Source organism: Athene noctua, chromosome 1 (assembly GCF_965140245.1).
Source record: "Athene noctua chromosome 1, bAthNoc1.hap1.1, whole genome shotgun sequence".
NCBI lineage: Eukaryota > Metazoa > Chordata > Aves > Strigiformes > Strigidae > Athene > Athene noctua.
In genome coordinates this window covers 64,760,397-64,904,575 of record NC_134037.1, presented here as the reverse complement: position 1 = coordinate 64,904,575, position 144,179 = coordinate 64,760,397, and the positions used below count along the sequence as shown (strand labels likewise).

Genomic DNA, 144,179 nt, shown 5'->3' with positions numbered 1-144,179 from the left:
ACAGGGAAGATAAATGAACTAGTGTATTAAGCAGTGGCTGGCTGGTAGGTAGGCAGATAATCTGACAGGAAACATTTGCAGTTCAGATCTGTGTATCCAAATTCCAGTGAAAAGGACTACAAGCCTGGGGACTGTGACAGACTGAGTACTGTCAACAGAGAGAGCACACTCAGTGTGACTGAGAACACCGAGAACAACAGACTAGGAAAAGCTGCACGCCTTAATGTTGTCTTTAATGGAGAGCAACCTGCCGTCTAACCACCAATTTTGGGAAGGCCTGCAACTTCTTCAGGAAAAGAGGAGTACTGATGTAGGGCCAGACACTGCTTCCACTGATATTAATGGCAAGACATTTAATTATTTCAGTGGGGAAAGGATCAGGCCCTTTTGTGAAAGCATGAAAATGTATCTACATATTAATGAACCAGCATCAGCAGGAGAGAAAGCCTGTTGTGTGAAAACAGCTAATTGTAAATGCAAGTCCAAAAGACATTCTGCATTTATGTTTGCAAAAAGACAGGCAAGACATGAAAAACAAGCCTTTTAGCCAAGGAAAATGGATATTAATTCAGTTCCCCAGCTAGGGCACCTGTGCAAACAATATCATCCCCAGGTGGTTAAAACAGAGAACTCCATAGCTAATAGGGTAATGTTGATTAACACCTGACCACTTCACAGGGAGAGAAGAATAGATTTGGCAGATTTGCAAAATGAAAGGATGTCACCTAAAAAGCCATTTCACACTCAATGCTTCTACAAGAACATTCTAGATATAAACAGTTTTCCTCAGACAAAAGTGGAACACGTGACTATTTTTGTGAGGTTAGAGGAAAAGTTTTGATTGGTAAATCTAAATATTGCATGAATGTAATTCTTAAACACACTTTGCTTCTAACCATTTAGAAAGACCAAGCATTTTTGTGGTAAACCAAGTTAATTTTTTAACTAGAAAAATATTTTGACAGAAGTGGGTATTTCAGTAGTTTAAAAACATTCACCTATGTTTTTCCAAAGTAGAAATTTAATTATGTCAACTGATGGTAATGAGTAACTTCTTTTACTGAATATTAAAAAAAAAAGTTGATATTGATCTCTCATCAGATCAACTCTGCTCCAGAAAATTCTAGGACAATGGGTTTTTGACAAAATCCTGAAAAATCAGTAACAGTGCCTGGAGACCTCAGTGCAGCAGATCACATCACATCAAGATCTTGAAGGTGGTATCCATTTCTTCTTTGGAAGACTATATCTGGAAGTGGCCCTTAGGAAAGGGAGACAATCTTCTTTTTTTTTTCCTCCTCTCTCTTTCTTTTTCCTTTTTTTTCTTTTTTTAAAGGCTGTAAGTTCCCCTGCCCAAGAGCCTCTAGTCTACAGAAACTATGCTTCATTTGTATTTGCATTTAGCTCTGGTGGTTCCACTTCGGGGGGGGGGGGAAATGAACAACATGTGTTGATCACTGCTAGTAAAAAAAAAAATCCAGGATCTAAAAAAATAGCCAAGAGGCCTATTCTTATCCTATTGCTAGGAAGACTAGAGATTTGTGGGACCAGAATAGTTTCTATCTTATATTAAGGTCTGTAACTAGATTAACAGGAGGTAATCAGAACCCTTTAGATGTTTTTAGTATCAGGCATATATATCACCTACCTAGCCTTAGACTGACCCCAGTTTAAGGTTAACTTGAAGTTTATTACAAGTTAATTTAAAAGAAAAAGAAAACCAACCCCCAGACTATGAGGTAACTGCCAACAGCTGAGCAGGGCAGCAGCCTGTCATGCAGACTGGGGCTTTTCTGAGCCTCTGACAGCCAGTTCAAGCCATTCCTTGGCTGCTCAAAGCAGCCTATTCACAGTCCAGCAAAACACAGACGGTTTTTATTTACAGCTTACCAGTATCATCCAGACCAGAAGCTAATTGAGACTGCACTATTTTCATACTTGATCTTTGCTGAGCTATAAATGATGAGCCCCAAAAAACTATTTTCCTTCATACAGTTTTACAGTGCAGCTTTACTTGCACTCCTCAAATTTCCAAGCAGTCACCGAACAGTGCCAAAAACTCATTAAAGATTATGGACCACTGAATCACCACAAAATGATTTTTGAGTGACCTAGGAAAGCATTTTATGTAAGAGACTTTGTGGATTGAGGGGGAAGAATGTAAGCAAGCCCTTTAGTGCAGGTTTGGAACTAGGTGTAGGACATTAGGATTAAAGCTTGGAAACAGTTTGTTTCGATTTGTTCCAATCCCAGTTTTGCTGGGTGAGTCAGAGAAGCACTGGCAAACAGCTGTGTGAGAGACTACCCTCACAGGAGATAAGGAAACACTGTAGGATACACTGAATACCTCTATCAATTTGGTTTCATCACTGCTTTAAAAGAAATTGCAGTGCAGGAGCCTACCCCAGCTTTTACATGTGCTGACTTTTTGCAGGACTCTGCTCTTAATTAGGTTTGCAGAGTAGGATAGAAGAGAGAATTTATATAAGGCTGTGGATATGGAGAATGAGAAATTTGAATTTGGTCTGCAGGAGAAAGGAAAGAAAAATAGGAGTGAGAAATTATCGTGCTAGAAAGTTTGCTATATAGAGCCACATAAGGCTGCCAGTGGAAGATAAAAATACAAAACACACTTAAAGCAAAATAGGCACGGAAAGATTCCACTATAGGATGACAGAATTATTTTGCTTCATATAGGGAGAGTTTTTGGGGCAAGAATCATGCTTCTTTACCATTTCCTATCTGAATAAGTACATAAAACTTGTTGTCCATCCTATTTACATACTTATTATTTGTGTTGTTAAGGATCAAATTGGAATGGAGATCTACTGTTCTAGACACTGTGTGGGTGAAGAGGAAGAGATAATCCCTGAATTGCTTACAGTCAAAACAGACAAGACAGCCAAAAACTAAGGAAAGGAGATAAAACACAGAAAACTACGGCAGCAAATGCTGTGGTACCTTCACAGCCCTGGTTTCACTGGAGACAGGGACAGGAATGTGATAAGCAAAATAGAAAGACAAAGCAGAGGGAGAAAGAGAAGAAGGGCAGGGAGAAAGAAGAGTGGAATTATCAGGGCCAAGTCCAGGGGGAACCAGTAATGAAGAGATTGGAAGAGGCGGGCATCAAAGCAAACAGCCGCTTGGCACCAGCTAGTCAAAACTGTTGCAAAATATTATCAGTGTCCGTGAAGATCTTCTTATGTTTTCTGTGGCTGTTGGCACAAATGCCCAGTTACACCCCCACATTTGGAAAGACAAGAGGTCCCAGACCTACAGACAGATATGATTATTTTCTTACATGTTTCTAAGTATGGAAAGAATTTGAAACATTTTTGTCTGTGTATCTTATTCTACAAAAAAAAGGGGGTTGGATCTGGTAGAATTGCATGGAAATCCCTAGCAAATTCATGGAATTGTTTCAGCTAGGGAAAAAAAAATAAAGGAATGTGTTTATTTAAGTTCAAATGTTTTACTTTGACATTTTCAAACAAAAAAATTACCTGGATTTATTTTTTAAATTAATTAGATTAAACTGTACTTTCATTTCATTGGACCTCAAATGGATTTTTAAAATACTGACCAAGCCTTAAAAGTCATTATATAGTGTCCTGGATACAATGTGAACCTAATGCTATTTGCCAGCAAATGGAGGAATGCATGAAAAGTTTGTGGTTGTGCTAAGCACAGCAGTCAGAATTTATTTTTAGTGCTAACTTTTAACATGTATTTTACATAATACATTGCTCTTCTGTTTCTTTTTTTAAGGTCATCTAGACAAATGTACACCTGATCAGTTGATCCAGAAAATTCTTGTTCATCACCAGCTATGCTTACTTATGCTGCCCTCAAAACACACACACATAACTTACTTTCAGCTCTTCAGACACTGGACCTTTTTTCTCAAACACTAGAGGAAACAGAACTGGCTACATGTTATTCTGCAGGTCAGCTGGTTCAAGGTAAGAGGAAAGGGAACTCTGGAACTGAGCTCTTTCTGTGGAAATTAGTTTCCAGAAACATTTTTGCATAGAAAATGAGGTGTTCCTATGAAACGTCTCTGCAGCCCTCTATTTCCATGGTCTGAAGCAAGCAAAGGGGCAGCCTTTGAGGAACCATTTCCAGATTTGGTTTAAGTTTTAACAGTCAAAGACAATACACTAATTTGCACCCAGTAATTAAATCAAAACAGAGCGTAGCAAAGCCTGGTCAGCAAGCCAGCAACAGCATGCCACCCCAGCTGTAAGTAGCCAAATTATGCAGGGCCTAAACTGTGTTCTGCACTTGGCACAGCGAATAGGCAATCTAATGGGCAAAGAACTTACAACCTAAATTTAGATGTGCTGCTACAATGAGAACAACCAACGTGGTTATTATGGACTAAGGCAGTATGAGAACCACAGCCTTCACCTCAAAAGGTAACTGCTTGGGTCTGGCAGGACTCATGTTTTGTTGATGCTTCTATTCATTTTAAAGATATCATTGAATAAACTTGGGCCTCATCACAATAGAAACAAGCTTTACTGGGTGGTGAAAAGAGACAGCGGCAATACCTCTGTGAGTAAGACTTCAAGAGCCTTTCCACTATAACCAGGTTAGGGACAGGAAGAAGAGGTCACCCACGCTCAGATCAAGGATGACTATGACATTGTGACATGACTGTGAACAAGCACAAAAGCACTTAAAGTTACAGACTGGAGAGCTACAGAAAGTCTTTCAAGCCCATACAAGGAGTCTGAATGTGAGGTGTAGGTCATTAGGAAGCCAATGAAGGATTTAAAGAGAAGAGAGGCTTGAATGAAAATCACCTTTTTTTTTTTTTTTTTTGGCAAACCAAGAGGGAACAATGAAGAAGACCACAGAGGAAACCATTGCAGTAATCATCCAACCAGCGGTGCATTCCTGCACCATATCCAGCATGGGTTCCTTGCACAGTCTAATCAGGGAGGCTTCATGGCAAACATCCCTTTCCAAACATGGACCTGGGGCAGGAACTTGGCTCTTGCTGTGCTTGCCACACAGAGACAGCAAACAGAACCAAAAAAACACATTTTGCCTTGCTGCAAGAATTTTAACGGATTTTGTCTATATTTTCTGCATGAGGAGTCCAATAAAGTGACAAAAGGGCAATGTCTGATGCTACACAATCTCCAAACACACTTCTGTCATGACTTCTCATAGTTGTTGCTTGAGCAACTATACATAAGTCTCTTGCTTATCAGATGTATGCACACACTTCTGCCCACCCACTTTCAAAATACAGAAGTATTTATATCACTGTGAAGATGCAGGTGGAGGTGAAAAATCATTGGAGAAAAATAACAAATTATGTACAGATTCATTCATTATGATTCTGTTCATGTTTTGCAGCTTCAGAAGCTCAACTTACATAAAAATGTCAGTTTAGCTACTTCACAGCAGGCTAATGTTCAAACTGGCAGCTGAGAATGAAGTAAATTATTAAAATTATGGGAGACAGAAGTCCAACATACAAACCAAATACATACTGCAAAACATATACTACCCACTGGCAGAAAATTTTTTTTTAAGATAGGTCTTCTATTGTATAACATGAAGTGTTCCATTAAAATGAAAAAAAAAAAAAAAAAAAGAACAAATATAAACAAACCATGGATTAAACTCATCTGCAACATCAGGTAGTGCACAGTGATATAGCTATATTCATCTCTCAATCAAGCACAATGAAAAATAGTATCTAATTATTCCAAAAAGAAAACTAGTTCTCTGGCAAGACAACTGTGAATTACTCTCACAAAAATATTTGGTGGGGTTTACAGAAACTCATAAATGTATTGAGGTTCACCATGAAGAGTAAGCAATCAAGAAGTCTTTTCCAAGCAAACAAGCATCTTCTGCTTTTTTGTTTGCCAATCCTCAGAAACAGTCACTGTGAGTTAACCTGCCATTGCTGGAGTTTTATGTTTTTCAGAGAATTATCTCTCCTACCTTGCTTCTAGCTATGACTTTATTTCACTTTTTCTTTAGGAACAGATTTTGTCTATCATCTGACAGGTCAACAGCCTGTGACCTAAACAAAATATCTACAGATGCTGTCATCTGCATCTGATTCAGTTTTTTTAACTCACCTCCGAGTTAATGGTGAGGAACAGGCAATTCCAGAACCTGATTCCCCTTGTCCATACATAGACTTCTAAAAGAAGCCAGATGCATCATGTCCTCAGGAGCAAGAAAGGACATGGCTCCTTGCTTACCACTGACTGAAAAGAGGAGGACAGGGAGACTAGTGAAGAGAGAAGAGAGAAGATAAGACACTAGATATTTAAATTTTAGATACAAGACAGAGGCACGATGTATTGAAAAAACAATTTTCTTCCATGTTTCAGAAGCAGAGATATTTTGTCCCTGACACTGTTGCTTCCACCCCCCCTTATAACTCCACAGCATTAAAAATTAGACTTTTTCCTTTTTCTCAGGGAGAACAACTTCTAGGATTTCAAAATGGAGATGAAAAGGTATCCAAAAGGAAAAAATCTGGAATAAACAGATGTTCTAATGAAATAATTGGGCTCAGCAGAGGAATAACATGATCTAAAGAACAACTAATGACAATCAAAACCACATCTGCAGCATTTTATTCATATATCTGCTAGGCAGAGAGGGAAAACACAATTGGTACAGAATCTGAGACACATGAAAAACAAAAGGATTATTTTCCATTGCCTTTTGTGAAAATTGGATTAGATTCTTGGTGCTCATAACAAAACATCCAGTTTATTAGAATATCAGCTAGCAAAAAAAACCCCACAATGGGAACATATGTACATTTGGTAAAACTGAAAGGCCTTTCCCCTTTCTTTTCAGCCTCAGGATGTTCATTTTAAATAATGTTATCTACAAACAATCATAATTCCCCAGGCAACCACTATGTTGCAAGCATTGGCCACTAAATAAAAGTCACAGAAGACAGAAGAGGGGGAAAAGCTGATAACCTGAGTGAATGACAAACCTCTGTTCATTTACCATGAACCAGAGGAAACATTTCTTCGAGCATGTACATGTTGGACTTTGTGCATACTTACCATCTTAATGCAGTTATTATATACAAGGTCATGACAGTATTAAATATGAAGTGCTATGGTACCACACCCAGGGGATATCTCTGGCATGTAAAGGTCTGGAAGTAATCTGCTGCTTATCAGAGCTATGAGCAGGGCCGAACACTGACCTGAAGGAGGGGTTGGGAAGCTGCAGGACATCTCCTGTGATACCATGAAAGCCACCCTAGGCAGTGCCACTTGGAGGGGAGCCACCAATTCTGATGTCTCTAAATCTAAACAGAAAATGAAGCTCCAGGCTGCTTTTCCCAAAGCTGAGCTTTGCTATCCTGTCACAAATAACATTTGGTAAAACTCACAGTTTGCAGCCACATAGGTTGTTTAGTATCACGGCAATGTGCATTTTTCCAGGTTATCTCAGCAAAGGAGAATATGGGATACACTTCTTTAAAGCTTGGAGATGATAGGGATAAACATACAAAACTTTTAAATCCAGAAGTGCATCACTGTGAAGCACTGAAGTACAGCCTACTAATCTGCAAGCAGGGTTGTTACAGTGTGGTGATGTGAAATTTTCCAAACATTAATGAATGTAGTAATATTCCTGTAAACCTCTCATTTTGTGTGTGAATTTTAAGATTTTGGAGGGGAATGTTCTACTTCATGGTCACAGGCCTTTCCAAAAGAATATGTGCTTCCAGTTATTCAAACACAGTCTCTGCTTCCAACCTGAGTATTATAGTTTGATATGAAGAGAGAACACATATGGAAAGAACAGGTGCTTAGATCACAGTTCTTAACTGAATCACTTTCAGGATATGGTTCAGAATTTCATTTTAGTTCAAACTGAATCAGGATTAATTTTGTATGGTGTTTTATATGGTTTTGTGGTATTTGTATGAATCATTCATTCTTATTTCTGGTCTGATAAGACAAGTAGTCATGAAATCTCATCTTCAGATGAACCAGCTGAAGTCATATACATGTTTTGCCTGTTCAGAAGACACAAATCTGCTGGTTTACATTATGTCAGGTTTGCAGCAGGTTTGAAAGACCATCTGTAGCAAATGTACTGTTTTATATCATGCACTTTCCCTTCCAGTGCTCTAAGAGGAGACATTGAATGCTTTGTGGGAATTTTCCTGACCTCCTAATACTCACACCTTTCATGATTTTTCCCAATTAAATGAATTATTAAATGGCTAATGCTCATTTTGACCATATGACTGGGTTTCTCAAGCATTGGCAGAGGTGTATGTGCTCATCTCAATATACTTTCCTAATCAGGAATCACTGAAGTCATCTGAGGGTACCCCTACAAAACACCACGTTGTGTTGAGCAAATACTCTGTTTGAAGGCCCGTCTTCTGAGTTCGTGCTGAAGCCCAGATCCTCAAGTGCACTGATGTGCCTCACTTCATGAAATTGAAGATTAGAGTCTAGCTGTTTATCCTGGTAGGCCTTTCTAGCCATAAACCAGGGGAGTGCGTGCAGATGGAGAATGAGTTTCTTTTCCACTTTTAGAAATAAGCATTTGAGCTGAGAAGTAGACTGAGTTTATGAGACATTCCCCTGCACACCTTAAGGATTTATCTCTGTTATAGAGACCCTAATGCATTTCACTATATTCTCAGCAAAGCACAGTCTTGATTCTGGCCTTGTGCACTTTGGGAGCCCGTGGCTTCATTTTTTCAAGTCCAGTGATCTATCTGTATTTCTACCCGAGGCTTCTGATGTGCTTCTGATAAGCTACAATTACAGGTGAACAGGTAAAACAAGAATTCAAGGGCACTGCTGAAATGCTGGGCTCAGTATCCCTTACTCCTCCCCTTCTATCACCACCTTTGTTTTTCTACGTTAAGAACATAACAGAAGCTGAGAAACAAATTTCATAGATGCATGCCATTCTCTGTCTACTTATCTGGAACTCATCAGAGAATCTGACTACTTTCCATTTGTACAAGAAAAAAAGAGAATAATGTTAAAGTCCACTGAGAAATGTGAGATAGATAGTAGTAAGATGTATTCAGATAGTAGATTAATGATAGGGATGGATGCATGGATGCATGGATGCATGGTAGTGATTTCTGCATAGAGTTTAGTTTCCAATATGAAGTTTTATCTTCCACTCTCCTCCCATAAATTTAGCCTGAAGAGTGGAACTGGATACATTTTCCTGAGATAATATATTACAGAAATGCCATAGATTTCATGGTCATTTAAAGCCAGAAATGCACCATAAAGATGCATTTTTGTCTACCCTCGCATTCAATTTCTTATTGTTATCTTCCCTTCTACTGCACCTGCACCTGTGCAGCACTAAACCAGGTCCCATGGGTGATACAGACTAAAACCAACTTGCAGAAAAAGAAACAGTGCCAATCTCTCCCTCTCCACTCCATCCTCCCAGTCTAGTTTTGCATAGATCCATAGTGGTTTTGCTAGCACAGAATGAGAGGTAGTAGTGGGCAATCCAAAGGCAGAGGAGGATAGACAGGAGAGAGTGGTTCTGCAAGGTATCTGCCTACATATCTACATATGGCAGGACCCAGGGAGGGTCCAGGCACAAGCCCCACACTGGGGGGCCTCTTTTCTTGCTCTGCCAGATTGCTGCAATTCTTTTTCTTAACACAGCTAAATTACTGCTTGGTTTCTTTATGCAGCTGTGTATATGCCTATGTGGAAGTGCGTAAGTGTGCGTAGGACACCCAGTATTTCAATAAGAAGGTAAACATTTGTGACCCCTACCTGGTAAGAAGTTCATTCCAGTATCTCAGAAGGGTTGTTTGAGAGATTAACTAGTCATTACTGGAATATGAGGGCCATTGCCAACTGCTCTGAAAGTGAGTGCTTTCCCCAGGAAAGCTGGGGGTCATCATGATAACAAATGGTACAGTGATGCAGATCTATAACACAAACATGAGGGCTCTTGTCCTTTTTTGCCACCAGCCCCTCCCTGCTTTGCACACATACTCCCTGTCATATGATGCAGCAGTCCTGTGACTGCACAGACTTTCTTCTTCCCCACATCCACACTGAGGTTTCACCTGGCTCTGTAATCTCCATCTCCACCAGGTCGAAAAAGGTGAAACAAATGCAAGTTCAGCTACAGCGATAGTCCCAAACAGGCTCACTTATAAACTAACATAATATGGGAGCCCTGTAGAGCCCAGTCCATTCTGTCTTATGAATCCCAAAGGAATAGTCATTAGGGGGATCATCTGGGTTCATTTCATTGTCACCTCTGATGCCTTTTCATACAAGCCTGGAGTTTAGTTGATTTCTGGTAACTCCACAGTTGATGGGCAGGCCGGGGAAGAAACAAACATCATTGTGAAGGGCTGCCTTATGTGCACTGCTCCTCAAAGGCTGAAAGCAAAGTGTACCTGCATGTTACAACAGTGCTGGAAAAGCTTAGATGATGCTGGCTGATTGCTTTCAGCTAAGTGGTCCCAAGCAGAGTGTCCTGGTAGCACTTATTCTTGCCCTTCCAAGTCAGCAAACAAAACCAGAAAGAGCCTATTTTATCAGCCTGTGTCTCTGCTTGGCATTTGAAGTCATGAGAACTGAGAACTCTGAAATGTATTCCTGCTACAGGTAGGAATTAGCCAGAGATCAAGCATGCCCAAAAATATACACTCAGTGACTTGAAATTCATGCAACGTTATTGTTGCTACCCTGATGGATAGACTGATACACCATGTGAATAGGCAGGCACCTTGAAAGAGCAGACGCTGTTGTTGATATACAAAAATGTGTGTATATACATCTATCTAAACTTTGTATTTACTGCAAACAGAGCTCAACAAATCATTTGCACTAAGTGCTTTTCGATGAGTATTATTCTTATCTTCTGTTCACTGCTTACCCATTAATGCTTTTGCCATATGTTTCCCAGATTCTTCAGTATTTGATAAAGGATTTCTAGTCAACACTTAAATTGTGCTACTTCCTTGAAGCTGCTTGGAGAAGATACTGGTTCATCCTCTGAACCAAACAAGAAGGAGCTCAACAAATCAGGGCTCCAGACACTAAGGTTGTCTGCAGAGAGACATTCTTCAATAGAGAGGGCACAGAGCAGTAGTAAACTGATGCTCAGCTGAAGCCGTCTTCTTATTCAACCCCCTACTTACTTGCTTTCTCAAATCCAGAATCAAACAGGGAAAATATCCTCTACCATGAAACATGAGGAGTCAGCCAAATGGCTCTCATTCCTTCTTGCAAGGTGGGCTGGGGGAAAACTGAAGCTGGCCATTATAAGAAAATGCAATGTATTTTTTTCAAAAAATCAAACAATGACTACTGAAGAAAAAATTTGTATTGTTTCCTTAGGTCTGTTTTCAAGTGTTTTCACTGACTGACTTGGTTACAGCACAAGCCACTCCCTGTACCCTTAAAGAGCATTTAGGTCATTGCCACATCTGAAGTGCAAGAGCTTCCTGAAGTAGTTTCCACAGCAATCTTGTTCTCCGATCACCATGTCAGCTACATTTACAGAACTCAAGTGTCTATAGAAACTGCCCGCATGAACAGTTGGATCCTGCATGATTAATCCATGCTACTGAGATGACCTAAGTCAGCTTGCAGTCTATGCAGAATCTCACCTTGCAAAAAAACAGAAAGAAAAATTGACAGTGTTTATGGTAAGAGAAAATCCCTAGATGTTGCTTTATAGCTGCCACTGTTAGCCAGGGAGTTTTCCATACAGTCCTCAGTTTATTTTCCTGCAGCCAGCTCTGCAGCTTTCCCCATGTGCAGTGCCACAGACTTCCACCAAACCTTTCAGCACCTCTATTCCAAAAACCTGTGTGGTCCACAGCCCACCTCTGATAAGACCCACCATCTTTCCACACAGCCCTACAATCCACTTTGTCCTATTCCCATAAACAACCCTACAGCTCAACTCTCCCACCCCTGGAATGCATCTTCAGCATATTTTCCCTTCAGTGCAAGCATGACTCTCTATGAAGCTCTGTACCCTATCTCCACAAGTCCTACCTCCTTCACAGTCTGCTTGCAAGTCATGTCACTGCCAGAGCAACAGCTAGGTGCCAGGACCTTAGGAGCTGTATAAGGCTGGCAGTTTTTTGAAGTCCATGATTCCTAGGTGCTTGGTTTGTGCGTTGCCAGTTGAACGAGCCTCCAGTGAGTGCTCTGGGGCTGCTCAAACAAAGCATTTAAGGACATGCCTAACTTCAGGAGCAGAAGTGATGACATTAAAGGCAACACAACTATTCACACACTCGTAAATAAACATTTGCGCCACTGCTTTGCCAGACTGGGACTGATTTCATTCAAAAATCAGCCTTACAGATGAAGTCCTTCGCGTCTGAACTTTTCTCCTGCTGTTTTTAATAGAAAATGTCCTCATTAAGAAACAGGTCTTTCCCATGCACACCACAGGGGAAAGTAATTATATGTGATAGAAGTCATGACTTCTAAGAGGAGATATAAGGTATCTGATTCCCTTTCTTCTTTATAGACTTATGCTTAGATCATTGCTAGTTTAATTAACTCTTAAATTTTAATTATCCTGTGGACTATCGATCTGAATAAATGATCTGATGAACAAAACATAGCTTTTCGGTCAGCATAGCAAAACTCTTTTTTTAACGTAAGAGGGAAAAATTGCTCAATTAAACTACACGTTCTCAAATCCCCGTAGTCTGCTTTGACCATCTGATTTCATTAAAAGCCAGAGCAGCTCCCAGTAAAACAAGTCACATGCTCAGGATGAAGGGATATGAATGACTCTCTTGAGCCTTCCTGCAGTACCTGTATCACCACACTCAGTCCCTATACAATCATGCTGCCAACACCTCAGGTCTCACATGCGGACTGTAAGACTGGGAAAGTAGATGTTGGTTGCTTTACCTTTTCTCCTCTTTCCCCTCCCTGCCCTCTTCCCAAATGCCCTGTATCACAAACACCTGCAGAACAGCACCCTTCTACTGCAATCCCACCCACTGGGTGCAGCTTGTCAGTGGGTCACAGATCAGGTTGATCAGCTGCCTACAGCATGGGCAGCTGGGATGTGTAGGAGAGGTCTTGACAGCTGGGGATTTGCCATCTGAGAGACCATATGTCCCTGGGACCTTGCAGGAGGTGGCACCTGCCAGCCACCGCCTGTGCCTGATGTGACATGGCTTCAACATCCTGGGGTGAACCATGGGGCTGGCTGCTTTCCCCTCTGAGGTGCTCCAGGGTGGAGCAGTCTTGGGCTTCTTGGGGCAGTCATATTGCCCTGATTCTCCTTTTGTACTAGTGTCATCCCCCTGGCCAGCAGAGCAAAAAACCAACAGAAGCAAGCTGTGGTCAAATCTACTGTCTTCTCCTGTGCCATATTAATTTATGCTATCTGTATTCATTCCTTTGCAGAAGTAACGGAATAGAAACAAATGAATGCCACATACTAAATGTGTCTAGGAATTTAGCAATCCAGCTTGTGCTTCTAGTGAGATTTAGTGGTACTAAAATTGTAAGCATTTTGACATACCTGCCTTTAAGAGCCTACAGAAAAAGCTGAAACTAAAATTTAAAAAAAACTTTAAAAAGAAGAGGAAGTATTTTAAAAAGTGTGTTTTCTTAAATGTTTTTCTAGAGCCACCTGAGGAAGAATTGCCTACATTCAGCTGAGATGTGAGTGGCAGTGGCAGATACCCTCTTGAGGTGGTAGAGGCAAGAAGCATGAGACTACGTTTGTTGCTCATACACTCACTAGGAAAGATAAACAGGTGCAAGTGAGTTTAAAGTAGAAAACTAGTGTGACTTCCTTCAAATTTGGTTGCAGGGGCTGTGCAAACCAGGACAGCTTGTGTATTCGGGGCAGAGAGGTCAAAGAAAAAAAGTTTGGCAGGACAGAACAGCCTGCTCCACACATTTGAATCTTCTGTTTGCCTTGCACAGCATCCCTAACGGCAGCTTCACATATTAACCACAGACAGATGCATGGTGGTATGTCATGCAAGACCTGGCCAAGAGCTGCAGCTGTCATGCCTGTTCAGAACAGCCATGACTGTGTAGGTGACCTATGCACAGGACAGCATTTCCTGATGTGATGCTGACAGCTAGGCAATTTTTTACAAGCTGCCTGTTTCCAGGAGTGTTGCCCTTGGTCAAGTCTTGATGAGTTCACTGGGAGATGGAAGTTCTCCATACTAATGCAAATCCATCGACTTTTTTATGAATGTAAATGTCTGTCTCAAAAAAGAAACTGCTCAAAGACATCCATAAGATGCGGCTGCTGGTTCCATAAATCATTTTGCTAGGAAGATTCAGTCAACCTAATGGAAGATGAAAATTAGGGCTGGGATTGCTCTTGCTGCTTTGCACACTGGTGCTGCATGCCTCTGCATCCAAGATAGGCCTTCAGACTCGCCTTGTCCGCAAGGGAGAGAAATGACATGACTCCCCTTGGCCCCAAGCAGACATCTGCAACAGTGTTAAGGAGGTGCCAGCAGCTGCTCAGCTGTCCCTGTCCCATCTTTGCAAAGGCCCCAGCAGAGCGGCAGGGGTATGCGAGCTCAACCCCTTGACTAAAGCTTGCCATTATCTCCCTCTGGATCGCAGCAGCAGCACTTTTATCTGATTGCAGAGGCCGAGCTATTAAGATGATGACCGGTTCCCAAGCTGGTTCATTGGGGCTGTTCCCAGCTGCCTCCCCTCTCCCCCGCCACTGCCACCCACCACTGGCAGCCCCGACACTCCCTCCTGTCCCCGCCATGGGGATGCTGCTGGAAGCAGGTGCCCCTCACCAGGGCAGCTTGCACTCACGCTGTGCTGCACAGGCCTGGGCAGCCATGGCATGGGCCATGGCGCAGGCTGCAGCCCCATGAGGTGCAGGTGTTTTGGGCAGGCCAAGGTGGGAGCCAGGTCCTCTGGCAGAGGTGCAGGGCTGGTCAGGAAGGACGCCCTCCCCGTCAGGGCAGGTAGGAGGTGGGTCATTCCTGAAGGGGGTTGGAAAAGCCACTTGGAGCGGGCCAGGCCCACTACTGGGCTTTGCCCCTGTGTGTCAGTGTGGAATGCAGCTGTGCGGCCTCACTGCAGCCTCCTGGGCCCTCCGAAGGAGAAAGCAGTCGTGATGGGCCTTGAGCCACTGCTCACTCCCCTCGCCCAAACACTTCTTTTTAACAGCTGATGTAGTTGAATTCTAGCTAAAATCATTGTGACCGGCAGCAGGGATAAACCCACGGGCAAGCGACCAAGTGATTAAGACCAGAAAGAAAGCTGGGCCTGCAGCACTTCGGGACAAGTCGTCGGCAGCCCGACAAGGAGCTCTTTGTGCTCTGCCAGGAAGCGCCATCACTGGCCATGCTGCCGCGTGCTGCCCTCTCCGAAAAACAAACCTCTGCCCAGGGGTTGTGGCTTCAGGTTTTATTAGAGCGTGCTGATATTTTCATAGGGGCTTTTCTTCCCTTCCCCCTCCCACTTCTTCATGTTTATCCCTCCCCACTGCACCACACCCAGGCGGCACGGCAGCCCAGGTGGCTCCACCTGCCAGCCCCAGCAGCTACTGATTTACCTTCTGGGCTGCCCCCATCCACTCAGCAGCACAGCTTCTCACTTCTGTTAAATTCCAGCTCTTCAGCATTGCAACATTATTAGCTGAGTCTACCAGAGATGCTCGTGATCAGTTAAAGGGGCAGCTTTTATTGCAGTTGTCTGCCCTTTACTCATAAAAACACCACCTTTTCATCTTGCTGCGCTGCTTGTCAAGTTGCTGGTCAGAGATAGAAGGAAATGCCTACTTAGATGTCAGGGAAGGTGACATGGCTGTCAAGCACGCAGGCAATTCAACATCCCCAGGAGCCGCAGGCTGCCTGCAGAGAAAGAGGGGAGTGTGGATAACTTGTGCCAAAAGTAATTTTCTAGCAGTTCAGAATAAAATGTTAAATTGATTTAAATTAAATTGAATTAATCACTGTGGAACTGCTGTACTGCCATGTACACTCACCTTTCTTCATACTTGGTCCCAATCCTCATCTACTGCTGCAGCACTGAGGATTTCTGCTGGGGTCAGGGATTTCCTAGACAGGAATACAGCATCACAAAGCATCTGTGCAGAGTCTGATCCATCTGCTATGTTTGCTCACTTGCTCTGTGTACTTGTTCTACTGTGAGTCAGATGTAAGCATTAAATCCAACACACCAGCATATATATGACTACCATGTGTGCAGAGATTATCTGTGCTGCATGTGTGCACTTGCAGTGATAAAATCATCTATATGAAAATATACAGATGTTCTCAACCAATCCAGATATGTATATTATAATCACATAGCTCAGGAAGTGTGAAGGAACCCAGAGGAGAGAATATGAGAAAACTGTACTTGGTTTAAGGCTGCTTTTTCCTGCCTTAACAGTGTAGAAAGCCATTAGTGTAAATGCAAATAGGGCCTACAGAAATTTCCTCAGCAGAAGTTTAATAGCACACTGCAATCAGACACACAGCTACTCCTGAACAAGTGCTTCATGCTTTAGATGACATGTGGCACCGAGTTAATGTAAGCTATGTAATTACCCACCAAATGGCTATCACTGAACTGATAGCTTGTACAGTAGTAGCTTTCATGGCTAATAACTGAAAATAGAATCAGACCTCACGAGCTGAGTAACCGTGCACTCTGTAAAATTAATTCCTATTACATGGTAGGATGGGTTATATTTACACCACAGAAGCAGATAGCAAACATAATTTTTGCAAAAATAAAATCGCTAACATTATTTTGATTGTGTTGCCTAGAAAATGAGATTTTTAGTTTCTCTAAGATGTGAAGAGCTTTTGAAATACATAAGGGCACAGAAAAATTGGATAAAAAGAACATATGTGCTTGTTTTAATGTATGTGCATTGGCCAACATGAATGAATAAGCTCACTAACAAGATTCTCACCTTGGAATGTTGGACACAAAAGTTAATTATCACTTTGCAACCTCTTAAATATGTAATATTCAGACAGTCAGGACTTAGCAATCTCTATGTATGATAGCACATTGCAGATGTTCCTCTCCATGCCTCTCTACATGCTGATCAAATGACGCTTGCTGTCCTGGAACTATATTTCATCCACATGTTCCCTCCATCCTCACCCACTCTTCCCAAGAACAACAACAGAGAGCTCTGCATGGATATATTAACAGTGAGAAAGTGATGACTGGTTACATGGGTCTGGACTTGCTCAGGCTCACAGCTGGCCAAACAAACCTCCCTGCATGCTGTAGCCCGCTCTTCTATTGATGAATCACAAGTGGCAATTGAAGCATTTAAAAGCAATAAACTAGTTTCTACTAGCCTGTGTTTCAACCTGCTATTTTAAGAGGGATATGTTGGAGTGGATAAAGTAGCTTGAGCTCTTCTTCTCCTTTCATTAGCTCCGGCTGATGTCAGGTGGTTTGTTCATGGCTGCAGGGCTGACAAGCTTTCACATTTCTGTCGGAACTGCACCCTACATATATTTTCTTCTTCAGTAGTCAAAGAACTTGTTGGCTGATGTGAACCAAATTTGACAGCCCTCAAATATATTGTTCCTGCAAGGGTCACAAGGACAGGCAGCTATTGGAAGGGGTTTTAAGTGAGGCTCAGACCTTCAGAAACTATGGATATTATCTGCAGAAAGAAAAAGTCAGATAAAAGCAATGAGCACAAAACATGAAGTCAGGTTTCTTACAGGGCTGTGTCTCTTGGCTGATTTAGCAGAGCAATATTAATATTTTCTGTCCCCTCTCCAGATTCCCCTGCACTTTTTCACCTTCCAACTCCCCTCCAGAATAATGTTCTGGCAGTAAAGACTTTTGAGGGTTTTATTCTTACCTCGAATTTGATTCAAATCAAAAGTAGGTTCAAAAGCAGGTTCAAAAGCTAAGGGGAAACAGAGCTACATATACAGACAGCTCACTTAGGTGTGTTTCCATTTTAAAAAAGTCTAAAAACGTGAATGAAAGAAGCATGCCAATAATTATTGGCTTGCATCAGAGATTATTTTTTTGCTTCTGCTCACAGAATAACTTCATTTGTGTCAAAGGTTTTGTAAAAACCCAGGTATTTCTCACTGGCAATTTACAGAAGTGACCATATTCTGAAAATAATTTTAGGCTTCTTCTTTTGGCATAGACTTTCTCTGTTTCTCTCTTATCTGGCTGGAAATTTCAGAAATCTTAAGCTTCAGGTTCACAGAAGGACTACCATGCACAAGCTCAGTTATTTGCTAGTCCTGGGATAAGGTCCTCATACAGTGTATGGGAGAACTGCGTGCCACAGAATGGATAAAACAGGAGGGAAGGCAAGCTGATGGGGCACTCTGACAATGGGGCTAAAACTCCCTTATTCCACTTCTTGCAGGCAAGTATCTGAGTATGTTCACTTAGTATTCCCAGGCCTTAATTTACATTAGAAAGGATATGTCAGTGCTCTTCTTTCAAATACATTGAGTAGACATTACACTTTTCTTCAAAACCATAACTGATGTTGGTGTTTACCTCCTTGTAAAACGTCCTTTAACTAGAGTGTTCAAGGGATTGCCAGAAGCAAAGCTTTATTCCCCTGGAACTTAAATTCCCCCAGGCAGAGAAAGGACAATTAAACCTGTGACAACTGACCATAACTCAGCTGGGCATTTTCACCCTTCACCAGGTACATGAAGACCTTGTTCTCTGACTATGCTTTGAAAGCACCTGTCATTGCATTTTGAATGCAATGCGCTCATTTTGGGATCTTCTCAGAACACCTGCTAGATTAAGTTACAGAGGGAGATGAACATAAAGAGTTCCAGTTTACTGATTCTGATGGGGAATAGAAATGAGAAAGTCTTCAAGGTGCTCATTGCTGTCAGCCTGGGGGACTTGCATGGGGAGTTTGGGCGTTGCCAGGATGGGCCAGTGGCCAAGAAGGACTTTCTGGGACTTTGTTTTAAATGTTTAACTTGGGTAGGGATGTCCTTCTATTGTCCTGAGGGAACTGTTTGAATTCCTGCATGTCCCAAAGACTATGGTTGTACTAAGTGTTGCAGCTCTTGGGAGAAAAAGCTCTGCACCAGGTGCAGAGAAGATACAACCAAGTATTTGCACCTGGAAGGCCCTTGGGACAATGAGGAATTCCAGCCTGCAAACTGCACTGCTCGCTAAAGATAAAGGAAAAAATGCTCAAGATCTTGATCAAGATGCATGACTATCTTTTGGAGTAAAACACTTTTCCTATCCCAAATCTAGCCCTTGTTATGACCCTGAGCATCAGGGGAAGATAGATGAAGCAGAAAGCTGAGATTACGTAGTGCCTTCTGTCAGTGGTCCAGCCCCACCGTTGTCACCTGACCAAGGTCTGATACTTCAGAAAGTGGTAGGTGGGTAGGGAAGTAATCAAAATATATCTCAGAGGGAGAGAGAAGGAATTCTTTCATAGCCTGAAGGCAATCCTGTGAGGTCCTCACCACTGATTGCAAGCTGTGATTTGGAGTTTCTCCCAACGAAGGACATTTATCAGTGATTGGATCTTGTCACACCTTTGTCAGTAAAAGTTTAACAGATCTCTGCTCTCAAATATCCATCCCATGTGCTAACACTTGTACAAAACACTCAAATCACCTCAGGCTCCTTTTTTATTCAGTAAACTGAATAAATTATGGTCCTTACATTTCCCCTCCTACAGACTACTTGGCAGCCCAGAAGTCAATTTTGTGGCTCCCCTTTGAAACCTCTAGTATATCCTCCGCCTCCCTTAACCAGCAGGGACCAGAAATGCAAGCCTGCTTCTAGCAGTGTCTAACTAACACCATACGCTCACATGTCTGCTTCCGCTTTCTAAATAACTATTAAACACTTTTGACAGAGTGATTAGAGAACTTATTAAAGGAGCAATAGTGCTCCTGAAGGTAAATCTCCACTGCACTGGCAGTTACTCACCCGGGATTCAGGAGGTGCCAGAGTTCAAATGCTGAGTTTGGTGCAGGCCTCTTGGGAAATCTTAAGAAATGAATATGACCTTTCTGTGTGGCTATCACTCTTACCTCACCCCCATTTCTGTAGGACATGTACAATACTTGCACTGCTCTGTTTCCACCTGGTTTATCTCCAGGCACATCTGCACAGACGGTAGCTCTGCCTGCACTCTGAGTCAGCCAAGTAAAAGCCTTCTCGAGGCTGGAAGCTGTTTAGACATGTTTCTGAAGGCTGTGCCCATGCTAATTTTTTCTGCTTCCCCATGAAGAAAACATGGCAAACAGTTGAATTTATTGTTGAGACTCCTCTAGTGTAAAAATCACTAGTGCTTTCCAGCACACTGGGAGACACAAAGCCCTGGTGCTGAAGCAATCTCTGGTCTCACATTTCTCTTGTCCAACATCTAATTCCACCCCTACTTGGGCTTAGCCTGCTTTCATTCCTCAGACCCTCTACAGCGCTCTTGGATGGCAACACAAAGGTCGTGTTACCGCAGATGGATGAAGATCTCAAAACCAAACAGGCTGGCAGAGGCCGTTCCCTCCCCTCTCACTAACTCTGTGCTAGGGAGAAAGCACTTACTTCATTTCCCCAGGAGTGGGTAACATGTTGTCCCTATGTGGCGGCAGGGGAATGCTGTCATGACAGAGCAGCACAATCCTTTCTGATGACATGGAGATTCCTGGGGTGGTAAAGCTGTATCCCTGTGTGCCTGGCTGCCCTGAGAGCTCTCCTGAGAGTCACAGCTACCATGAAACACCAAACCTCCCATACACTGCCCCTCGCCCTGCAGTTGCAAGCTTTTACCTCGCAGTGAGTTTAGGATGAAGTACTGTATACAGCCAGTCTATAAAATCACAATTAATTACACGATCCACTGACAGTGTTGTGGATTTATTACAGCTGCATAATAAACAATTATCTGTAGGTAGAAAGTGCTAAAAGCAATCAGCCTTGTTCCTAAAGCATTTGTCCTTACAAATAATAAATAATAACAATGTGAACTACAAGCCTCCCTCTCCCCCTATCACCACTAGTGGTGGAACAATGCTAAATTTATGTCTTTAACTTTATTGATGTTAAAATGATAGCTAAGCTTCCTGACACAACTGACTTAAAATAACCATAGGAGATTCATGATAATCTTTCAAATTGTGGGTATATCCAGGCACTTTTACTGCACAGAAGCAGAATTTGTGTAATGTTTCCTGTGACTTGCTGTGGCTTCCCTGCACTCCCTGTGCAGACTACAGCAGAGGGGATGATAATAAAAGCAGTAAACTGGTTAAGGAACATGTAAGCTAGTAAAGTTCTAAGGAGAAGATTTTGGTATTGTTCCTGAAGCATGGCCTGAACTCATTTATTCTTTCATTTATCAATTTAGTCATTTATTTGTAAGGTTTAAGCCTGCGATTTTCTTGTTTAATTCCTCTGAGCAGTCAGCCACCAAACAGTCTCTATGATGCTTGTTGTTGTAAATATATGTCTAGACATAATTTAGATTAATTCACCATAACGATGCTGTCAGTTTGAATATATTACAATGCAAGTGCATAACGTGCAGTTGAAATGCAAACTCCAAACAAGCTTTTCTCTGACCTGCCTGGTATGTCTTAATACACTGTAATTATTCTAGTAGCAAAAGAAACAGGGAGCATGTTCTTCTCTCAGTTACAAGGGGAAGTATTTGCAGAGTTGTGTGGAGTTTAATGAACTCAGACCATATATATTCAGGGGTTGATCCTACAGTGGTGCATGGCTTCCCCTTTAACAACCACTGATCCTTGTTGATTCTTCTTTTCAAAAGGGTTATTGAGAAAAAGTAGTGAACATCTTTTTGGTACTCATCTTCAACAGGTGCTCAAGACAAGTCCTTTTCTTGTGCAGGTGTGACAGCCTGAGCCAGCTGGGCTTCCTATCCCAATCTTCAGTAGTTTTTTCACCACTTAGGACTCATCCCTGGGTTTGTCTTGAAAACAGCATGCAGGGAGTGATTGCTTTAGAGGGTATCCTATCACAGTATGTTTAAATGTGACTGAACATTTCTGAGGTACTTTTCCATGACATAGAAAAGTCTCTGTGTAGGATCTAAACCTCTTCACTAACTGGTCTGAATGTGTGTGTCTGAGTTTCTTACTCGTTCTGCTATTATTTAACAAAAATAAGATCACATAAGGGCAGCGAGTTACTTTTTATCAACTCGAATAAGAGCCAGACCAGGTCAGATCCTGTGCTTGAGCAATTATCAAGTATTTTAAGGTACATTTTAGTGATTTTTTGATGCTTGTGTCAAGCTTGTTACAGAATGTGAGAAAATATTATAGCTTATTATGACTATGGGCAATTCCCATTTAAAGACAATTTCATTGCCATACAACTAGAGACTGTATTCAGCCCACCACATGTGCAAGACACGTTTATGTCTGAGCTGAAGACGCAATTAAAGCCCTTTGTAGTAAGAGAGAATGGGAGTTTCTAAGAGTTGCTGCCCCAGGCAATCGGCCACATGCCAAACCATGGCCATAACCAAGGCACATGATCTGAGACGTCTTCTTGCATCTCTCGAAAGCTGTGAAAGAAGAAAACAGATGGTAAGAAAAGTGTAGTCACCTTCATCTGGGATGGAAATTCAGTTTCTTATGTCAAGAACTCTCTGGAAAAGCAATCCTAGAAATGGAGTGTAAGGAAAGGGCTGGCTGCACTTTGCTCCTACTTGCACTTAAGGAGATAAACTCCATATATGTTCTCTGAAAATGACTGGGATTTCAAGGAAGAGAAACATCTGATTTATATAGTTGTTTTATACCCATAGCTAAACCAATTCTTCTTGAATTTTAGCTAGTTTATAGAGTCATAGAATTATTTAGGTTTATCGGGCTAATTGGCTGATATGTGTGCATAGACATGTGTATATGTGTATATATGTATCAGTGTTTGTGTATGTACACTGACTTTGCTCTATACTTTCGGATCTCCCAGGAGATGTTCAGTTCCCTCTGCTGCCACCTTGGTTAGTGGAAGATGTGGCTGCTTGGCATCTCCCAGAACCATGTCCATCCTAACTTAGACCTTAGGAACTGATTATCTGGAAGTGAGATACAAGCAGTGATGAAGTGTAGCTCCCAGCTTCCTCTTATCCATACATGTCCTGTGCTAGAGTAAAAACAAGTTTTAATATCAGCTACCTACTCAGGAGATGGACACATTTTACAATTTCAGTGCAAATTAATCTGAGGCACATAAAAAGTTAGACAACAAGCTCCAGGCCACACAGGATCTCTGTGCTAGATATAGACAAAGAATCTAGGACTTAAGAATCTGGTCTTATGCTTTGACCAACATCCTTCAATGCCCTTTTAACATCCTCCTCGAAAGCATATGGTTCAAAAGGTGTGAAGGTTAAAGAAAGAACAAGTCTAACCTGCCCCAGGAGGGCTTCTCACAAATGATCTCTCTTGGAAAGAGCAAAGGAATCTGTTCCAAATTCATTCTGATGGCATGAAATAACTACTGGCTTTGCAGGTATGAATCTAAATAAGCAGTGCATGCCAACCCTGCAGTACTGCAAACAAGACTTCTCACATGCCTGCCTACATAAAACCCTGCAGGTAAAAGAGTTACTTTACCCAGAACATTTTGTAAACCATTAATCTAACTTACCCTTGCGTGAAAGTTTAGTCTTACAAATGCTCTTCCCATCGCCCTCTTAACAATGAACAAATCACCCTATTAACTAGCTGCTTTCGGGTACTTGAAAAACATAGTCACCTTCCACATTTTGGCTGAACATCTCAGAAATACTGACCAGTTTTTGTACAGTTGTCTCCCAACTTTTCTCTCCAAGTATTCCAGTAACTGTGAAACAATACTATAACATGAACACATTAGAAATTCTACAGGAAATCAAAGAGATTTATTATTATGCATTATACATAAGGTGCAGTCTTGATCTAGTCTGATTACCACAAAGCCATTTGGTTATAAATTCTTTGCTCCGTTCTTTGAGACACAGAGCACTATCACAGTCTAAATCCTTTGACTTTCACAGTCTAAATCCTATAGAATACTTCTGATCAGTCTAAATCCTGTAGACCACTTCTGAGCAATTATTTCAGGTAAATACATTTTAACATGAAATGTCATAAAGGCTTTCTTTGGTTCAAAGTGAGAAACAGGGAATTTATTGGGGATGCTTACTAACAGGAGGAGGTGCAGGGATCCATGGAGGCCAGGGAGTGAGCTGGAATCAACTAATATATTTTGTAAATGTGCAGCCGTATCTTACCAAATTCAAGTTTGTAGAGAAAGAAAAGAAATGGAAAAAAATTGCATTAAGATGAAAACTGATTTTTTTTTTTTTGTTGGTCATCTATTCCTTTTAAGTTCTCAAACACCTGGCAAGCAGTACCAGAAGTAAAATTTTTGCAGAATTTCTTTTCTAGACATTTCCTTCACTAGGCTGATTTTTCAAAGGAAATAGGGCTTATAAACTCGGGTCCTTCTTACACCTATGTAATTACCAAACATTAAGCTCAAAGATAGTTACAAGAACAACAGTCCTTGCCCAGTTTTCCACAGCTCTTTGTACCACTCTCTCCTCTTACAAGACACGTGACAGAATAATTGCATAGCACGACCACACATCAGACTGATGTCCAGTCATCGTTTTCACGTCTCCCGGCGTGCCGACTCAATAGAAAACGCACTGGCGGGCAGCAGTGGCAGCACTCTGTGTGCCAGGGCGAGGCTCATAGAGTTTGTCCCAGGACACTCAAAGGGTTAAAAACCACACGGTAATCTCTCCATACTATCACAGGCAGTTAATCTTATTTAAAGGAACACATTTAGCCCGTAGACATCATAGCCTTGGGGTGTGACCGGGAGAGGGGTGGGCAGAGCAGAACAAGAGTGGCCGGAGGGGCTTTGCTAGAGCAGGGCACAAGTGAAGTGCCTGGGAGAGAGCTGCCTGCTGCCTCCCCGGGCTGGGACACAGCCCACACACAGGTCACCTCCTCATCCAGGTAAGGAAAGGAGCACCTGACTGTGCCCCCACATACCACACTGCTCTCCCCCCACCCCTGCACAATGTAAATGAAGCCATTCCCTAGCTGGATTGCTGGGGGAGCGGCTGTCAAAATGCCCGCGGGCTTCAGTGAGACCAGGATTTCACGAGTATTTCTCAAAGAGAAATGTAGTCTGCTACAGGGAACTGAGGTTGATGCCTCCTGGTAATGTTTTAGAGGCCCCCCCCCCCCCCTCCTGCAACCTTCCTTCTACTGATACAAGAACCATGTGCACTACAACGCCTGCAAAATCTCCCCGAGTGTTACTGAGAGATTTCGTTCTCTAGAAGGTGATTATGAAATGCTCACTAATTATAGGTACTGTGTTAAAGTGTTCCCAAAGAATATATCAGCATAAGGGCAGAGCGCGCTATTCCCAAGAAGTAACATATTAGGCTTTTCTTTTTTCTGCTTGCTGAGCATCTTCCAGCAATATGCATTTACTTTGAAATTGTTTATCTGAATGCATTTGAATTGATTATTGTCAGTATACTTCTATCACAGGGAATTATGGTGCATAATTGTAACTCAAGCTGTGCTGCCTGGTTGGAAGTGGTCAGACAAGATGCAGATTTTATTCCCTGAGTGAAGAATGCAAGTATTTCCATAGCAAAGCATTCGTGTTTAAAGTAAAGTCTCCTTGAGTGTGGGTGTTTATAATTCCAAATTCCTTTAGAGCAAATATTTGTGTCTATAAAATTCATTTGCAAAAGATTTGACAGGATGTGTGGGGAAAATAAAGATCAAAACAGTAAAAGTGTACTGAAAGGAATAAAAGTAAAGTCCTTGAAGTATGGTGTGTGAGTGCTGGTGTGCATGTGTTACAGATATGGGCCATTTTGAAAAAAATAACTGTACCTGTGTGGATGTAAACTTGCAGTTCAAAAAACACATGAATTTTAAGTTGCTACCTCCATAGCCCATAGAGAGTGTGTGTGTGCGTGAGCATGTGCACGTGTGCATAAGGGAGCGGGAGAAGGAAAATGAGGGGGAGAGTGGGAGGAAGATAGGTACAGAGCCAGAATCCTTTTTTTTTTTTTTTTTTTTTTTCTCCCATCAAGATGATTATAGTGTCCTTAGAAATGAGAGAGCTCTACTAAAGATCTTCACTTCAAAGAAAAGTTCTCAGTGAAAGCTCATCCTCTCCTTCTCTCATTAGTAGGCAGAGAAGTCTTTAACATAATTGATAATCTAGCATAGAAAAGCAGAGGAGTGTATTTCCCTCCCAAGTCAGGCAAAACATTTCACAGGCATGTGGCTGTCTGAAGTTAAAGGAGAAAAAGAAGCAGCAAGACTTTTAGAGAACTATAACACAGATGTGTAAATATTAATACAACTCAGAGATACTTCTATTTGGGCATAACCTTTAGTGTAAGACTCCTGTGGCAGTTTCACTTCTGGTGTCAGTGTCCTGTTTTCTCTACCAAATGTTTTTGGCTTGGTGTTTTTTTCTTACATATTCATTTTAATTCCCCAAATAGACTGGCTGTGTGTGTGAGGGAAAATCTCTCTTAGCTGCCTGTGTCTAGTTGTTGACAATGGTTCCATGTGCTCCGTCATGCCCCAAATGCTCCCAACCATCTGCTGAACATGTCCGCAGCTTTGGCACACTGTTTGCAGTTGCAGGTGCGCACTGAGGCAGATCTCATGGCTGCCCACTGCTTATCCATGTGATCTGGATTGAATCCATCCTGCACCCTTAGTGTGTAGTGAGGAAGATGCACATCCGAGTAATTGAAAAGAAATGCGAAAAACACTGAGCTCCCCAACACAGCTTATAAAATCACATCCAGTAGCTCTCACTTCTACAACACTTATGAATGATTGAGTCCTATTCCAAATTAAATGCATGTGTTGAATAAATATTATCATTATTTTAATTATCCTACTTATTTAGGTCCAAGTCATAACATAAGAGGTTCACTTTGTTCAAAACATCAGAGCCTATAGAATTTCCATAGCCTTTTGGATCATAGAATCATAGAATATTTTATGTTGGAAGGCCATCTTTAAAGGTCATGTAGTCCAACCCCCCCTGAAATGAGCAGGGACATCTTCAGACAGATCAGATTGCTCATGGTTCAAGCCCCATCCAACCTGGCCTTGAACATTTTCAGGGATGGGGCATCTACCACTTCTCTGAACAAGCTGTCCCAGTGTTTCACCACTCTCACCATAAAGAACTTCTTCCTTATATCTAGTCTAAATCCATCCTCTTTTAGTTTAAAACCATTGTCCCTTGTCCTATCACAACAGGCCCTATTAAAAAGTTTTTCCCCATCTTTCTTATAAACCTGCTTTAGGTACTGAAAGGCTGCAATCAGGTATTCCCAAGAGCCTTCTCTTCTCCAGGCTGAATAAGCCCAACACTCTCAGCCTGTCTTCATAGGGGAGGTGTTCCATCCCCCTGATCATCTTCATGGCCTCCTCTGGACCTGCTTGAGCAGGTCCATGTCCTTCTTACACCGGGGGCCCCAGAGATGAATGCAGTACTCCAGGTGGGGTCTCACTGGAGGGGAATAGAGGGGGAGAATCACCTCCCTTGACCTGCTGGTCACACTTCTTTTGATGCAGCTTTTGATGCAGCCCGGGGTGTGGTTGGCCTTCTGGGCTGCAAGTGTACATTGACAGCTCATGTCCAGTAGCCCCAAGTCCTTCTCAGCTGGTCTGCTCTTAATCCCTTCATCCCCCAGCCTGTATTGATACCAGAGATTGTCTGGAGCCAGGTGCAGGACCTTGCTCTTGACCTTGTTGAACTTCATGAAGTTCACATGGCCCCACTTCTCGAGCACTTCTCAAGAATGTTATCAAAGAGATTCCACTGGTCAAGTTTTATAAGTTCTCCAGTTGCACCGCTCTTTTCCTTTTAATAAGGTGTACAAATAGATTTTGTGGCAGCTTCCTTTTCAGCACTAAATATTTTACAGTCCTTGGATTTAATTAATTGCAATTCCATGTTATTACACAGAGTTAGAAGCTACTATTTAGTGACAGCAAAAATAAAGATTAAAGGAAGTTGAAAAAACCTGCTCTATTTTCTTTGCCTCTTTCAAGGAAGACTCAACTAGCACAAAGGGGAGTTGCAAGTCCTTTTACTGCCACAGCCAAAAGCACGAATCAGACACTGATGCTGACATAATGAGCAATTCTATACCCTTGGGAAACTATTATTCATCTAGTTTGTATTACAAGATTCAAAATTATTTAATGGACAAATATGGGTTGAGAGATGTTAGGTCTAAGGCACTACTAATCTGTGTCAACTATGAAATCAGCTGTCTAATATTAGATGCCTGGCATAAAGCAGTGTGAATATGGAAGGATACTTTTCCCTTTTTTCAATATAATCCCTGTAGTTGCCAAAATATATATGAACTGTAGAAATTTTATGTGCCAGAACAAAAGAATAAGGAAGGACAGTCTGATTTACTGCCTGTAGTAAGCTAGCAGATGTACGGAATTATTTTTTATGAAATATAACAAGAAAATACATTACAATTTTTACAAAGCCATGTGTCTTGTAAAAATGCTGTCACTCCTAACCTATACTGCCCCATGTTTTGCAGCACTTTTGTCAATCACTTCACAAATATAGGCTGCATACTTACTAGTTTTATCTCTTTCCTAGTTAGTATCTGAAATGCTACCAGATTGGAACAGTAGCAATTTATATCTGTTTTAGTCCAAATGCAAACCTATAAGGACTGGAAAAAAGCAAAAACCTCCTGTAAATTGGACACACTAATGTCTATTTAAGAAGATTTTTACTACATTTAATTTTCAGTTTCTATGACTATACAATTTTATGTTGTAAATCCATAAACAAAATTTTCTTTCAGTTCATGCATGTGGTGCATGAGAACTCCTCAGTCTGAGTGATGCCAGGAATTAGCTTGTCCATAGGCAAACTGTTGAGGATTCTACCATTTAAGAGAGAGATTTAAGACTCACTGTTAGCAGTTATCTCAGCATGTTTACAATGTATTAATTTAGCAGTTCTGGTTTAGACTAGGAGAGGAAATTATACCTAAGCCCATTCACCAGCCCTTTATTGTGATAAATTATGAACATTTGACAGTTACAAAAGTATTCCTTGAAGGCTGATGAAATGAATGAAGTAAAATTAAAATAACAAAATGTAAATCACTTTAATTCTTCTGAAGTCATACAGGACTCACAGGAAACTATACATCTATTTCATTTCAAGCCTGCAAAATTGAATAGTGGGGCTGGCAGAATAAAAAAGGATTGTTTTGAAAAACTTACCGTATCAAAGGTAGTTTCATTTCGAATTAATCAGTTTCTGCAGGACTGCAAAGTCTTATTTCACTTGTTACATTTTGGTAGCTTTTCCAAAAAGAGGAGAAGTTTAAAGTTATGATGTAGAAAGGCAAAAAGAAAATGCAATAAAAGAGGAGAAGTGAAATACAAACAAGCTTTTTTTTTAACCTGTATTTTTTATTTCACTTAGTGGTAGAGAAAGATAACATAAAATGGGAGGAGGAGAGGTATTAAGTCCTTTCCAGCCAGCATAATTCAATACAACATAAGCACTGAAATGAGGATTTTTTGAACTTGCAATCAAAAACCCCTCATAAAAGGGTTTGGGGTAACCCTACCCCAAAACTTTCAAAAAACCCAAGCAGGTCAAAGACAGAGAGGCCACTGGGAGAGAGTAAGACTCTGTTGGCTGGAGTGGTACCTGGGTTATGGGGTGATTCCAGTCCCTGTTCCTTCACATGTCTGCCTCCTGCCTCACTTGAAGAAGCACTATCACCTGGATCAGTGCTTTCTGGGCAGTAGCATGGGGAGGGCACCCTGGAGTTCATGTGATGATCGACATCAGGTCAGCAAGCACCGTGGAGGCAGTAAGCAGCTGTACACATCTGCAATTCGTTTTGTCTCTGCTACTCACAGAGTAGTCAATCTCACTAAGCTCCCTTATTTGCTCTTACTTATAAATGTGACCTTCTCAGGGTTCAACTCATAATTGCTTGCATTGAATTTTCATAAAGCTGGGCAATGATCAAGACTTCATTCTTCATGTAGCTCCAGGGGGAATGTTTAAAATTGACATTGAAGCTAAGTACACTAGATTAAAAGGAACAGCCGTATGTAATAAGTCCTGAGTCACATGTTGTAACATCAGAAGAACACTTTGAAAACAAGAAATCTTTCTTGAACTCTGCAGAGGTTTATGGCTCAGTATTTATCATCACTAGGTGAAATTTTCATGCATAATGACAGGAAGCAGCCAAACTTCAGCATGTTTCACCCAACCACATACAGAATTTGGATTCTATTAAACATAACACAGCATAATGCATGTTCTGGATGAAGCCTGAGCAGTTGCTGATATTTCCTGCTATTGCTTTTGTGATCCTTATGGCTCCTGCTTGCCCTGATGTCTGGATCTGTTACAGGCAAACTCCATTTTTATGACAAGGTGGATTTGGCTTGCTTTGATCCATATTTTGGATGCATGGTCCCGAGGTTGGTGTGATAAGGTTTAACCTTTAAACACTGAGCATCATCTAATGCTAGATGGTTATCTAGCATTAACCTGAGATATACTAAACCTTCTTACCCCCTGACTTTGTATCTCAGAGGAGACAGTATTGAGAAAAGGCCAGATCTATCCAAATAAAAATTCAGGGGTAGAAGATGGATGGCAACTTCCAGTCAGAACCCTCTCTGCTTGGACACCTTTCAGATGGACACTCTTTGATACTGATGTATAGATGTGCACACTAAGCCTCTAACATCTCCTGTTCAGGTACATGCCTGATATTTGCTACATAGCCTCAAGGCCACGGCAAAACTTGCGTAAAAGAGGCACCTGTGCTGAGTGCAGCTTGAGTGCAACGGTGCAAAATCCTACCTCCCATAATAGCAAGCTGGCTGGCTGGAGGTGAGTCTCTGTACTACTTACGGTAAGGCCACAAAACTGAAGACATCTGCTCTTGGATTTAGTTGTTAATATGTTACTGCTGACTGAGCTACTAAATTATTGTCATCTTTAACTCTGACATGAAGATGTGATTGTAGATGCATGTTCTCCTTACACTCGGTTTCATCCCATTAAGGCAAACGTCAATGTATTTTGATTTTATTTTTTGCATGATTTCCTAGCTGGTGGGACAAGGAATATTAAAAACAGCAATTGTGCAGAAGGCATTGGAACATTTTTGGCCACAAACTTGTAATCTGGAGGAGGCTGTTTTGGTGCTTCTTTCTAGGAAACAGTATACTGAAAGTGTGAGTCTTTTTAAATACAGCCAGTCCTTTTCTGAGAAATTAAGTTGAGAATGCTGTGTGTTAGGAATCCATATGGTATTCAGGACAGTTCAGGGTCCCGTTAACAGGCTATCAGAAAAATGTCCCAGATGATGATCTGAATGGTTGTTCTTCTAATGACAGGTTAAGCAACTTTCTGATTTCCTTCCTGCATATGCTGCAGAGTTGATTGATTGCAGTTGAGTTATTTCTTATTTATTTCTCAGAAAAGTGAAGCAAGATTGGGATTTACTGGGTTTTGATTTATCCTGAATGCTGGCGGCTAGACCCTGAGCACCTGCATTAACTTGAACATGAACATCCCCCACAGCTATATATCATTCTGTGTCCCCCCTGCCCTGGGATTGTCCATCTGCACTCAGAAAAGATGGAGGTCACATGTTACTGATTTTGCTAATAATTCTCATCAGCTGTTACAGTACCAAGAGAGCATTTCTCTCCCTTAGGAGTGACTTGCAGAAAGATTTGGAAGGTTATTTGGTGGGTGGGAGTATTTTAGCCTAAATTTTATGTAGCCCCAATTCAAGCCTGCTCAGATCTACAAAAAACTCAAACAGATTTGAGTATTTTCAGATTAAGTCTGAGTTTTCCAGTATGGGTGATAAAAACAGAGACTTTCATCAAGGTCAGAGTTAGGTTAATTCAACTAAGTGTAGCCATAAGTAGGACCTGTCAGTGAGTGACAAGGTAACCTTTATTGGTTCTCAGTAGGGTGAAAGACTGATGATTTGAAGCCTTTGTTCCTTTCCTTGTTAGATGTCTGAGAGGGTCAGAGTTTGCCCTAAAAACACTAACATGCAGCATTTTGTCCTCCCAATGGTCCTGTTGAACATGACTATGAGTCTTACTCCATCAGTAAGTGGTAGATATGTATTAGTATGTTAATGATTCCTGGCTCTGCATGTCTATCTTCTCTGACCCCATGCCACACACCAAAATGAATGACATGGTGACTGTACAGCTTTAGTGTCTGCCCCGTGAGCAGTAGCTGACTGAGTCTCCGTCTAGATCAAGCATGAGTAACATTATGGGGTTAGTGGGAGAGCTGTCAATATTTCCACTGGGTCACTGGTCCAGAGGTATCAGCTATTTGCATTGAGTGTCTGGTTCTCTTACGAGGACCTTTGCAGCTGCTTCTGGTGAAAGGGGTACAGGCCCTCCTCACAGTCACTTTGGATAGATCTAGATGGCACACAGGGAAATTGCTTTGTCTGCATTTGAATAAACCAAACACTGAGCAGCCATGGACTCATGGAGCTCAAAGCCAAGACAGTGCTGATCCAGAGTCTCCAGGTGTCTGCCAGCCAGTAACTCTGAACATGGTTGCATCTTGCCTCAACACACAGCATAGGTGTTGCCTCACGCCCCAAAAGTCTGTCTTAGTCACTTTGGGAACAGGCTGCTCTTGTGCTCATGACAAAAACCTGCCATCTAATTCCCTGCAAAATTGAAGCTGATACAGCAGGTAACTGCCTCTGACTCAAGTCTTAGTACATTGAACTAGTGCTTTGATGCTTAAGTTTGGTTGATGTTAAGTATCTGTGGGAAGGTTAAGGTTTTGCTTTTATCATGTAGTCCCTGCACTGATTTCAGAGCTGTTACTGGAGAGGCAGTTAGTTCCTCTTTGGCCATGATGACACCATAGTCTTAACTAAAGATGTCCAAGTAAGCAGTGAGTAGTTAAAAAGTTACCTGCATGGATATTAGTTTTAAAATTCTGTTTGAATATGCCCAAACCCAGATTTGCTGTCCTGCTAGACGTGGTGTGAATTCTAACATTCCTCTTGGCACTTGAGAGAGCAGAGGTCAAAAAGTAGTATAGTAAATGCTTTTATGTAGGAAACTCAGTCAATTACTTGTGGTTCCAAATTAATTTATGTAACATCAAAGGGACTGCATATAAAAAAATCATGGAACCAGCAATGGAAGTATATAACAGAAAATGAAAAGATTTGCTCATGGAATACACACTAATGGATTAACTGTCTATCACTGGATGATAGAGAAAGGCCTAACATCATGAAATAGCTATTTATATAATGTAATAAGGTCTAGGGGAAAAAAAACCCACAAAATGTTAAATATTTTAAAAATACATCTGTCCAAAAAAAATAGACCCCCAAGTAAAGAATTTGGAAGTTTGGATAGGTTTCACAATGCTGACATTGTCTCATGACTCCTAACTAAAACCAATGGTACAGTATGCTGAGATAATCTAATGCTGACATGTGTGCAAGAGCTGAATGCAAAGCAGGTTTCTAATCTGTAGGAATTTCTGAGATTTCAAAGCTCAGTCAGGACAAAGAGGAAAAAAAAAAGAAATTCTGTGTGATGTTGTAATAATAAAAAAGATAGTTTTAATAAAATCACGATTTTTTCCTTTTTCTTTTTTCTTGATTAAAAAAAAAACCAAAATTTTTTTCATGATATATTAACGAAATTTGCTGAAAATAAAAGGATTTTTGTGTCAGAAAAGAAGGCTTTTCCTTTAAAGAACCAAAAAGAGGTATTTTGACAATTCTGAATTTAAATTATCCTGAGACTTACTAAAACCAACCCCCTTCTGTGAATAGTTTCGGTTTTGACATATGGAACTTCGTAATGAAAAGTGCTTTTTACTGGAAATGCTTTAATTAGTTTTACCTTTCTTTTCCTTTCATGACAGTGTCTGGCTTATGACATTCTAACATAGTAAGAATTCTCTTTAGATTCCTACAGCATTATCTGAATCATTTTCCATATGTTAACTTGTTTTATGATACATTACAATCAAATTTGCTCATTATATTTTTCCAGCATCGTCAGATGTCTCTGCATGTTTGTTCAAGATTGCAATTTGACATAATCAATTATGGGATGTACTTCAGTACTAATGTTAATTGTTAAAGGATGTTTTGATGTTATCTGAACCAAGACATTTATTATAACTGATCAAAGGTGGGTTTTAGCCTACCTGGATCTCCATGACATATTGAGAAATGCAGACGTATTTACCATAAATTTAGCCTCCATGAATGCAAAATTATTGAAATTTCAAGGAGATAATATAAGATTGCTGAAAAATGTTCAGAGAAAAACACAAATCACAAGAAGAAATTTGAAGATAGATTATTTGATGACGCCAGACTCCCATCATTGAGATTTTCAGAATATTGTAAGTCCTATGTAGGGATGAACAGACTTTCAGAAGTACCTGTTTCCCCAGTTTAGACCACTGAGATCTAAAATAGTGACACATCTTACTCAGTGATGTGCTCACATATATAGAAGTGAATGCCTGTGTCACATGGATGATTTATAACATGAGCAGTAAAATGTGTCATTAGTATTTATAAAATGTAAGCACAGGAAAAGCTTCTAAATAATCCAGGTTAAAATGGTTCCACTTCTCAATGTTAATACGGCAGTTTTTCCATCCAGAGATGTGTCACACATAAAAATTCATTAGAAAAGCCAGCTAAATGCTAAAGCATATTACTGCTGATGCCTACAACTGTTACTCAGAAAAATGCAAGTCTTATTGTGGAAGAGTGTTTAATTTGAAAGGCTGAAGTCATCTGGCAAACCAGCTTCATTTGGGGTGCTAATTTTCTCATCTCTTGGAAATCTGTTTCATTTTCACCAGAAGATGTCCAGAAAGTGGCCCGACACATTTTCCTCACACTTTCAGACTACAGAGACTTGATCTTCAGGAAACTGAATGCATTTCACTCCAGTGATATGAATATTTACTTCACGGTTCATTCCTGGTATCAATGACATGGAAACAACACCCTTGGTCTCAGCTGCGAGCCTTCCTGCTTTGGGCCACAATTACATGGTGTTGTCAGTCACTTCATGCCCATATCCGTTGACATTAATTACAAATACTTCTTCCTTCACTGTACTATGTGTAACTACCCTAGGGTTTCTATGGAGCTAGAGGTGTAGAGTTGCTCCCCTCCTACGCCACCCAATAGCTATAGTATTCCTTTGTAATAGGAGAGAACATCGGAAAAGTTGTAAAGGAAGCACAGTGGATAAACTTCAGGTTATTATCATGTATTATTCTATAAAGCTCCCAGACCTGTAGACATTGCACATAGAAATCCAAGAAAATGAGATTTCTGCTGCAAAATGTTCAGAGTCCTAAACCACTGTCTCACCAGTGCAAACATATAGGAAAAATACCAACAAACATTCAAAGTTATACCAATAACTACCTTGGTGGTGATCTTCATGGATGAAGAAAAACACATTACAGGAGGGATAAAATAATGAGGAATGTGTTTTATTCAATTACCTTAGGAACAAGTTCATGAAGGTCTTTCCAATTATGTTTTTTCAATCCAGATGTTCAGTGAAGACATGCTCATACTTTGTAGGCTATTCCTAGACAAGCTGTGGGAGTAAGCGGTAGAAGCACCCTCTGCAAGTGAACAGCGGCTTTCTGTAAGAGGAAAAGCATTAGAGGACATGTCAAGTGGAGAAGTCTGGTGAGCAAAGTAAAAAGCATGAGTGGATATTTCCCCTGGGATCCTGCACAGAACAGCCAGGACTTATACCAGGCTATCCAAAACACTGCATTTCTGTTTGCTCTTCCACCTAAAGGAGAGTGTTTATGTTGAGTTTGTCTGGGTTTTGAGAATCAGGCAACATGAATCACAGTTCTGGGAAAGGCTAGAGATATGATTGCACGATGCTAGTCAAGGCATATAAAAACTACTGCAGACACAGACACAGTCTGAAAACACAGCAGCAGCCTCTGAAAATGGAATCATTTTTCTGCCAGAACAATTATGGTGTAATCAAAGTTTCATTATAAATGAAACTGCAATTCCCATATTGCACATATGAAACAATTAGTGACTTTAATTTGCTTTGCTATAAATGGAGGTTTGCTATAGCTGAGTTTACTGTGAAAATAGTCAGGTAATTCAGTCATAACATTACCTGAGTATTTTCAAATTGCCTGTACTCAAATGTTTTCTGATACAAGTCTCTTTTGTCTTTAAACTACCAAAAGCATAGTCTTCTAGAGCTAACTTATCCCCCTTTCTCCCTACAATATGTTGAATGTTCATGTGGAACCCACTGCTGCTCAGGTCCAAGTCTTCAAAGCAGACAAAGATTGATTGGTAGACCTGGAGATACAATGCAAAAATCAGCCAACATGCCACTTAGTGTGCCCTTTTGAAGGGCTAGATGATGATTTGGATTATCAGAGTGTGTGTGTTAGTGTTACACTGTGTCTTGGAGAAATACCACTTACAAATACTCCTACACAGACAGCTCATACCTTGGATCTGGCTGCAACAGGAATTGGCGGAGCTACAAGTTTGGGAGAGAAGTGATGGAGGCTGGGTGGATTTTGGCTCTGTCTCCCCTACGCGGCAGCCACTGTAACTGAGCCACATGTGGGTTGTTGCAATTTTTAGATTAATAAGCTATTTCTCCATGTCCCCCTCCCCAACCAACTGAAAGAGAAAATGAGTAATTGTGACTCATCTGATACTTCTGAGGGATCAGGTTTCTTAGGAATATTTCTAAGTTGGTGTTGGTCCAATCAGAGTCTTTCCTGGATCTCTGTGCCAAAGAGTCATAAGCAAGTCCATTTTAGATGGACTACATGCTGTTGGCTACATGCTATTGCCTTTGTACCTTTTGGGTATTTGTCTTGTTCCTATATGACCAGATGGAGGGAAACAAAATAATTTTAGGTCCCAAATTAGATGTAGTTATTTACTTACTTGACTGGAGTAGCTGAAAAACTTCCATTCTAGTTAACTGCTTTTTTAAATAAACAGGACAATTTGATACAGTACAGGGAGTGTGGAGGCACTGACCTAGGATACATCATGAAAAGGAATCAAGAGGGAGAGGTCAATAGCTACTCCCCCAAGGGCTGGCTGACTAGGGAGAATGGGCAGCAAAAGCTGAGCATGGCAGTCACTGTGTTTCATTAAGGCAATCCAGTACAGTTCATGCCTAATGGCTCTGTGGTATGAGTGAAAAAGGCGATGGAGCTGAAACAACACTCTGGGAAGTGAGTGGATGATAATACTCACTGATCTGCAGACAAAATTATCCCCCCAAAGGTGAAGGACTATGAGAACTCACACCTAACTACCGTGACAATCAGTAGAATATTTCTGGCCTACAGGGATGGTTGCTATAATTTGTTTCTCCACCTGCTAGTCAGAGCAAGCAGATTTCCACAGCATGAGAACTCAAGCATGCATGCTGAGCCTACTGAGGAAAATGAACATCATCTCCACCTAGGACCTGTGTATACCTGCCCATAAAGCTGCCCTTGACAGCACTGGCAAATGTCCTAGAGAAGTGTATGTCCTAGCTGTGATTTTTTTGTTGTTTGTTTCTTAACAAAATGCACACATTTAAATAAACCTGCAGTAGAAAGCTTAGACTACCAAATGTGTGCAAAATGACATTGTCCTCCTCCATGGATCATGCTTATTTTCGACGTCATCTAAACCCAGTAATGATTCCATGTTCAAGGTATCAGTGGCAGAAATGGAGACTAAGTCTTCTGTGGGTAACTAGGTATTATTAATCATTTCAGTCCTGTCTTCTCAAATAAACAGGTGGCTGCTAACCCACCCCCACCCCCAAAACACCATGGATTTGTTTCTGTCTGTCAAAGCTTGGACCTTCAGCAATGTCTGTCTGCCCAGGAGCTGTACGGTCCATGAGCCCCCACCCCTGCATGGCCCTATCCTGGTGGGTAGCAGGGGAAGTAAGTCTGAGTGCAATATAATCATGATAAGACCTTTATTTCGATATCAACGCCTTTTTGCTTACCATTTGCAAAAGTATTTTGTAGGGGCTTTACTTCTCTACAGGCCTCCTTCTACCTGACACGTCTCTATCTGTTGGCCGGTGTTGCACACCCAGCAGCGCTTTGCTAGCAGCTGGAAAAATCCCACTGATGTTGGGCCATGCCACATGACCGCTGGCTGTGCTGAGCCAGGCGTCTGTGCCGGCCGGCCCGCTGTGGTGAAACGGGGAGAGCTGCAGAGAGAGTGGGCACAGAGAGCTCATTCAGCCCCGTGCCAACTCTGGCAGGCTCAGCTGTGAAGGTGCTGCTGGGGCTGAAGGGATGTGTTGCTTTGTGAATGAATTCAAGGAATGAAAAAAGGAGCCAGGGAAAATTATTGACTTGATAAGGTTTCCATAAAATTCAATTTTTTCCCCTAATGCTTTTGGCTCCCTATCTCTAAAAACCTTACAGATCAATCAAGATACAGTTAAGAAATCTAATTAAGTGCCTGTGGTAATAATGATGACCTTCCTATATCCTGTTTTTTCTAATTTTCTGGGAAAAACAGAGTCCTGGCACAAACAAAGCATCTCTGTCTATTCCAGTAAAATTTTGCTTGTTTTAGAACCAGATCTCCTCTTTCTCTTTTGTGAATGCCAGTTTTATTTTATTTCATGGTTTCATGTATCATTTTATTTTCATCCCTCCTCTAAGTAATACTCAAGGAAGTGAGATGCCTGAAATAATCAAACAGCAAAAGTCAAGTATGCAAAAATTAAAACCAGCTACCCACTTAGACTCTTTAGCTAAACCGACTGATCTTGGTCATGGAAATTTTCACAGTTTGAATTCTGCTCAGGTCAGCAGCAAGCAAAGCTCATTATTTTCTGGTGATTGTTTTGTGGCCTATAGGATATAGATAGATGTTTTCTTCCTGTGGAATAGGTTTTATATCTCCAGCTCTCTGTAGGCTAGAAATGGAAACTACATGAAGCTGCACAGAAGGGGATTTCAGCTCACCTATGAAATATGGAACAATTGCTTCCAGGCTTGGAATGATTTCAGACTATCAGACCTTCAAATTGCTTCTGATATTGTGTATGAATAAAAACTGTTGTAAGCCATTTTTAAGAAGTTTGAACTGCTGGAGAGTGGCTAGATCTCCTTTTCTATTCAGCCAGCACAGGCTGCAAAAGGCCGGTATAGTCAACCTGGTCAGGTGAATGAAGGGCTAGAGTGCTCTGGCGGAGGCCAGCCCAATGCCCCTGGCTGTGCCATATTTCTGGGCACCACTCTTCAGAAGGATCTTCTTTCTTCACCTCTCACAGCTGAGAAAATCCCCCTACCCTCTTCCTTCTGCCTTCCTACAACACCGTGGGTGTTATGCTACCACAGGAAAATATCATAACTTTCCTAGGGTCCCATCATGTTTTAGTTTTTCCCTAAATAAAACCAAGTTTGACCATCACAAATCTGTATCAGCACTGTGAAGAGCCCCTCAAAATACCTCTCAAAGGAGAGGGATGAAACACCAAGAGTAGACGCACTGCTAGTTTTGAGCAAGCTTCCAAAGTGCTAAACGTGCTTTTCTTTCTTCACAACAGCTTTATCTATGTTAGTCCTTTATTGCTAGGCATTATATCACCAGCTTTAATTTCTGGTATCTGAACATGGTGACTGTTAGTCGGGGCTGTTACTGTGTCACTCACTTCCACATTCCTCTCAGTGACTGGGAGAGCAAGGAGCAAGCACAGATGAAGAACTGCAGGAAAACTGGCCAACAAGGAGCACCATGCAGTCCATATTGTCTTGAGTTACACATGGTCAGGAGCAGGGTGGCAATGGAGCACAGTAGCAAAAAAAAAAATTGGAGCTGGGTGATACGTGCTTCTTGCGAGTGGTACAAGACAGACACATGAGAGCTGGTGTAAGGGGTGTGTTCACACAATAGGGTTACAGGTAAATGCTGACAAGGCTGGTAGCTAGAGGAGCAACCTAGGAGGTGTCACAGACTGCCCTAAGGCAGAGCCAGCATGAAAGCCATGTGGAGACTCAACTGGTCTCATTTCTGGAGATAGAATAAGGATGGGAAGGGTCAATTGTGTATTCTTCTTTCTTCAGTTTTCATTCTTACTCTCTGAGTTGTTCCAGTGGTACTCTGTGAAATGAGCTGTGTCCCTCTTCATCACTGAATACCAGGGTGAAATATCAGAGCCATAGTTGCTGGAAGCTATCCATCTTTCCCAGCCCACAAAGGAAGGGAGGGGAGGAGCACTCACTGGCTGAGCAGCTGTGTAAGAACCCGTAACTGGCAAGATACTAGAAATTATCTGCAACATGTGGGTTTGGCCCATGACAGAGATTTAAGTAACTTTAAAAGCACAGCAAAGGGAAACACACTAAGGACTGTGATACTAAACCTGAGACTTCACACTGAACCTTCTTCTTAGGCAGAGGGAGAAGATGATTTAGGCTGTTAAGGCTGAGCTGATCAAATTCATCCCTGATAAACCCTGGACTAATTTATCACCAGTTACCTGTTACATTGCACTTGTAAGCATTTAAAGGCAAGGCTAATTATTGGGATGCTGTGTTTGTAAAAGGCATGGTAGAATGAGAGTTCTAGTCCATGCTTCCTGCCCTCTGCATACTATGTTAAGTTTATATTATTCCTTCAAGAAGATCTGCAATGATAAAAACTCTATGCTCTCCTATGGGGCTGCCTCACAGGGTTTCAAATGCTATTGTGTGTTTTGCAGGTCTCCAAAATTTTGCATCTAGAATATCTGTACATTTCTTTCCTGACTGCCCTAATAAAAAACTTATTTTATCTTTGGGTGGGTATATGACAGTTTAATGGGAACTCCTAAAGGCCGTTAAAGTAAGAAGTACCTGTAGGACTTGTTTAAAGTGTTTGGTACATCTGGCAGGCCACCAAGTTGATGAAAACCCTTGGTGTTTCATGACAGTTACAATAAAGCACCGCTGAGGGGGTTGGCTTGGCTCAAGTTCTTATTTTCCTACTCAATTTTTATGCCTTTTTTTTTGTAGTTAAATGCAGTGAACATGGCGTTTTACACATTTCAGGTTTAATTATGAAGCCATGCTTTTGGCATCATAATAAAAGTGGAACACTTTTTCTTAGGAAAATCTCTCTGGCTTTATATCTTTGTCTACTGGTGTAAAAACAGATATATGGTGTTCCCCTTTTGCTACTCTTTAAGACTTTTGATCTCCTGTGCTAGATGTAAGCTTTGCAGCCATTGAGTCACACTTCTGATGTTTGTGTCAAAAAAGCTGGCAAATAAAATCCTTTGAGGACACAGAGCCAACAGGATTTCAGCTGAGAAGAATTCTTATGAAAATATGGATATCCTGGAGAGGACAGGGGAGCTCTGTGTGATGCGAGGATAGTTTTCTAGCTCATTCCTCTCACAGTAATGCACCTGCCTCAAAAACCAACTCCTATAGTACTTTAAAGTTAGTTATGAGGCTATTTTTTAAATGGTTGGAGATTTTTCTAATAGAAATACGCTTAATTTTAGTTTGTCCAGCCAAATAGAGGCCAACACCCAAATAAAACAAATAGCAAAAAAGGTCTGCAGTCCAAGGCCCTAGCAACAGGACCCATGAGATATATTCACAGGGGCAGCCGCCACCACCAGCAGCACGCAGGGTGCCAGGTTTAGAAGGCTGGGAGGAGAACAGCATTTCAGACAGCAGTATGGAAATCTTATGGAGGAGGTAGAGGCAACACAAATGCTTTTGTGAAAGAGAAGACAGTGCTGAGCCCTCAGGAGAAATTTCTGAGGCTGAGAAACAGATCAAAGCTGTAGCTGAATAGATCAAAGATCTCAAAAATAAATGTACGTGCACAGCAAGCTGCCTGGTTTGCCTGATTGAAAGCCATTTTTCAACAATAGTTTCCTTGCATATCAGATTAGCCAACAAAGCATGTGGTGCTCAGAATAGAGTACTGGGCAACGCCACCAGTAAAAATTGGACACTCACCATTATCTACTTCTCTAGCTATAAGCACCAGAATATAGGTCTGACAGCTCTAAAGCGCAGGAAAGGATTAATGAGAGATTTTCCACAAATGGCTAGAGACTGAGGGATGGGCTGCAGGATGGAGAGGGAGTGCTTATTTTAGGGAGGCCTGGCTGAGGCATGTTGAGCATTCCAGATTTTCTGAAAATCCCTTCAATGTGCATCTAGCTGGGTACTCTGAATCTCTGGGCAGTTTTCAGAGGCTGGGCTGAATTGCTCCTTGGTGAAATCCATTAGCCCCAGATAGAGGAGCAGAGTGGAAAATTCCCTCTGTCCTTGCTCCAGTGACAGTTACTTACAAAAAGTAAAGCAATTCTGATGAGATATTGTCTCTTCAGTTCACTGCTTTGGACAGTCCTGTAAGAACAGCCAAACTCAAAATTATGTCTTTTGTGCTGTGTGGACCTTGAACTTGTAGCTTCTCAAGAGAGTATTCCAATTTATGACCTGGGATAGGGTTGCACCTTTCCCCTGCAGTTTTGACCAGAATTTTCATCCTGGGCCCAATAAATATTTCTCTATCAAAGTGCTATTATAACTGCAGCAACTGCTGCAATTAAAGACACAGAAGAAAGACAGGAAAAGGCAAGGCAAGGCAAGGCAAAGGCAAGGCAAGGCAAAGAAAGGAGAGGAGAGGAGAGGAGAGGAGAGGAGAGGAGAGGAGAGGAGAGGAGAGGAGAGGAGAGGAGAGGAGAGGAGAGGAGAGGAGAGGAGAGGAGAGGAGAGGAGAGGAGAGGAGAGGAGAGGAGAGGAGAGGAGAGGGGGAAATAAAGAAAAGAAAAAAGAAAAGGAAAAAAGAAAAAGGAAAGGAAAGGAAAGGAAAGGAAAGGAAAGGAAAGGAAAGGAAAGGAAAGGAAAGGAAAGGAAAGGAAAGGAAAGGAAAGGAAAGGAAAGGAAAGGAAAGGAAAGGAAAGGAAAGGAGATTTTGAATAAATGACGACACTAAGAGAATTGTTTCCTTAAGAAATTCCAAGTCTAATATGAATACAGCCAAATTAAACTGTTTACAAACAGTTAATGATATCTAGAGGTACAAAGTGGGGAAATACATGTTACTGACTTGAAAAAAGGTCATAGCCTACAAGGACCTCCACATGGGGTCTCGGTGAGGTGCACAGGTCAGAAGATCAGTGAGAATTTCTGGGGAATAGCTATGGCAGTAGGTATAGGTTCATAGTTTCATCCTCACATGCCATAAGGAGAAATATCTGTTGGGGTAGGATATACAACATAGGTGCTCTTATTTTTCAGGGATCTTCAAAAAAGGGGATGAAAGGGATAGGGAAGAGTGACAGAATATATCCAAGGACTAGTGAAAATGGCTTCCACTGAAAAACGTGAAATGCTCGGTCTGTTTGTCTAACCATAGAGATAAAGAAGTGATTTACAGTAGACCAGCACAACAGCGCTGACCAATTTCATAGAAAAAGGTTGGACAGGAAGCTATGGCTAGAACCAGAAGCCAGATCAATATTAGAAATAAGGTCCTTTCTTGAAAGTAAGGTTTATTAACCTGGAACGTAGGATGAGAGGAAGTAATGAAGTCTCTATTTTGTTTTCCAGACCTTGCTGGAAAATATAGCTTAATTGAAAGATATTTTACAGTTTAATTAAACACCTGTTATTGGATTTCATTCACTGGACATGGTGAAATTTAACTCAACTGAATTTAATAAAAAGGAGGTTAAAAAAGATGTCCTTTCAAGATCCCTTTCAGCCCTATTTTTCTGTAATGAAATAGCCCTTCTGATTTTAAAAGATATATAACTATGTTTCTACAGAAATATCTGAACAAATTTTTCTGTTTCTGGTTGCTTTACATTTCGCTCCATCACATGTGGTAAATGTACTTTATTAGGAACTGCTGTTTTCCCTTAAGCTCATTGAACTTCACAAGGAAGCTCCAGTGCTTCTCTGTCTACAGCATGTCCTGTCACATAACAGTGTTGCATTGATCATTGGGTGGGTTTTTTTCCAAAGTACCACTGTCTAAATCATTTCAAGGAGATGAACATAAAAAAACCATTTTTTAATTGACCTGTGTCTCTTTTCTTCTTACTCAAAGACTGTCCAGATATAAACCGAGAGCTATCCCTGTCACTCTCCCAAGGGAAACATACTGCCTTTCAGCACTTCTTTCCCTGAGCCTTCCTCCTATCCTTTGTATGGTTATTTGTGTTCAGCTGCTCTGCCTGTGCATCTCTCTCTCTCTCTCTCTCTCTCTCTCTCTCTCTTTCTCTCTGTGCTGATGCTGAACTGCAGCTCCCACTGGAATTTGCACAATCAAAACCAGCTCTCATCTCAAACAGCAGTGAATCACACCACCTGAAGAAGAATAGCAAATTGAGCACAGTAGCCTCGCTGCTTATATAGTGTGAGGTACCAGTAGCATCCACAGGATGGAAGGACCAGGGTTTATGTGAGACCCACTTAGCCTGAGATCTGCTGCCTGTGATCTGAAAGCTGTCACAGGGTTTTATAGGAGTGTGTGTATTTAGGGGATGTTTTTAAGAAGCTAATAGCGTGCTGCATCTGAAAGCTGGGAAAGGCTGCTTCTTGCTGCTGCTGCTGCTGCTGCTGCAGTAGCTGGTGCAGCGGGATGAATGTGTAAAGGACAGCTGCCTGAGCCGTGCCGGTGAGTCTCCCGTCCTGCTCTGTCTTCATTAACTGAGGGGATACAGAAGAAAACAGATGCACTAAGTGCCACACTGGATCTATCACTGTGTACCCTTCACTGTGGAAAATGGTCAACAAAGACATGAATGGATTTCCAGTCAAGAAGTGCTCAGCCTTTCAGTTTTTTAAAAAGAGGGTAAGATTTTCCTTAAATTCTTTCTTTTCACTTTCTTTTCTTGTTGTTGCTGTATTTGTTAATGTGTTAGAGCAGAGACTGAGTCATTGAAGAAGCGAGGTGTTTTAATACCAGTCTCCTACTGTAACGAGCTGGTGGCCCAGGCAGTTCTACCGAACACCAAGGGCAACAGCACCATAGGCAAAGGGGAGCTGGGGAGGGGGGACAGGGATGTAGGGACCGAAAGGCATTACATCAGCAGTCTTTGCTGTGGAATGTATATCTCAATCACAGCTGACCACAGGGCTTGACGCAATACAACCAGCTATTCAGACTGGGATAATGCACTCCAAAGCAGAGTGCAGGGTTGTTGCAGCTTGTCTCTGACTCCCTCCTCCACATCGACCTAGGGGTATGACGCCCTCCATATCTTTCATTCACTTGCCTGAAGTGCGGCATTACCAACCTCCATTCATCATCTTGGAAGAGGGGGGAAAAAAGGAGAACAAAGAGGTGTTTGTGAGCTCAGCAAAGTATTTCACACTTGTAATTTACCTGTAATCACAATTACTGCAGGAGAAAAGAATAAGACTGAGGTACACCTGGATTTGCTTTTCCTTTATATTCTTTAATTTAGGCTTTTGGATTTAGAAAAGATCTGCTAGGTATATATTTGACTGTTGATTTCCTTAAGCAAGTGTAATGCTCTACCTTAACACTTTAGTAAAGTCCTTTCTGTTTCTTTGACTCTTTTGGTGCTGCACACTTTCTATTTAACTTGAGCAAGTGTACTGGGTCTGGCTACTGGTCATTTCCATGTGGCAACAGAACAGGTATTCTGCGTATGTCTGGGTAGACTCAGACAGGAGAAGCAAAGCATCAGAAAGAGATTGGTAGCAGGCACTCCGCTATGGAAAGGATTTCCTCAATGATTAAAATGACAAACCTCTCTTTAAACAGACTGGAGTAGGAGCAGATAAGCTGCTCCATTCACTGGTTAGCTCATTCATTCATTCATCCTCATTCATTCTCTCTCTTCCTTATGCCAAGAATATGGTCAGTCCATTTAACCCTTCAGGCAAAGAAGGTGAAGCCTACACCAACTACTCATTTGAAAGCCAGGGTCAACCCTTTTTGGGCACCAAGATGCCAGATTTAAGGACAGACCTGGAAAAATACTAGCAGGGTAACTCAGAGGAAGAAAGTGCAGTGTTTGCTGACATTTGATGTTTCCAAGATGGTTTGTGGAAGCCTTAGATAGATATCCCAAACACCACATAAACTCAGCCCGTAAAAATGGTTCTCATCCCAAGCTGCTTCTCATTTAAGTATATTAACTATTGGCACAGTAATGTTTGATATTCAGCTCACTGGAAAGGTTTATATCTTTTTCAAAATTGCTTGAAGGTTTTAATATAAATGTATGCTTAAAGATAATATAAAATAGCTTGCAGTTCCTGTATGTGGTTAATTATTGGCAATTGTCTTCTACCTCTGTTTAGAACTAAGATAAGTTACCACTGGAAGCCTCTACATCATTTTGACCTATAAGCAGGGAAAACTGTTTTTTTTTCAGAGCTATAGTGATGATCAGTGAATTTGTCATTGGAAAAGATTGTTAATTGTAGGCATAAGTGAAGAAAATGGCATAGGGTTACAGATCTGGACAGTGGATCAGGACAAATAGCCTTTTTTTAGTTTCTGAGGGTTTTCATTTTATCAGGTGTTCCTTTTTTGCTGTTGTGATGAAGATAGATGAAATCTGTAAAACCAATTTAGAGACATGAAGGAAATTCCCTCCCTATACATTTCTGTCAATAGATATATGTGTTCATACCCCCATTACCTTTCTCCCAGAAAATCCTCTGCACTCAAACGTTAACCATATTGTTCCTATGTCAGTGCTTGAAACATTTATAAACAAGAAAAGCTATATGTTTATAACATGTTGGTGACTCCCAGCAATATACCTTGCATTTGCTAGGCTGGTGACATACTGTATTTGACTACTGGGAGGACAGAGATCTATGGTTAAAGACAGTTGATTTGGTTCCCTGCCTTGACACTCTGGCTGATCAGCCACTAAAATCCTGTGCATACAGAAGCATAGCTGCTAGGTTTCTTGATTTGAGTCTAGCATGTGAGTCTTGTTGTTTACAGTTTGCATCACCACAGCACTAGCACACTACAACCAGCATCAGCAACCTACTGGATGCACCCTACATTCATAGTGAGAGGCAGGTCTTGCCCTGCAGAGCCTAGCAGACCTGACTGCAGGGTGAGATATTGCTATCCCCACTTTACTGTCAGGTGACTGAAACCCAGAGAAGGACATTTGTTATCTGGGTACTGTGTAGGCTTCTCCCAGACCACCAACAGTGTCTATGATGAAACAAGGGATAGGTACTCTGATCTCTCCAGTTTAGAATCACTGTGTCTGTCTCCTCAAAAAGATCACACTTCTAGATTTTTTTAGAAGAAAGTACCAGATGTATCTTCATTGTTTTCATTTTCCATTGAGCCTTATGTTTTCATTAAATTGCAATCCTCTTTGTTGCTCTGTCCAAGAGTGCAGAAAGGACTGGCAGAGCTCTGTGGATTTAGGCTAGGCTGAAATTGCATTCAAACATTGACTTGAATTTGAGGACCAGATTTTTTTTTAAGCCTGGCTTATTCTCTGATGACAAAGCACTGACCCTCTGGGATGCTGCATGCTGTGTCAGATGATTCAGGGTATGGACTAATCACATCCGGAGGTCAGAGAACAGGAAGGAAAGACTGAAATTAAAAGGCAGCACACTTCACTGAAATAAAAGGGAAAACAGAAACCATTGGTTTTGCAGAACACCCTGTAGCACTCACTGCTGGCAGAGTTGGAACGAACAGATAGGGACTTCATCCACTTAAAGCCTGCACAGTTTGGAAAAAACCCCAAATTATTTATAGTCCCTGTCTTTTTTTGTTGCAAGAGGTGTAACAACTAACTGTGTCTAAGTTACTTTAATGAAGATAAATTTTAAAAACTGTTGTTCACATAATCTTAGGTCATAGCGTAAAAGGATCACCTTCTGACAAGCCTGGGAGACTATAAGATATTATTGTCTCATAACACATAATTATCTTAACTTTTATTACCATCCCTTTCCCTGTCTACTGGTGTTGCATACTGGACACCAATATAAATAGCCTGTTGACTTGGTTTGGCTACAAATGTCAGGGAGATCTCTCTTTTTCATGTACTAGCAGCCTTTTTACTTTTCCAAAGTTCAATTAAAAGGTTTTGTCAATTGGCAGAAGTCACATCCCTCTGTTGTGAGGGGCTCACAGGTCTCATCCTTCAGAGCTGTGCAGGATTGCCCACAGAACTGTGACCATCCGATTCAAAAAAATCACTGAATATAGGAGAACAGCAAATGTGTTATTGCTGTTCAGCCAACAAGATACTCCAAGGCAGATGGGCCTTTCATTGCCACCTACTGCCATCCCTGCTAGATGGTTTTGGGAAGTGGGGCTCTGTGGCATTTGCACTGCCTTCTGCTGCATTTGCTTCCTTTATAAAGACTTTTGGATAACATTTGGCAATATGTGACATCCCTCATCTTGAAATAACATTCCATGTCATACAACACAACCAACATGGTTAAAGCAGGACAAATGATGAACTGCCTGTTCCACTTAAACACTGGTGATGATATGGTAATCTCAGTGAACATGGAAATTCATAATCCTCTTAGGTCTGGACCAAGACCAAATACAAATTTATTCAGAATGTGAAGAAGATAAATGACTGATAAATGCAAAAAGAAATAGCTGTCTTCCATAAAAGGAAAAAAAAAATGAAACAGGGCATGTATTAGAGAGGAAGTTTATTGCAGGGATTAGGGATTTGCTAGTCTGAAACCTGATAACGGAAAGAATATCCGTAATCCTTTTCCACTGAGAAAATTTACATTAATTAGCAATTTAGGTCAAGCTAAAGCACAAGAAGGAAGACAAAATCTCTATCTTCGTTTCTATGCAGTTTTTCCAAACATGTTGTTTCGGGAAACCGTGCCCTTCTGTCTAGGTTATTTTATGGCACTACACACCAGCAGTCTTCTCCATATTCAAGCTGAAGACCTAACGCATAAACATCATCATGCATGAAGACGACAGCTCAGCCTGCATTAGAGCTCAAGGCAGTGAGTGCCTGAGGGGACTGCAGAATTACCTGAGAACAATTTTTAGGATTACAGTAATTTAGTGATACAGAAAGCCCTTGAAATCAGTACTTCCAACTGACCTCCTACATATTCTGTTCCCTCTGGTAGATTGTGCTGCAGGGGGGCTACTCTCTCCTCTGCCACTTTTACAGATCTAGAAGTCCATTTCAGGACTGGAGTTACCTTTTTTTAAGGTAATTGTGAGCTTACCAAGAAAAAGATAAGTGAGAGATGAAGCAGACTGTACTTTAGGAAAATGACAGCTTTACATGCAATGACTGCTGCTTTTCTTAGATGCTTGGGCCAATGTTACAAAGGTGCATAAATTTTAAAGTTGATTTCCAGAGACAGGGATCCTGGCTGACCACAAGTGAGACAGTTTTGTTGCCGTACAGACATACTTCTTTCCCATCCTACTTCTTCTGTGAGGAGAGGTGCTGAGCATCCATGGCTCTTCTTGGCATCAGCCAAAGCTGTAAGCACTCAACCTTGCCCAGCACAACCCCAAATGCCTTTATCAGACTATAACTTGCATATTGCAGACCACAACTGCCACTGGGCTTTAATGTAACTAAGGTAAAGTTGTTCCTATGCCTCAGTCAGGCTTCAAACCTGCTGTGGACAGTCATTGAGCTGACCAATAATTTTCTCACCTTCTGTCTATCAATCCCTTTCCAAAAAGGCCTATTAATTAAACACAAGGGGTAAAATATGAAAGCTGGTGAGAAACTGCGTGAGGCCCAAGTACTGGTTTTCCGTAGAGAACTTTGTTTTCCTTTGTCTTCCCATTAAACCAAAATGTGCTTTGGGTTGGGATCACTGCTAATATTTTGTTTCTCATCCAACATACAGAAAAAGATTCATGAGGCAAAACTGGCAAAGTCTAGACAAGAAAACATCTGTGAGTCCCTTGTTCAAACCTAAAACATGAGGGCGTTGTTAAAACTTAAATATAAGAGCTTGGAATAAAATGAATAAAAAAGAAGATAAAGGATTGACAACAGAATGAGAGAAAAGGAAAGAAAGAAAAAAGAACGAGGGGAAAGTCATCTTATTCTTTTCTCCCTTCCCTAACCCCTTCCTTCCTCTTTCATAAAAATGTACAACTAGAAGGCATGTCCAGACTCTTTAAGCTTAATCTCTTTCCCTAAACAAGCCTAAACAATTCCTACCACAAATTTGTCAAGCTGCTGCTTGAAATTGCCCAGGTCTCTTTCATTTCTGGGAAAATCACCCTGTTTGAAAATTTAGAAATCCTCCCCTCATTTTCAGCCTAATTTTACACATGACCAATTTATTCCCATTTGCTCTTGTACCAACATAAAGCAATAACTTAAATAGCTCTTGCCTTTCCCTCATATGTATAACCACTGGTGTATTTATAGAGAGCAGTCATTTCTTCTCTCATCTGTATCTGCCTAGGCTAAATAAGCCAATTTCTTTTAGACTCTTCTTTTAGGATAGACTTTCCATTCCCCAGTCACCCTAGCAGACAAAGACAGCTGTCACATTTGCTGGAGATCTCTTTGGGGTTAAGCATCCATATATTTCTCTTTTGCTGTTCTTTTTTATGGAGTCCACTTCACACTTCTAACCTCCATCCCACTCCTCTCCTCCCACTCTAGTCTCCTTTTGTTGAACAGGTCTCCTGTGTGTCACTGGCAAATTTTATGAGCACAAGCCTAGGTTCCGTATCAAACCCAACTCCAGTACTAACTTTCGTCTTGTCAATATATTTTCAGCTACTTCCTTTCTCTCAGAATTATTTTTGTAAGAGTACTCTTATTTTCCATTTTAACTAATTAATTCCTATATGTTATCACTGTTTTACTGAGTTACTGAAGACCACGTGGATTAGATTATCCACATTTGCCTCATCAAAGGAAGACATCAGGCAAGTCTGGCATCCTGGTAAATGCATGTTGTATGTTATCTCATTTTCTATTGAACTCTAAAATTTGCTCTCTCTTCAGATGTGGAAAGTTTTGTTTCTGTACACATAGTCCCATAATGCATTTTCTCCCATGCCGTACATCACTCTTCTCCTTGAAAATGCAGACCACAGATTTCATTTTAGGATTTACTTTTTATGTCAGCTCAATTCTTCTGAGAAACAGACTTTTTTTTTTTTTTTTTTTTTTAATTCCAGAATTTGACTGGATTTTTCCAGACATACTCACAGCTGTTCTACCACTTTCAGGTCCTCATTATCCACCATCACTAATGAAATAGCAATGGGGGAGGAGGATTCTTTGAGAGCCTGCTCTGGCTCATTCCTTTCAAGATCAGATTAGAAATTGCTTGAGCCTGAATAGTGCTTTGGTCTCTCTTCATTACATACCTTCAGAGTTGAGCATGGCTTCTGTTTGGGGACGGGCCAGCCACAAGATCTCTGAGTCTTCTGCCAAGTGCATATTAACACTGTTTTAAAGGCCACAGTGTCTGGAGTTAAATTTGTACAGCAATCCTACCCCAAACACCATGTCACTGCTATCATAACTCAGCTCAGCAGCCTCAGTATCATTTACGCTCAGTCTGAACATCCAAATTGTCTGAAAAACATTGTGATGCAAGAAACTGCTAGCAAGAAGAATAGTGCAAAGGGTTTTGGACACCCTTGGCAGTGTGGGGAGAGGTGATGCAAACTGAGATACTGAGAAAGCAGACAGCTGTGTCTGCTGAAAAATCAATGTGATTCCTCCACCAAATGGGGAGAGTGATAAATATGATCTGCATGGCTGAGAAGGACTAAGAATTTGGAGCAATTCAGTGTATATGTTACCCTATCTGCTAATTAAAGACATGGTTTTGATGAGGGTTACAAGCTCAGGGGAGCTGAAGGGTTGTGTCCATGGAGAAAGGAATCAGAGAATTGAAAGCAAGGGGAAAGCTTATATCCTTCTAACAAATTGGCTGGTGTAGAAAAAGAGAAAACAGAAGAACAGCTATCAACTCTGTAGAGAAACATGTAAATGGAGATGATAAAGCAATGGAAAACCAAGCAAGATCTAAAACCACAAAAGAGGCTGGCAAAATCAATAACACAGAATGTTTTTTCTAAATAGCATGTTATCACAAAATAATTGTTAGTGGTTGTTATTTACAACGGTTGCTTTTACAGCAAGACGATTAAATATTGAGAATAAGAAAACAATTAATAGCTCTGAGAGCAATACATTTTAATGTTTATGGAAGCCTCTGCACTGATGGATTTCCAAATCAGCTTTCAAGCAATTACCAAATCTCAAAATAACCCAACGAGGTAGAAAAATAATTTCGATTTCACAGATAAGTGGACAAAGAGAAAATATGTAACTAAGTCAGTTAGGTAAGTTATTATACAAGACAGAAGTTACTCTCTTTTCCTGACCCTTACTATAACTTTTCCTCACTAAAAAAAATGGAACTTATTTATTTTTCTTGAAACAGCAGCATCAAACATCTGGTAGGGTTTGCTGTGGCTGGAAGTTATTCAGGAGTTTTAAACAGCTTAATGACACAAGCACCAAAATAATTATTATTTTTATTTTTAAATGGTCAGAAGTGCCTGATACAGTCTTACTTACATGACAGTGATACCAGAAGATGGTAGATACTCTGTTAAGCTTGAAAAGCTATTACTTCCAGTCTACTCAGCTCATTAAGAAATTGCTGAAGAAAAAAACGTGACAAAGATTCTGCCTGTCCTACAAAGTCAAAAGTGCCAAGGGGCATGTTTGAATATTGTGTCTTCCAGCGTGGCCTAAGCCTGTTCCCATACAGTGACGCATTGAGAAGTGGCTGAAGAGGCAACAGCCTAAGACCGCATCCCGCTGTGCTCCATAACCCAGTGCTTATTTCACTGTTCTTGTGTCTCCCACAGTCAACACGCCAAATATGCAAACTTCTGCATAACATCAGAAGCACAGATAGTGACTTGTGCATGGGGCAAGGGCTGCCTCTTTTTCCTGCAGATATGGGTAGACATTCAGTTGACATGCACCACCACCAGCGGTAACTTATTTTACTTCGCAGATCCAGTGAAGGAGTAGCCATGCAGGTGGCTAGATGCTGCAGCTCGGTAGCCAAGGGGCCACTTGTTCAGATGCCAACAACCTACTTGCTTGTGTTTTGCAGGGCCATATATATTTGTACACTGTACAAAGCATGCAGTGGGAGTTCAGTTTCTTCTGAAAAGATCTGAAGGAATATGTATGGTGAAGGTGCTCGCCAGGGAGGTAGTACACATCAGGGCTTTCCTCAAAACATTGAGTCTACCCTAGAAGGAAGAGGGGGAACACTGTGTCCTCTGCCTCACTGCCTACAGATGTGATACATGGCTGAAACATGCTCCTGGGGTCCACATTATGGAAAGGCTGCACTCTCACCTACCCACAGCAGCCCTCTTTCATCATCCCAGTTGGTTGGACCTTTTCAGGTGGCATTTTAAGGGGCTACCCTGCACCAAAACTGAGTGCTAAAGGAGTACTCAGGAGAACAGATTTCTCATTGCAACTCTGACTCTGGTGTAGTGTTTGACCCTGGGAAGCCACCTCAACTACCCTAAAGGCATCCTTTGGCCAACTGTCTAGTTTGCAGGTTCTTTGGGGTAGAGAAAAAGAGAGTTTCTACACTGCCTAAACGAGTCAAGTTCAAATCTCAGCTGAGTCTTCATGAACACAAATAATATAGTTGCTATAAAGATTGGTTTTTATATAGCTGATTGGGAGACAGTTGGGGGTCTTTGCAACTACAGATGGAAAGATGTCTTTTATTTTATTTCCTGCTCTCTTTTTATTAGAGATCTGCTAGACTGTCTTGCATTAGACGGTTTCTTTGTATGCTTTTTACTGGGGCAGTTAAAAGGTCTTCAAATGTATAGCAGAAATAAGTAAAAAAGGTTATTAAGCCAAATGTTGAACTGCAGGTCAGCAATTAAATTTGTAGATATATTGCAAAAAATTTTCCCCCAAAATAGGTTATTAAAATAGCTTGAAATTCTTTCCATTTTAAGTAATTACAGATTAGTGAAAAAATATATAGTTCTTTCAGTATCCTTTGTTTTCCTAAAAGATCCCTGCATTTATCTAATGAAAGATTTTAAACTTTAACAGCTTAATGGTAAGTAGGTTAGATTTTGATTAATGATAATTTATTTCTTGCTTTAAAATTAATGACATTTTGAAGCACATTGTCATTGTTTGACACAGTCTGTTTGGACCCCTCATTCCTAAAAGGTCAATTTAAAGGAGTGCTCCTTACAGAAACAGCCATTGTAACATTAACTTTTCTGATTGGAGAGTTGGACTAAACCTCTATGCTATGGGAACAAAATCACTGTGGGAATCCTCTGTGTAAAACCTTTCTGACTAACTGCTAGGCTGTGACGCAAAGAAGAGCTGTAAGAAAAGGCATCTGAAGAGAAGATAATGGAAAGTAATGTTGGAGGAGGACAGCCTGTGATATAAAAACCTGTAATAAAGTTAACGGCTATGCTGCTGGTGAAGCTCTGTAGTTGGGAGAATGCCCAGTATTAGAATCTTACAACCTGCAGCTAATGATTACAAACTGTGATTCATTTCTTGTTTGAACTCCTGTAAAATTGCCTTCTATTGTTCCCCTGTAAGAATCCTTGAAATTAAAGGTTATGTAGACTATTTTAATAATAAATGCAATAATGGTGATAATAATACAGAGCACAGCTCCCAATATGTCATCTCTGCCCCTCAAATAAGGTGATATCTCCATGATCTCCAAGAATATATGTTCACTCAGACAAGGCCTGATCTCTTATTGGAAAAAAGGTCCATGAAGTGAACAAAAAGGTATCATATTCTCAGTATATTTATCTTCTGATGGGATGCCTAGGATTATTAGCCACACACTGTGATCAAGAAAAAATGCTGAAATGTTTTCCTATTTTTTTAAACTCACAATCCTTCATTCTGTTACATGTCACATCAAACTTGCGGCCTGTCCATGTAACTCTGATCTCACCCTATTGCAAGGCAACTGGGAAAGGAGCAAGATATTTCTATTTATGTGCCTAAAATGCCCAGGTACAATTACCTTGGTCTGAACTGGCTTTGGTGAGCAAGCTCAGCTGTGATACAGAACTAATTACTCCAAAATACCAACTAGTTCAGAACACATGTGAAGCAGAGGGAAGCAACAGGCGTTATCTAATCCCTCTGCCAGAAGTACCTCCAGAGATCTGTTCAGGTATTTCAGCCCATATTTTCAACCCCAGGGCCCCAAATCAAAGCAATCTTTAGCTCAGTAGCGTGGCTTTTTCTTCTTACTCCAACAGAACAGGGGTATGATGAAAGCACGTCCGCTGTGCCCCCAAGCTGTGTGCTCAGTTTGCATCCTGGCTTCATGTTGTCATCTCTCTTGCTCCATGGACGTCCTGTCCCTTTCCACAGTGATATCACTGACTTCAGCCTGATTTCTTGTTCATCTAGGAAACCAGTAGACAAAGCTAATTAATAACTAGGTCTTGTTATTTACATCTACTAGTCAGGGCTGATCTTGAACTCTCAAAAAAATAGATGAAAGTAAGTGCTGCAGCTCTGTGGATGTGCATCCTAAAGATGCAGCCTTCAACCAGAGGTGTTCATTGGTCACCAGGCTCACAAGATCAGACATGGAGTAACTGTATTCCGTTCCACATTGAGTAAGGAATGGTGGACATGTGGACAGCATTGCCTGTACTGCTTTATAGGCTTGGCATTTCCAGAGAACCAAACAATGACCGTATTCTCATTGCTTCTCTAAAAAATAGGGCTTTTGATGCATTCATATCTCACATTTCCACAGTCACCTCTGTCAAGGTCATTATTCCTGTTCTGGTTTATTCTTCCTGGCTCTGTTTCAAATGAAACAACCAGGTTCCTCAAACAAATGGATTTTGCAGAGCACATCTCTGTGTGGTAGGGCAGAAAAGACCCTCCTGCAGTCCTGGCACTAGGGCAATACCTGGATGTCTCCTCTGCCTGTTATCACTGCAACCAAATCCTTGGCTGCATTGAGTCTGCATTGATGCTGTTAGGTGCAGCATCTCTGGCCATCACTCGCCTAAGTGTGTATAGAGAATGTGAGGTACCTGCTCCTCCATCCATCTTTGGTCAAGGGTGGAATCAATCATGCAGTGCAAGTGGAATTTATGCTTGTGTCATTTTAAAAAAAGGACAGACTCTATTATAAATTCTCATGCACTGACCTACAGTTCCATCAAAGTGTATGAGAAGCCTGTGAACAGGTCTGTTAGATTTTGTGTAGATCCATCTTTAGAGTCCCATCAAGGCAACTGAGGAGCATCCTCAGTGTTGTTCTACAGAAGTTCCCCGATTAGTCTTGAAGACTTTTTTCTGCACTTCTGAAAATACTTGCAGACACAAAACCAGCTCCCTAAATTTTCCAAAGGGCCCAAGATCTCGACCTAATATGTACCTGCATGTTAACGCACAGCTTACATACATATATACATGTATATGGGCATACATTGTTTTATCACCACTTATCTTCCTGCCCCGTGAAACAGGGTGAGTTTTGATGCCACACAATAAACATTTCTGTACCTGGTCTCTATTTTTATTTGAACAAGCCCATATTCCCAAACAAGATGCTGTGGACAGACAAGTTCTATGCTATGTCACTGCCTGACTAAAAGAAAAATGGTTGCATAAGCCTCTCTTAAAATTCCTTTTTTAATGGTTGTTATAGGTGTAATATTTCATGTATCATGTCAGACAAAGTCATCTTTTAGCTCAAGGCCTCTGACACCACCAAGCCCCTTGGAGAGATGGACAGGCAAGATGCAACGCAGTCCTCAGGAGGGGACTTAGAGTCTCCATTCATTACCCTGGCCCTGACACTTCTCTTTTAGCTCCTGCATTTCAGTTTGACAGTGTCTCCTCAGTGCATAATATCAGGAGTTAAGATGCACTTGGAGGAGATGGGAGATCTATGTTTTTGATAAGGAGATTGTGAGATTTGATTCACATTGTCAGAAGTGTCCATTAGTACCCATTCCTACATAAGCCCACGGTTTCCATGCATATACCTTCCACCAGCCCCCTGTGAGAGGAACGGGTCTCATTTCAGATTCAAAGTTTGTTTACTTTTTATGGCTCTTTTGTGCTGCACTTCTGAGTACAGCGCTGAGGGAGCAAAGGTGACTACACTTGGATATCTTGCCTGGACTAAATAAATTCTTTCCTTTTTTATTTAAGATTAATTAAGAAATACTGAAGGGAAAAAAAGGTCAGAGCTACTCTGAGATTGTTCATTCCATCCCCCAATTATTCAGTATACACTAAGCCTGAAAGAGCTGTAATTAGATATGAGAAAAGCCTGATGAGGTTCTCTTTTTGTATAGTTGCAAGCATGCTGGCAGTTCTCCAGAAGTTAAATATACAAATACATCTTCTTCTTCTTTTCACCAGATTTCTTCTCTTCATCATACTTCTCCCATTTTTCTCTCCAAGGCCTAACCCACCGGACCTTCCTCATTTAGTAGCCTGTGCACTGAACAGGCCCATATAGAGACGAAGAAAGAGGTCACTTCTTCTCCATCACAAGCTGCTAGAGAGTTCAGCCTAGCACTGCTCTTTATGAAACTCTTGGAGGAACTTGTGCAAGCTTTAGAAAACCCTAGCAGCTTCTGCTCCCAAATATCTTGGGAGACCTGTGCATTAATATGGGATCCAGACACCCATGTTGGGTTTCTCCATTGTAGGTATGCCACCTAAAAATTAGTCCCCTTGCCATAGCAGGTTAATTGAAGGCAAGATGTGCCCTGTGCCCAGGCTCTCTGAACTGCCAGTGAGTGGAGCGAGTCACAGGGACTGCAAGGAACCAAAGATTCGGTGCGTTTGCTGCTTTTGAAAATGTTGCCTTTAGCAAAGTCGCTGGCCAGGTCCAGAACATTATGATGTGGTCTGATTTCCTTTATTTCATGCTCACATTACTAGAAAAACTATTCAGTCCATTTAAAAACCTGGCTTACTTGTCTGTCTCTGGCATTTCCTCCTACTTCCCTTCTTCAATTTCTCTTTGCTTTAAATGAAGGTAACTCTTTAAGCAAAGTGGTACCTCTTTCTCTATTTCACTTATTTTTTGACAAACTAATTTACACTGATGAGTAGGAGCCCTTTAAAAGGATTTACATGCCAGACTGAAACCACACAGATCCTCCTATTTGCAGAGTATTTTTTCAACAGTAGATATTTTTCTCTGATGTCATAGTTATTATTTAACCAGATCAGCCTCGAACCCTCAGAAAACGTTGGCTTGCTCAGAGGAAAAATATGTTAGCTTCCAATGGATTTTACCCGAAATTACTTCAGAATAATTTTTTTAGCAAGAATTGGGCAAAAGAAAACCCACACACAACCAAGCATGTGGAATAAGAGACTCAAAACAAGCTGCTTCAGTCACAGGCTTCCCAAAACCAACAACCTTCACACGTGGGGAACTCCAGCCCTCAAGCTGATAAAGTCAGTATTGATGACTTACACTTTGGCTTGTGTTTCTAAAACAAAGATCTTTATTGCCGTCATCTTGTAATAAAGTGAAGACCACAAGGAATAGAAGTGCTGGGCAATGTTTCTTATGTGTGTGAGTGTGCCCCTGGAAAAATACTAAGCTAAGAAGGGTAAATGGCAGAAAGAAAGCCTCCCTTGTTTCACACTTCTTGAGTGTGTCTGGTTTGCATCTGTTACTACATTTTTCACTGAAGAACTTTTATTTCTTTTATACATATGAATGACTGTTTATGACTGGCAGTCTGAAAATGTGGCTTTACTCTGATTAACTCTACTCTTTGTCTGTACTTAGCCTTATTTTAGACCATATTTCTCAAGCTATGTTAAAACGAGCAAACCCAACACATGGAACAATTTATTGAAATGCCAGGCAGGTTTGACAGGTGCAGGAGAAATTGCTTGGTTTCACAAATTGAAACAGCTGCAGTTTTATAGGTGATGAAATTGCAATGGGATGAAGTTTCACATTTGTTAGTTCATCTTGTGTTTGCTGTTTTGTTTTTGAAGCATTGAGTTATTTCCCAGTCTCCAAGGAGGACTCTAAGACCTATTCCTCAAGTGGATGAGGCATCTAGTCTCCATAGAATGAGGGGAAGCTTGGTAAAAATTCAAACAAATTTCAGAGTAGACTGAAATGTAACTAGAAAATAATAGTTTTCTCCTCATGGGACTATAAATAAATGTTACGTGCAGCTTCGGGATCAGGAAATGTTATAAATGTTAGGTCCGCCTTTCAAGATAGACTGAGCTAGATTTCATTACGTATCTTAAAAGAATACCATGCACAGAAAGTCTTGAGTCATTAACCAACAAATGTTAACCTCGTAAGAGTCTCTTGGATTGAGGAATTTTATTTTCACTCTGTGCAATTGCTACAGGAAGACGTATGTTTTCTTTTCAAATTATTCAGGACCATATGTTTTCCTATACTGACAGAGTATGTATCAAGTGGTAACACTCCCCATAAGTTCACTTTTATCATCCTTGCTGGGAAAAATTAAGATGAAAAATCATTGAAAGGTCTTAAAAGAATTGGTCACATTTGGCACTGGATTAATTTGTCAAAATACTTGATTATAAAATCTTCTCCTAGCCTAAATCCCCACTGAAGATTGTGGTTTAAGACATTAGTTCTTGTGCAGCTCAGAATAAAATAATCTTTTAAATCCTGATTGAAATGTATTGGTGCTTCACACACTGCTATGCACAGCATCTCAGCTGGGATGCAATTTAAAATATGGTTAATTTGAGTGATCGGGACTTTCTGCTTCTCCTCAAACAGTATTCCTAGCAACTCAACAGCAAAGGCAAATTGGCCACTAGAAAAAGCTAGGAAGAGAAATGGTGGATATTGTCCTGGAAGACATGCCTTTGAGCAAACACGTCTCCTTTGGCTTGAGAATGGAAGAACAAAGGTATTTCCCTTGTCTGTGTTACCCAGAGGTCTGCTAGATGAGATGACCACCCCAGAGCTCCTGAGTGCTCAAGTGGGGCTCCTGACTGGCCTGTGCCAGCCTCCCCAATGGCACTGCACTGCAGGTGGGCCCACATGGGCTGCTCAAGTCCCTGCTGCCAGGTTCCAGCCCAGCCTTGCCTTGCAGAGGAGCTGACCTGTGAAAAAACACTTTCATGTCCCACCTGGAGCCATTTCAGGAATATTGCAGCTTTCTGAGGTATATGGTCTGTCTTGCAGCTCTGTGAATGTTTTGGCATGCCTGTCTTTCAGGGCCAGAAGGACTGAGCACCTTAAATCAACTTATCTAATAGTCCTGGCTGACTTAAAGGTCGATAAAAAAATAAGATGGTGTAAAATATTGTATAACAAATTACAAGGGTCACCTTCTGCCAAATCAAAAGGAGATTAGTGAAGTGCAGTATCAGGCTCAAATTAGGAATAAGAAAGTTATTAATTTCAGGCCATGCAAAATGTGCTTCAATGCTCTGAACATTATGGAGCTTTTGACTGAACAGCTAAGGATGACTACTGAATTTAACTTGGTGCTGTATCCAGTCATCCATTGTGTTCTGCTGCTGCAGCCATTATTCTTGTACTGCAGTAAAGTTTTATAATGCTGTGGTATTTCAGCCCAGACTGAAAAATAATCATTGCATCAGAAAACTGGAAGGATATGTTTAAAGGAGAAAAAGTACAGTGAGATATCTTTGTTTTGCTTGGGCTTTTCTCCATTCAGCTACCTTTGCAGCCCATCCACATCCAAACATGCATTCTCTGGCTCCTGTGTCCGGCTCAGGTGCTCATAGTATCCTTCAGACTGCTTTGAGGCATTGACTGATAGAAGTGGGATGTTACATTTATCAGAGCAAGAGTTAAAATAAACGTTTCCTAGGTTTACTGACAATTAGCTTTGCTCACATAAAATAGAAAATAGAGAAGTTATGAGTGAGCTGTCTCAGACTATTTGGATAGTATTTGGCATTGTATTGTTCATGTTGTTTTTATTTGATCTAGATGAAAAGCATTTTTAACTTGGTAGCCTGGAAAGATTAGACTTGCACATACACAATAAACCCCATTTTGTTTTGTTTTCCTCTTTGACATAATACGCAGAGAGAGGGTGTTTATACACCAGTGTGGACAATGAATCTATTGTCTCATCTCCTGTAGAAACAAGTGTCATCAGTGCTTACAATTGATCCAAGAGCTCCTACCTGATTCCAACACATCAGTTATTTATTTATTCACGGAGAAAAGAACCCCATGAGACTAACAAATGTTTTCAAGGACAACATGGGAGGAAGGAAGTGAAGAAAACCCTAACTGGTGCCTGTTCAGTTGTTTAGATTTTTTGGTGCCACATTTCAAACAAGTCAGCCACTCAGTAAGAGGACACAGCAAAAGCTAATTTAGCTATCCGTGTGAGATGTGGATTTTACAGATTTTCTCCTGCAAGAGCTTTCCCATTGAGTGGAACAGGAAAATCGGCAGTTTTCTTTGTGCTGATTAACACATGTTATTGGCATTACTGGTGTGCCTAGATTTTCTGCTGCTCTTCATACCTTGACTTACATAGATGCAACTTGTTCAGCAGGTATATTTAAACACATGTTTAGAGAAACCCAAATTTCTCAAGCCATTTTGGTACCCATTATCTTTTGGGATTAGTGCCTGACTGCAGTCACATGCTGACATATTTTTTAAGAATATGACTCCTTTGCTGACTTGTTGCTGTGGCCTGGAGACATGTCATTTGCACTTAAGATCATAAAATTCTGCCTTATTTACTTCAAGTGTTAACGATGCACTGACGACAACAACAAATATAGAAACATTTACTATACTTCCTCTTAAACACTTTTGATTTCTGCCAGTTGCTGTTATGGCAAGTGAAATCCTTTTTCACTTTTTACTTTTTTAGTGTGAAAGTGTGTGTGTATGTAAATAGCAATAAGTACTGATTAAAAACCATGACAAAAACCCTGAGATGCTCACCACAGCATGATGAACCTAAGCAGAAATGTGGCACAGAATAGATGAAATCCTCAGCATGTACCAGGGGTTTACTTGGGTCTGGGGGACCCATAAACACTTCCCAGCCCTCAGACTCAGGTGCATGCCCCAGCCCCTGTCATGCTGGGACAGCTGTGTCCTTCTCCCTGTGTACTGGTTTCCATAGGAGGAAAAGGAACCATGTGCTAAGTTTGATAGAGTGATGGACATTTTTCCCAGACCAGTTTATCCAATGGTTGTATGGCGTAAGTCCATCTAGCTGGAGGCAGATGAAGACTGTAGAAAGTTATTACACATTCCAAACAAAAAAACCCCAGAACTTGGATAGGTCAATCCTCTAATACAGCCCTTATGGTTCCAGCAATTGCTGGATGCCCAGAAGATCATGAAAAGCATCAAGTTAAGACCATACCTTCATGTACTATTCTTTGTGGTGTTTATTCGAGTCACACTTACAGGTAACCACAAAGATGGAAACTCCAGAAAGATTTGTTAAAGAATCTGTGGTGAAACAGCAAAGGAAGAGAAGAATGGGAGAACAAACCCAACCCCACAGCATTCCCGAGTTGTGTTGCAGGCAAAATTGCATTCCCTCTTCTTGCAATACCTGGTGCCCATGACCAAAGTGTACTGGGGCTCCTGTAAACAACATCTTCATTCCCTGCATCCCTCCACCCCAAGCTGTGGCCGGTTCATCCTTCCCCCGACCTCCCTCACATGCAGGCAACTTTTCTACCCTCACATCTGGAGGGCTTAACTCTCCGTGAATCCAGGCCACGTTCATCTAGGCCTCTGTGGAAACAATGTGCTCCGTTATTTGGCCTCAGCCTGCTTTTTAGTGAGCAGTCTCTCGGCTTGCAGAGAAAGAGGCAAATGATGACTAAGCAGTGAGTTGCCCTTCACTTTCCTTTTTAAAATAAAATGTGATTATTAATCAACAAAGTGATGTGTCTCAGGGCTCTGGAGGGGAAGAAATAGCTGGAGGTGATTTGACAAACTGATTCTTTTGCTGTGCTGCACTTCCCGTGGGACATGACAAATTAAATGTCGACGCCAGCTAGAGAGTAGTGATATATCTCAGTCCAGGCATTAATCAGCTTGCCTCTCATTTACCCCTTTCCATTTGAGTAGATGACTGTATACAGTTTGAACAATGGAGCTTTTCATTCTGTAATCTCCCTAATTGTAATTTAAATAGGTTTCCTGAGTAGTCGCCCTCAAGGCTGCGGGGGAGATGATTCCAAGAGCTCCGCGTCCACCTAGGGTTTACATAATGGATGAAAATTCAAATCCTGGTCCGAGGTGCAATTAGATAAAGCCAGGAAAAGGAAAGAAGAGATCGGATGAACTGCAATTGGAGAAGGAGAAAAAGTACATATGATATCACTGGGAGGCTGAACTAAAACACACGCACACACACTGACCCAGATCCCAGTCGAGGCATTTGATACCGTCTGGTAAGGAAACGAATATCCAAATACTTTGCAATGCAACATGTAGAATCAATAGGAGCTGACTGAGAGCCATAAACCCCCACGAACTGATGCAAACAGGAACATTAATGAAGAATGGAAATTTAAGTACAGAAGAGTTCAAGCACACAGAGTGGTTTATTTCAATATCCCACAAAAACAGGAAAAAAACCTCCAAAGTTTCAGAAGAAGAAAATGCTACAGTACAGAGCATATGGTTGCACAGGCCGTCAGATTAAACTTGATACTGTTGTGCTGATGGGTGTGACGTTTCACTGAGAACTGGCTGACAATACTGGACCTCCAAGCAGATTTCCTTAAGCCATTCCAGCATTCAGTTTACCCTCAGTCCTCAGCAAATGTTTGCAATTTTACTAATGGCCTATCAAATTTGTCTATGAACTTATGCCCTCCTTCTTTCACATTAATATTTACTGCTCCAGAATATGTATCTTCACACTATATTGCTATATCCTACTAAAATCAGTAGTAGTCTGCACCAGGAACTGGGGACTTAGTGCAGAAAAGTGACTCTCACATTCACAAAGGGTCTAATCCTGCAAGATGTTAGGTCCCTGCATAAGGTGCTTTTTCCTTTCCAGTGTATTCAGCACTCTTGAGAGTCAAGCCTTCAGCTGGGAAGCCAGAAAATAAGCTTGTCAGTGTCCTGAGAATCACCAGGCTTTCCAGAGTCTCCAAAGCCAAGGAGGATACCCCAGGGTGGCCACTGGTGCCATCGTCACCTGCTTCCCTCCAGCAAAAGCCACATCTGCATCGGCAGTGGCCCCAGAGAACAGGCTGGTGTTTCTCTCATGGAAAATATTGCTCATGATTACAGTGATGGGGACTGGTTTATGAATACCTGATTAAAGTATAAAATGTGCTGAGTCGACTGATGCCATTGACAACTGAGCCATATGAAATGAAAAGCTGTATCTGTTTGCTATTACATAAGAGGGAAAGCCAGGAGTGGAAAAAAACCCTGGAACTTGGCAAATCTCATTTAATCACATCTGGCAATTTTCTAGTCTGAGTGATTATCGCTGTTGGATATCATGTTTTTAGAAAGTAAAGCAAACAAAAGAAACTAGAGCAAACAAGGGTCAGAAAATAAAGAGCCTTTTTTTAAAAAAAAAACCCACTACTGCACCTTTCAGCAATATTATAGGACATGCTTGGGACAAGGGTCTTTAAAACTTCTCTAAGAACAGTCACATTTCAATTTAGTTAGGATTAGTGACAGATGGCTACATACTAGAAGGGTGTACAACACTCCTTTGAATTCACTTATCTTGAAAGAATGGGGAAAATTTTAATCAATTTTGTTTGTAGTCATTGCAAGAAATACAGGAAATACCAAACAACTTTGACTAGCTGCACAGGTCCTTTGGTTGTCCAACAAAACCAGAAGTACAAAAAAATTCTAAAATGTTACAGGGTGGAGAGTTATACTTAAGTTTATTCCCAGCCATGAAGGTCTGTGAGTATGAAGTTGACTGCATTTGTTCCAAACAAATTGTTCTATCTCAAGGCCAAAAAAGAAAACACATATTTTGACTTGAAAATACTTAACTTCTGTATTTGGAAAAATTGAAATTAGTTGCTTTGACATCTTCAAAACTCTTTCTTTTCAGAAATTATTCAGGTTAGTAGATACATTAAAGCTGATCACGTTTCACAGATAATTTTTGTAAACTATCTTTTTCTTGCTTTGATTTTTTTTCCTCTCCAAACAAGGCAAGGCAAGGGTTGCCTGAAACATTTTGAATACTGCTCATAGCAGTAAAGCAATATCTGTCAAATCTCAAGCCTGTCTGCATGGATGGGTACAGATGATCTCTTGCTCAGCCTTAGAAAGCAACAAGAGACGCTAGCCCTGAGCATGACGGGATGGTGACACGCAGCTACTGCACTACACTGCTCAGCTCACACCATCAGCAAAGCAGACCCGTGTCTATCTGCATAGGCCTTTGAGGTTGTACCTTCAGATAATTAGTGTGGGAACAGTGACTTTCACAAATGCGGTTACAGCTTAACCAGCAACTGATGGGTGCTCCACAACAGGCATGTAGTAGAAGCAATTTCTAGTGGATACGGGTTGTTGAAGAGAAAAAGAAACTATAATCATGACAGGGCAAGAGAAACTGAGAGATCTTTCTGTTGTCCTTTGTCCTGTTTGGATTATTTCAGACACACTTAAAAAGTCAGCTGTTTATTCTTTGTAATGGTGGATGAAGTTGCCTGGGGAGTTTAAAGAACCTTGCTTTGGAAATGAAAGTACGGAAATCTTCAGAAGCAGTTCAGAACTGAATTGCCTCCTGCAGCTAGGAGCAAGCTCTAGTTTATTTACTGGTAGGTGGATGTCATGATAAGAATAAAAAATAGTGTATTTGAATAATCAAACGCTCCTTACATTACCATGAAGAATAATGCACCTAGCACTGTGATATTTGAACATCTTATAATACCCTAAATAAAAGACTATCATCTGCTCCTTGCTAATCTGTCTTTGTCAATCAAGGAAGTAATTGTGAGGAATTTCTTCAAAATTGTTTTTCTTTTTTTGTGCAATTCAGCGAGGGAGGTTTTTTTAGTAGAAGTGAATTTGAAAGAAATTAAGCTTTGCACTTTGAAATCTTTAGTGACATTTAAGACAGCCCAAGTCAAACAGAGCTATAGATCTAAGGCATTTGTCTAGTGTAAATGTAAATATTAAATATGCAAAAATCTTTGAAGTCTATTAAGGTGAAAGCTAGACAAAACCTTATAGCGTAGACTTACAATTCAATGACTAATATATACACATAACATTTCAATAAACTTAACTGAGTCACTCTGGAAAGTAATATATGATCTACAAATGTCAATAGAAACCTGAGATCTGCATAGCTAAGCCCAGGGAAGCTGCTGTTCTTCAGAAGTCTGCTCTTGGCCTTGCTGCTACGAAGGTGCTGCCAATTCATTCTTCCCATTTCAAATCAATATTTTCAATGCTTCTAGGTAGGGATACATGTTGAAAGTTAGTGGTGAAAAATTTAATTTTCCACTCAGATTCTTGGTAACAATTACCACACTCTTCTGTGCATGTTATTCTGCATTATCTATGAATTTCAAAAGGCAAATGTAGGGTTTGTCTGAAGAAGGATACTGAGGGACATTAGTCTGAATTAGCTGAAGATGTGAAATTAGAGGAGATTAGTTACATGTGATTAAAGTCTTCATGGACCTTTTAATTCAGAGTAAAACCTGAAATTTAAACTTAGATAAATGAAGGAAATGGCTAGAGAATTAATTAAACCCATCTTAGTTCTGAACCAAGCTGTCCACACAGAGATTGACTGTGTATTTACTTAATTTGTGCTTGGGCCAGCCGACCTTAACACATCCATGTAGGCAAGTTCTAAAAATAACAAACATGCCGGCTCTCGATATAGCATGTTGGCACCCACGAAGTGGCAGCCCTGCTTGACTCCTCTCGAGCGGCCGCTGGGCAGGTCTGGGCGTGCGGGCCAGTGGCACAGAGCCCCGGCTTGGCGCCTCAGTCACAGGCGAAGGCTTCAGAAAGAAGAAAAACAACTTCCCTGGGCTTAGCTATGCAGGTCTCGGGTTTCTGTTAACGTTTGTAGATTATATATTACTTTTCAGAGTGACTCAGTTAAGTTTATTGAAAAGTTATGTGTATTTTGCTGAGTCAGCACGGTATCCTGGACTGAGCAAACGTGGCTGGATGTATATGAACCTGAACTTTACCCGAACCAACCAGGGAAAACTAGAATTGTTCTAAACCTTTCCTCTGCCAGTGCATTTGACCCATGGGTGTGCTAACCTATTTGAAATGGCTCCAACCTATTTTTAAAAAAATCCTGCTAGTCCATTCAATCTCAAAGCTGGATGCTCCTGAAATTTTCCCACCTTAGTTTCCTGAAAACCCTATTGCATTAAACAGAACAACAATTATCACCAGACCAGTGTTCATAATCACACTTCTTTTTCATCTCTGAGTACAGGCTGTAATGTATAAATAATGTGAAAACATCAGTGTAATCCAACATTTTTAAGCAACAAAAAAGTCATTCAGAGAAAAAGGTGTGTACCTGAGTTAAAACCAGGAGTCAGCCTGGAATGAATAATAATAAGAAAAATTGTTTAGGATTCACCCTGAACTCAGGGACCACTTGCTGGTGCTAGAGCCAGAAGGTGCCACCAATGCTCTCGTGTGTGCAGCTTCATAAAATGCATGCCCTATTACTTTATCTCACCATTACCATTCACATAAGTTAAAGCACTGGTGGGCAATTTTTAATTTACGATCATTATGCAGATGAATGTATTTTTCATTGCCATTAAATGGTACAGATACAAGATCATTTGATGCAGGCAGATTTTGCTGTATCAGGAGTATACAGGTCACATTTTGACTGCTTCTTAACACACAGGCAGGCTAGAGATCTGTAAATGGAAACACAAGACAGGCAAAAACCAGGTGAAGCTACAATAGAAATTATTGACTGTGTCACTGAAAATGCCCTGAATATGAAATCATGAAACCAAACATTGTTGGGTCTTAATGAAACCTCAAACCCAGATTTGCATTTGAATTCCTGCCTTAGTTGATGCTATATGCAGTTGAGCAGTCTTGAGCAAAAGACTGGGTCATGTCCCTTGAATTTTTAAGAAAAACTGAACCTCCAGCTCAGGCCCCTCTCTGCTGTCAGTTTGGTTCTTCTTTCATGGACACTCCTGCACACTGTGTGCACCCATAATGATATGTCTGAAGGTGCAGGATGTCAAGGAATAAAGGCAGAACCAGCTCAGAAAACCCTTAAATGATCGCCACACTTTATTTAAGAAGGACAAAATGAATACTCATTTAGTCCTCTCAGAATCACATTAAATACATTGTATGCTTCCCGTAATAAAGCTATACTGGAAAATCAAGCATGGGTTTTTGACCAGGAATATAATTATTCTTTTCAACATACCAAGTTCTGGAATCAGATCAAGACACACAACCATGAATTTACTTGGGGAGAGTAATATATTTAATGATGTGCTTAACAATCACAGAATCAATTATGCTTGGCAAAAAATGTGTATAAAATCTGCCAGAGTCAAAAGATCAGTTTCAAAATATGTTTATTGAAATGAAATCTGAAAAAAATAACCCCTTTCCCCTTCAACTTCAACCCACCAACCTGAAGCTAAAAAAGTCTGGATAAGGAGCTGGTGAGCCAACAATCTCTCTGCACTAGGAAGGAATTTAGGAACTATAAAAGCAGAGAAGTTTAATAAAAAACATACATTAGTTTTAACATCCTGGAAAAATTATTCTGCAGAACTTTAAGCACTTGGGTTTCAATGCTGCAAAATTTGTTACAAAAGCATGTAGACATGGCACCTGCCAGCTACAGCATCCAAGAGCTATAGTGAGTGAAAGAGGGGGCCAATGTTGTAGGGATGCTCCAGAGCATAGAAGTAGGGGCTAATATCATCCACACAAACTGATGTTGCTAAAAAATGCAAATGAGGAATGCAGTGGGAAGTGGCTCATTTGCCCACAGAAGGACATCTATTTGCTTGGTTTCCATAGAGAGGAAAGAGAAATTTTCCTAACCTTGAGATTTCCGGTAGGTCAGCACAGCAGGGCAATTGCGGGTGTATCACTCATAGAGGAGTCACCAGCAGAAGGCTGGTTAGATATGTTTCATTCTGTTTGTTTATCATAAGTTATCCTGGTAACCAGTTGCTGTGATAGCTTCCACTGCCAGTCAAACACTTGGCATTGTACTCATGACTAATGTAACACAAAATGTTTATTTTCCTGATGTAAAGCATCCTCTAATGGCAAATATCATCTCCTAATGAAGCATGATGATGCTGAGGCCAAGTCCTTTTTCTGGCTTCTCCCTGTGGAAGTGGAGGGAGACGAGTGCTGTGCTCCAATAGGAGGCTTTTTGGGCAGTCAGATCCGGCTGTCTCAGCCATTCCTCTCTGTGCTGGTAAAACATATCCTCATATGTCCCTATCTATCCTTCACATTCAGATGAGAGAGTTTTGATCAGACTGAGTGTAAATATAGCACAGCTCATACAGTGGTCTCTTTGCTTTCACATTACAAAATTACTGGAAAAAAAAAGAGCTCAGAAAGGTCTCTGACTTCTCACACCCTGTTAGAAAATCCCATACTTTTAATTCACATTGCTGAAAACAGTCAGCCACAAAAGTGAAAGGAAGAGCAAACAAGAACTGACATCATACGCTGTGAGTGCAGCGTATCACACTTGTAAATAGTGTCCTTCCTGCTGTAGTGCACCAGGTCCTCGCCAGGGAGTTGCAGAGACAAGGGGAAGGCAGATTAGAGGAGTCAGGGTCAAAATTTGGGGCAGGTCAACATGAGAAACTGACTCCTGAATGTAGTGATGGGAAGCACGGAAAAGGCTGAAGTAGTATATGAAGTCAGAAATGAAAGAAAAGTTATTGCTGTTGAAAAAGGACTGCAGAGAGCTTATAGTATTACAGTTGTATACCTGCAAAAACAGTCTGCTTTCTCTCCACAGGGGAAATTGAGCTGTCTAGGCTGAGATTACTTGTTTTGGGTAGTTGTCTTTCTCTTCTTAGCAGTCTATCATGTATTTTAATATCTTTATAAAGCCTGAAACCTTTATATAGTAGATAAATTTACGACAGACTTGCACAAAGCAGCAAATGATTCTCAGCATAAAGAGCCTGGCTATGGTGCATATTCACACACTCACCCTGACATGGCCTAGTACTTTGTCCTATAGAAAATTGATCCTGATGCTAAATGGTATCTGATTATTCCCTCCAATTTGTGCCTATACCAGCATCAGAAACCCTGCTGCGCTATCCCAGCTGCTGCCAAAAAGCAAAGAGAGTCCATAACGTCTTTCTGTGTTGGCAGGTACGAAGGTGGATTAAGAGTCCGATGGTCAGCGTTGAAAAGCACCCGCATGCCAGCCTCAAATACCCGGGGTCCACTGTGATGCATTTACCTCCAGGGGATTCAGAGCTCGAGCCTCCTCTGTGCCAGACCTGCCTGAGCGACCACCCTTTCCAGCGAGGGATCGCTCCTCAGGAGGCCGAGTCCTGCTCTTGGGAGAGCCAGCGAAGCAGCAAAGTAAGCCACTCTTTCCTCCCCCCAAACTTTGTTTACATGTTTCACACTGATAAAGGGTCTGTATTTAGGAGATTGTCCTTCTCTTGGAGAGAGGGGATTCTCTGCAATCCAAAACTGCTGACCAAGGTTGTTGTGCACATCTGGGCTCTGCTTTCTACCTTGAACTTTGATACCCGCAGACAGCATGAGAAACAAAGGGTTCTTCACAAAAGTGCTTTGATGTAGTCTCTCAGTATTTGAACAGATTAGCAGTAACACTAAGTAGTATTTCCTCATTTTACAGAAACTGAGGTGCAGAGAGGGGACATTATCTTCCCAAGATAATGAAAAGGACCAGGACTTGTTAATTTTTTCCCTTCTGTCCCACAATTACAAGACCACCCTTCTTCCCCCCTCCCCCCCACCCCTGCCATCTCTAGCTTTCTCTTTAGATATAAGAATTTGGCTCAGGGAATTTTTCCGAGCAGGAGGTAAACAATCCAGTGGGTCTTGTAAACAGAAGTCATGCCGGTCATGACAGTACACTCATCATGCTGATATGTTATAAAAGACATCATTATTCTGCGCGTAGTTCTGGGCAGTTGCATGCAGATGTGAAGGTGGCAAAGCGCTGAGACGAAATGGTCAGGAAGGGGCTCTTCTGAGGCAGACTTCAGACCTTTCATTCGTCATTCAGCTCCACCTAATCCCTGTGGAGAAAAGCCAAACACAGAACATCAAGTTTTGCTCCGAGCCCGTCATCCCTGACAGAACCATCCTTGCCTGGAAACACCGCACAAGAAAAAGGAGAGAATTATAGAAACATAAAAGCAAACAAATAAGAATCCTTCCAAGTACAAAGCAGAGCAAATGTGGCAAGGCATTTATCAGAGCCTTATCACGCAGCTCACAGCAGAAACGTTTTTTCATGCTACATCTGCTGCACTTTTAAACAGGGAAATTCAAACAGCAGGTAAAAATGGAAGTCCTGTGCACTTCAGAAACCCAGCAAAGGCATTTTGGTGAAACATATGCACAAGCAGAGGACCTAATTAGTCTTCCGTTTTGCTTCATTAAGAAGATTAACTTTGCTGAGGCTAAAGCATTAAAAAATGAAAGCACCAAAGACGGAGGATTCTGCAAATCCTTTGCCTTGCTGTAAATCACATGTACTCCTGTACAGCTGTAGGGCCTCACAACTGATTTCCATTAGGTTTTACATGCATATGGGATAGATTTGGCTGAACACAGATTCCCCCAGACCTCTCTCTCAGTCTCCTTACTGCAGGCAACAGAGAGGCTGCTTACTCAGCAGCTGGAGTCTGCAGCAAGAGGGATATTTTGCATGCTGCTTTAAAATAATGTTGTCTGGCAAAAGACTTCTTGGATGAAGCTATCCTGCATAAGGAGTCTTTTAAGTAAGTTAAAGCACAGAGTCTTTGATGTGATTAAATGTAAGGTCACTGCCTCTTTCTCTACAGTAAAACCAGGCAGGAAGCTTTTAATAATAAAGGCTGAAGGAGCTCCATGTCTGACCTTTTCCAGGTTTAAAGAGAGTTGCTGGGTGAGATTCTGTTCAGGGGTTACAAGTGACACAAGCTGCATAAATGTGAAATAACTCCCTTCGCTTTAAACTAATGAACTTGAACAGAGATAGTCCGTATTTCAAGGAGAAGAGAACGTGGTCTCTGTTAAGCTGGCAGGGAGCTTGGGGTGTGCCAGTTGTCTCTCCTGGCTAATTTCTTGCCTCTTTTCCCCATTACTCTTCCTTCTCTGCTGATTTCAAACCTGTGACCAGGTACTGGTTCAGTGATTATAGTTCCTTTCTGCTGTGCCCAACACCAACACATACAAGGGTCCTACTGACCCTGTCCTTTTGCTCAAGGGCAAATTAATTCAAAAAGAAATCAGCTGTGAAATATTATTAAAGGCTTGTTCTAGGCAACAAGCTTTCTCTGACATGTTTCAGGCTATTCTGATCACTTTGAAAAAGGCCTTATAAAAAACAATCTGATTAAACCATATCACCCAAGGGAACACGTGTCTGTTATTTCTGTTCTTATTTCCAACACAAAACCAGGGGGAAAAATCATTACTGCTTGTTTACTGTGATGGTAATTATGTAGTTGAGTCTTTAAAAATTGACTTAATGTAAATAAGATTATATTGAAACTGAAAGTATTTTAAATAATAATATCTTTTTTCTTATGATATGCTTCCATTTCCACCTCCCAGGCTTTTCTGTTAAGGCGTGTGTCGGTTGGAGTTTATAAATGATTACTTATGTAACCTCTACTAAGTCTCCTCTATTATTTGTAAGGTAGTGTATTATCTCTCTCTTTTTATGACATTTTTCTGCATTGTATACAGTGGACTAAATAATTTTCAAGCACTCACAGAAAACCATGCTAATTTTCAAAAGACTGCCTTGCATAGGTATATTATTGGGTTTTGTAACATGGATTAGTTCCGTGGAAGCTTATATCTGCTCTACCAGTAACAGCTGAAGCCCCAAGGGCTTTGGACCACTGCCAGGTTAATGATTTACAATAACCATTCCTCTCTTTTCCATATCTACATACATCGGGTTGCATAAAAATCACTGGCTTGATGAGAAGGGTAAATTTCCTTTCAAAATAAATTGCCATGATGTACAACGAATACCCTGTGTAAATAAGCTGGTTTTGAAAGAGAGGGCAAACCACCTTTTAGACCTGCTTAGCAGTCTACTAAATGGGGAGAGGAGAACATGGTGAAAATGGGTATGATTAAATCTCTCAGGTGAGGGTTTACCAAGCTGGGTTATTAGGGGTAAATCATACTCACATATACACGTATACAATAAAACCCTTCATACTCTGCATGATCTATATATGCTGCTTACACTGTATTGTTATGCCCTTGTTTCAGACCTTTCTTTAAATAAGCAAAGGATAACAGACGGTGTTAAAGAGCTAAGAATATGTTTTTCTTGGGTTGTTTTTTTTTTTTTTTTTTTCAAACAGAGCCAACAGCTAGGTTCAAGACTTGTTCTATTCTTTCCTTTTTGTCTAAAAAATCTCCTGCTGCCCTATCTATCAGCTGGCATTTGTCCTGAAGCATCATGGACACATCTCTATCTAGTAGACCAAAGCTCTGAATGTTTAGAACTGGCTTTTCTTTCCAAAGCTAAACAAAAACCCTGCTCTGCCCCTAGCTAAGGAACAAGAGGAGGGAAGAACAAAATAATGTGTTTATCATCTTTAAGCAACATGGCTTTAAGTTGTCGGAAGCATCTCTGTGTGTCACGCACAGCCACCACTGCATGACTGGGGCTTCAGGGGTGCTGAGCAGGCTGCTGAGCCCCACCAGTCCCAGGAGGGGGTCCTCACATCAGGTGCAATATGGTGGGTCTGGCAAAAGGTTCTACTCTGTTCACCCTCTCTTGGCACTCCTGTGGGCCTGGTGGTGGAAAAGAGATGGAGGATGTTGAGGGAGTTGCTCCGTTGTCCTCCACCCACTGCAGTACATCCATGCCTGGTGTCTTTTGTGAAGGAACATCAGCAAAGTCTTGCTTAGGGCTGCAGGAAATTCAGTACTGTCACCTTTTTAGACAAGTCCTTTGTGGCTTATTGGAAGTCAGTTACTCTCAAAAACACTTTTGGATCATGCTATTGGATTGATAGCAGAAATTAATTTTACTATTAAAAACTGTTCAAAGCTCCTGATTTCAATCAGATTTCAGCACTTTACCATACTTCAAGTCTTGCTTCAGAGATGAGGAATGTTGAAAAAAATGTGCCCAAGCCAAAGGTTGGGCAATTATTTCAGACAGTTTTACTTATGGATCTCTCCTATAAATAAATAACTTACAGCTTCTAGAAACCTGCATTTGAAATGGGGTAAGAATAAGTTTCAGGTGAAATACATTGTGTAAAGGGCCATCATAAAAATAAATTACCTTTAATGGACTAGGAAAATGTGGAGATGAGGAAAAGAAATATTTTTCTAGCTCTCTCTAAAGAAAGAATTTGGTGATATATCTGATTGGACTTTTTAAGGAAAGATGGTTTTCTGACATATTTTGGATAAAAAGCCCTCCTACATGTAAGGATCTGCGTTGGCAATGAGGCACCCTGTGATTTACACGCTGATAAGTGCTAGTTAATACACAAACATATGCACGTACACAATAGAGGGCATGGAAATCCTGAAATCCCAGTATAGGACAATTAATCCTGGAACCAATATATGTGAAAAGTGCTGCAATAAAACATAATTTGGAAAAGAATAGGAGGTAAAAATAAGTTCAGGTAACAGAACTGTTCGGTGAAATCAAATCTGGAGAGGACTCTGAGAGCCTCTAATAAATCTAGGCAAATTAACAATCTGATGGCAGATTATACTTGATAAAGACAGAAACATAGTAATGCACTTCCATGGAGTAATTAGAAATTCTCAGTACACACTGCAGGGTCTTAAATTAACTGTGATTATTCCAGAAGGCAGCCCTGAGTGCCATGGAGAGTAGCTTACTGAAGACCTCTGTTCAAGGTAGCTCAGGAGGCCAATTCCACACCCAGCAAAGCAGATCCTTTACCCATTCCTTGAGGAGTACAGCCCTCCTTTCACTGAATTTACTTCTGTCCCTATGGAGACATAGAAAGAGGGAAGGAAAATAAATACACCTGGTGTGGGTGAGGGCAACAGGGATACCAGGGGAACAGATGCCTGGGAAAAGCCTTGCAGGCCAAGCTGTATCATTCTTTTCTTTCCTCTATATAATGAGATCCACTTTGAAGTGGCTGGTAGAGGCCCTAGTACATAGGATCCTTTGGAAAGAGATCGCCAAGGAGTGAAGGACACACAAAGGTGCCAGTGGTCAAATGAGCCTATAGCTCAGGCTGACATTCAGTGTGAGAAACTTTATCGTCTTGCACATGCTGGAATCTCCCCATATAGGGATTCAGGAAACAGTTATGAAGGTCGCCTCAATGAGTTCTGGCTTCCGTTTTGTCTCTTCTTGCAACAAGGAAAATCTGCTAGTAAGAAAATAAACATATTCTTAATCTCATTCCAGAAAAAATTTGCTGGCTTCATTGCAACAGTGAAATAGTAGGGATGGGTCTGGAAAGCAAAAATGGAAAAAAAAGGAAAAGTTTCTATTTAATCTAACATACAACATAGATACAATGAGAAATTATTGTCTGTGGTATAAAAGACTGAATATTATAAACAGACTTTAAACATAAAAGTTACAGGGATCTGGAACTGTCTGTCAAAACAGAAGAGTCAAATTTATTTACAGCTGGAGTTTAATACATTAATGTGTAGAATGTTCTTGCCTTTACATTTGGTTACTCCAGATTTCAGAGTATGTTTTGCTATGCCCCGTAAGACATGGGGGTTTATCTCACTGAGTTTGGGAACGGTAAGATTGACATGCAGAGAGATGATAATCTGTTGGGCAATGCTGTTCTCAATGCTCCATGTTGTATTGATGAGGATACTTCCAACATAATCCAAAGGAAAAAGATGGTAAAACCAATAAAGAAAATATTTGTATACCATATGTAATTTAACTTGAGAACCCACAGCCACTGGAACTCCATAGCTTCTGTTTGACTATTTTACATATACCATTAAACCAAATCATCATATTCTGCTCCAGAAATGTATTATAGAACTGTCTGAAAATGAAAGAGAGCTTTAGAGAAGCATGTGGTTCAATGTGAGCAATTATAACAGTAAAGAAGGTATTTTGTACTTCTCTCCGTTCAACAACTTCTGGCTGCAGAAAGTTTATATTTTCTGGATCATCACAAGTCAGAGCTGTAGCTTAATCCTGCAAGTTGACAGTCTCAAATGGAGAACTCATTTCCACCAGCATAGCTTACAGCTATTTCCTAAATAGTTATTTCTAGCTGACTGCACTAAAGCTCTTTTAGCTATTGGTATAAATGTGTTACTAATGGGTTTTTGATGGAATTTGGAATTGAGTACATTTGAATACATGTCTCCGCCCATAAGCACAGGCTTATTTATTTGCCAATAGGTGTCTGTACTTTAGGAATATGGTCGTGTGCATATCCAAAGACCAGTGACTCAAACGTGATTTTATTGTAGATCCTATAGCTTTAACAAGATGAAAAGCAATCTTAGATTTCTCTGTTGCTCAGATTTCCAGCAGCTGTGAGAATCAGCTGTGAAAGCAACATGCGAGTGAGGTGGGAACAGGCTTTGTTTCAAGGATTAAATCTAAATGCTGTACGTACTTTCATGGTTTTATAATGGATTGATATAGGGTTATTATGGATAATATTTATTTAGACGAGTCAAAAATGTTTAACACAAAAGCGTTTTCAAATGGAAATGGCAAAGCACAGTTTGCAAATGCACAGGCTAAAATTATGTGTAATTTCAGTGAATGGCAAAGACTGAATAGCAGACAATTGCCTGTGGGGGTTTTTACGGTAGCAACTGACAAAGTGAATGTCTATATAGCACAGAGCATATAAATCAGTTCCATGACTCAAAGAAATGATGTGATACATCAATCATCTGCTTTACAAATATGCAGTGAGGCACTCAGTCATTTGTACATCCATCACAGGTCTGTTCAAGTGCCATACATTTAGTAAATTAATTGGACAAGTCAATATCAAAAACTAAAACCATGCTTTCCTCCTTTTTGAATGCTGGTACAGCACTACAATAATTAAAATATCTCCTATTTTAAATAAACTAATTGTCAAGGGTTTTCCCTGAGGACATCTGCAGCTGGAAAAGGATTTCCATAATACCTGGACTGGAAATGACATCTCTTTCTGTCTCTGGTTTTGGGTTTGTTTGTTTTTTTAATATTTTATTTTTAATATGGTGTTTATCTAGCACCTTTCCTGCTCAGAGATCCAAATTACTTTGCTGACAGTCACAGAGATCAGAGAAAAGTATTAATTTCTCCACTGGTGGTAGTAAGCAGCAAATATGCCGTGCAGTGAATGTGAGGAATTTGTGCCAGACACAGTAGACCAAATTTCTGTTCAGTTTTGTCCTGTCATGCAGGACAGACAAGGCTCATTTCTGACTAGCAAGTAGTCAAATACATAAGGTCAAGAGATTTGCTTACTAGAATGGAGCAATGTACTCCATTTCTCCAGAATCCTGCTTTTGACAATATTTAGTACCTGATGTCAAAGAAGAAGGTGAACAAAACCAGTCAAAAAGCACTTTGTTTGAAAATAACATGATTTTTACAGCCTAATGCTGTGCTAGATCAATTTGGTCTTCAAAGGTTATATTTAGCAGGGACAACTGGAGTTGCTCTCCTCTATTGGAGTTTGATTTTAATCTGTTTATTGCCCATCTTGTAATCATTGCTTCAGCTCATTTTGAAGATAGTTCAGTGCTTCACAGTAGATAAATAAAAGAAGTCTGTTGCATTGTGTGACAAGGGCATAGAAACAATCTGACAGGCAATTAATACTCCTCTCTCAAAGAGTAACAGCACTGAAGATAAAACAAGTCTCTCACAAAGGTGTGCATAGAACCACATGCAGACCGCTAAAGACTAGGTCTGTAAAACACCTGAGTACATCTTCAAATCAAATCCAGCCCATCCACCAAGGGAGCAATAAACCATGTTATAACATGGTCAAGGGGTCCAAGGCTGCACAAAGACAAGGAGGGTGCAGAGGGCAGGAGCAGCTGCAGGGCCATCTCTGTCACCTGGCCAGGCCCAGGGCCATGTCACCAGCAGGACTGCTTGGAGCAGAGGGGCGAGCTGAAACCTCCTTGACTTGATCTTCCTAAAGAGTTCCTCCCCTGGCCAATTTGTGTCCTCTCCTTCCCATCAAGGGTCATTTCATGGCCTGTCTAGACTGTGCTTTTCAGGATTAGCAGAAGTCTTGTATTTTCTCTCTAAAGAAATGCATTTATCACCCAAAACCATGTTCCATAAAGAAAAGCTTGTTGTCTTCCTCCAGCTAGTCTTTATACACCAGTCTGTCTATCCCAAGAAGCCACAGATATCACAAGACGTTCCAAGTGTCTTGTCAGTATGAGTAACACGGTAATTTTGTTCTCATCTCAGTGGTCATGTTATAGCTATTGCATTCCTTTGCAGTTTATAAATAAGTATCACTATCTTTCTGTCTAGAACTTCCAGATAACCTTTTATGTAGAATTTTCCTCTTTGAACAAAGAGGTTATAATTGGCTAAGACCTCCATAATAAAGTAACGCATTCTGTAAATCCTGTTATGATGTTAGTTAATACAGTGCATGCTGCTCATTTAAGGTAATTTAATGCAATTCCCAGATCCCAGGACTCCTCAGTGTCTCCCATCTTAATACAGTGTACTTGCTATGCATCCAATTATGCCCCTTCCGTTCTGTGAAATCTTTTCCCCCGTCTGAACAGTCAGCACAGGACGCTCTAAAAGTGTTTCTGTAATGCATTCTCTGGATTTGAGATGCATGATAAGTCAACTTTTTTGACCATTTGCACTAATGGAAAGACAATTATTTCCAAAGCAGCAGTGCAGCTGCTCAGAGAGTTTTCATCGCCTGTATTGTATCACATCAAATTGACATTATCATTAAAACAAAAAAAACCCTACACAAGACTTGTTCCACTCTTTCAAAACTATTTTGGAGCCTTACTGGCAAAGAAGTCACTGATTTTAATATCCCTTGCTAGTTTTGTGTAATTTATTAATTTTTGAGGGTCTGGGTTATTAATTTTAGAGGAAAAGAAGTAATCTTTTCTTGGGGAGGGGGGTGGGTAATCCAATCTGACATCTACAAAAACTTGAAGAAGTAATCACGACCATGGGACTTCTATATATTAGGAATGGTCAGTTTTAAGGAACTGAAAATTAATGGAAACCCTTCTAATTAAGAAATCCTTAGCAGTGAGCTGTCATGTGAAACATTATGGGCTTTGCTTTCCTTATGAAACAAAGAATTTTTTTCTCTTTGCAGATAAATGAGTTTACAGACAGATTTTTTTTTTTTAAAGGAAACCTAAAAAGCCAACAAAACCCAAACAACAACAAACTGCAAACATGATAAAACAAATAAACATTTTAAGAGAGGCGTGATAGCACTTGATGACTGGAGCAGAATAAAATACTTAAGTCTTCACTGTAGAGACAGAACTAGGTGTTACAGAATAGTGATGAGCAAAAAGGGGCTAGATATGTTTCTCTAAATCCTGAAGAAGGATTAGCATGTAAGAATGGTCTTTGAGAGAATGCCATAGGATCCACTCTTGCCTTTGATAGATAAGAGAAAGATCTGCTAAACATGGGTACCTCCCATGTATTATTTCTGAAAGTGTGAAGTGGAAGTCTGAGGAAAGCAGAGACCTAAATTTAGATAGCTTTTCTAATCTGGTAGGTGGGGAAACCAAACACTTCCCCACTCGCAAAGCATCTTCTAACTACTACTCAGTAATAAATTTACCTAGGTGAAATTACAGGATACTGTGAATGCCTCCTTTTGCATCTGTATCTCTCTGTAAGAGCACACATAAAGCCCACTAATCTGCTGAAACCTCGTGTAGCCTTCCTGAATACCCTTCCAGGTTAGATGATTCCTGAGCTCTATTCACTGCTTCAAGGTTTATCTTCTGTGTTAAGGAGTTGAGGGATGAACCACAGTTGTAGATGAGTAGGAAACATACAGCTCCTGTCTGCTTCCCAATTCTGATCTGCCTCTGACTCTTGAGAGTGGCCAAGTTTTACCATAGGCATGAAATTCTATTTCAGGAAACCTCATGTAAAGCAGGAGAAACAGATTTTATTTCTCTAGGTTAGAAAGACATTAAAACAAGACCTGTCACAACTGGAGCATTTGTTGTCAGACCTGAGCTATTAGACAAAGACGGGGATTGATGTTCTTGAGATGCTTTTCAAAAACCGCTCTTAAAAGTAAGGAGTTAGATAGCTAATGCTAAAAGATTTCCCCCTCTATTCTCAGTGTTGTTACTCTTTATTATGAAGCATCTAGCGCTGTTAAAGAGGTACGTGAAGAGGTATCTATACATCTAGAGTTACAGATTGTACACTAGAAAATAGATGTCTAAAAGCTAGCATTATTAAGATGATGACATTTAGTTTCTTAAGGGTTGTGTTTTGGTTTTTTGTTTTTTGTTTTTTTTTTTTTTTTTATCTAGCCCACAGGAACTGAGGCTCTTTGAGAGATAAAGATATTTTGGCTTAAAAAGCGGCCCTTTCATCAAAACAATTCCCCAAGCCCCAAGATACATCTACTGAAAGAAAAATATAGCTGCATGCAAAGCCAAATGCATACAGAAATACAACACAATCCTTTTTTTCTACATAATAAATGACAGCTACTGAGGGAATGGCTACAGATGAAAAGAACAAACTTGCTTTCTTTTCAGAGCACCAAAGGGAAATGCATGAAACAATGAAACTGTTGAGTAAGACTCTGTCAAGATAAATATCATATATCTGAAAAGAAAAGTATCTTTAAAATCCGATTACTATAACTGGAAGAATTTCAGAAATCTGTGTACCTTACTTCAAGCACCGGTTGTTTTTCTCAGAATTGAAAGTCTGGAGTTTTTCTATTTAGCTTTGCTTATTGCCATACATCACTGAAATGCTACAAGGTTTTCAGTTCTAGCTGTCTCTGAAGGTGGCTTTCTTCTTTAAATTCAGAGTGTCAAGTAAACTACGCTCATTATGTTCCTAAGTGTTAAAGTAATATTTTATATAAATATTTGGTTTGATTATGTACATTGATATTGTCTAAGCTGTCAGAAGTGACCACTGCTTCTGCTCTTGGACACACACACCCCAACATATTTTTTAAAAACTTTGCAGAAGGTGAGTAAGAAACACCTCTTGTGCCCAGGAACTCAAGCCAGGTTCTCAGAAACTGCAGCACTTGGCGTGGGTAGTGCCTCTAGGAACTCTTGCTCATTATGTCTCATAATACCCACTTTTTAAAAGGTGGAACTGAAGCTCTTCGGCAGTGACCTTCAGGGATGACAAATTTTAAAAGAAAATACTCTCTCTGTATCACCCCTTCTCTAGGAGCACACAGGGCAATACGATGGAAAGGGAGCATCTGTTGTGCAGCGGAGTTATTTAGTTATACTTACTTGTTACTGTCCTCTTTTGATTCATATTCTCTTCAGATACTATAGCAACTGGGGGGTGGGGGCGAAGAGAATTTAAAATTCTTCAACTTTGATCAATACAATTTTGTCCTGAAGAGGAAACAGAAAAATTTCTGCCAAAACCGTGTCAGTTAGTGTGATCTGCAGAGCAGAAACCGCATGCATGCTCCACACGCAAGACCAGAGTTTTGTTACCACATCAGCTTCTGAAAACCCCGTGAAATGGGGCTGATATTTGCAGCAAACAAAGTTCTTATCACAGGTTACATGGCTGTTGACATATCACACATTCAGGATATCACTCCACATACGAACTACAGAGTAACTTTCCACCCTGATAAAGCGCTACTTAATGCTTTCCACACTCTAGTTTTGGGAGGACTCTCTGAAAATAAGTAACTGGGCATTAAGCCCTGGAAGACATGGATACACTGTAGAAGATTGTTATGCTCAGGTAGTTCTTCCTTCACAATGTGCCTCTTGTAGGATCCTGCATTACAGGCACAACTGGAACATGAAACCCAACAGCAAACCGGTCATTTGCAGAGCTAGTTACAGCCCACCCCATGGTTTCAGTGCAGGGCTTTGTCTCTGCATTTGGAAAGGTGTTTCACACCCAATTCATAAGATACTCTACCAACAGATCTGGCTCCTCCTTGTCCTCCCAGGTTTGCTTATCGTGGCAGTGTTTGCAATTCCTGACCCCTTTGTCCTCTTACAGCTATGGGATTGCTGCTGTAGGCTGTGAATCTGTGTCTACACATCAGCTGAAGACGGTGCTGAACCTATCACTAACTGGAGGAGCACAGGAAAAAGGCAATTTGGACACTCTCCAAGCCTCTTGCTGCAAAACTCTATCAGTGCCATGTATCTCATTAGCAGCCTCATTCTTCCTCACATTTCATTCCAGCAATACTGAGCAAAGTGGAAATAAGACCAATAGGAGTATTTCTAGATATATAAGACTATACCAGTTTTCTTAACCAGCTGTCAGTAGATCTTTAGAAGATATTGTCCCTTTCTAAGTTTTGCAGAGAACTTTAGGGAAAAAAAATGTGCCAGTGCCTTCATAGAACATTTGTCAATAGTGGTTTTGTGGTGGTTTTTGTTTTGTTTTGTTTTGTTTTGTTTGTTTGTTTGTTTGTTTTTAATTATTATTATTATTTCAGTGAAACTGCTGTATATACTCAGTATACGCAGAATCTTCTGTGTCTTGGCAGCAGTCTTGTGGTGAGACTGATGGTAACAGTTCAATTCTGTCACAACCTCAAAATCTGTTTGGCTTCAGGTTGATTGTTGCCAAATCTGAGTGGGTTAGGATCATATTCTATCATTTCACTAAGAATGCTGTTTCAGTTGCTTTAGGGGAGAAACATAGGCTCTTCTTGGACCAAAGCCACAATACATAAATCAATTAATCCTGCTAATGGCCTCAGTGATGATGATGGAAGACTGGTTATGCTACATCTGCTTTAAAGTTTTGTGGACAGCTGGAAAGAAGACCACCTGCATGCTGTACATATCTTTTGAAGGAATGGAAAAACTGAATCTCTGACTCTCTAAGAGAACTTTCATCAGGGAAACACATAACTATGAAAGTGCACACAACCAACCAGCATTCCCATATCTGATAAGGTAACTCAGCAAGCAAATATTTGTACTGTGAAAAAAGGAGTTTTCAGAGTTGCACTGACTGATTACACTTAGTAGTGTGTTAAATATTTTCCAATTTAACAAGTCCCCTTTTTCTTGGTGCTATGACTAGAGATAAAATGAGATGGAAGAGAAAGTATAAACACATCCAAAAGACCTGGTTTTATGCTTTTTATGATTTGCAATAAACAGTGAATTTCTCTTGTTCTTCCCTTATTCCTCAAGATTCATGGCTAGAGATAGTCCACAGCAGCAGAGGCTAAGGACCAACATACATGCTCAGTAGACAAGCAAGTGGTTGCATATTAAAGAGTACTGAACCTTTATGTTGAACCTTTGGACACCATGTGCCAGCCATGTTGTGCAAGATCAAGTCTTGTTAATAATCACACCATCAAATATCAAGCTGTGAAATGTTCAAAGATCCTTTGCAAATGCAAAGCCAGACTGCAAGGACCACACAAGCCCTATTAATTCCTTCCTTAAAGCCCGTCTTGTGGGTAGAAACTGGAGCAAAGAAATTTGATTTAAATCTGTTTTAAACAAGGTTCCAGCCAAACTGGATATTGCTCCATGGCTGACCAGTGTAAACAACATGAATCCAGATAAGAACTATGTTTGTATAGAACATTATAGCTTAAGTCCCTCAATTTTTTTCTTGGGTAGAATTAATTTTTAGAGTTTATCTACATCAACAATATCCCCAAGTCATGTCTCAATGTCAACATGTGTGTTTATACAAATATATGTATGTGTTATGTTGGAACCAGGGTGTCTGACGGCAAGAGCAGGGAGGGATAGGATACTGGCTGCCTGGCTGGCCAAACTCGGGAAAGTGTTGGAAAATGATCCTAGTATTTCTAACACTGGGTGAGCCCATGCTGAAGTTACTAAAGGATGTCTCAAATGCTTTTGTGGCCACACACTCACGTCATGAGAAATTTTCCAGCACAGTGCTGAGAGCACTCAACCCCATTACGCTCCCCAGCGCTAGGAGCTTCCTTGGGACCAAGCCTTTGTTAGGTGGGTGGAGGATATCTCCTTGGCTGGTTCTGATGGAGGGGTTGTACGTTGCATACACAGTTCATCTAACCTACATGAGTGACCCAGCCACTTTTGGCTCCTGTCATGAGACCCAGAAGAAAGCCACTGATAAGACCTAATCATGCCACTGACATAGCCATAGACTATTTGTTCAAGTTATTTCAGTTTCTAATCCTGTTTCTAAATGGCAAACAACAATCACTGCCCTCATTATCAGGCCAGTATCACTCCACCTCCACCACCTCTCCACCACCTCTTGCAAAATGTGGGTGTAGAATAACATGGGCTTGTAATAGTTGTATACAATTCCATGTCAAGGTTTGCACATGCACCCCAGACAGTGATGGCATTATGTTGACATCCATTTATATCCCTATACAGCTCAACAGTAATGACAGAAATAAAGCTTTGCTTCATTTCTTCCTCTGAACACACATGCAACTAATATTGTGACCTTAAAAGAACCCAAGTAAAAAAACCCCATTTGCTAATTTTCTTTCTTTTCCTGCAGATGTTTGTAACAGAGGTCAGGCAGCTAAAATATCAATTGATTTTTCACATTCTCTGTGAATGAACCTATTGCTTGTGCCAGCTAGAATTTTTCTTTTCCCCAAGAAGTGAACCCTGGAGATGGAGTGAGATTTTCCGTTGTCTTAAACAGAGAACAGGATCAGTTCCTTGCTATGTCATTGAGCTAACAGAAATTAATGTAAATATGATTTAAAGTATAGCACAGGTAGACAGTGTCTCTCTAAAAACTCTGGTTCTAACCAGCCTCATTTTTTTTCAGGTCAGAAGATTCCTTAGCAGGGAAAATAAAAGGAAGAACAATCATGTACTAAGAAAAAAAGGGTCAAACCTAAGTACAGCATGTTAGTTCATACACAACAGATAAGATTTCTTATTAAAAATATGTGTATGACCTTGCTGTCATGACACTGAAATGCAGTGTTATGAAAATATCAACACTTCAAAGTTAGCAGGACATCAAAGCTGTCCATATACCAAAGGCAGTTTGGCTTCCTCTGGGTACGTACACCTCAGGCAGTGTAAATGGAAATCTCGATGCAGCAGGACAGTTGATGGGTGAACCAGGTGCTTGCTACTGGTAGGTCAAGGTACTGGCTTGTACTGCATGCAAGGTACTCTGCTCCTACATCATCCTCACCTTCTGTTCTTCAGTCAAGCATATCTGCTCCTCTTTCTGTATAAATACATTCATGTTTCAGAGATTAAAGGATGTGCCAGTCAGTACCCTTATACACAGGGATTGAGATGTCTGTAGAGAACTCCCCACCACTGCTAGCATAGACACTGCACGGGGCTAGGGCCTGCAAAAGGGGTTAGGCTATGGTGGCATTTGGGGCCAGAACTGGAAACATGGCCACTACCAGTCCACGGAAGACCAACAGGACTCAAGCATCCTGGAGATAACTTGTTCCTGCTTCTCTCAACAGCTGTAAATCACAACTGCCTCAGCATGGGCCCTGCAAACAATCAGAGCCATTACCCTTCACCTCCTCTCACCAAGCTGCAAAGACCTGGAGCTGTGCTACAGCAGAAGTAATCATGCAGAAACAAATTTAGCCCTGTTCCTGGGTAATTAATTCACCCCTGTTTCTGAGCAAACTCCATATACATGAAGTTTCGAGGGCTTGTTAATCCTTTTTCTGGGATTTGAGATCCACTGTTTCTCTTAGCTGAGTTCAGTCTCTCTGTATCTGAATACATGGCAGAACTACAAGCCTTGAAAAAAGGATTCCCAAGTACTTGATGAGCATCAAGAAAAAATGGCTTCACCTTTGGTAAAAAACCCTCTGTATGTGTAAACTGATTGTCATACTTACTTAAGAATGTATTAGGGGATATTACTTCATCATGAAAATTAATTGGAGGATTGGAAACTAAAGTCTATTCCAGATCCTTTGAACTGAGATTTAAGTTTGTACAAGTCTTCAAACTCTCTGTTATTTAGATTTTCCATCCATAAAATGGAGATAATAATTAACCAATTAATCCTTAGGCTCAGTACTTCAAGATGCCACATATTATCAATTGTCTCTGGCTTGTGGAAGGCATCCATCACTGCATAAGTGGTTCATTGCTTTTATTTCTTTCCGTGTACAGAAAAATTGAGTACAGATTGGAATCAGTTTTCTATACTAGTGCCTAGGACAGAGTGAGGATATAGTATAGAGGGTCAGTAAACTGCCTAAGTAGATCCAGTAGCGTCTTCTCCCTGGCAATATGTGCTATGTGACTGAACAGCCAGAGGACAACTGTCACTATAGGTAGCTGTTTGTTGCTGAGACATCTCACTTGCTCATCCATGGAAAAACACTCCAGCTCCGTGCTCAGGCTAGAAGCAGTTCAAAGCAAGCTGGAAGCATGCAAGAGTCACTGATTATTTGTGAGGCTTTAACACCCAGAGCAGAGAACTAGTTCAGGCAAAGTGAGAACTGACCCCAACCTTTGCCCAAATCTTACACCAAACCTGAAGTAAATTCAGTTAACATTAATTTCCCTGCACTCATTTTTTGTGGATGAGAACAAGATAATGTACAACTGAACGACTCTGTTCTGGTTACAGCCAGCAAGGACCAGTCTTATGACATTTTCAGGCTGATTCCTGGAAAAAAGGGAAGTATACTGTGAGCTTTGGAAGATATCCACAGCTCCAAGGGACCCTGTGAACATGTGAAAGCTCTGTCCTCTCTAATCAACATACTTTGTTCATTGTGAGTGTTCTGTCAGCTCTGCATGCAGCTACATTTTTACTCCACTGTGCTACTTAAAAGAGTTGAACTCCACACTCAAAATTATTTCAGGCACAGTTTATCACTTTTATTATAGGATGTTGTATATTAGTTTGTTTGTGATAGTTAAATTGTAGTCTTTTGATTGATCCGCTAAAATCTACATAAAAAGAGAAAAATGGCAATAAATTCTATTTTTGATAGTCTAGACACAAAGCTCCATTTCTGTAACACTTTGCCTTATTTTGGAAAACACAGCTAATGTTAATTAAAGGATTTCTTTTCTGATCTTGATTTAGGATGTAGGTGCATATTATTGTGAGGCAACTGCAAGGGCTCCAATTTATAGCTCTGTTTGCTACTTTGTAGGAACTGTGTGTGTGTTTTCCTTCTGCCAAATGCAAGATTGTTTAACTCTTAGTGAAGGGCTGTGATGACTTCATCAAAAACGAATTTGGGAGGCAACTAGACCGTGGCCTACAAATATCTCCCTGATGAAGCAGCTACTTGTAACGCAAAGGTCTTCAAAGAAAAGACATGAAAGTATCCTGTGACTGGAAGATCAAGCAAACGCAATCGATATAAAAGTGGGAAAAATGTTGAACAAATAACTCATATAAGGAAGGGTGGATTTTCCATGACTGGAAATCCTGAACTCAAAATGAAATATGAAATGATGCCAGGGGCGAGGGTGGTAAGGTAGCCATAAACGTGGCAAGATTCTGTAGCTACATTATGCAGAATATCAGACAAGATCATTGTACCCACTACTTCTGGCTCTACAGTCATTGTGACTGTAACTCTAAATGCACACATGCACAGGAATTTCCCCCGCATTCAGCATGGTTTGGCCTCCTGATTCCTATTTAGCTCCAAAGAGGAAAACTCAGATATAAATCTGAATCCTAATTCAAACTCTCAAAATCTGAGGCAAGAAACCTTGGATCTAATATTCTTGCTTTAATAAATTTTTAAACTAGGAGTTTGACAGAGAAAAATGTGGGTTTTTTTTTATTTGCTATTCAATGCTCTTTTATTTCCACCACTTGATCATAATAAAAGCTGTTGACTGCTTTATAATGAGCAATCCAAAAGGCCTTTCTTGCACAAATAACATTTATATGCATTGTTTGGACTGGTGCAGTTCTATTGTAGATAAAGCACAGGTGAAATTTCATGTAAGTGTAGGGAAGAAATGTGCTGATTTTCACTGCTGCTCCCCCGTGACTTTGTTTATTCAAGAGGAAGGACTCTTTCAGTAACCAAACGGTTTGCAGTTTCATTGTCCCTGGGTGCCTGTCCTGCGAGCCACAACACAGTCCTTCAGCGTGTTACATCAGCCGGTCCCATTCAAACAGATCTGTTTCCCAGCATCATTAAATACAACTCTGGTTCGCACTGTTGAAGGCAATGAATCACAAAAGCTGTGATTCACCAAGTGTTGTTCAGTTAGGTCCCTGAGTTTGGCTTCAGGCTGGGATACCGTCTGCTTGGTTCAAAACACAGTTAACCCAGTCTGTCCTTCTGCAGGCAGATGCATTTTCTGTCAGTTGGCAATGGTCAAGGAAGCTCTGCAAGAGGGATATGTTTTTGCAGGTTAGGTGGGAGCTACTCATAAATAGCTCGGACCTGTACTGATCAGCTACAAGTTTTACAAAACATTAGGCAGTTAGTAATTCGCCTATTAGATCCAAAGCCGGCCTTTTGTGATCTGTTTTAACTGAGTTTTTAGGACAGCAATAATATCTGGTTCTCCCTTCACTGATAATCTTAGTAGAACAAAACATCGTTACAAATAATAAGATCTCTCACAATTTGACAACTGCCAAGGCAAAGCCACAGTATTTTTTGAAAATGAAAGCTGCAGCCTGAATAAAAGATTCCTTTCATGAAGACATTTTTTCCAATAACAAGCACCTACGACAAATGCTTTTTTTGTTATATAGCAAAGATGTGATAGGAAATTATTTGAATAAATCAGTAATGGAGTTGAAGAACATTATTCTTGTCATTCTTGGTGCTTCTCCTCAGAAGAGAATCCTTCAGATCCCACTGCAGTATCTATATTGTGGCTGTTCTGGAGAAAAAAAATATTGTGCAAAGCTAGGCAACCCTCTTCTCCTGAGAGATAAATAACCTCCTGTCTGTGATACTCTTGTCCAGACCTCTTTCCATCTTACTAAGGGAGCCCTTTTTCATACAGATGCATACAGTTTTTTCTTTGGGTCCTGAAAAATTACACCTCCCATAAAAGGAAGATCATCCCATCTGCAAAGCAGTGCAGCAGGAGAGAAGTTGAAGGGTGAGGGGAGGGAATGAGGTTAAAACTGCTGACTAAAAGAAGGGGAAAAAATAAATGCATGGTCTTTTCACCCATGGAACAGTGATGGGTACAGTTAAGCTTATAGTTTGAGTCATCCTGGCTGCATGTCTTCAGAAATGATGATGATCTCCACTGGGACACCAGGAGATGCCTCTCTACAAAACATATAGTTTCTGACCCTTATAATACAAACATGGGACTTTGTATAGGCTGAATCCTTCTGAGGCCAAGTAAAGAACAAAATGTAGACAGGCATCTTAAATAGCATATGTGTTGTGTGTTTATGGTAGTAATAGCCTGGAGAGCTGTGCTTGCATCTATGGGATCCTGCAGTCTAGTTGTGCCTAGGAATGGGGGATCCTGCAAAGGGTGCAAGGATGCAGAGTACTGTGTGGAGAAAGAGAGGCTGGAGAAACAGTATTGCAGCACACAAAATGCAGACAATGGCCTTCTCTTAACTTTGCAGCTCACTTAGTTATGGCCCTTCAAGTTGACTTGACTGTAGCATAATCAAACCCACCACAAGTCATGGCGGTTTTATGGAAATCTGTATCAGTGCTTCTTCAACCCATAGGCAGAGCTTGGAGTCCTCACATTTTTTAAAGCTCCACCTTTGTAAACCTCTGAATATTCTTTCACAGACACCCTGGGAGAACCTGCCAGTAAGAAGATAAAATAGCCATGTCCTGGTCTAGGCAACTTCATATTTCTGACTAACGTGGGGTTCCTGCTTTGAACACCAGCACAGGGCAAACCGACTACCCTCATTCCAGAAGCTGCAGATGACTGTGGTCACCAGAAGTGGTGGCAGCCCTTCCTGGGCACTAGGCATGGTTGTAGTTTTTTGGCAACTGCCTAGGACCTTGACTCAACTAACACTGCGAGACTTCAGCAATGCTGGAGCAGTTGCACCAAGAGAAATGTGTATAGCTCCCATTCATTTCAATTGATAACTAGCTTTAAAGCCTGATTATAGACATTTTAGCTTCACCAACTTTATGACTCTTTGCTTTAGGTGAGCATTTCACAAACACAATACAGAGAGCTAATGTGTGCTCAGCCCTGCCACATTCTGATATTGTCCTCATTGAAAGAGACTGCCTACAGGAATGAAGCTGTAAATTTGAATATGTTAAGTGTCATATTCAGTGACTTATTTGGATAATTGAAAACCTCAGGTGAAAACAGGATACTTATCATAATCCTAGTAGCAAAAATATGCTGGATCCCAAGGCTGTGTCTTGCTGAGTAAGGTAGATCCTCTATAGGACTTCACAAGACAGCAGTGAAGACAGATAACGTTAATAAATGAGCATCATTTGGTATCTGTGAGCAACATCTTTTCTATTTAATACGAAGCAGCTGTAGTATTTAGTCTAGATAATGTATTCTGCTTCCAGTGTTGGTATTGATGTCCTTTCAAGTGAACAGAATATGCAGCCATTAATGAGCTCTTTCTGTTAAGATGTTCAGCAATGAAATAATTAACAATGTTGATGTGTAAATTAGGCTTCAGAATTTAAATTCCCTTTACAATGAACGAGAGAGATCACTTTTCTCTGCCTCTTAGTTCAGCAGATCAGGTGAGGACTGGCTAAATGCTAAGCATAGCAGCAGTCCCATTAAAAACACATGCATTAGAGCCTTAGGTCCTTTCTAGACCAGAAGTGTTACCTGCCTTACCGACATTGTTATTCAAAGAATAACGAGTCTCCTTTATGATGTCTCCTTTCTCCCTTTTTGGTGGGGGGGTCTGCCCATGGCACCTTGTTGTGTGCAGTGGAGGAATGAGGACCCCACATTACATCAACAGAGGAAAGAATTCCCCCAGGTCTCACATCCTCAGGGGCTACCACAATGGGACAGAGACACTTTTATGAACGTCTGGATGTCCTCTACCATCCCCACGCTGGATGCCATGAGGAAGATGAGCTTTTTCAGAGTATCTCATCAAATAATTGAATCTCAACAGTCTTTCTCATTCCCTGGCCTACACCAGCCTTTGCAAGAACAGGCAGCCAGGTTGCTACCTTGTCTCTTTTCCAGTCTTTCTTTTACCAGCAGCTTCCAGGCTGAGGACACACCAAGAGGTTACTGCAGCTGAGAACTGTGTCAAAAGGAGTAGAGAAAAAGTGATGTGGCTGCTACTTCATTAAGCATTTTTAAAGACTGATGTCTTTTTGCTGTTTCTAAAACAAGAAAAAGCAGGGTCGTGCAATTAATGTCATGTTTGCACAAAATACATAAAGCACTGAATTTTAGCAAAAATCACTATTTCAAGTCAAGTGTTCCTTGCCCTGACATATGAACTTCTGACTTCAACTTCCCTTTATCTTCTCCCAGTGGCACTGAGATTGGAGTAATTCCAAAACATAGTTTAGTGCCTTTAAACTCTGCTTCAGAAATAGACCTTCTAACATGGTTTATCTCTTGCAAATCGGAGGCTGTAGTTTTCCACAGCTGACTCCTAGGGGAAGGCTTAATGGGAACAGTCCCACTCACCAGGGTGACTGGCCTTTTGGGGTCACATTATCGGAGTACAAGAAATGTTGGAAGGGAGAAATTGTGCTTCATGGGATGAAAGAATGTGCTCTTTTCTACACTGAGTCACTAGTGTAATGATATTGTTTTAAAATATTTGACCTGCTGAGGTCTTATCTGCTGTGGCTTAAGTGTACTCAGCTAGCACAAAGACTTGGCTAGTAGCATTAAGCTACTTGTCTCCTTTCCCTTCATTGAGCTTTAGGCTTGAGCAATGTCAGCTAGGAAACGGACTTAATCCAGCATTATACAATCACCATGATAAGAATATTCACTGCCACGAATGAAAAGCAAAACTCCTTCAGTGCAACTATTATAAAGGGGGAATAAATAAAGCACCTGAAAAACATTTTTATTTTGTAGATATGGTGTCCTTGTACTTTATCTGACATGTTAAGACATGAGAATCAACCACACCTATATTCATGTGAAATTCCCATATTCAGCAAATGGATTATTCAGTTGATTGGTAGTAAGTGAAAATAATCCAGGAAATTATACAAAAGAAACATCCTGCATACAATAACAAGTGGGGTCTCCTTAAGGATGCCTCACTTTTTGAGAACCTCAATTGAAATGGCACCATAGACATAAAAATGGAAGGCATGATTAAAATGTCACTGTAAACACAAATAATTGTGATGCAATTATGGATGTATTTGTTAGCAATATTACATACAATTAAAGTGGGCATACTTAGTGCTATAGGAGCTCCACAAGCTATTTTAAACTACCTGTTTATGTGACTTCTCTCACTGGTGTTCTCTGTGTTTCACAAGACTTAATGCCTTCCCACCACTGCTGTGAGATATGGAAGTGCTACTGGCTGTGCTCTTGCAGACTGGCATACTCTGGAGTGCTGTGAAGTTGTTGTCAGCTCTGAGGCTTGGTGGCATTAACATGGGATGAGAAACACAAGGATGCTGCTGCTGCAGTGTCAGCGCAATCCTGGGCTTCTTCTGCGAGCCCTTCTTCTGTCAGCAGGTACAAATGTGTGCCTCCACTCTGACCCAGTGCTGCTCTTGGTCAATGGCGAAGCTGTTGTTTCAGGCCCATTGATAAAAGCCTGCATTGCCCTTACTTGCACATGTAGGACACTGTGTGTGCATGAGGTGAGGGAAGGACGTGCGTGTGATCCTCCTGTGAGACACTGCTTCTAGTAACAGTGGCCTCCCTTCTGCTCCGTTCCTGTCTAGTACCTGTTTAGCATAAATTTGCTCCCTGGGGATTTGTTGCATGTGGCTTGTCTGTACAACTTCCCAGACATTCACCTTTCCAGAAATTTGACTGTGATGCCGCTTGTTTCATGGTAGGGTGGTCGAGAGTTTCCCATTTTAGTGGACTCCATTAAGGAACAGAATTCCTTAGGAACTCTGGACTCCTTAAGGAACAGAGTTTGCAGCTTTCAGCATTCAGCCTTTTATTGCTCACGGACATTGTGGACATTAGACTTCTGTCCTCAGCATGGTGGGTCTCCCATATACTATTTTTCACGTACATAAAGATGTGCTTTTCTGTAGGGAGAGATCTGTGTCTAGTGTGTGCTTTTTCTTAAATGCTTTTCCCTGTGTTTCTGAGCATGTATTCTTCTGGGCATAATCACAGTTCTGCCTGGAGTGCATCAAACTAAGTGGTTTCTTTCCTTTCCTCCCTTTATTCCACACTTACTTTCTATTCCTGTGCTGCTGCTTTCCTACAGTCCCTCTGGCTCCTTAATTACAGAGCCTTACAATGGCCATCCTGAATGCCTATTTCTTTCTTGATATTCATCACGTGTTTAATCTCCTGCACAAGGATAGTCAGAAACATCCCACTAGAAAAGTGAACCACCTTTTCAATGCTTTGCAAACTTGTGCATCCTCCAGCCAGCTTCACACCTGTTTGGAGTGTATGTTATGGTGGGTGAAGTTGCCATTTGCCTTGAGAATCTTCTGAATGACAGCATTTCTTAAACTGAAAATATAAAGAACATCAGAGTTTAAAACTCTGCTTGAGTGACTCACCAGAGCCCTAAACTCATACTGATAAACTCTTTAGTCCTTCAGGACTGCATATTTTGAGAACAATGCATTTGTATGAAGAAGCACTTAAGTTTTGACGTTAGTAGGAAAATGTCCTGTCTTTCGACACCAGAACTTTTTACCAAAAATCTGTGCAGTGATATTCTTTATCTTGTTCTTCTGCAGCACCTTATTTGCCATTTGGCCACTGCTTCCCATCCTGATGCTGGATGCAGCATTTCAGGGGGATGGACAGCCTAGGAAGTACTTTGGGATAGACAGGGTTACCAAATGTGTAATCCTGCTGACTGACTTCACCTTTACACTCAGTTTATCACCCAGAAGCAGCACCACTGATGCCAGCAGCAGGTACCGTTACGAAAGCGGTGCCAGAGGACAGTCACACTTCCAGTTCTCCCATATTCTTGCACAACTCTGATCCAAGCTTCTTATGTAAGAGAGGTCCAGAGGGCAAGCAGTTAGATGCACTGTAATAGCAGGGATGAGGTTGAAGTGTTAACCAGGAAGGGGAACAGGGGCCTGTAGCTCCTCCACTGGTGATACCCAAGGATATGTGAAGTGATTACACCTGTGCATCCCCTACCCCAAATCCCATCCCTATTAAGGCTGTCCTTACCCTGGTTGAAAGGGTGGGAAATGTGGTGCTCTGCAAACAGTCTCATGTCAGAAGACAGCCCCACTGGGACCCTGCCTGGCATTTTCTTTCCCTTGCCTGACCTCAGTGGGGCCAAGGCAGGAGAATGGGGCTAACCATCTGGTCTGCAGCTGTAAAATCAACACACACACTTTGAATGGAAAAATGAAATTCAAAGTACAGTGAAGCACAGAGCCTTTTTCTTTTCTGGAAGATCGCAGTACCTGGCACCACGTAAGTTTGCCCCTGATTATAGAAACAGCTGGAGTGGGGCCTTGCACTGCTGCCCAACACATTTTCCTTGGATGGAAAAATATTTTGGTCTTAAGTGTTGTAAAGCAATAACCCAGCACAACAGCAAGCTCTCGTGACCTGATGTGTTCCCTCTGTTTTTCAGATGAAGGAGCCCCACAGCAAAGGAGATTCACTGCCCAAGCCTGAGCCCAGGCCCCTCTGGGGCAGCGAGGAGGCAGGTACGGGCAGCGCGCGAACCAGGGGTGGGCAGTGTGGCCAGAGTGATGCGGGGGCTGAGTGGTCAGAGATCTCTGCTTCTAATGCGCCTTTATTCAGGGCTGAAGTGCTTTGTCATCAAGCCAAGCTTAACTGAAGGATGTTTTTCATGTCAAAAGGAGATGTAGGCTCTCACCCACTGAGTGTTTGCTGGACGACAACAACAACAACTCAGTTGCGTGCAGGACGGCTGCAGTGCACAATGCGCTGCACAAAGGCTCCTGAGGAATTATGTCATGGCATAATGAGGAGAAAAAAAGTATTGTAGCAGATCTGTTTAATAAGCTGTCAGCCACGTTTTGGCATTGATCTGTTATGCAAGCAGAGCTCTCGTTAGCTACCAGCAAGAGTCCTGCAAATACGTTGGAGGGCAAAAGTGGCCACTTGGTGACCCCTGGTCTGTACACAGGAGGACCCAGGAGGTGAGTGCTGTGCACATGAGGAGCCTCATTAGTTTTAGCATAGACAGAATTAATTGAGTACTTCTTACTGCCTCCTTTCTGTGTTGGGGTTTTGCTTTTGGGGGGAGATGTGGGGTGTTTTTTGTACTTGCTTTGTCTTTACTTCTCTTTGCCCTATCATAAGCTTAGATCTTATTTACAAAGGAAAAGTGTAGCAGATTAATTTAGACTGTTGGTGTTGTGGTTGGATGACATGTCAGAACTGCATTTAAGCCAAGAAAAAAAATGCTCCAAAAATGCTGTGGCTACACAGTGCAAATGTCCCAGCAAACATAAATGGCTTCTAGAATGACAAGTAGCTGTCAGATCCCGCAGCAGATTTCACTTGAATGGGTTGAGGATTTTCTTCCTGCTCTCTCTGCCATTTTTGCAACCGTCCCCCTGGGAAACATCCCAGAAGCCTCTGTCCCCATTAGGCGGAAATCTTTCACTTCCTTGCTTTGATTTTGAATGCTTAATGCTCTTAGTTAATTCCCCTGACCTATAACCAGTCTTGGCTTCTATGTGTAGAGATTAAATGCTGATCTAGACGATAAACTTTTATGAAACAAGTTTAGAAATACATTTAATTAACTAAACAGTCTCACTCCTTTGTGAGATCTTACTGCTGTGTGTTGCAGGTTATGCTGAATCCTAAACAACGTTAGCTATAGCCATAATACACTTTTTTTCTAAAATATGGGAGTCCACACAGGGTAGCTTCACTGATTTAACTAACTTGAGCAGTGCTTTCTTCTGCCTAAAGCGCAATAGGCCAGTGATCTACTTTACCCCTCTACCAGCTGCACATGCAGTGTGAGGGCTCTCAGTGACCCTCCTGGTCACTCCTACCCTCTCTTCTCTACCAGAAGTTATTGTTCTCTCAGCTAGGTCCAGAGCTGGCTACATGTGAAACCAGATTTGGGGAATTACCCAGTTAAAAATACAGCATTTAGCAGCCACTTCTTGGCGGTGGTGATGGCATGGGTATGCTGTTCTTTTTCTTACCTGGGTTGATTATGTATCCAGGCTAATTTCAGTTAAAGCAGAAAAAGTGCTCATGCTTTACTAATCTGGGGACCAAGTCCCAGGGTAGCTAAAGTTTAAGGGCTCTTCTGATATGACACAACTGCTCTAAATAGTTCCCTCAGTGTGAGATTACAGTGACTGGTTGAGCAGGGCCACTTAGGATAACATCTTAAATCACCTTTGATTTTCAAATGTTTTCCAGTGGTTCTACCTGAGAAGCATTTAACAGCTACTTCACCATATTAGTTAATTGAGTTTAATTCACCATATCAGTTAAATGAGCTTGATCCAACTGCTTCACTATAACAAACTTGGTAGCCAGTTCTTAGGCATCTGTAAAAAAAGCCATTAGAGGGCTAAAGCAGTGTTTCTTTCCAGGTTTCTACAACAGCAATCAAAGTTAATCTTGTTTAGCACCTGCATAATCCCCTCAGTCGGGACTAAAGTAGTATGTTTGTATTCTAGTTAGATACTGCCTCTTGATCATGCCAGAGGATTTAAACCACTTTGAAGCAAAAGCTTGAACTCTTGGGTTGCATTGGACTCAGAGTGAGTCTTATGACTGGGCCATTTTGCACTGTGCTTACATGACAAAACTGGGTGTCCTCAGGGATGATTGCAACAGGCAAAATTCCTTGGTCAGAGGAGGAGGAGCAAGAAAAGGCAGAATAACACCATGAGAAAGCAATTTAAAAATGATTTCTCCAAATGATCTTTAAAAGCTTTATCAAAGATCTGCCTGTTTTAATGAAGGAGCAGTTGTCCTAAGACTCCTGTGACCTTTGAAAGAATCAACAGTCTCCAACCATGTCTAGCATTTATACAATTCTTCCATTATTTATCTTACATAAATACATACAATATATCTCTTGGGCTTGAAAAGTAAATGGAAACAGAAACAAAGGCCCGCCATCTACGGTTTCTACCACTGGATTATCTGGAATTACTGTGCATAGCATTAAACAGTGTCACTGCAAAAAGGACATTGCTATCCATTCTTCACAGACAGCTCTGCCTTTGTCAGAGCTCCATCAGCTCTTAAAGCACGCAGGGGAAATGCCCTCCCCGCACCAGTGTCAATGCAACAGGCAAATCACAGAAGCTGGGAAACCATCCCTACAATGTTTTGCAGTTCCACACAAACATTAAGTTCAAAGATACGTTGTTAGCAAGAAGCAGCTCTTACTTTTCTGTGTCATTTGTCTCAAACTGTTCGTAATAATTTGGATCCAAAGTGCCTATTAAATAAAGCTCAAAAATGTGTGATACTTAATGCTTGTAGTTTGCAGTGCCAGGTTTATAGCAGTCTTGCCAATTCTTGCAACGTGATGATGAGTCTCATGATATTTCAAGTTTCCCTTATACATCCCTATTGCCTGACCTAGAAGACTGGAAGAGGCGTTTAGATATTTAGTATTTGTGGCTTAAGACAAAATGTGAGACTGTGAAGCACCTGGAAGCTCTGAAACAGGGAGGAAGAACAAATTTACCATTGATTTTATTTTAAAATGGTGTGAAAATAGATTTCATAACTTGGGGACAGAGTCTGAATCCATGATTTTTGAATGCTTTAGGTTTGCAACACTGTTCATGTTAGCAACCAGTTCATTTTCAGTTCTCTCTTCCTGTCTACTCAATTTGATTCACTACAGCATTTCACAACTGAGCTGGCAGTGCCACTTGCCTCCCCAGCACAGAATTACTGTAGTCTGAGCAGTGACACACTGCTCATACCAGGAGGAAAGCAGCTGTCCCTGGTGCAAAGTATTGCAGTTCAAGAGCTCAGCTCTGTGTGATTTTTGACCTTCATACTGAATAGGTCTATATTAATGACTTTCATCACTGATAATGAGACCCACAATGTTTGCTCAGCCAGTTTTACCAAAGTTATTTGGGATCTTTCCCAGTCATTTTGTCTGCAGGTACAAACCAGAATATTTTTCTAAACCTAGTCTGCTTCCCAAATACTATTTCTCCTTGTTATATCTATAGCACTCATTCAAACCAGCATTTCAAAATTAGACATAGTATTACCATCATCTCAGACATTCAACATCCATGAGGTAACCTGTGCTCTCCCTTCTCTGTCTTCCTCCCCACACTTGAAATTTTAAATGGTGGATTTTTGATTGTAATTTGAGTCTTTAGAGTTTGCTTGGATCATATTTCAGCATGAGGGCTAGAAACTCACTACTAAGAAAGAAAAAGAGAGAAAAAGAAAAAGAGAGAGAAAGGGAAGAAAGGAAGGAGGGAAGGAAGGAAGGGAGGGATTTTTATGAGACTGAGATCCACAGTCTTTTTCATGTATTTGCACCTGCTGGGCCTGATTTTCTGCTACTTAGCCCAAAGCTCTGCAGAATGCTTCTGCTTAGATTTGATATCATTTTGCACCTATCGTGGTATTCACTCTGGCAGATATATACCCAAGAGGCAAAACAACAGATAATCAGTCTGTTGGGTTTCCAGGCCTAATACACTTGATAGCATTGGTAATTTAACGCTCTCAACTACACTTTGAAGTTAAAAGTCTCTTGAATAGAGTGGGAAGAGAGGTGTAGAAGGTTGAGGTGTAGTTTCCATTTTTGACAGTTTATCTACAGAGAAAATGCATGGGGAGATCTACTTTTGCAGTGGGAATGAATAAACTGTCCCCTTCTGCATGAGAATATATGGTGCCTCAAGAAAACAGCAACCAAGAGAGGCAGAAATATATGTAATAATTGGGGCATTTTCTGGAAGTTTTCTCTAGGTGTTACATCTCATCTTGCAGCTTTATTTTAGACATTTCTGCGGATTGCACTGCAAACCATGATATGCCTATAGACCCAAAGAGCACCCTGTAAAAAAACCTCAAAATCAAAACACAATAAAAATCCCACTGTAGGTGTAAAGCATTTTGTGTATGTACAAAATCCTGAATGGATGGTAAAAGCCATTCTTTCTCCTTTCTCCTCGAGAAGTAAAAAGCCTCCATGAGACCTGTTGCTTACTTGGCTGGCACAACGCTATTTCACATTTCAGCGTAAATTTTGAGCCTAACAATGGTCCTCTGAAGTCCCGTATGGATATTCTTGCTTGGGAGTGCCAGAAAGTTTTACTTTGCACCTGTGGAGTTCGCACTGAAGAAAACTGGACAGGTGCCCTCTGTTTGGGAGCACATAGCCCTAGATTCAGTGGTCTTTGCCGTCTGTGAGGACTGGAAGCAGGAACGTAATTCCTAAACATACCTGCGTTTGAAATGCAGAAGCATGGCATTTCCCCCCTGTACAAAGCTCCCTGAGCTGACCTCACCGGACTGCAAGAGAGAGGATCACCCCACCGAGCCAGCCCTTCTCCCCAGCCCTGCTCTCTCCCCTTTCATCAGTCTGTGCTCCAGCTATGCTTTGGGTATGGAGCAAAGAAGCCAGACAATGCCTCTCTGCAAGCAAACCACCAGTCAGATTCATCTGTCTGTGGAAAATAAGAGTCTTTTTCAGACTGATTATCAGGATGGTCATTTTTTTCTCACTTTTACAAATCAGCTGACCATCATACTTGGCTAATTTTGTCCTTTCAACATTTTAAAAAATTGATCCAGCTTTGGTATTTTTTTGCCAATGTGTGTCTCTAAGAAAACTAAGGCTTTACTTCCCAAAACCTAATAATTTGGTAATTTGATTTCCTAATACACGAGTTTTAAAGAATACAGTTTCAAGCCTATGGCACTTCTCAGTTTAATGAAACATCAGCTTTTGTTCTGTTCTTCCAATAAAGCTCTTTTTCCTGACACAAAAGCTAGCTCAATTAAAAATGTGATGAAACTGCTCTAAAGGCACAGCTTGAAATTCAGCTTTGCAACTTACAGAAGATAATTATTTCACGTTTTATTTTTCTTTTAATGTATTCATTTATACACTACAACATGGTAGCAGATCAAAGGCCTAATAGAGCTTAATTGCAGTTAATATAAATGTCTCTCTCTGTGTCATACCAAACTTGCACTGAAAAGGAAATGTAACAGTCTAGGTTGAAGGCATGTGAAGTAATTCCAGATTTACCTGCAGGACAGCCTCGTGCCAATCTGCAGCCATCAGTGTCAGGCAGCAAGCAGGGCTCCATGGTGGCTCGGATGCTCCAATTTGGAAGCAATCCAAATGTGGTAACTGCTCATTCTAAATTTTTGGTGAAAAATTGTGTTCCCAGTACCTGTAGCTCCAAAGGCTTTTTCTCAAATATCAACCAAACCCATAATCTCACCTGACTTTGAACCTCTGCCAAGGGGGTAGTGGTGTCACAAGTTGTCATTCTGATTTCTGTGGCAATGAATGGAGAGGAACACCCACTGTTCTTCTGACCTACAAGAGATCTCCTGTCTGAGGAGAAGAATCAGTCCCTATCTGTGTCCTTTTCTCTCCGCTGACTGTGAAGGAAGGCTAGATGAGCTGGGTTTAACTTATTCTTAAAAACCCTCAGCAGTGGGGATTTCTCAATACTCCCCTATACCTTTCTGTCCTTGTTCCAAGAATTACATTACGTTATTGTCCTTTGTCCCGTTGTCTTGGAGAGCCCATGCAGATAGGACACAGTGTGGCAGCAGATGAGATTCCTAGAGGAACTGCTACACTGGTGCAGTGGTGGGGGATGAAGGTAAGGGAGGGCAAGAGGATAGAAAAGAAGCCACCAAAGAAAACAGCAGAGTGATGAGGAGGTACCACATCCACTGCTCTGCCAGTTGCCAGAAGGCTATCCAGATCTGACCTTTTTTCTTGCTCTAACATTTCCTTCACCACCATGTATTTTCCAGCCAGTATCCAAACTGCAGCTCTATTCTGTCTGGGGTCCTGTTTCCCCAGTAGGGATCCACATCTTGGCTGGCTAAACCTAATGGAAAGCCCTTTTACCTGGAGTCTTCACAGTGAAAAGAACTCTAGGCCTTATAGGAGAGTGTTATATTTTTGAAGAGCAGTACAAGCGGCATCATCCACAACCCTTTTGTGCAGTTATGCAGCTGATCAATAAAACACACAGAAGCATGGTTATTGCAAGAGAAAAGTTCTAGGAAAATGTGGCACAGAAGAGAAGCTGAGTATCAGGAGTCTCCTGGTTGTTCATTTGCGTGGCTTGGCTCCTGCCCAAGGAGAACTATTGCTATGTATTTTATAGGCATTGAAATAAACTTAAAGAGGTGGTTATAAAAAAAAAAAAACAACACCACCACCTAATTAAAAAAGCCATATTGAATGATGCCCCCACAGAAAAAGGAAAATAGCTACTCTAACTTTCTGTATTTTTTGCTGTTGTTTCTAAAAGTGACCTTGAAACTGGGAATGTGCCCATGTTGCTTCCTTAGAAAGACAAAAAAGGCAAACCCCACATTTTTTATTTCTTTTGTAATGGTAGCACAAGGTTTCTCTGTATTATATTTTTCTGCAATATATTTTTCAAGAGAAATCTGTGTGACCACACTTCTCAAAGGGCGAGGTTAGGGGGAACCCTAACCAAGGTAGTGTACCATGTAGTGGCACCTCGGGTGTTCATCAGTCCTTACCATCACACAGCAGAAAGGAATCCCACAGAACAGACTGACCAAGGAGACATTTAATTCTTTTCACACCATGCAAATACTCTGAGGTAAATGTGTTTTAGAAGAGAAAAGGGCTAACTAAGGTTTGCTATTCATTTTTCCCTAATTATCTTTCAAGGCCCTAGGCAGAGAGGTGGCTGTGTCCAGACTCATTGCCTTAGGAAAGAGGGGAAAGCTTCCTCAGAGAAACCTACTGCTTATCCAGCTCCTACACAGGAGATGGAAGGCTTCTGTTTACATGGAGAAGAAACTACATTTTAAACTTTTTCTTGTAAAATGTAGCAATGACCGACATCTATCATGTCTTTTAAAGCCTCAAAAACCTTCCCACTTCTCAGGAACCAGGGGAGTAAGGGGCGTGATCCCAGTCACCAGTATGAAAAAGCATTCATTTTAAATGATGTCAACAATCATGTCGTTCCTTGATACCCTCCACAGTCTCAAGGAGAGAGTTGTATCTGCTTTGTCACTGTACATCTCAGAAGGCAATTTGTGAATATCAGTTCAGTGGTTAGGGAAATGAGTTCAAAACCTTTTATTATAATCAGACTTTGGTATGTTGGAATGAAATTGCTTAGTTTACCTGAGATACTCTATTATTTTCATTTAGCTTATCACATCATTCAAACAGCATTGTCTAGAGATAATTACTGAAGAAGACAAGCTCTTGTCTGCCTAAAACACAGCAACATAAACTCATTTACTGCAAATTAAAACAGATGGAAAATTGCTGTTGCTTTTAATATAGCTGCACAAAAAATTAAGTTTGCAAGTATGTTAAAAGTAATTGTAGCAAATGCAAGATTGTGGCTTAAATCCTATGTCTTAAAGTATTTAAAGCATCCCAGTAAAAATAAGTGAATTTGAATTTATTCATAAGAAGGAATTGGAAACTGTAAAAGAAACACCTCTCCACAAAAGTGCTGGATGCCTGTGAACAGCGGGGGGGGGTGGGTGTGGGGGGGTGTGGGGTGGGGAGGGGTGGGGAGGGGGAGGGAACCAAAGATTTCATTAGAATAACTCAGGAAAAAGTAATAAATATTAAAACTACAAATAAAGGACTTTTATTCTATAAACACACGTATGCATCATCACATGGATGTGAATCATCCCACTAAAACTATGGAGTCTACTTGCCTACCGAATAATAAATACACTGGTTTGTAGAACTGAGAGTATATTTTCTAATACAGGGTGACCTACCATGCCCTGGGGTCTATACATATCCTTTAATATTAAATGTAACATAATCTGCAGGAATACTTCAGAATCAGACTGTAGCTCAGGAGCAGCCTGACTGGTGAATAGAGATACTTTGTCTACACAAACTTTTTCCTCTTACATCTGTTGTACAGGACAGATGTATCAGAATTACGACACAGTTCTAACCACAGAAAGTACAGGTTCTGCTCTGCTGGACACGCTTGCTAGACTCTCAGCATTGTGCTCTGCCTACCCATCTTCCTGTACCTGCAAGAATGTAAACTTTGGAAAGGTAGTGAAAACTGAAGGGACACTGTCTGCATTAAATACTTTCAATTTAAAGCAAGAGTTAAGAGGTATTCACAAGTATTTCACTTATACCAGAATTACCACAACTGTTCGGGTTGGTTTACATTATCCTTACCTTAAAAAAAAAAGGAAATGCCTCCTGTTCCAGTTCAGGAGGAACTGGCTAACGGAGGGACAGCATGGCAAACTCTACACTAAATGTTTTGAGAGGACAAGTACATGATTTTGCAGTGTTACAGTGCTGCTTAGAGGGGCCCTGGGGGTTGCTCAGCCTATCCCACCCCAAGGTCAGGCTATGGCCAGCACTGGAGCAGGTCAGTGTGGCTTTGTCTGGTTGAGGCTTGGAAGCCTCCAGGGATGGGGTTTCCTCCAACTCTCTAGGAAGCTTGTTCCCAGGCTGCACTACCCTCCTGGTGGGCATTTTGTTTCCTAATGCCCAAGCTGAACACTCATCTTACTGCCATCATTCCCTTTTGCACCTTCTGCCACCGCTGAGTCATTGTAGATCTGGTGTCACTGTAGCTCCTCGTCATGAAGTCATAGGCTGCTCTTCAGCTGCCTTTGGCCTCCTTTTCATCAGATAAGTCTAGCTCTTCGGCCTCTCCCCAGTGATCCTATGCGCTATAGACCCCTGACCATCCTGGTAGCCCTCTACTCTTGCTCTCTCCAGTTTCTTGACATCCTTCTTGAATTGGGTGGCCAAAACTGTGCAGTTTTCCACATTCCATTTGAGTCCACCCTATGAAATAAAAATGTGAGAAAGTGATCTCTTTCACTTGAAATAATTTTGAAGATGACTTTGAACTCATGATGTTCTTCTGAAGGTGACTGTGGCTGCTGATGTTGCTTTCAGATGCTGGCTTCAAGTCGAAGCAGCCAGTAAGAAAGAAAGGCCTGGGGTAGAAAAGAAAGTGAAATGCAGGAGCAGACTAAGGAAAAAGGATCACTGAGGGGCAGTGGAAAGTACGGAAAGAAGACAGGAAAAGCAAGACTGAAAAGGAGCAAGGGAGCAGTGCAGAAATATGTATGTTGCTCAGGAGCTTTACTATGACAGTCCTTGAAATATATCTTTAATTTATTTCAGACCCTTTATAACTCTGTTGGAGCATTACATTTATGTCTTGGAGGGGGAGTTCCAAAATACCCTCACTCAGGGATTTTGTCTCAGCTTTCCATGCTGCGCACTTGCAGTATCCAGGCTTGCCTCTTCCTCCCAGCTGACTGAGGAACTAAGTGAATAAGGAGAACAAAATCTGGAATTTTAATTGGTCCTTCTGGAAATGCTATTTGAAGTCTTCCAAAAGAATGAATAAATTGTCCATACAAGGACTTCCTCTAAAAATGACTTCACTGCATTGAGGGCAGTACACTACCCGCCCCACAACTCTGCAAAGATCTGACTAACAACTTGCTCAAGAGCTAACGCATAAGCAGAACTTCATTTTACACAAGAAAAACTGTCATATTTTTGGACTTGGCTTCTGGCAAAAAAAAATAATTAAAAAGTCACTTGACAAAACCAAAGAAAGTGAACAACCCTGACATCACGAGTGTTGGCAGTGTACTCCAGTCATCCAGTGTTTATGGGAAGATGAGGACTAACCTCTCTCCTGACAAATCTCTGCATGGTAAAGAAGTGCCTTGCCAGGCAGGATCAGAAGGGGCTTTCATCATGTTGACCCCTTCCTGCCTTGCATACTTCCCTAGAGTTTTTGTAGTGCAGATGGGATTGTATCTCAGAGTTTCTGAAGTCAAAAGAGAACCAATTCCCATCAGAAAAGACAGCCTGGAAAATAGCTTTCTCTTTTTATAGAAGTCAGAGCATTGTTTGTGATTCTTGCAGCCCAGAGTGGCTCCACAACACTCTGCAGTGTCAGGGGGATGTTGTGCTGTGCGTGACCTGCCTTCAGCTGTTGTGCTGTGTTGCTATGTGCTCATGCTGACAGCTGGTGTGTTTTGCTCCAAATTAGTGCCTGCCTTTTGCTCCGAAGTGAAGTAATACCTACACTTAGGGCCAGATTCCAACTTACTATGGAAATGCCACCAAAACAAGTGAAAATACTACCAAAACAGATGCTTTGTACCCATTTCCTGATCAGTCACACAATACTTCCTCTTTCTATATGGAGTTCCCCACGCACTCCCACGCCAGTTCCTTTTTTTTTTTTTTTTTTCTTTCCTAACAGTCTAAACATTTCGTGTTATGAAAAGAATTCAGCATCTCAGCAGTTCCACATTTCTTGTAAGCCGGCCCCACAGAAGTGTCAGAATGCTGAGCCATGCTCATGAATGACGGTGTACAGCCTGGAAGCCTCGTTTTCTTCCTGTGCAGCCAATTCACAGTAAAATGTGATTTTTAAATCTATTTAAAGATCTTCCAGGAAATTTATAGTGAGTGATGAAAGGAGACCTTTTACAAGTCAATAGCTGTAATATATTGATAAAATAGTTTTTAATCAGTTTAGTATTCTTAAATTGCTTTAAGAGCATTTGAATTGCCACTTTGGTCCAACCAAAGGTCCACATAGCCCAGGATCTCATCTGCACTAATGGTCAGTGTTAGATACCACACCGAGGTGTTTCTCGACCTGTGGCAGTACTGGTAGTCCACTAAACATAAGATGGTGACCTGAAAAATAGTCACAATTTTTTTTCTAAGTAATCAGTCAAGCAAAAGAAACACAGAAATAAAAGTAATAATACTCTCAAAACAATCTTGATAAAGGCGAGTGAACATTCAAAGTTTAGCTTCATTGTAGTGTTTGTGAATTTAAACCTTATAGCTGTGTTACACAAGGTGGTGGATGGACAGTTTTCCAGAAACCTAATATCTGAATTAACAGGATTTGAGAGTCACTCTTAATGGGGAAGGCACAAGATACTCAGAAACACTCAGAGAAGTTGATTTCCTATCCCTGCAGCCACAAATAGGCTTACACAATAAAGTGGGACCTGATGTCTCAGGCTCACAATATTCTTCAATATTTAAAAATACCACATCTTAGAATGAAAATATGTATAAAGATAAAATATTCATTATATTAATGAATTAATGTTAGTTCTCACAGTTTCTAACATCATAACAACCTTCCCCCCCCCCCAAGAGAAAATCACATTTTCCTATTAAGCTGTCTTTAACAAAGGCGTTCACTGGTTCATTAGTCATTATTGCACATATAAGTATGTTCCAGTGAGCACAAACGCACAAACAGAAGTCCTTTTATATTATTCTATGACTCAGCTCACACAGCCAAAGTGACTTGGAAGTTTACTAGTTGTGGTTGCAGCACCTAAAGACAAATGTACTTGAAATAACCAGGGTGAATGCTCTGGGGCTTGAGTGATTACAGATCTTTCACTGGTGTGACCTGAGACTAGATGAAAGAGTTCTAAGTTCTGTGTATACTGTTCAAATTAGAAAGGTTAAATACAATAGGATAAATAAAACCAAAATAATAAATTAAAACCACGATCACAATGATAAATATATATGTACACTTAATACTAAATATGAGAAAAACATGGTCTGTAAAAAAATACTTCAGAGTGCTACCTCCAGACAAAACTGAGCATACTTTACTATCATTTTGAAGCAGGTATAGTGAAATCAAAAAAGGATTATGCAGATACAGAGTTACTACTCAGCTGAATCTGGCATATGCAGCTTATTGTGTACTTTATACTTTCATATCTCAAACACTGGCACAAGCAAACTTTCTGAGAAATTCTCTTCCCTTCTCTGCTCCTTTTCTGCCTACACAATGTTTCTGTAAAATGCGTAAGAATCTCAAGATTGTGGAACAGGTCAAAACTAGAGTGTTATTTGCAAACCTCATGGACCTTGGGAGAAGACAGCATTTGATTTTAATTCAGAGTCCAACAGCTGTGATTTAAACCACTGTTTTGAGTCAGCAGTCTGGGTCAGTTACTAAATGAGCAAAACTGTTGTCAGGTTTTGCCTTGTAGGAGGTGGGCTATATGTCCAATAAGTTGAGCATGGGATTGAAAGTCACAAGCCCTACAGAATGTTTATTCTATTTCAAGCTCATCATATGACAATGACCCAAGCCATCTTTCCCATCAACTTCCCCATCTCTTCATTCTTTAAAATGCCACTGGTAATATTTGCCTGTGTGAGGGTTTAGAGAGCTCTGGATAAAAACATGCATAAGTGAAAATCATTGCTAAGTGAAATTCATGAATAACAGCACTAGTAACACAATTCCCTATAACTGTAGAGAAGTCTTCAGTTCTATGCTTTGCAAGTGACTAGAGCTTCCATCGGCAGCTACATCGTGCACAGCTTTTCTGTATTTAAACAGTGTATTTATTATTATTATGAACAGTGGTTCATCTGTCTACACAAGTCGTACAACACTAAAGGCCAAAAGTTTTGTTTTCAGTACTCTATCTCACTGGACAGTACTTTGCTTAACCTCTTCATGCTTCAAGTTTCTTCACCTGGAAGTTTATCTGTATTTCTAAAGAACTCCACTGTCAACAAAACGCAAACTGCTTAGTAATGTTACCTATATTACAGCAGGCTGAGACGTGTTTGCAACATGCCAGAGTTCCTGGAGTTAATTCTTCTGATACCCTATTAAAAATAATATGGAGACGGTTGATTCTCTTACTTCTTTTTTTCTTTTGTCCCTGAAAAAATATTCTACAGCATTATTGTCTATCTTGTATGAAAGAGCAATGCATGATACTCAGCTAGGCAGAGAGGTTCATCTCATTGCAGGTATAGATATTAGTGTCACACTGAGAATTACACACCAGTCACACTGCATTCGCCAGTAATCCAATACGCTAGACCTGCTCTTCCCCATTCCTATATGCAAATATTTTCTGGAAGAAAGCACAGTGTTACAAGGTTCTGATGGGAAGCTTTACAGAAGAATCAGCAACTACTTGGAGCATGGCACACTTCCAAATCTGCATCCTTTTTTTATGAGGGCAAAATGACAGCGCAGCCAATGTGTGTCAGATCAGTGGTACTATGGTTACTGTTTGCCTTGCACACTGACTAAACGGGCTGGGATACACATCTGCCTCCAGCTTCAGCTGTGCCAGCTGCGGAGGCTGTGCCCAGGTGCTCATCACCTGGCTGATGAATGTGAGTTAGTGGGAGCTCCCACATGGAGATCTGCCAGCTGATCCAAGGGTTAGCAACACCCAACATATGGGTGCTGAGGAGCAGCTGCAGATGCACTGGGGCGAGGAAGCCCTTGGTGAAGTCTGGAAAGGTCATATACTCACAGCATGTGGTCTATTGCATGGTTATGCATGGGTGGGTGTCTGATTGTCAAAACCTCATGATTCTTATCCTTGAATTGGATGAAAATTTTAAAATAGTCAATCTTGAGTTAAGAGGAAGAGACAAGAAATCTCAGAGGTAAAGTTATTGGACCTGATATACATAGCAGCAAATGCAAGCCTGTGTAATGCAGACAGCCAGGCTAGATGTTCTAGCAGCTCCTTTTGGTCCTGAAGTCTCATAAACCTATGGCCAAAACATTTGAGCTTGGCTGTCTGAAGTTAAGCTCTTCTTTGTGGAATCATGTAAAGCATTTACAAAAAAGTAAAGGCAGCTTCTACCAAAGTAAATGAAACACGTATCAAAGGTTGCCAATTCACTTTAGGGCTTAAGGTGTTAAAAAAAAATTGGACTAATTGGAATGCTACAAAGAGATTCACAGTGCAATGAATGACTGAACAGGTTCAAAAATAGCATCTGGAAGTGAAAAAAAAAATGCTGCAGATGTTTGTGGCTTTTTCTTTTTGTGTCTGCTTGTGAAACAGCTGTAGGACTTTTTTGTCTTACAGTAATATTCTTTGTGGTGATCGTGTGCTGCAGGAAAAACACTTTCCTGGAATTTCCAACATGTTGGATGGTGGCAGGTGATGCTACCAGTTGCCAGTTCAATGTGGATACAGTTACGCTTCCTTCCCTTCCCTGCAAATCTGGATTCAGATCCTTTCTTGAATCACAACCTTTTATGTGTCAGTGTTTCCAGGTCCCACATTTTTTGCTGTGGGAAGGGAACCAGGGCTATAGTCACATCAGATATTTACGTAGCATTCCACCAAGGTATAGCAGTTGCCTGCAGTGCCTGCTCTGGCTCTTGCCATCTTAAATTGTCTCTTTACAACGCCTGTAATTACGTGAATGAGGTTGGCAGATACGGAATAAATACTGCTGTACACTCATCTTTATCCAGTTATTAGAACGGGAGAAAGTTAACTTTGCATTTAGTTTTTGGTTCTGTCACAGACTTCCCTCAGATGAGACACATTGTCTACCCTGTGGTTTAATTCCCATTTTTATAAAATAGAACTAATATTTTCACATCTCTCTGAGATTATATCAGGCACAGTGCAAGGCAAGATAACGTCAACTAATTTCAGGAAACCTGGTATGTCTTGTCTATCCAGCACAGTACAGAATCACACAGGGCTACTAGCTGGAAGCAATGATGTACATAATTCATCCTTGAGGAGCACTATGGAGCATTATACCAATGTTGCAAATCTTCATCCAGGTCCATAGCTAGACTGTACAGCGCCAGGTCAGGAATCTCTGCCTATCATGTATGGTGTTTAAACTTGCCCTAAGGTTTTATCTTTTCATGTAAATATGTATAAATCAGGGAAAAAATGACCAAATCTCTCAATATGATCCTCTAAATTAATCCACATCTTTTACATGTGAAGATTAAGAAATAAGAAAAAACCCCAAACATCTGCAATTCAAAAAAGCTTCTGCCTATCTGTGAGTTTCAGACCCAAAGTCCTTCAACTAAACATTAGACACTGCCTGATTCAGGCCACAGATGCACAGAGTTGCCTCCAGGGTGCCTGTTTGTCTCTTCTGACCAATGAGGGTACCTTTGGTAACTATATGCCTAACTCAAGTGCCAAAACTTAAGAAGGGTAAATATACTATGAATGAATAGATAAGTATTTTTACTCCATTTTGGACCACTTACCTAGGGCAAAATTAACACTTCTTCCCTCACTCTCTAGCTTAGACTAATTAGTCTACGCTCAGAAATACTGTAACAAGCTCACTGAAAACAAAGGACCCAGATAACTGGCAAATATGTCCTAAAATTATAGCTCATGGGAGAGAAATCCCTATGCATAAAGCCTGTTTAGCATACACGTTTTGCATCCTTCTGCCCAGGAAGCCTCTTACACTTCCTGAAAGAAAATCTCCTAGAAATAATAAGGAATATTAAAGCAGTCACCATAATGGCAAGAGACACTGTGATATCACCAAGAGGAAAAGCATTAAGACCTGACAGTGTGAGCCACCCTTCAGCTGGCCTCTGTTTTCATATCCAATTCATCCCCGAGAATCTAAGTTGCTGTTTTGAGTTAGCAGCCAGATGAACCTCTCTCTAGCAGAAATTCCTCTCTTTGACTAATTTGCCCACTATTTACAGCATTTGATGCCTTAACTCCAATGTTGCTGGAGGGCTTACAGGCTTAAAGAGATCTTTCTTTTGAGATAATGAACTAGAATGGTGATGATAGGGGCTTTGTATACACATAAAAGGCATTGAGATATCATGGTAGCAAGCACCTCGTGGAACACTAGATGAAGAGATAAGGGAAAGAGAGATGACCTTGATAGTTAGGTTAGATCAGTGATCATCTGTATTTTAGCACATTTGTTCAAGTGAGAGGTACAGGGAAACTTGTTCAGATAGTGTCCTTGATAGAAGATGCCTAAATCCATCTCTGCTATTATACTTCAAAAGTTTTGCAAGGAAAATCTGAGTGCCAGAGCCTGCAGACAGTGCATGCTTACACTGTTCATTCTGGAGCATGTACCAGCTCCTCACGTACCAGCTGCCTCGTGACCAAAGGAAACCAGCAGACTGAATTCATAGCATCACTAAGAATCTTCGTTTTTCTCACAAGCCTTTTTTATCACGTCTCCATCGTATGTGTTCACCTCCTTTGCCATACTAGAATTATTTAGTTCTGGTAAGACCAAACTCTGTGCAGTCACAACACATCATTTTAAGTTCATAACAATAATGAATTCTAGTATCTGTCATCCAACCTGGTTTTATGAGGACTCTAAGCTAGAGAGGCTCCACAATAGTGCAAGGATTTATACTAACCTGGGGCAGGGGGCACGCTCAGAGAAAGGCATATAAATGTGCTTCTGCTGCAAGTCACCCCTCTCTGACTGCTACCGCCTGAAATACCTGCAACATTTGCTCATAAAGTCACAGTGACAACAACTCCATCCGTTAGACTCAAATCAGTGTGCTGGAATTAAAATGGAAGTTAGAGCATCGTTTATCAGCTATTTTAACTAGAGGTCAGTGCATCTAAAGGATGCTGTAATTTTCCACTGCTTTCTACAAGGACGGGAATTACTTTTTCCTCAGTACAGCCCTGCATCACTCTGTGATCCTGTGTGCATAATCCCTTGGCACTAAAGCCTCTTATTGACAACGCAGTAAACCTGCTCCGTAAGCATCAGAAAAGGGAAATAAAAGATGTTCCAAATTTGTGTTTGGCAAAATATGACACTGAAATCAATTAGATGTTTCCAGATCAATAGGGTCCTCAGTCAATAAACCTCCTGTCAGAACAATGTCTAGCAGACCTGTTGACAACATTAGAAAGCTCCTGATTTAAAATCTCTGTTGGGGTTGTTATTAATGCTGTTACCCAGTACCTTATCTATTTGCTGCTACTTGTAGACATAATTTGTGGGGGCAGTCTGAAGGTCTTCACTGAAAGTTTTGGCTGTTGCACATGAAACTTTATTGCAAGGTCAGACACAAGAACTTGTTTGTTGGGGATTTACAGGAGGAAAAGAAAAGCTTTTGAGATTTTGTTTCAGGAGACAGATGCTGTTAGGAGTGCCATCACCCTTTGCATTTGTGGGCTATGTCATTCCTTCAGTCCAAGCCTTGAATTCCACCTTTGTTTAATTAACCCAAAGCCAAACACTGCTGAAAATATTTGGAGAATTTAGGGAAGCTTCCTTCCAGGGTCAGCCAAGTAATTCTAGGAACAGTTCAACCTGCTGCATCCTAAGGTCTTGATTCCGCAAGATAAGTAAGCAGGAATTCATTCATTCAGCATTGAATTAACTGCCAAACTGAAGTTCAGAAGCTATCAGAGAATCTAATTCCTGGAGGATGGAGGCACTGAATTACATTCATAACTCTTCCTCTACAGCAGACAGTGAGGACCAGGACAGAATCAGAGGAGGAGAGCCCACAAATTCCAGTTACCATGTGGGTTGCTGAAGCCTCTGACCTTCCTGAAGGGCAAGAGGGAAAAGTTTCTGTGTGCCTTGTAAACATTGTCAGGCAGGATTAACATCTGTCTGTCCACCACAGATGAAGAAACCTCCCAAACAGTGAGACTTCTCCAGGGAGACATATTTCCAGAGTCCAGCTACTACTGCTGAAGGCGCTTTGAAGTGCACTGGCCAACACAGGCCCACATTAGTGATGTGCGTGTGCTCACTCTTTAAGAGAAATTGAATCACATCCCTCCTGGCTTTACGTTGGGCATGTCCCAGTCTCTGTGCCAGCAGGACCCTGATGTAGCCAGCACATTGTGCCTGCTCTGCCATTATGCCTAGGTCACCCACGGTTCCAGCAGAGTCTGTGTCTTTCTGCATCTCTCACAGCCCAGCAGCAGGGCCCTGGTTTGGATGCTGGCGTGGTGAAGAGCTTGATGAGTATCTGTTTATCTAGTGCTACTTCCACACGGAATACAGCAGAGTCAAATGCTTTACACTAAGTTACAAATCAAACCAGTTCTTTCTTATTGCCACTAAGCAGCAGTTCCTGGGGTTTTGTAAGCTGGTTAAACTTTGTGACTAAAAAATCAGTAGCACTCTGCTCAGAAGTGCAATATAAGACTATCAGAATGAAGGTATGGGCCCAAGGTCCGTGGAGGTCAGCCTGGGTTACCGGCACCGGCTAACAGTGCACTGCTAACGGAGAGGGCGAGAACAGCAAGTATTCAGTGATTTGCACCCAAAACAGCCCAGGCTCCCCAGAATTTGTGGTCCAGGAACATTCCAGGTCGGACACAGCACCTTTGTAAACAAATCTTTTTTTTTTTTTTTTTTTCCCCCTGTTGATCTGTCCAGATATTCTTGAACCCATCCAGACTTTTGTTGTGCACACGCCCTGGGGCAAGGAGTTCTATAACTTTCAATTTTCCTTGTGTGGAGTCTCCCTTTATTTTCAGTGTCCACCTTCTGCTTTATTTTTATTCAATTTGCTTTGAAAAATTATTGATTTAGAAGTTCGGGACAATTTGTCAAAATTTGAGCCTGAGGGTGAAAAATAATGAGTGTGAACCATCGCTGTAATTTTTGATTCTTCTTTTGTATTTACTTTATAGCTGTATGCTTCTAACCCACTGACTATACAAATTTTTGATGCAAACCCTTGCAATTTATTGGGATTTTCACAATGCCTGGTACTTTTCTGTAAGATTTGACTCGCGAATAAGGGTATCTTTGGGCACCTTTTCCTTGCTTGTGTTCTTTTACTTGTTTCCACCACTAAAGGTTTTGCTGCTATCGTTGTAGAGCAAAGTTTTAAAACTCAACCTTAGGACACTCAGGCTTTTAAGCCCAACCCCGGGCTTTGGAGAACCCAGCTCATGACTTTGAAACGCGGCGTGAATTACAAATAATAGTAACTCGTCCTTTGGGAAGAATTCCTCCCTCCCACATTAAAAACGCCGCCGCCGGACCGGCGGACGAGCGGCACCCCCGGCGCGGGGAGGGGGCGAGGGCCGGCAGGTGGGTGCCGGGAGGGGCGGGAGGGACCGGCGTACGGACGGACGGACGGGCGGACGGAGGGACACCGGGTTCCCGCGGCGGGGCGCGGCCGGGGGTGCGCGGCGCCGGGCCGTGCCGGGCCGGGCCGGGCGGTGGCGGGCGGCGGAGGAGCGGAGCCGCGCGGGCGGGGGGCGCCGCCGGGGCGCTGCCGGCGGAAGGCGCTGGGTGCCAGGTCGGAGCGGGGCGCCGGTCCCGCCCCGGCGCTATCCGGCCGGCAGCCGCGGCCCTCCGCCCCCCGCCGGCAGCGGTACCCCCCCGCCCCGCCTCTGCTCCGCCGGCGCGGAGGTTCAGGGGGGGAGAGGGGGGACGCGATACGGACACGGGACCCGCGCCGTGGGTGCGCGGCCGCTGGCCCCGCGCCGTGGCGAGGGGTGGGCAGTGCCTCCTCCCGTGGGGCAGGGTTACCGCGGCCGGCAGCTCGGTGAGGGCCGGAGTGGCCCCCCCCCTCCACTCCTCCCCTCCCCTCCCCCGGCGCTGCCCGTGCGTGTGTGTGTGTGTGTGTGTGTGTGCCTGCGCGCGCTGATTACAGTAATTTTGAGGGCGATGTTGCAACGGGGCAGAGTGTGCGGGGCGGCCCGTGCCGAACTTTATAACGCTCCTGCATGTCAGCCGCCCTCGGTATTGCGCCCGTAAACGGGTCACCGGGAGCGACGGCCGGTCTCGCCGCCCTCGCCGCCTCCCTCCTGCCTCCGGGCCGCCCGGCCGCCAAGGGGAGTTACTTGGGATTACGGCGGCGGCCGCGAGCCCCGTCCCAGCCTCAGCGCTGCCGCGCCCCGCCCGCGGTCCCGGCCGGGAGCGAGATGAGGGGCAAAGAGGAGAAGTCGTCGCTGAAAGGTGGGTTCACCGCCCTGCCGGCGGGACCCCCTGCCCTGGCAGGAAAACCGAAACCCGCGGGGGAAATAACCCCAGCGGCAGCGGGGCCACGGAACGGCGGGGCGCCGGGGGATACGGGGAGCGCGGGGGGGCCGTGCGGGGGTACAGCCGGGGCAGCGTGTGGCACGGAAAGGGGCCAGGTGACTTGGGGCCAGGTGACCTGGCGAGAGCGACGGAGCCCTTGCAAAAAGAGCGACGCGGCGGTGGTGCAGCCGGCCGGGGCGGGCGCAGCGGTGGGGCCGCGCCGTGGGCGCTTGCGGGCACCGTCGGGGCGCCGCGGCGGAGCGGGGAGGCGGGAGGTGGGCTGCAGCCCCTTCAGGTTGTGCGGGAGAGCGGGGAGGCTGTGCCGGAGCCTGCCCGGGGGCTGGGAGGCGGCTGCCTCCGCGCAGGGCTGGCATCGGTGTGCCCGGCTGCCGGGCGCCACGTCGCAGAGCCCGGCGGGAGATGCCAGGGGAGCAGCGAGCGGGGGACGGGAGCTCCCGTGACCCTCAAAAGTGCGGCTCTCGAGTAGCTGTTGATCAGCAGCGCTCTGAAGTCAGTCCAGAGGGGGCAGAGGAAACCGGCAGCTTCTATTCCAACCTACCAAGTTTTTGGTTTTGGGGGGTTATTTAGTGTTTTGGGGTTTTTTGTGTGTTTTTTTTTTTTTTTTTCCTCCGCTTCCCTTAATGAGAGTGGTAGTTTTTGTAACAGAGTGAGGAAAGCAGCCCTGCCAGCCGCAGCCAGCTCTTCCTTGCTTCTCCCTGCCGCCGCCTCCCATGCATTCCCCGCACCGTGGCGGCGGGGCCGCTCAGGGCCCCGCTCCGCTCCGGGAGGGGCCCACCGGCCGCTCGGTGCAGAGGCGACCGTGGTCGGCCAGCACCCCTCTTTGCTCTCTCGCTGTATGAAGCCTTTGGGGCGCTTTTTAATATCTGTGCCCACTTCGCGGGGGTGATCTCGCTACCCCAGGTCATCCGCCTTGATGCTCAGGGTGAGCCGCAGCCTTTGACGGCTGCTACGCTGGGGTGCTTGCCATCACACCCACCATCCCCCCCCCGAAGCAGACGATACAGGCCGCTGCCCAGGGATGCCGCCCAGCGGCAGGCTGTGGTTGCCGAGGGAGGCAGCAGCAGAAGGTGCAGGGGGAAAAAAAAAAAAAAAACCCAGCACAAAAAACAGAGGAAAAAAGAAAAAAAAAAAAGTCTCCGGGTGAGGAGAGGACGGGGGCACGTTGCAGCTGGAGCCGCTGGCCTCAGCCCAGCGCCCCCCCCCAGACAGCAAGGCGAAATATGCGCATGAATGACGCCCCGTCGGGTGGAAAGTTCCACCCGGCTGTAGCGCGCAGTAGCCCGGCACCCCCCGGGCGCGCCTGTCCCCTGCGAGGGCTGCCAGCGGGGTTGAGCCCCAGGGGCAGGCTTGGGGGGGGGGGGCATGGGACCCTTCGCTGGCACCCCGGCAGCATGGTTTCACCTTGTGCTCCGTGCTCCTGACCTTCGTGCACCAGCGCTCCTGACGCGCCCCCAGTGCACCCGTAAGAAATCGACGGAGCAATCAAGTCCCGGGTACACCGTGTCCCAAATGACCGTCTGCAGTGGGAACAAGAACCGTGGAGCGGGGCTGTTGTGGTTTTTTTTTTATCTTTATTGCACTTGCCTAGTCCTTGGTCATCTCCCAACCTTTTCTAGAAGCAGATCTCTGCGCTTTTCTCCAAGTTCAGGGGACTTGGAATTTTTTTTTTCGCCACTTGTTTCCCTTTTTGGCCTTAAAAAAGACGGTGGTGTGTTGGGTTGGTTTTTTTTTTTTTTTTTCCCTTTCAGTAATGTCCCAGCCGGGATCAGGGCAGTGCACAGAAGGGATATTTGTTTGTTTTATTGAAAACCGGGCAGGAAATCTTGTTCTCCTGAGTCACTGCGGCTCCTTCAAGGAAACGTCAGCCTCCCTTATCGCCGCTCACCCGGGGCGACGGGTCTGCGGCGGGGCCGGGAGCGGACGCGGGCGGCGGCGGGGGAGGTGGGACAGGACACACACTTGAGGAAGAGGTGCCCGTCAGGGACAGAGCCAGATTTAAACTTTATATATCCGCAAAAAAAAGAAGGGTTGGAAAAAGAGGCAGAGACAGGGCTGCGTGAGTTTGCTATGGAAAAAAACCAAAACAAAACCCCCAAAACCCCACAAGGGATTTGATGCGTTTGCTTGTGGATGTTCTGCACGGTGGGGATGTTCGGGGCGGGGGGGGCAGGTTGCGTCCAAGATAGGGGCATGGCAAAGGCGGCGACGCTCGTGTGTGTGTCGTGTCGTCGTCCCCCCCCCCCGCCCCCCGACGTCCTCGGAGGCGGCCGGTGGCTTCCGAGGACGTCGGGGGGGGGGGGGGGGGCGGGGGAAGAGCGTCGCCGCCCCGCCCGGTCCCGCCCATCACCACCGCCACTTAAGCGCCGTCGGGTGCTTCGGCGAGGCAGTGCGGTGCTTGGTAGCCGGTGGTATCGCACGCTCGTTAGTTATCTCCCGCCTCGCTCTTAAAATGACCGTGAAAGCAGCCGAGGCGTCTGGTCCTACCTTGACCTACTCGAAGATGAGGGGGATGGTGGCCATCCTCATCGGTGAGCGGCGGGGGGCTGCTTCGGGGATGCTCGGTGGGGCTGTGATTTTTCTGCCAGGCTGGCTTAACGATTTTATTTTTCCTTTCCCTGTCATTTTATAGCTTTCATGAAACAGAGGAGAATGGGACTAAACGATTTCATTCAGAAGATTGCCACCAACTCCTATGCATGCAAGCAGTAAGTATCAGAAATTTTGGCCGGATTTCTGTCACAAATATCGCTCCGTATTGCGAGGTCTAGTTAAAAAAAAAAAAAAAGTTTGTTTACTGTAATGCCTCTGGCATGACTACTACGCAAGAGTTAATTGATCCTTTTAGGTATTAATCACTTTGAAACAATCTTCATGCGCTTGGTTTGGGAGAAATAACGTTGGATGGGATTTCTGGTAACCCGTTCCTATTTTGAACTATACTTAGAACATAAATACATTTTTTTATATGACGGAATTTACTTTCTCTAGATTAATTTTACCCCCTAAATCGAATAGATTGTTTCAATGGTCTTCTGTAATAGCCCAAACCAAAACTCATCTTTCGCGATACGTGCTTGCCCTCTGGTGGAAAGATCTGCTGATGTGTCTGGTAACTCTTCTAATTATGCATGCTCTTATCCTTGCAGCCCTGAAGTTCAGTCTATCTTGAAAATCTCCCAGCCTCAAGAGCCTGAACTTATGAATGCTAATCCTTCTCCTCCGGTAAGCAGATTTTACTCAGTGAAGCATTTTTAGAACATCAAATCAGCCAGTAATAGAAGTATAGCAAAATTAGTATCATGAGTGTTACTTTAGTTCAGGTCATAGCACACTGATGTAACTGGGAAAAAGAGTAATCGAGTTAGACTGAAAGCTCTTATCTTTCCGCCATGGAGAAGAAATTTTAGAACAGCTTTATTAGTTCTTACTTCATCATGGAATGTGGCTAAGAGCTCAGCAAGAACTTTTAAGTAAGCTATGGGTGTTACGCTCTTCTTAGGCAGTACCTAATAAGATAATTAAGATACTCGGTGGAGGTCAGTGTTAAATTTTTAGTGGTAATAAGAGTGCTGATCTTCATTTTCAAGGTCACTTTATGTTTGTAAAAAAGATACATTGTTGAGACTCTCACTACCAAACTGTTTCAGTAAATGTGGTTTCTGTTTATTTTTCTAGCCCAGTCCTTCACAACAGATCAACCTTGGTCCATCATCCAACCCACATGCCAAACCATCAGACTTTCATTTCTTAAAAGTGATTGGAAAAGGCAGTTTTGGGAAGGTAAACTTAACTTTTTTTTTTTTCCCGGTAGTAATTTATTTGCTTTTTAGCTCTCCTATGTAATGCCTGAGGGTCGGGTTTGTACTGGTTTTAGTAAATGGTGGTCATTTAAACCTGACCTGAGGATGTCCTGCTTTCCAGTGCGTGGCTCCCTGCATAGCTGTGGGGAGAGGGAGAAGGAAGCTGCATTTGAAAGAGTCATAACAGAGCCAGGGAGTGCAGTGCACTGGTGCTTTGGAATAATACGTGCTTTGCTTTTGGAAGGGAAAGAAATCAGATGTAGAAACTTTGGGCTAGATTAATCTGCCCGAGCGGTTAGTGTTAGGCATTTCCAGCGAAGGGCTTGCACATTGAACCAGAGGGATGTAACAGTGCTCAGCAGTTAACGGAAAGGCTTGCTTCCAGTTAAGTTTACAAGTTGTTCTGTATTTCAGTATTGCTCAGTTCTGGGATTTTATGCTCTTTCAGGTTCTCCTTGCACGGCATAAGGCAGAAGAGCAGTTCTATGCTGTTAAAGTCCTGCAGAAAAAAGCAATCCTGAAGAAGAAGGAGGTAAGATGCTTCTTCATGATGCCATTGCAATGTCCATCAAATACATTTTTACTGCTATTCCTAAGCAAGTGTACTAAGCATTGATGTTTTCTTATGTTTTCAGGAGAAGCACATTATGTCAGAGCGCAATGTCCTGCTGAAAAATGTGAAACACCCCTTCCTGGTCGGGCTTCACTTTTCCTTCCAAACTGCAGACAAATTGTATTTTGTCCTAGACTACATCAATGGTGGAGAGGTAAGCAGTAAGAAAATGAAATAGTATTTCCTATCATGTGCATGGTGGTAGGGTAGGCTTTTTCACCCTTCCTTTTAAATATAAAAGAGTTGCAAGGGGAAGAGTCGTGGGGGAAAAGTTACTAGATTGAATGTTTCCAGCCTGCCAAGTTTTGAACTACCAAAGGATCGTTAGGCCATTTCCTCCTATTGTTCTCCCTAGCTATATATGTTGAGTCTAATTAAGTGCATTGTTAGCAGGCTTTGGCGCCGTTTACACAACTTTGTTCTCTCTGTCTCCTGTAGTTGTTCTACCATCTCCAGAGGGAGCGTTGCTTCCTGGAGCCGAGAGCCCGATTTTACGCTGCTGAAATTGCCAGTGCACTGGGCTACCTGCACTCCCTGAACATTGTTTATCGGTAAGCAACCTTGTTCAGTTTGTCGGACTGAAAAAGCGGGTGCTTTGTTGAATGCGCATTGAAAAGTTGGTCTCAGTATGAGCTCAGAATTGCTTTTAATATTTTTCATGACTTTGTTGAGATTTTGTAAACAATGATACATAAAATATTCTCGCCGTAGCTCCTCTAACAAACATTTGTCTTCTTTCATCTCTTCCTACAGCGACTTGAAGCCTGAGAATATCCTGCTTGATTCGCAGGGGCACATTGTCTTAACTGACTTTGGACTCTGCAAAGAAAACATCGAGCATAATGGCACGACCTCCACCTTCTGCGGCACACCAGAGGTACGGCCACCCGCAGAGTGGCAGCAAGTGCTGTCCTCGTCAGTGAAAACTGACATCTCCTCTGTATGTTTATGACTGATTAGATAAGCAGGGGGTATTACGGGTCTTATAATATCAGGCTGCCAGTGAGGACATGTAGGACACGTAGAGCTTGTTGAGCAGGAGAGCACAGCTCTCGAGCCATCTCCCTGTATATTATAAAGAGCTTGTAGCTTTCTGGTCAATTAAATATTGCTGGGATTCAGTAAGCTGCCTTCATTCAAGAATGGGGAGGCTTTCCTAATTACAAAGGTCTTTTTGGCTAATGCAGCTCTCATCCTTCTCTTACACAGTATCTTGCACCTGAAGTTCTTCATAAGCAGCCCTATGACCGGACTGTGGACTGGTGGTGCCTTGGAGCAGTCCTGTATGAGATGCTTTATGGCCTGGTGAGCAACAAATCCTTCATGACAAAACGAACTAGCTTACTTGTCCTTTACCTGCAAGAAACCCTGTGCCCACCTTTCAGCCTCACTAACCTGTGTCTCTCCCATTCCCACAGCCACCCTTCTACAGTAGGAACACGGCAGAAATGTACGACAACATCTTGAACAAACCCTTGCAGCTGAAGCCAAATATTACTAACTCAGCTAGACATCTCCTGGAAGGCCTCTTGCAGAAGGATAGGACAAAGAGGCTTGGTGCCAAGGAGGACTTTGTAAGTGCAAACTGGCCACTGCCTGTAGGCAGCATAGGAGGATGACTAGGCCATACTGCTTATATTAGCTTGGGTCTGAATGAATCTATTTTTCTCTCTGTAACAGATGGAGATTAAGAATCACATCTTCTTCTCTCCAATTAACTGGGATGATCTCATTAATAAGAAGATTACACCCCCTTTTAACCCAAATGTGGTATGTATAACTTCTAATTATAGAATGTATGGAGAGTGTCTTTTACCTCCTTGTCTTTGTGGGCTGCCCAGGAATTGGAGGGGAGCTGGCCAGATAGATGTGTTTGGGGAACACAGCTTTTACTTCCCCTGTGACTGGCCAGACAAGGTTAAAAATAAGTGGTAGCTGACTTTCTGCTGATGGGACAATCTAAATTTAGCTGGGTTTTTTGGCCTCTCACATGATTCATTTGCATGGCTATTTTAAAATAATCCCCTTCTTACCAAAGGGGAAGGTAAGGTGTAGAAAGCAAGTAGCTTCCCAAGGGCAGAGTTACATTTGGCTCATCAGAGTCAAAATCGTGATCTGAAGAGAGGGATCTCGTTGTGGAGGTTGTTTTCTTTCACTTTCCGAGCATTTTCTAAACTAATAACTAGCTCTGAGATCAAAATCCTCCCCTGTGAACTGCTTCATGGCAGTGTGGCATGTTTGTATTTGGCTTCTGCATGAGCTTAGTTGTTGGTTTTAGTGAGACAATATGCAGGATACAAAAAAAAAAAAAAAAAAAAGACTGAAACTGTTAAGGCTGTTAAAACAGTGGGCCTGAGGTAATAACACTGAGTCTCTGCGTAAGGGTGCTTGTCCCTCTTTTGAATTGAACTACGTTTGGGTCTAAGTGTTGCATCTTTCCTTTTCTGCCCTTTGCGTAGAGTGGCCCCAGTGACCTGCGACACTTCGATCCGGAGTTTACAGATGAGCCAGTCCCCAACTCCATCGGCCAGTCCCCAGACAGCATCCTCATCACTGCCAGCGTCAAAGAAGCTGCTGAGGCTTTTTTGGGCTTCTCCTATGCCCCACCCGTGGACTCTTTCTTGTGAACATTTTTCTTTCTTTCTTTTTTTAATAATAATAACAACTATTATTTTTATTTTTGTTTGGCCTTCTGGTGGAACTGCCAGTTGACCAGTCATCTTGAAACAGAATTTGCACATTTCCACCATGGCAGCTTTGCAGCCTTAATTTTAACTACACTGTTTGCTGGAAGCTTTTTTGAAGAGCACATCACTCTCTAAATGAGCTTTACAGGCTTTTCATTTCCATTTGTTCTTCCCCCAAAGTGGTGCTGTCTCCTTGGGAAAGCAAAACAAGAGTGACTGCTGCCATAGACTGCTACGACAGATCGTAGGAGTAAGAACAAGCTGTTTTGAAATCGTGCTACGAAAAGCCTTGCCTGAAGATCTATTGTGAATGTGATAAGGATTTTATGAAATGTGCCTTTTTCTGATGAGATCTTGTGAGCTCCAAAGCTTTCCCTGTTGCAGAGTGTGTTTCTCAGTTCATTTATTGTGGGTTTACTATGTGAACAAATGGTATGCGTGTGGTCTGCGTACTACAGATGGACTTAGTTTAAAGCATCAGTGTGACACTTGCAGGATACCACAATGTGGGGCATTGTTTGTTTCTTCCATATTTGGAAGATAAATTAAGTGTAATTTTGAAATTTCTTTTGTAAATCTATACAGTCAACTAAAATTACTGAAATGGGCTCACAATTACTTGTATCCAAATGCTTGAAGAAAGCATTGCTGCTATGAAAAAAGATTTCTATTTTTAGAAAGGGTTTTTATGGACCAAAATGCCCCAGCTGCAGTCGGTCAAAGCTGTTGGTTTTTCTTTTTTTTTTTTTTTTTTTTTTTTAGTTTAAAAGATGTCATCTGTAAAATGGGCATTATTTATGGTTTTGGGATTTGGGGGTTTTTCATTCCTGATTGTATGTATTGTAAAAAAGATCTGTACATTCAGTTGTAACTCTAGATGTATATTTAAACTTACAGACTTACTTGTAATGTATACCATCATTGTAATGTAATATAATTAACATGGTTATATGTATCATATTTTTTTGTGACCAAACCCATTGGTTTGCAGTAAAATCCTGAAAAATACTTTCATAAACTCTGTCATTTTTTATTTTAAAACAAAGGTCTTCTTTTTGAAAGATTTTAGCCAGATTTAAAAAAAAGTGAGAACAAATCTGAGCAGCCACTCAGCTAAAATACCTGTGTAATTTAGCTTTGGTGTGTGATGGTTATTCCGTCAAACACCCATACAAGTTTTATCGTGGATACACCTTGGCAAAATACTTGGTCTTCCAACCGTGGGTGTTCAAGTGGGTGCGTATCAGTGTGGGTGCTCTGACGTGGCACAAATGTCAGCACTCAAAACGTTAGCTTCTAGCAGAGTGAAGGTACTGCTCTCTGGTGTGAACAAGGCGTAACTACACTTGAAGAATTAAGTTCTTAGGTCAATTGCATAACTTGAGCTGCTTTAGCGCAGTGCTGCAGGCATATGCTAAAAGGAGGTTGTTGTAAGGCTGATGTGAGCTCCCTAGGCAGGAGCCCATCCTGGAGCATTGCACACAGCTTCTGTGATGGGAGCAGTGTAGTGCACCTGAGTTTACCAGTGTGCTGGAATCTATCAGGGAGGCGGTTTTCACCAGGTGATCATATGCTTACTCAGATGGGGTAAAACTGACTATTCATCCAAAATAGAGCTGTTAAATACAGGATTTTATTACTGGGTACTGCTGGGTGGCCTGCAAGAGGGCCTTTCAGCCAAGAATTAAGATAACTACTTCTGGGGTGCTCCCATTCAATTTCTTCTGCACCGTGATGGATGGCTTCCTTCTACAAGGGGCTGGGCATCTGTGCCTTATTTACAGCTCCCATTATCTACCGGTTACTGCAGCTGGTAGTCTTAGCAATTCAGAGAATCAAAATGAGCAGTTGCTGAGAAAAACCTAGGCAGAGGCAACTGTGCTCAGGCCACTGCGATAACAGCAGTGTAACCAAAGTTCTGATAGGGGTGATATTTCTGTTCATTATATTTCCAAGATAAAAGCAGGCAGTAACTCTGTTGGATGTAGGAACAAAAAAACCTGTATGGCTTGAGCTATAAACTGGGTCTGGGAGACCACACTCAGAGCTGAAAATGCTAATTTATAGCAGCCAAGAAACCCCTCTCCTTTCAGGTCATGTTAGTATATGAAAGAGATGCAGCCACTTCCCTCTCAAACAATCCCAAATTCATGCATTCAGTAACTCTTCAAATAGTGTACTGACAGGCCTTGCAAAGTCTTCCAATGCTATAATGTGCCTGAAACATCTTTTATGTTGATGGCTTGCTAGAGATGTTAAAATATATAGTGCTAATTTGTTCCTATAGAAAATGAAACTGCACTTCCTAAGTGACAAAGTTTTGTGATGCATGTTATCTTTTCCTCACATTTCTCAGGCGTTAGAAAGGTGCTACTTGCAGATATGCCAGCAGAGAACTGCAGCCCTAGGGTAACAAAATATTAAATACTATCTATCGTTTTTCAAGAAAAAAAACACTGAAGTAATTAATAATGAAGAAGAATGGAACTTCAGTGACTCAGAGGTGTACCTTGGGTGCCTTTCATATTTTCCAAGATGTAAGGTATTATTTTAACGGGTTACTTTAAAAAAACAATGTCTGTTTGTAATTTTAACTGTTGTACTGTGCGTAGGCTCATTATGCAACTGCTGCTTTGTACAAAAGTTTGCAATTGCTAGCAATGAATATTCAACACATGCTGCCTCATTTTTTTAGTGTAGAAAAGGTGAAAAATTTGTCCATGTTTTTAATCTCCCTGAATCTGATGTATTACAGTCATGCCTGAAGGGAGGGAGTCTATGGCAGGCGGCTGTTTTTGAGATTTGGTTATTTTGTTTGTTTTACAGAATTTCCTGTCTGTAAGGTCTATATTCCCTTTAGAGAAAAGTCTCTGGAATGAGAAGCAAAAGGCTAGGACTCCTGAAATCCCAGCTGACAAAGGTGTTACTTGTTATTTTGACTAAGAGCTGAATCTGTGGTTTAATTTCACTCATTTGCAAAATGGAACTAATAATCCAAATTTTCTGCCACTGGCAGAGTAGCTTTACTTAACAGACTCAATGAACCTTAAACCAAATATTATATGGTATTTTGTATGGTGAGCGTGCCTGGGGTCTCATAAACCCCTTGGATGGAGTGTATTGATGATACACACATAAACTTTTAAATACATAAATTCAGACATTTCACATGGTTTAGTGTGTATTCCTTATCTCTGTGTACCATAAGCCATGTACTGTTTCATGGGCCTTAGGAAGATAAGTGAAGCTTCTTAGTGACAGTATTTTTCTTGTGCTCCCTCTATGCTCAACAGGCAGTTACTTCTGGAGGGCAGTCTGGATCTCACGCAAGTTAAGCAGGAGATGCCTTTTTCTCCCCGAAAAGGTTTTTCAGAAAGTAGTCTATGCCCATCTTCTGTACACTTCTCATAAAAAGCCTGTAAAATTAATTAAGAAAACCAAGACTCTTGTACAACCTTGTACTTCCATTGAAACATTTCTACAGACAGCTGAAAAAAAATGAGGGATATTGCTCAGAAAGAGCTTAGAGTGGTGGTCCTAATTGGGCATCTTACCTGGGGCACCTAAACTTAGGTTAAACGAATCCTGGCCCATCTGTACTCTTCTAAGTGAAAAGAAACATTCCACAACATTACTGTCCTATTTAACTGCAGTACTAGCTCTACAGATGTTTATGTGATACCATGTGGCTATAGTTACCCCAGCAGAGCTAGTAAAATGGTTTATAGTAAAGATGGTTTTGGGTACTCCCCACATTTACAGTTTGTGCCATCAAGACCAACATATAAAGACTGGGATAAAATTTTCCATGCTGGCTGAAACTCTCTATGGAAAGTTTCCACAAAAATGCTTCCAAAACTACTTTACAAAAAATGAGAGTTAAAAAAAAAAAAAGGTTAAGGTTTGCTATTTGGAAAACAAAACTTTCAACAATTAATACAGATATGTACTGCATTTATGTTTTGAATCAGAGACAAGTTGGCCAGCAGATTGCTTTAGTGTCAGGTAAGGCTCTAAATGAAAATTCTCTTCTTTGAGAGATTAAATTCAGTAGTTTGTGGATTTCCTGTACAGGTACAGGCACTACAGCAGTGGTATATAATCACTACACATTTCTGTTTGGCCACCTGCATTTGTGTGAAGTGCGTTTTCCACCTCTGGATGTTTGCAAGCCCCAGAGAAAGCAAGGGTCTGTTGTTTACTCAGGAGTTTCCTCCTGCTCCATCTGTTGGGGCAAAAGAAAAGAAAAAAGAAGAGTGGAGGCCTCTGTGTGTGGAGACAGGGCAGGTAAAGCCTGGAGAGCCCGACGGTGAGCATCCCTTCTGCTGCGCTGCCGAAGGGCCTTTGCCCTGATGTCAGCCATGAGGTCAACATCCCCACACGGCCGGTCTCTGCTTTTTGGACATGGTACTGCTGCCCCAGCACAGTGGTGGAAGCACCGTCCGGACAGAAACCCCCTTAAGCTGTTTGACCACCAGTGCCTGTATTTGGCCGTGGGAGACCTACAGAGGACAGCTGCCTGCAGCTGCCTGATGCCAGGGGGATACTCCCACTGGGCCACCCCAATCAGCACCCCACTGTATCATGTCCCACTCCGACAAGGCAGACAAGTGACTTAGATCTGTAAATCCCCAATGGAGTGGACAATGTTGAGACAAGTCTCAAAGTCCAGACATTTATTAACTTCCCACAGTGTATTAAATTGGATACACAATAATTGGCTACGTATATAACCAGTTATGGCAAGGGAAATAGGATGCCTTTTGTTACTTGGTGGTTGTGAGGGAAAAGGGAAAAAAGAAAAGGAGAGAGATGGAGATTATAAAGGTCACTGGTCCAGGTTCCTGCGTTAGTCCCATTCGAGTTCATCAGGGATACATCTGTCTTTTTCACTACTTCATGTCTTTTTTCTTTCTCTCTTTCACACACACACACACACACACACACACACACACACACACACATTTATACACACTTTCCTTGGGTCCATCCCCTAGGTCAACCAACATATCCCCTGTAGGGAGAGGGGTAAGGCACTTCATGGGATGATGTAATTAGCATGATCTTGTTAACCTTTATTACCATATTCATGGATGGCAACTTTAATATGCATTTCACAGATAATGAAGTAAAGGCCATTCACCGGACAGATGGACCTTGACACTTTACAAGATGCACCAGACAGAACCGTCCTGCGTGCACAGGCTCCCTCCTCCAGCCCACCCTGTGCCATCCCGGCAGCCTCATCACCTCCCAGCTCCGCACGATCCACCCCATGACATTCACCACTTGTGAGTGTTGAAGACATTCCTCGGCTCGGAGGGCCTCCGGTCCCCCCACCCCTTTTCTCTCTCGGGCTGTTTTTTCTCGCAGGCCCGTGTCTCTCGGGCCCTGTTTCGGGGACATAGAACCCGTCTCGCAGTGTCCGCCCGGACCGAGGGCGACACCCGGCGGCCACCGCCGCGCAGCGCTCACCCGCCGCCGGGGGCGGGGAACTCGCAAATACGAGGGTGTAGGAGCTCGTGCATCCTTCTACACCCGGATTAACAATGGGTTTAAGCTGTTGTTAAGTGAGGGGCAGGAACGATCTCACAGCTCCAGTTCCTCTCCCACACAGGCGTCACCTCCCGGCGTCCCCCTGAAGCTGTGCAGGACTTAATCACCCCGGCAAACCCTCCCTTCTCCTCCGCTGGATCCACCCGCCCTTGAGATGCACGCAGCTAACACAAGAGTTTCTTCCACATTATTTTTTTGGTGCATAGATTGTTGACTGCTACAAAAAACCAATGTTTACTTGCTGCCTCCCTCCCTGTCCTCTAGCAGGTAGGATAAGAAACACCAGATGAGCAGCAACAGGCACGAACAGCATTGCGCCATGTCCATGGGCTCCTTCACTAGTTCCTTACTTGGGAATATTGAACTGTTTAGGAAATGTTCCACAGCCTTGGCCCGTTCATTCGGTAAGGGTCTGTTCACTAATGAGCTCTTCCCACCTTGTGGGAGGATGTGAGGGACTCTGTGAATGGTCTCTCATATGTTGATGAAGAGAAGATATCCCACAGTTTAGGCCATCTCTTCTGAATGTAACATATGAGGCACACAAATAACTGTTTTATAGGATAAGGCCTAAGCCTTCTTAGACTATCCTTTGTCAGTACTCATAAACAACCTTCCTTCTGCACTTTAGAATCTACACTTACAAGTGTTCTCTGGTGGCTTGATACTGAGATTTTCTGTACTGGTATAGAAAAAAGCTATAGCTTTACTTTTGTAGAGGTGTAATCTTCATTATAGTATAGTGAAGAGTGGGATGGAGATTTAATACGGAGTCCTGTATGGCTTAAAAAATATATTGTAAGTCAGTCACCATTTTTGCTCTTCCCAGGGAAATCAACTCATTAGTTCAGATAAATGCACACACTACTCTGAAGATAGCTGCGTGGCTAATGTCTCCTTAAGTACAAAGTATATACCATACAGAGAAGTCTCCTACTGAGAACTATGCCGTTATCAGTTCAGTTATATATACTAAAAATAGTCTTTGTATGGTTTTGCACAGAAGTAATATATGCCATACAACTGCAGTTAATGACTGACCTTGCTGAGGCACACTGAAACAGGAAATAGAGATGCTGTGTGGGTATACAGCTTTACCAAAGGGACAAAATAATCCATTTGCTTTTTTGAAGGATGACCACACAAGCAGCTATGGGACGTGCTTTATTGTCTAATGGTAAAGAAGGTCTCAGATATGACTTATATTTCCAGATTTGTGTCAGAAGTTTCTCTGTGCTCCAGGATCTCCAGCTTCCTGATTGGGACCGCATGTGTAGCCGTGGCTAGATGCCATCCTTTAGCTCAAAAAACAGAGGTTGGTGGCATGGGTGAAGCAATTCTAGCCATCAGGTTGGTTAGAAGTTATAATTTACTGATGTGTTTTCAAAGATAAATTTGCAGACTTGGACTAAACCTTGTAAGAACCTTTTCTTCTTCATAAGTGATTATCTGAGTATTATTTTAGTCAACCCTGAATATGGAATATCATCTCAGTGAGGTACCTTGAGCCACACTTCAGTAAACAGATTATGGCTAAGTTAATTAAATCATATTACATTATAAAGATGAGTCAGACCTGAGCCAGCCACCTGGTCTCCCTTTACACTGACTTTACAGTTTACAGAGAGAAACAGGTACCCAGGGAGAGCAACTGATCTCATCTTTCAGATGGTGGGCCCTCTGGAGGGGATGGCTTCTTTCCATTGCCTATAAATGGAGTTTTCACTGACTAGTAAATGCAATCGGTTAAGAGATTCACCCTCCTGTGTGATCAGTCAGCATGTGCATATTTTGCTCAACATGGATGTATATTTAGCAGATCACATTATAGGCACATGGGATTGATATCAAAAGGATGTAGAATTAACTGGAAATCATGCAGCTCACTAGGGAGTTGAAGTATTTTACCTTTGCAGATTCTGATAAGCCGTGCAAGCAATTAAAACATTTAGCAAAGAAAAACTGTGTTTGTTTAAAACATCACTGCAAGCCAGTAGAAGGTTTATCAGATGTGATGATTAAAATGCTTTCAAAGCATGGATTTTTAAATTATGGTTTACAGATGACTAGTGATATATGGCTCTTTATCTTAGAGTCACTAAAAGGAAATATTTCGGCAACTGACAACAAGGAGAGCAGAACAAGCAGTCTATAAAATGAAAAGTCCTGGAGAACAAGAAATATGAAAAGAAAAAAAACCCCTTTTGTTTTATTGTTTCTAAAGCACCTATCACTTTGCCTATCTGCCCTGAACTATACATGATATATTAACAATTATTAACATGACATTGCATGCCTTGGCATGTTGCCATCATGCAAAATATTGTGACAGGTAATGGCAAAGAGCTGCAAATAGATAAGATACTGGGACACTCCGTTAGAAAATAATTTCCGGAAGAGTAGTTCTTGTGTGAAACAGTGCCAAAATCTACAAAGTCGTACTAAATCGCATAAACCTGTAAAACATTTTTTCATACAACATGAGAGTATTGTTAGCAGAGCCCTTCAGCTAGCATGAATCAAACCAAACATTTGATGAGGGCCTGTAACAACTGGATCAAAAATAATTTGCCAATGGTTCATGCTAAAATACCATGGTCAGTCACTCTGAGCCAGATCATAGAGCCTTCTAATACACAACACAGACAGTATATTCACTCCAGTTCTTCCTTTGGCTTCAGTGGGAATATTTACATGAATAAAAGTTAACGCCGTTAAGTTCCTGCCCTACCACTGCGTGTACTCTAGCTCTTGCTGATGCATTCAGATGAGCATTTTTTCATGCGATTTACTGTTTTCCTTCACTCTACTCCAACTATGCAATTCTGTTGCAACAGACAAACCAGACATATGATGTCTGCTGGTTTCCATGTCACCTTGGCTGGAGCAGCCTGGTAAGAAAGAGCAGTGACAGAGCTTGTGAGTTCCTTGCCTCGATGGACCATTCCCCATCAGCTGAAGTACCCTCTGTCCCTGTTGGAGGCTGCAAAGTAAAACTGACAGGGTTAAACTACCTAAGGCCTGTTTTACTCCACAGCTGGATTAGGCCAACAGTCACAGAGCACTGAGCCAAAGTAGCAGTTCATTTAACCAAAACATGAGGGTTCCATAACCCACCTCCTTTCTGTCCTGTCCTGGGACTGGCACAGAATAAGGGTCCTGCACAGGAGTGGGAATGGGAAGCTGCAAGGGGGAGCAGGACCCCACCATTTTGGCAAAAGTGAGATTAATTTGGTTCAGTACTCTAATGAACATGTCAGAGCCCCTGATGGTCACTCAGATGGACTATGGAAGATCAATTCCTTTGAGTTGTGTGATTGTGACTGGAGGCTATAGGTGGTGATTCGAGGCTGAAGGTGGGTTGTTAGCTGTGAGCAACAGGACCTCCATTGTTGTTTTGCCTGTGTATAACCCCATGTATTAAGGCCCAGGGCTATGGACCACAACAGCAAGATTCCAGCATGAATTTGTGATGTTCATGAACTGTGCAATATTTTTAAAAGCTTCCTATGTGTGGACTATAGTGTTCACACGAAGACTCCAAGAGAAGTAGTGTCATCTTCCAGATAAACATAACTTGAATCCAGGTAATCTCTTAAGTGTGTTCGTGCACCTGGGTTTTTCTTCTTCCCATTATGTAGTCAGGTCTCCAGTCACTTTGGAAATCCAGGAGTGCTCAACTTAAGTCTCTGAATGCAGTTCATGCAATTTAACTTGATAAATTTGGTAAAAATAATTTGCTAAAATTATTTTGGAAAGATCACTGATTGTGAAGTAATAAAAAACAGAGTGAGCTTGATTCTAACCTCTCTTTCTGTTGGTTTGGTTCTGGCACAGCAAGATTGACTGTACTGGAATTAGTCTGAGCTGTTGCTGTGCAATTAAAAAAAATAGTCCCACAACTGTTTTAAAATTACAAGCAGTTTTTTATAGTGAGAATAATTTTTTACAATATATCCTTACATTTTTCTGCTGGGGACAGTTTTATAAGACAGTTCCAAATGAGACAAATCCCAAATATCTATGAAGTGTGAGGAATTGCAAACAGGTTGTTTGCATCTATCCTCTGGCATTTTACAGGTGCTCATGAACCAAGCAGTAGATATTTTTCCCATGTGTAGCCAAGTATATGGTCTCTATCCAGTACTTCCATTTCAGCTATGCTCTTTCATCTGTTGCAGCAAATACACCCCTATATTTATCATGTCATCCTGTAAGTTCTCTTAAAGAAAAAAAAAAAAAAAAAATGCTTCATGGGTTCCAGAATTGCCTTTTTGAAGAGACCATTGAAAAATAGATATCAATACTCTTCCCTGGATGAGAATTCAAGAACTCAATTTTCAGTGCTCTTTTACTCCTGGCATGGTGCTAATTGCTGATGGATGACACTTAGGTGTACTGTATTAGTCATACAGGCACATGCAGTACCAAACCCATTGCACATGAAGCTAAAATACACATCGCTTATAGTTTAAAATCCAGCAGCTATCTATGTAACCATCTATTAAAAATAAGATCTATTATAAAAATAAGATGTTATATCTCTCTATCCATCACTGAGTATCTAAAATACACATCGCTTATAGTTTAAAATCCAGCAGCTATCTATGTAACCATCTATTAAAAATAAGATCTATTATAAAAATAAGATGTTATATCTCTCTATCCATCACTGAGTATCAAATTGTAATTGCAATTTGATTTCACAAAGATGACAGCTGAAAACCCATCACCCCAGTTGCCCATGACCCTCTCTATTTGTCTGCTCTTCGTCACAGCCCTGTCTCTGTGTCCCTGTCAGATTCAGACAAGGGTATTTTCTCTGTGACCAGGAAATCTCACGTCATCTCTTTTCCCACCACAGACAGTACCTTAGTTTCCTATATAAGGCACTAAAGTGCACCTTTGACAACTTTCTGAGTCTCTTGATTCAAGTTCTGCCCTGGTCATGGCATAGCAAGCCCCAACAGTCTGACCCATTTTTTTTTTTTTAAACTGTAGACATCTCTAATCATATGATACCAGATCTAAAAAGTAAGGATTGTAAGGATTCACACATCTCAGCTTTTCCTGAATTTACCATCCACTTTTTATTTCCAGAAAAGCTTTTATCCTACTGATATTTTTAATTCACAGATTCACAAGATACGTGTTGCAGAGTAATTAGGTTCCACATTAGTTCTGGAGGCTCTAAATCCAAACAGGAATTTATTCCTATTTGAAAGACTGCAAGTTTTATTTCAGTCCTTTTTAAACTGGCCAGTCTTCAAAAAGTGTTAAAATTTAAAATAATTAAAAAAAAAAAAACCAAAAACAGAAGAAATCTGCCGTTCTTTATGTCAACATAAATCACAGTAAGACCAAAGGGTTGTATGGGTTTTCATAGTAATAACTGAAAGCAAAATTTGGCCATCATGATTATTAATACTAAAGAGGCAAGTTGTGCTAAAGAACTGAATAGCCTGACAGTAATCTATTCCCATGATCTATCCATTTTCCTTTTTAGCTCTAAGTACAATGCTTTCCACTACCCTTCCTAAATTTAGACTTTACAGGTTTAGATCCTCCTCTTATGTTCCCCATAAATCGGAGTCTTTTTCAACAGCCCTAAATAAGGTGAGGTGCTAATGCCAAATTACTTGCTGGCTAAGGATGGCAGTATACTGATTACACCATCAGGACATAAAAAGGATGTTAAGAAGCTTGTGAGTTCAGACGTGGTATTTGCAGAAAGCTTAGTTCTCTATAAATGTTCTTTTCTTTTAAAAATTTATTATTGAAAGCTGCACTCTGAGAGGGCAGATGGAAAAGCACCATTACTAAAATGAAGAGTCAATTCAGAAGCTAGCTGATTACATCAAACGCAAAACTTACTACCCTTCCTTTCTTTGAATATAGTGTCAGCTTGCCAATATATTTCAGAACTAGGATTATAGATCTTTCATGCTATAAATTCTTAATCAGACAAGCAATTAAATTCCATTTTTTAAAAATATTCTGTACTGATTTTCCCAAAATAAGCTAAATACATCTCCCTAATGACTTCAATGACAAGTTAATTTATACTCCAAATATAATAAAAGAGAATCTGTAGACACACAAACCCGAGGACTCATATCAGGTGCATTTTGCAATCAGCAGAGGTACACCCCGATATTTTCTCACTCTTCATATAGTTTATCTTCAGTGTTTTTACCTCAGCAACATCAAAAGCACAATAGGATAGGGTTTCTACCCTTCAGGGAAGTGATATAAGAAGCTCTTCCCTTTTAGATTAATACAAAACCACATGACAAAATTAACAGTTTTCCATGCTTACTAATTTAGGAGGAAGCATGCTATTGCCTCGCAGAAGTAAGAAATCCTGTTTCCTAAACCCTAGCTCAAATCTGCCCCCGGGAGGATGTACAGTCTGTGACCAGTGTGCTGCATGCATGAATGCACAGGCACACTTGAACCAGATGTAAGGTTGTATAGGCAGCTCGCCCGAAGGAGCTGATGTGAACATCCCCAGCCCTGTGCCGGGGGCTGCTAGTAAGGAGCTTGGCTGGTCGAATATGTGTTATGCTTCTTAGCTGGGTTTGACAATCTGCACTCAATTCTGCCACAGGAACATCGTTAGCCTGATCGATGCTTATCCTAGTTAACTGACAGCAATAGCAAGCAAGGCATGACAGCCAGGCTTTCAGTCTGGGCTCAGCAGACCCACAGGGGACATATGGTGTTCATTTCAGCAGTGAATCTGTGCAAGAAACCACATGTGCGATGTTCTTCACTACTGCTTGTATTCAGGCTCACCAGATTAAGTTTCAACCAAATGCATTTCCCTGTCCTGTCATCACACCTTCTGGCGGCAACAGACTCCCCACCTTTCCTGACACACAAGAGAAAAGTGTCAAGTCATACAGCACAGGTCATGTCTTGCCTGTCAGTTCCTGCTGTGTGAGGACAGCAGTGGTGCTTGACTACAGCCACAGACTATCTCTCCACCCCTATCACTCTTCTATCTCTCTTCTACTTGATGACCTAGAATCATTACATTAAGAGAACAGTGAATGATCAATCCCTGTTCACCCTCTCTACACCATTTGTGATTTATAAGACAGTGAGCTAGAGGAAAGCAAAAGCAGTTACCAAGGGGGTGAACATCCACGATTTGGTGAAAGGCAAAATTTATTCCATCTCAAAGTCTTACTTAAGCTATGCACATTGATTTTTGACCCTGAACAAGAAAGGGCAAAAGTGATGTTGGCAAGGACTGAGAGGAGAACTAGAGGAGCATCATGCTCTTCCTAAACTATAGACTTCATTGCAGTCGTAATGCTGTTGAGAGCTACTAGTTGCCATGGATTAAAGGCAACTTATGCTTGTCAAGAGCCATGAGAAATAGAATTGTTCACATACACAGCGGCTTAGCTGTTCCTTCCAGAATTGTGGTGCATGGTTGAGTGCTGGAAAGCATCTGCTTCAGTTCCTGCTCCAGCCACCCCAAATGTGAGTGGCCCAGCTAAGCAGGTGGAGGTTTGTTGTCTCTGATACCTCTAAACCACTACTTGCTTCCAGAAACATTTGGAAGTTTTGCAGCCACCTTCTCTAGCTGTCTGCCATGCTCTTCTCACAGCTAGGTGTTGCAGGGAGTGACATTTGTTGCATTTTGGCAGACACTCAGATTGCCCAGTGACAATATAGCCAACACATTTCGTGACCTATCATGAATCTCTCACTGCTTGACACCTCCTGCTGTCTCACAGGCAGAAGCCGAACTGCTCCATAGCTGACAGGGACTGCAGTGGCTCTGAGTTTCATGCAAGTGGATGACCCTTTGTCACCTGAGTTCCTTTGGTGGATCACAGCCAAGGTGATACTCATAGAGGGGGTGAGGTTAGGAAGGTGGGTAAACTCAAAAGTGGATGAAAGAACAAGGAGATAAATGGGGAAAGGCTTTGCATAGCGTTGGGGGCGGAACACGGAAGATGAAAATGCAACGGTGCATATGAACTCATTAAATGGATTATGTAAGCCATCACTCATGGAGCTGCACAGTGTTTGGCAGCTGCATTTGCCATTGATATCACGTGATTCACGAGCAATGTACAACTTTCTGGGAAGAGACTCTTTTTATTTCCTGTTGCCTGGCCCCTGAACTGGTCTGTCAGCAAAGGTGAAGTTCCTGGTGGTGTGCTAGGGGCTGTGCACCATGGCTCTGGGATATTGTGTGCCCTTATCTCCTGGAGCAGCAGGATGTGTGATGGCCCTACTCCCCTCTGGAAAAGCACACTGAGTCCTGCAATCTCATTATTCATGGAAAAATACAACCTTCCAGCAACTGAACAAATACACATAGCCCATGGCTCTGCTGTTAGGACCTGATCCTTTCATAGCATGAGATGTCAAGGTGAGAAGGCCACGTTGAGACCTTGGGATGATGGGCTAAATAAGGCTTGAACCTGACACTACTGAAACGGCATGGAGAGAGCTAACTGCACGGTACAGCTCTGAGGGTAGAAAAGCAGGCTGCAACATTGCTGTGGGGAAGCAAGAGGGGAGGTGTGAGGCCTCAAATTGCTGCAGTAGAAAGGCAGTTTTGGTGCTCCTTTGGGGATACTCCTGTCACTAGATGTGTGAGAGACATGGGGCTGATTTAACAGCTGCTGCTGCCACCCCTGGCTCTGATTATCTGCATGTTGCATAACATATCACAGCAAATTTAATATTAGCCAGCTGTGATACTACTCGCAATCTAGCTGTGACAACCACTTGCTGGGCACAGCTTCGAAGGGTAAGCGAGGGAACGGCACTGCAGCAAAAACAGAGCCCGACTGAATGTGTCCTTAATAAGTTAAGTTGTTGCTGTGACCACAGACTAGATCCCCACAGGGCTGCAGTGAGGAGGCAGCAGAAGTGTCACAGGCAGGGGCACTGCCAAGTGTTACAGACTTCGGACTAGCCATAGGGCTAGTCCCAAGTATGAGTTAATGTACCTTGCCACAAAACATCCTCTCTGGTCCTCATTTACTGAGCTGGCCGCAGGAAATTTCAAATCCTTATTTTAATTTACTCTCTTATTAGTGAATATTCTACTTTTTAATTGTGGCCTAACCACTTCAAAAGACCTGCTCAGTCTACTTATTTTGGTATGCCGTCACTTTTCTAAGCTTTCCTTTAGGGTGTGAACACTCTAGTACTGAATGAAAGTGTTTTTTTCTTCTTTTTCAAAAAAACGCTCAGCTCCCAAAGCAGAAATCTCTGTGTGGAGTTTCTCCAAAGTAGTTTGGTACAAACAGTTATTTCAGAATTATTAGCTGGCCAAATTCACCACATAATTAAGTCCCAAGTGAACTTCTTGAACTGAAACTCTCCTGCTCTTTCCTGTAGTCTGCTTTGGAAAAATATAGTGCTGGTGACCTCTAGTGGAATAAAAATAAATATCTTTCCTTCTTTTAAGGTAGCCCAAAAACCAATCCCCATTAAAAGCAATGGATTCGTTTTTCCCCCCAAATTATTAATCTGAACCCCATAAAAAAGGATCTTAATTTGCTTGTCTGTGCTCAAGAAACTCAAGTCAACAATACAAAACCTGCTTCTGTGAGCTCATAGTTCTGATGGATTTATGTTATAGTGAAGATTATAATATCATTGTTAACAGAAAGGAGGTATGTGACATCAGTGTAGAGTGTTTAACTGTAGAGTCTGAAAGAAAGGGAAGAGCCTATCATGGGTAATTCCCCCCACTCTTCTTTTGAATCCCACCCCGGGTCTGCTGTTGTTCATCCCTGTCACCAGAGGGTAGAGAACTTGAGGGCAGCAGCCTTACAAAGGTAGACCCTCAGTGGACACCCAGTAAGTGGCACTGGGTATTCATAAAGTTGCCCACTGCTTTGTGCTAGGTAGCGCCCCTTGTTTCGGGGGGCTTACCATCTTGCTAACTTTAACAGCTTTGTTTGAAATTAAGGGGAGAAAAAAAGTAAAAGAAGACCTGTCTTGAGGTGAATGTCAGTAGCTGGTGTGAGTACCCAGGCCGTAGCTGGGCACAGGCAGGGCCCCTGATGACTAAATACATACCAACCCTGTTAATATATACTTAACAGAAGAGTTAGGAATTGTCTTTTTCCTTCCATTCATAAATGTATGAGGCAATCTCCATAGTTGCCCATGGTTGCAAAAAATGCTGCTTGGCTGTAACTGTACAACTGTGCCATGCTTTTTTGAGACACTCTGAGCATGGACTAATTCCTGCCATCTTTTCTTCTAGCTGAACATCCTGTCCTGGGCTCTCTGGTTGCCTGCCCAGGTTGTCTTTATGTTTCCTGGACAGAATGACAGCCTGGTACAACACCCAACTTGTCCAGTCCCTGACCTCCCTTTGCCTTGCCTTTGAAAACCTCGCTTCAGCCACAGCCATTGTGATCAGCAGGTCCACTGCATTTAATCTTCTTGCAGCAAAGCTCAGTACAAACAGTGTTCTTTCTGCAAACAATGCTTGGAGAAAAATCTGCTTTTGACAGTGCCCAAAAATATCTTTACTTGCAAAAATGTTACTGCTGTAATTACTCCCCTATCCTGCCTCGTACCAACTGCTTGAAATGTAGCAAGGCCAACCTTTGTGCCAACAATGTACGCTTTCCTGTTTCTGTGAAAACCTGTCTAGGTTTGGTTAAATCAGGAGTTAGAACATATACAGGTATGCTAGAGCTTAAAAGCTGAAGTCTCCAGAGGTGCTATGCTCAGTGACCATGTCCTTCCTTCCAGCTCCTAGTGTCCAAGAGGTGGCACCTTGTCCTTCTCTTTCCTTAGAAGGAGAGAGCTGCCCCCAGCCAGACACCCCAGACATCTCTGAACTGAGTGGGGGCCCAAGAATTGCCCCATCCTGGAGTCAGATGAAAGCTGAGCTCCAACCCCAGCCTTGTGACACAAGGGTTGCTACCTGATATTGTCAAAGCCACTTACACCAGACCTTCCATGGTAGCTTTTTAATTTGCAGATACCTTGTTTCTTAAATGCTTGGAAAATAATTATGGTGTTGATGGTTAAACTTTTGGAACTATGTACCAATATTATGGTTTGGTCAAGAAAGACGTTCTTTGTATATGTTAAAGCCAAAGGCATCCCTAATCAGAAGAATGAGTAGATAGCCGCCTTTGAGCAAGGACATCCCAGAGCAATTAGACCTTGAAGAGGCTACATTGCCAACTTGGCAAGCAAACCCAAGGTCCATGTATCCTTAGCTGAACTACCCTCCTTATAATAGTAAAAATCACACCTATATGTCAAGAAGATCCTTGCCGAGGTAAAGACGCTTCCCCTGAGCATGCATATTGGTAGAATTATTGTATCAGCAGTATTATAATTATATGTAAATTACTAACCAATCATCAAAGAGCAGATGGACTTGGAAAATTACTAACTCTGCAGTTTTTGTGTATAAATATAATACAGAAAGTCTCGTTGGGGTGCTTGATTTGTGGGAAACCACCAAGAACCTAGGCTTGCACAACCCTAAAATAAATAAGCAATGCGTCTCCTGAGGGTGTGATTATTGACCTATGGCACACCAGGCGACGAATCCGCTTCTTGGACAACAATGGGAACTCTACTTAAGGAATTATTTACAGATCACTGTTAAAATAGAAAAAAATTCACTGTTGTTTCCAAAGTGGTCTGTCCTACATCTGCTTCTCTTTTGTGCTTTCTGTTCCATCACTCATGTCATTAGCAGATGTACATACTAAATTTTTGTGGGAGACCACAAACAACACCTGTCTGTGGGGGGAGCTGCAGGCACACAGAAGGGCAGAAGACAAATTGGTGTACTAAGTTGGAAAGATGTGGGAAATAATTCAGTAAGGAAGACCACAAAGGTCTATATTTAGTATAAAAAGAGTAATTGATTCCAAAATTATGAAATGGGGCCTGGCAGGACACATAATAGTTCTACAGAAAAGGAACCGGGGTTAACCCCAAGTTATTAATGAGCAATAACACTGACACCGTCATGAAGAAATGTAAGGATCACATCTAGGACGTACAAGCAGAAAAGTAACACATAAGAGGCACAGAGAAATTTTTCTGCCTTAATCAGCACCCCTGAGGCCTCTGCTGGTGTTTCGTGACCCATTCTGGGCAGTATTCCCCCAAAAGGTGTGAGCCACTGAGGACTCCAGAGTCCAGCAGCAGATATTCAGCATTTTCAAAGAGCAGAGGAATATACAGTTCTTCATGTCCCCTGTGGACAAAGCAAGGAAAGATGAACTAGTCGAACAGAGGGTTTGGTCTAAACACCGATCTAACAAGGGGCGTAATTAGGCACTGGGGGAGAGCTTTTTCAGAAGACAGTGAAATCTCTTTTTTTTAGGGATTTTTAAGAACAGGTTAGACAGGAACAATTTAGCAATAGGGATACCCAGGGAAGACTGATATAGCTGACCTTTTCTGAGGGCAGGAAGATGGACTAGATGGCCTACAGAGGATGCTATCAGACTTTTTTGTGTGTGTGTGATCTGTGATGATACAAGCTTTATTTTCAGCTGTGTTCAAGACTCCCAAGTGCGAACAAAGTTGATGGTAACTGCCTTTATATGTATTAAGACTTGCTTAATATTAAATGATAAGGACAGATCCTAGGTTTCTCAGACTGAACATCCAAATTTAAGGGATGGTTTTAGACTTAAAATGATACATCCCAGTTCCTCAACCCCAGCACAGAGATAATGCTATCCACCCATCTGATTGGCATGTTATGAAGATGGATTAATTAATACTTCTGAAAATTTTATATATTACAGTACCATCTAGCTTTTTATAGGGAAATTGTTAACCATATCTTCATGACAGATTTTCCCCATTTCCAAGTTAGGATCATAGGCTGGAACAAACCAAACCGCATCAAAATACTGAGTAGCACTGCAGGTTATAGGGGCAGCAGCAATCACTGTGGTTTTGCAGTCTGAGCTCTGATGTAACACAGACCTCCAAATTATTATTAACTACACTTGATCTGCTTTGTGTACTGAACAAAGTGAGGGCGTGTGAAAGAAACTGTATGCAATAAAGATATTAAACACTGTATTGAGCATATGCACAAAAGAGCTGAGTTACAGAGGCACGAATACTCACTGTTTCTGGGATTTCTCAGCTTCTGCATAACTGCCTTTTGTAATAGTGTTTCCAGGTGCCTTTGTGCATGAAATAAACTTATGTGGTACTCAAACATGGACATGTACATAAGATTCATTGAGACAAACCTGTCTTATCATGAGGAGACTCAGCCTAAACAGGGGAAGCTGTTTGCTTCCTTTCCTTGCTCAGTTAAAGGGGCTGAAGTGGGGTGCACAGCACATGGTGTTGCTGAGACAGCTGTGAGTTGCTCCCCACCTTCCTCTTTCCCAGGGCGGTGCAGTCCAGGCAGGAATCACGTCCACAGGGACTTGGGGTGGCCCCTGGCCCAGCAGGCTGTCCAAAGATCTCTCCTCTCTCAACTAACGGCAACCTACAGTGATCAAAACTCAGTTTGATCCACCAGTCACTTGGAAATGAAGCCGGAGGGATGGAATGACACAGGGGGTCTCTGAAAGCAGCCATCCCAAATCTGAGAGTAAATCACTGCTGTAATGCTGCAACTGCAGCCTGTGCAGCTCCCGCAGGCTGCAGAGTCTGTGTGTTGAGTGCAAGCCCATGTGTCACACCTGGCCATCTGCAGTTACCATGCAGAGCAATGCAGTGCAGTGGAGCTTCTCTACTTTTTCTCCAAGAAGCCAAAATTTCTCCAAATTCCTCTTGCTCCATGTCACCCTTTATCTGGGAGGAAGCAGGATCTGACAAAGAAGAGGCTGAGACTTTGATGGTGGCTCTGCTCCTGCCCTGAGCTCTCAATGCCTCCAAAGAGACACAGGCTGGAGATCAACTCAGGGGAACACCGTTGCAGCTGTGTCCCCCGGCTCTCACTGCTCTAGTTTGCCAACAGCATGGGTTTCACTTGGCAGGGAGGTTTTCAGGTGAATGAAGCAGTTTCAGGCTGTGCTTGCTCAGGCCCTCATTTCTCACTGGCAAATTGAAAACCTGTCTTTCAAGAGTGGACAGAGAAGGACTGGTGGATGATGTGGTGGCTGGAGGCCGACCAGGGCACAGCGATCATGAAATAATAGAGTTCTCTATTCTTAGAGAGGCCAGGAGAGGGGGCAGCAGAACTGACATCCTGGGCTTCCAAAGGGCTGACTTTGTCTTGTATGGGCATCTGCTTGAAAGGATCCCCTGGGAAACAATCCTGAAGGTACAGGGGCCCAGGAAGGCTGGGCGCTCTTTAAGAAGGAAGTGTTAATGTCTCAGGAGCAGGCGGTCCCCAGTGCTCTAAGAGAATCTGGTGATAGAGAAGACCACCCTGGCTGAACAGGGAGCTTTGGCTGCAACTCAGGGAGAAAAGGAGAGTTTACAGCCTTTGGAAGAAGGGGCTAGCCACTCACAGTGATTACAAAGAGGCTGTGAGGCTATGCAGGGAGGAAATCAGGAGGTCTAAAGCCCAGCTGGAAATTAATTTGGCTTCAGCAATCAAGGATAACAAGAAATGTTTCTATGTCAGTAGCAAAAGAAAGACCAGGGAGAGCCTCCATCCCCTGCTAGACACAGGAGAAAACTTGGTAACAAGTGATGAGGAAAAGGCTAAGGTGCTTAATGCCTCTTTGCCTCAGTCTTTAATAGCAAGACCAGTTGTATTGAGGGAATCCAGCCTCCTCAGCCAGAATACAGAGACTGCAAGAACGACCCCCCCGCAATCCAGGAGGAGACAGTCAGTGACCTACTGCATCACATAGACACACTGAGGTCTATGGAACTGGATGGGATACACCTGAGGGTGCTGAAGGAGCTGGCTGGGGTGCTCGCCAAGCTGCTTTCCATCATTTACCAGCAGTCCTGGCTGACCGGGGAGGTCCCGACAGATTGGAAATTGGCCAATGTGACACCCATATATAAGAAGGGTCAGAAGGATGATCCGGGAAATTACAGGCCTGTCAGCTTGACTTCAGTGCCCGGGAAGCTGATGGAGCAGCTCATCCTGAGTGCCATCACACAACACGTGCGGGACAACCAGATGATCAGGCCCAGTCAGCATGGGGTTATGAAAGGCAGGTCTTGCCTGACAAACCTGATCTGCTTCTACGACAGGGTGACTTGCTTACTGGATGAGGGAAAGGCTGTGGATGTTGTCTGCCTTGATTTTAGCAAGGCCTTTGACACCATTTCCCACAGCATTCTCCTGGTGAAACTGGCTGCTCGTGGCTTGGATGGGCACACGCTTTGCTGGGTAAAACTGGCTGGACGACCGGGCCCAAAGAGTTGTGGTGAATGGAGTTAAATCCAGTTGGCGGCCGGTCACGAGTGGTGTCCCCCAGGGCTCGGTTCTGGGGCCACTCCTGTTTAACATCTTTATTGATGATCTAGACGAGGGGATCGAATGCACCCCCAGTCAGTTTGCAGATGACACCAAGTTGGGTGGGAGTGTTGATCTGCTCGAGGGCAGGGAGGCTCTGCAGAGAGACCTGGACAGGCTGGAGCCATGGGCTGAGGCCAACTGGAGGAGTTTCAATAAGGCCAAATGCCAGGGGCTGCACTTGGGCCACAACAACCCCCAGCAGCGCTACAGGCTTGGGGAGGAGTGGCTGGAGAGCTGCCAGTCAGAGAGGGACCTGGGGGTGTTGATTGACAGCCGGCTGAACAGGAGCCAGCAGTGTGCCCAGGTGGCCAAGAAGACCAATGGCATCCTGGCTTGTGTCAGCAATAGCGTGGCCAGCAGGGACAGGGAAGGGATCTGACCCCTGTACTCGGCACTGGTGAGGCCGCCCCTCGATTCCTGTGTTCAGTTTTGGGCCCCTCACTACAAAAGGGACATTGAATGAC

At 41.9% G+C, this 144,179-nt stretch overlaps 1 protein-coding gene across 5 annotated transcripts; it reads left to right on the top strand.

Moving 5' to 3' along the window:
• Positions 1–44,738: 44,738 nt before the first annotated feature.
• On the top strand, positions 44,739–123,743 carry SGK1 (serum/glucocorticoid regulated kinase 1). Of its 5 annotated transcripts, XM_074896362.1 has the most exons (14): positions 44,739–44,949; positions 70,521–70,736; positions 95,218–95,293; positions 118,265–118,340; positions 118,782–118,857; positions 119,311–119,415; positions 119,884–119,967; positions 120,071–120,202; positions 120,487–120,599; positions 120,802–120,925; positions 121,258–121,353; positions 121,467–121,622; positions 121,729–121,818; positions 122,508–123,743. In XM_074896362.1, exons 1-14 carry the CDS (start codon positions 44,881–44,883, stop codon positions 122,673–122,675), a joined length of 1,581 nt encoding a protein of 526 aa, XP_074752463.1. In that variant the 5' UTR covers positions 44,739–44,880; the 3' UTR covers positions 122,676–123,743. The 5 variants fall into 5 exon arrangements, with proteins under 5 accessions (XP_074752463.1, XP_074752464.1, XP_074752466.1 ...); XM_074896363.1 differs by lacking the exons at positions 44,739–44,949; positions 70,521–70,736; positions 95,218–95,293 and adding an exon at positions 115,240–115,551; XM_074896365.1 differs by lacking the exons at positions 44,739–44,949; positions 70,521–70,736; positions 95,218–95,293 and adding an exon at positions 116,456–116,511 and having other exon boundaries at positions 118,260–118,340.
• The last annotated feature ends 20,436 nt before the right edge of the window (positions 123,744–144,179 follow it).

What these genes read in the sequence shown, in the direction of transcription:
- SGK1 (XM_074896362.1), top strand. Translation starts at nt 44,881, where the DNA reads ATGGTCAACAAAGACATGAATGGATTTCCAGTCAAGAAGTGCTCAGCC. An exon ending in TTCAGTTTTTTAAAAAGAGG is followed by an intron (nt 44,950 to 70,520) that starts GTAAGATTTTCC and finishes CTGTGTTGGCAG; the next exon opens with GTACGAAGGTGGATTAAGAG. An exon ending in CCCCTTTTAACCCAAATGTG is followed by an intron (nt 121,819 to 122,507) that starts GTATGTATAACT and finishes CCCTTTGCGTAG; the next exon opens with AGTGGCCCCAGTGACCTGCG.